Source organism: Calypte anna, chromosome 10, assembly GCF_003957555.1.
Source record: "Calypte anna isolate BGI_N300 chromosome 10, bCalAnn1_v1.p, whole genome shotgun sequence".
In the NCBI taxonomy this organism is placed as follows: domain Eukaryota; kingdom Metazoa; phylum Chordata; class Aves; order Apodiformes; family Trochilidae; genus Calypte; species Calypte anna.
Window position 1 is genome coordinate 8,490,543 of NC_044256.1, and position 144,179 is coordinate 8,634,721.

At 45.2% G+C, this 144,179-nt stretch overlaps 3 protein-coding genes and 1 long non-coding RNA gene across 8 annotated transcripts; 2 read left to right on the plus strand and 2 right to left on the minus strand.

Moving 5' to 3' along the window:
- Positions 1-32,678: 32,678 nt before the first annotated feature.
- ADPGK (ADP dependent glucokinase) lies at positions 32,679-42,634 on the plus strand. Of its 3 annotated transcripts, none has more exons than XM_030456821.1 (7): positions 32,679-32,963; positions 35,521-35,746; positions 36,788-36,850; positions 37,108-37,228; positions 38,904-39,100; positions 39,951-40,049; positions 40,931-42,634. In XM_030456821.1, exons 1-7 carry the CDS (start codon positions 32,749-32,751, stop codon positions 41,480-41,482), a joined length of 1,473 nt encoding a protein of 490 aa, XP_030312681.1. In that variant the 5' UTR covers positions 32,679-32,748; the 3' UTR covers positions 41,483-42,634. The 3 variants fall into 3 exon arrangements, with proteins under 3 accessions (XP_030312681.1, XP_030312682.1, XP_030312683.1); XM_030456822.1 differs by having other exon boundaries at positions 32,685-32,963; positions 40,934-42,634; XM_030456823.1 differs by lacking the exons at positions 32,679-32,963; positions 35,521-35,746; positions 36,788-36,850; positions 37,108-37,228 and adding an exon at positions 37,247-37,306 and having other exon boundaries at positions 40,931-42,369.
- A 3,361-nt stretch (positions 42,635-45,995) lies between these two features.
- BBS4 (Bardet-Biedl syndrome 4) lies at positions 45,996-93,266 on the minus strand. 3 transcript variants are annotated; one of them, XM_030456819.1, is made up of 16 exons: positions 93,222-93,266; positions 91,974-92,025; positions 68,241-68,320; positions 64,383-64,446; positions 63,474-63,585; positions 62,773-62,845; positions 61,198-61,251; positions 59,317-59,444; positions 57,492-57,546; positions 56,210-56,278; positions 54,874-55,026; positions 54,570-54,741; positions 53,819-53,888; positions 50,431-50,572; positions 49,845-50,055; positions 45,996-48,484 (listed from the first exon to the last, which is right to left on the minus strand). In XM_030456819.1, exons 1-16 carry the CDS (start codon positions 93,243-93,245, stop codon positions 48,342-48,344), a joined length of 1,602 nt encoding a protein of 533 aa, XP_030312679.1. In that variant the 5' UTR covers positions 93,246-93,266; the 3' UTR covers positions 45,996-48,341. The 3 variants fall into 3 exon arrangements, with proteins under 3 accessions (XP_030312679.1, XP_030312680.1, XP_030312678.1); XM_030456818.1 differs by having other exon boundaries at positions 48,250-48,484; positions 54,841-55,026; XM_030456820.1 differs by lacking the exon at positions 49,845-50,055 and having other exon boundaries at positions 46,100-48,484; positions 54,841-55,026.
- Positions 93,267-99,210: 5,944 nt separating this feature from the next.
- LOC103526944 (E3 ubiquitin-protein ligase ARIH1) lies at positions 99,211-105,621 on the minus strand. Its single transcript, XM_030457384.1, is given in 6 exon segments — positions 99,211-99,843; positions 102,850-102,923; positions 102,925-102,963; positions 103,816-104,076; positions 105,331-105,379; positions 105,477-105,621. Coding segments are annotated over 6 exon segments (588 nt in total). The 5' UTR covers positions 105,557-105,621; the 3' UTR covers positions 99,211-99,758.
- A 16,491-nt stretch (positions 105,622-122,112) lies between these two features.
- Positions 122,113-125,817, plus strand: LOC115598878. Its single transcript, XR_003987988.1, has 3 exons — positions 122,113-122,155; positions 124,193-124,197; positions 125,711-125,817. It is a non-coding gene; the product is annotated as an uncharacterized LOC115598878 (long non-coding RNA).
- Positions 125,818-144,179: the final 18,362 nt, after the last annotated feature.

Genomic DNA, 144,179 nt, shown 5'->3' on the forward strand with positions numbered 1-144,179 from the left:
CCACTGAGGAATCACCTGAAACGACCACTCACATTTTCATTTGAGACTTAAGCCAGACTTTGTTATGTACAGAAGGATTAAATTTTCTAAGGCTAAGATGAGATAATTTTTTGTTCAAATATTTACACCTGAAGCTCACCAGGAAGTCAACAGGATTCTGCTGGACTGCGCTGAACATCCAGATCCCCCGATGGAAACCGGTTTTTATGTGGTGTTTAAAAAACTCAGAGGCATCAAAAATTCAGCCCTCCTGATTGCTCCTGGGCCAGTCTGGGTCTGTGCCATATGTCCATGCCTCTGAGGAAAGCAGGAAGAACTTCCTGGCCTTTTCTTCCTAATAATGGTGAACATTTGGACATGGCCACAGTGGGTCACGAACCTCTCGCACAGTCACGCTAATGCAGGAGGTCGAAACTGTCTCTGAATCTGTCTGGATCCCTGTGTGAGGAGCCCTGAAGGGAGAACAGGCATCTTCAAAAGATACTCCCATGAGATGAGGGCCAAGCTGACTTACTGGACTCCTTTCCCTTGGTAGACAATCAACTTTCCCAAGAAGTCAACAACTTTCTGAGACTTCCCAAACAGGGAGTGCTGTTCTGAAAGGAAGCTCCTACCTTTGAAGATTTCTCATCTGCTTCCCAGTGCTCTAGTCACTGCTATGAGAGCTTTCTTTTCTTCTCTGCTGTCTGCAGAAACATTTCCAGGCAACCATCTGCATGTGACCCTGATGAGATCCCCCAGATCCACCGGGCTCACAGGGAACGCAGGAGTGTATACAACTGCTTCCTCTTGGTGGTCACCATTTTCCCCTCACAACATATACCACAGACCAACAGCCAGCAGGTCAGCATTCCCCTCCTGTGCTGGATGAGGAAATGCTGAGAGGGAAAGGAGACACTAACCTAAACAAATATGCTGTTTACACAGTCTCCTGTAAACTGTTTACATTGCTGGGGAGAAACCATGGAGGAACAGCAGCTGGAGCATATTCTTCCCAGTGCTCCAGTGGCAGCAGAGCTGATGCATGTCTGGAAAGGGTGTAAACATACAAGGCAAAAGAAGAGGCAGCAAACTCCCAGCACCACCTGCACCTCCTGCCAGGACCTCAACACTGCTTCTCTTGGGCACACGCCAAGGGAGTTGGCATGTTCTTAGGACACAAGGCAATGTAGCCATGTCAGCTGCACCAGGCACAAGCAACCTCTGGCTCCAGGGCAATGCCTGGGTTGGTGAGGCTGGCCAGGGGCTGCTTGTGAGCTGACCCCCTAGTGCCAGAGGAACCAGACGTGAAGGAGCTAGTCTGGAACCTCCTCTGGAGCCCCTGGGCTCTCAAATGCATGTGAAGTGTCTTGTGACTCTCATCCAGTGGAGACAGTGTGTGGTTCTCAGGCTGGCCTCCTTCTATCCTACAGCCATGTCCTGAGAGCAGTTAAAAATGAGGCCTCATAAATGCCAGTGAGAACATTTTTAAGTTCTGGCCCAAAATAAAAGCTTCAGTGTGCCTTGAATGTGCCCTGCTTCCTGCTGGTGGAAGCCTCTTTGCAGTTGCTGTGCAGAAAGCAATGTGCCAGCACAGCACAGCTGGCTCAGCTCAAACACCCATGAGCCCACAAACTCCGCCAGGGCACTCAGGGACTGCAGACACAGTAGGACTGCCCAAGCCTCTCTGGGGGCTGAATCCAGGCCATGAAAGGCTTTGGCTGAAAGAAATGGTAGGGTTAAAAGTAAAACATACCCTTTATCAGTCCCCTTCACACTCCCAGAGCAGAGTGTGGTTCATTACATTACTTGAATGGCTGATCTAGACGTGAGAAAATATGGCTTTCAGTCAAGTAAGGTGCTAAATGCTCTGAGCCCAGAAATAGTGTCTGAAAGGGGTATGTGAGGCTGGGCAGACAGTTGAAACAGCAAGGGCAGTGCAAACACATTCCCCACACATGATACAGCACCCCTGACCCAACAGCTAGAACAAAACACAGGTACAATGATTAAAAATAAAAGAAAGCAGGGACACTCACCCATTTCGTGTTGAAGGGTGGGCAGAGGGGCAAGGAGACCACATGGCTCCACCAGCAGGGGCAAAATGATGTTCATCTACACATGCTCTCAACCATAGCACCAGGAGGAGTCCATCCCCAGAGCCAGTCCTGCCTTCACCCTCCTGTTGGTCTCCCAGGGCCCAGTTGTCTCCTTTTCCTTACCAGGAAGAGGATGGAGCGGTTTAGCAACAGAGCTGAACATCTCAGCTGGCAGGAATGTTAGAGGAATCTGGAGGATCTCTCCAAGACTGAGCTAAAATAAAAAACAACAAAAAATCAATTAACATTCTCAGGTCAACCCATAACAAAAAAAATTGTCAGGTTCCTTTGCTGAAGCAAAAAAACTCCACATCTAAAAATATTTTTCAGAGCAAACCACACAGGCTGTCCAACCCAAAAGAATTTTAGGGTTTCTTGCTTGTTTGTTTTGGCTTGGTTTCAGAAGATTTTGAGGAGTAAAAAAAATCAGCTAGCTAAATTTCAGAACAAAATGGCTCTTCCTTAAGAAGGAAAAAGTCCAAAATGACTGCTGAATTTGGTCAGAGTTACGCAAAATCTCTTCTGTTGGCCCTATAGAAGTCTCAGTTCCAGTGACAAAACACCTTCAGATTCCCCACATACCCCCATGCCTAAGCCTGGAGAAACCCACTGAGGAGGTAGGCAGATGTAGCTGGAAATTCATGCTGCCATCTTCTGGCTTCCTTCTGGTGACCCACTGCATTCCAGAGCCCAGCAGTGCCTCTTCTAGCAGTGGCTTCTCACCTCTCCACCCATCAGTTCACTGAGAGATGGGCAGTAAAGCCACTGAGGCTTCTGGCTCTGAGTCCTCAGGCTGTGATTTATCAGAAGCCTTTAGAAAGCGGAAAGTGAATAAATTCTGCTTTCCAGAAAGCATTTATGCTCCCACCTTGCACCCAATATAGACTTGTTCTGTTTGGGCTGCTCATAAAACCTGCTTGGACCAGTCCAACACTTAACCTTTGTTTCTGAAATGATGCTGAACGTGGTTTGCCCTTGCTTGTGCCTGGAGCAAGGCTGTGTTAGGTCCAGTTCTACAGCTCTTAGTGCTGAAAACCATTGTCCAAAAGGGTCTTTTCTTCAGCAGCCAGCAGGGCTCTGATGGATGTAAAAAACCAGCCCTGCCCTCTCATGTTTGTTTGCAAAGGCTTTCTAAAAGGAGCTCCAGGTACCAGCCTCAATGGCTCACACTCTTCCCGCTTCAGTTTTCATCGTTGTTACTGGAGATCACTTCTCACAATGAGCTGCTGGGTCTGCCCTAGAACCAGCTACCTTTTAGAGCACAGGAAGAGGCTCCTTTATGTAACATCTCTGGTGTGACCACCTTGCCCAGAGATCCCACAGGCAAAGGAGGAGAGAGAGTACAGCAAATTCATCTGACACAAATTTACTTAGGCCTGATGTGACAAGCCGATCAGAAGGGTTGTGTGTCCTGTTAATGGCAAAGGTGCCTCTCAAATCAGTTAGGCATCTCTTTTCTTCCTGTTCCCAGGGTTTTTATTACTACGGACCATTAAAGCACTGCCAAGATGGCCATGAATTAAAACACGAATTTTCTCAGCATGAAGGTCTGTAGCCAGATGTTTGGCAATGCCCCAAAATGATCCGCTCTGAGGCTTTGGCAGACATCTACCCAGACTAGCCCTACGCTCTCAGCCTCCCCCCACACCTTTGGGCTGCATTCCTGTTCCCCCTGCGTATCAAGAGGGGACAGACACAGCAACGCCTTGGCAAGACGAGCAGATGAGTCGAGACCACGATGGATGGGATACGGTCTCAGTTCTGGGGACACTGCCCAGCGGGCAAGGGCTTGTAAGCACAGGAGAGGGGCAGCAGTGGTGTGGAGCTGATTGTCTGGGTGGGGGGTCAGTGCCCTCTGCAGTGTGCCTGAGGTCAGAGAGGGAAGGGAGCCTGCCCTCTATCCCCCATCTCGAGCAGGCTGTCTAGACAATCATCCCCACCAGGCAGCTGGGGACTCTGATGCATGGAATTCCTCTTGCAATTAATTCTCTGTCATGCCCAAGAAGAGCATTCCTGTGCAGAGGAGTCTGGAAAGCACCATGGATCAGTAATGAAGAGGCAGAGATGGACGGCACCAGGAGGCCCCACAGGTCACACCTGCACTGCTCCAGAGCTGCTCTGGGACAAAGTTCTTACAGAGCTCCAGAGGGAACGGCAGCTCCTAAGTCAAACCCAACTAATAAGATGATCTTGTAGGGAGGAAAGATTAATCATTATTGGCAGCCAAGAATGTGCAAGCCTAACAAAAGCCAAAGGTTTTCTTATTACAGTCCAACTGCAGCTAGGAAGGCAGTGTTAGCTAAATGCCATTAAGCCTATTGCAAGAATACATTTTCTTTGAACCAAGCCTTAAGATGGGAGGAAAATCCTCTTAAGCCAACAACAGCTCCCAATAGTGCAGACGCTATTATATTTTTTGCAAGCCAAAAAGAAAGAAAAAAAATGCTTTAGTGTATTAAGTGAGTAAATTAGGCTCCAAATTGGAAAATATTTACTCAGGCAAAACCTGCTTTATTTAAATACCTGCCTCAATTAAATTTAAGTTTGGGATTATAAGAGAACAGAATAATGACATTTTCTGCTTGTACCAATAGGGATTTGGGAACCCTGTTTGCCCAGAATTCAGGCAGGAGAAGTACCTAGAAAAACTCCACCCTGCTAACCCCCAGGTGACATCCATGCTGCTGCACGAGCCAGTAATGAGTCTGACAGCTTATGCAAGCCTGAAAGATAGAAGGTGAAGCCAAGGTCCCTCCTCACAGCTTGCCATTAAATTTCCTGAAGTGTCTGACCAGGAAGTCACTACTGATATTATAAAATATGAATAATACTACAGCAAAATGGAAGTAATTTCCTTCGTGAATGTGGAGGAAGAGCATCAAGTTAAGAGCAAGATGAACTTGTGCTCCATTTCTTTGGCTTTGATTCACCTGCCAGACCTGGGAAGGATGAAGAAGAGTTCAACAGCTCCCTGCAAAGGTCTCTGAATTTGCTCCTAAGTAAGGACCTCAGCTGGACACTCTGGTTCTAAAGTCAAAGCATGGGCAGTCGCTCCCCACACAGACCAGCACGCCTGGCTGGAGCTCTCAGTTTGAGAGCCACTGACAGCAGTCTTATTTACTTACTGCTTTTAGGACAAGCTTGGTGTACTCCTCCCTTAGTGCTTCTCCCTCTCTGTCAGACAGCAGGAGATGCAGGGAGTGAAACACCCAGTTCCAGCATTCACACTGGCTCTGTATACCCAGGTGGACAAATCAACTGGAACCATCACTTCTCTTCGTCAGGCATGGGGGGGGGACAGAGCTGCATCCTGTGGCCAGGAAGCTTTTTGCCCAGCTGGACACCTCTGCTAAGCCCTCCACTCCTGAGCAGTGCATCATCTTTACTTTTAATCTACAAGCCATTACTTCTGTTAGACCCAGCTCCCAACACCTCACAGCCATTCTGCCTGCCAGGAGCTTGGCAGAGTATGCAGTGCTACCACAGCATTTGTAAAGCAAAGTTTATACATTCTGAGAGAAAGAGCTTCAAAGAAAAAGCAAATAAACACACCTGTCCTTCACAAAGCTTACCATACTCTGAAGGTCCAGGTACACTGAATTTCTTGGAACAATACTTTGGAAAACCTGTCCTCAGCTTTCCCTTGCCTGCTCTCCCTTTCCTAATGCTTATGCTTAGACGCTCAGACCTTTCTAGGCCTCTAAAAAGTTACCTGATTTAGAAGTGGAATCTGCACAGGGGATTTGAGCTCACTGAAAAAAAAATTCTGTCTCTAGAGAAGTCATCCCCTGCTAAAGGGCTGGAAATCTCTGCTGTGGCATTGCCTTCCTCCTTGCTTGCCTTTTTTCTAAAAACCTAGACAAATGTATCTACCAAATGCACCAAAATGCTCAGTAACCAGTGTCCACAGCTGCTCACTAGCCACATCACTCACACAATACACGGTTTTCCTAGAGATGCTGATTCCTGGAGCAGTTCCACACCCCAGTGACACTGCTCAGGACCACAAAGTACCCCACCATTAGGGGCTGCCCTGGGAAAAAGAGCATGGCTGTTGGCTTGGAGCTGGCAGCCAAGTGATACCCTACTCCTGGTTCCTCCAGTGTCAGAAGTCCACATTGCACAGTGAGCGGGAAGAAGAGAAACAAATTTGATTTAAAAGCTTCCTGCCTTGAAGGAGTTCTGATCCTGGCTTGACCAGCTCCAACTCAGCCCTGAGACTGTACATTTCAGTCTATGTACAAAGTCTTTTGGGAAGGAAGATGAGAAAGCATAAGGGTTTTGTTTAACATAGACCTCACCGGCATGTCAGAGCTCTGCTGCTTGCGTTTTCTAGACAGGAATCTTGTTAACAAAGTGCTGTTGGGTGCAGCAGGCTCTGCCAGGCTCTTCACTGGCGTTGGTGGCACAGGTCTGGTTTTATGTTGTGCAGAAAGGTCAGTGGGAACAAAAATGGGAGAGAGAAGTGGATTCATTATTGAAATCTTCCTCATTTTAAAGCAAAAATACAGAGGATCAGATGACAGCAAAAGATAGGGTGAGGAGTATTTTAGACTCAAATGACACTTAAATCCAGGTAAAAATTAGGAGGTTTGCAACAGCAGCAGAATCAGAGTCCATCAGGAATAGCAGTTAAGCATGATTTGGGAGAAAGTAAAGTGTGGAGCTTGTCAGGAAAACAACACATCACTGAGATTGTGGGCAAACCTTACAAGGTAGCTGTAATTCTGAAGGCCTGACGAGTCAAATTGTAATCAAAGAGCCACACAGGCACAAGAGTGAAGAGCATGGAAAGCAGAAGCCTTCTCGTTAAAGGCAGAAAGAGGTGAGTGACAGCACAACAGATCCTTCCCAAATCACCTCCTAGGTCCCAGAAGCAATTGATGGAAGACTGTGCATGTGACGCTGACTGACAAGCCTGCAAGATTGTCTGTGGGAAAGGAACATGAGGGGTAATTTTATTGTCATGTACCACAGGGGGTAGTAAGAAAAATCACAGCATGAGAAAATGACAGTGTACCTGTCTTGGGTCATTTACATGCCCAGATAATCCCTGGGAGGAGAGCCAAAGTTGCTTCGCTTGACAGAGGCAACACAACAGCAATGTGCCTGGGAAATGGAAGCTTTGCAAGCCCTAAAAACAATCTCAGGTTCACTGCTCCCAGAAACCCACGTGACCAGACTTAATTATTTAGGCTTCCAAATGATGACACCTTCCTCCCTCACTCCAAGCTGTACAATGGTCTCATCCTTCTGAGCATGCTTCAAGAATGCTGCACAGGGACAGTCCCATGCTCCAAGCAGTCCCAAGGACACACCCAGAGGCCACCCAGACACTGCAGGCAAGAGAAGAAGGACCAAGAGGCAGACAGGCAGATGCTGGGGAGCAGCTGCAGGCACCAAGGACATTGCTCTTGGCTCATAGTGTAGCACAGTGGTTTTTAGGAGGGCCCTGGAGGAGAAAATGCTTTGTTAGTATTTACAGCTTGCTCCTGGGAGTAACCCAGGAGAAAGATGCAGCTGCATGCTGGAACTGGCATGGCTGGTGGACAGGTAGGACTCTGTCTCTGATGTGGAAAATTTTTACAAGATGGTTGATTGAAGCAGGGCCAGAGTAGGCCTTCTGCAGAACACAAATGCATTTAACAGTTCCTGTGAGGGAGATGGTTACAGAACCAGCAAGACATACTCTGCAGGACTCTTTAATACTGCACTGTCAGAGGTTGCCAGTGAAAATCCTGATGATAAGGGTGTGTGGTACTCTGCACAGAAGGGATAAGCGTGGCAGAAATGTGATGCTCAGAAAATGCTCAGATGCTCAGATGGCTCAGAAAAACTGGACACCCCAAAGGGATTTCAGCAGGGGTGGCAGGAGCAGGAGCTTGATCTTAGATCTATTCTTCAGGAAGAACAAGCTAGCTTACATCAGGGCCCAGATTTGGGTATTTAGAGAGAGGTCAAGCCAAAGAGGACCAAGGGGTTGGGCAGATGGTAAGAAAGAGACATCAAGAAAGTTAGCAGGAAAGAGCAAGCACGAGAAGATTTACAACTCCATTTTGAGCTGAAGCCAGTAAGTGGATGTCCATGAAAAGCTGTCAGAAAGACAGACTGCAAATTAATTTGGACAGGCAAGGAGGAGAGTGATCACTCTGTGACTCATCACCAGGAGATTAAAGAGGCAAAAGCCAAGTTGATGGAGCAGAGACAACCCCTAAGTAAGGGGTCCAGACATGATTCTTGCTTCTGTCTGCATGTGCAAAACAAAGGCAAACTCCTTTTAGGCTGAAGGTACACAAACCCTGATGGAAGTAAGATACCCTGTGTCCCTGATTCATAAATGAACCATGCCAAAAAGTGCTTGTCTCCCTCTCAGCTTTGCCAGCCAGTAAATGCCAACTTCTCAGGAAATGTCCCTTGCTGACTGCCAGGTGATGTGACAGCAGGAACATCTCCTTCTAGCACAACCTCCGACAGCAAAGTAAAGTGAGCTGGTTCCAGGGAGTGAGTCACAAAAGTTATTTGAAAGCCAGGCTCCACAAAACACAGAGTTAAGTCAGGACAAGGTGGTTTGGTCTCTCCAGACTGCCTGCTTGCCTGCCCTGGCAATTTATAATTTCTTTTTTTTAGCAGCTTCATTTACAAAGAGTCTCGAGTCTGCAAAGCACAGCTTCTTCAATATTTCTGCTATAAGACTTCATCAGATCACTCCAGACTCTGAGAGCGATCTCTTTGCACAGTAATAGCCATTATTCCCAAGCTTTGTGTGTATTCATGTTACCCCTTCATTTTCCCTTCAGATATGACAAGCAATTCTTAAGAAAACATGCTATAAACTCCTCCGCTCTGGAGTTCTGTCACCTCTGATTGCACTCATTTGAGGCCAAGAATGTAGTTGCAAAGTAAGTCAATGAACACTTCAAAGGGTCCTACAGACACAGGCTGGGTACAATACCCCAACCTCCTACTCTCCACAGTTTCCTCTGCTTTGCTTCTCCAGCTTAAGAACTGTTTTAGACAGAATGAGTGCAACTCGGCCAAATTAATGAGTGATAATCAAAGAATCATTAAGGTTGGAAAAAGATCTCTAAGATCATCAGTTCCAACCACCAACCCAACACCACCATGCCAACTAAACCATGTCCTGAAGTGACACATCCATACGTCCATATCAATCCATTTTGATAATCCATATCACCTCCAAGGATGGTGACTCCACCACTTTCCTGGGCAGCCTGTTCCAATGCCTGACCACTTTTTCAGGGAAGAAATTTTCCCTAATATTCAATGGTAACCTCCCCTGATGCAACTTGAGGCCATTTCCTCTTGTCCTATCAAAAGTTCTGTGGAAGAAGAGATTGATCCCCACCTCACTACAACTTCCTTTCAGGTAGCTTTAGAGAGCAAAAAGGTCTCCCCTCAGCCTCCTCTTCTTCAGACTAAACAATCCAAATTCCCTCCGCTGCTCCTCATTAAGACTTGTGCTCCAGACTCTTCAACAACTTTGTTGCCTTTCTCTGGACAAGCTCCATATGTCCTCCTATTGTAATGAGGGGCCGAATATTGAACACAGCACTCAAGGTGCAGCCTCACCAATACCAAGTACAGGGGGACAATCACTTTCCTAGTCCTCCTAGCCACCGTATTGCTGATGCAGGCCAGGATCCTTTATGAAGCCCCAGTGCCTTGCCACTAGAAGGGCAGCTCTAGTGTTCAGATGTCCCTATGGTCACCATGTCAGTGAGACTGCTCATTACAGCACCGATCTGGGCCAGTGTGAGGGCCTCTCACACTGTGTCAGGAGGTACACGCATCATTAGCAGTCTGCTGTACCCACAGCTGGGGCACAGCCAGGGTCTCCTGGTTGCATCAGATAGTCCTGGAAACACCTCAGCCCCAGAGAGGGACTTCAATGGCAAATTTGGAAAGCCCGGAATTCAGAAAGGGGCCATACCCATCCCACTCTTACCCAAGACCCTTAGGGCCCCCCAGGCTTGCTATCACACAGAGGGTAATGCATTCTAGTAGAGCATATCTAGAGCAGATTTACTTGGGATCCCCAGGGGAATACATATTCATCTCTACCCCTCATCCACAGTACTTGTGGTTCCTCATACTCCCCACCACTCCAAGAGCCACAAAGGCACAGGGTCTGGTCCTTGGTAGCCTTCCAAGAAGCTAGCAAGGTTGCACCCCTCAAGAAGCTCCTCCAAGCTGAACCCTAGTAGACATCATCAGTGCAGTATGGACTGCTGGCTCAGCACTTCATCAAGGGACAGCCAAAGGGTGGGTTATTCATTATGCCAAACAGTCCTCCTGTCCGGGATCAGTGAGGCATACAGGATATGGGGAAACTACTGGAGCAATCCCTGATAGAGATACTACCTGAATGCACTTGCAGGATTTACAGAGCACATTAAGTCCTCTCATGGAATTATTTGGATTTGGGTTTTTTAATTTCAAAATCTCCAATGGCTGTGGGGACACTGGGGTGACCCTGAGGCAGCAATCCTGACAGCATGGCCAGAGAGGAGGGTTGCTGTCTGCATGTTGTGAGAATAACCCCTTCACTCTGCCACCCAGCAGCTGTTTGGTTTTCAACCCGACTGCATTTTCAACCGAGATCTCCATTACCTGTTTCAGAGTCCTGATGGTGATATTGATGTGTCTGTCTGGAGGTCCTTGGGCTGACTACCAACATCTGCTTGCCAGAGGCCATACCCCTCCCTGACATTCCTGGCTGTTGAGATCTTCCCCAGGCAACTGATTGGCACACAACACTTTGGGACCTTGCTCTCTCTGTGCCTCTGGAGCAGTGTTCCAAGCCCCTCAGTTCAGGCAAACCCCAAACTGAAAAAGGGCAAATTCTTCCTAATTTCCATTCAAGGCAGCACCTTGTCCCTTTCAGAGCAAGGAGACCCTGCCACACCCCACCCAGGTTTGCTGTGCTCACTTATGTGGCCCTAGTGCTCCAATCCCTATCAGAGCCTGTTTTCCTGCTGTTCTGTGTGCCTGCAGAGCTGAGCACCTTTTGGAGTGTTCAGTCATGGTGTAATTAATTAACACAAATGATCACTTATCTGCAACTTGAACGTAACTCTTACCAAGTCAGTGCTGGAGATGCACTTGTTCAGAGCACAGCTACAGTGTCTGGGGCTTGAGACCTTTGCGTGCTCACTCTCTCCAGCTGTTATGAGTCAGGTGGTGTCATTCCTAGAAGGTGAATAAATTATGATTGCAAATTACTCTGATGAAGTGGCTTTTATTAGAAAGCCAGACACAAAGGGAGCTTGCTGATTGGCTAACAGTGATGTCATCCCCAGCACGGCACTCAAATGCAGAGATACGAATTTTCACATCTATACTTCGTGTGTAATTTTCTGCTGGCTGTAAAGCCTCCCCAGCAGAGCCTCGCCCCGGGCATGTGGGGGGGGGTCTGTACTTGTCAAGTGGCTGATGAAAGCAAAGCAGCCTTTGTTCCTCTGTCTTGCAATGAACCCAAGGCTAAGAGTTCTCACCCACAAGGGCACTGGGCTTTACTGCTCTACTACAAAACCCCACTGCTCAATTTTCTTACGTGGGTAGCAGAGAAATTGGCATTTTTGGCTTGCACATATCTAAAATGATTCTGATCTCAGAGAGTTGGCTATTTACAAGCTGAAGCCTAAAGTGCAAGTGAAATAACAGCCTCGGTATCATTCTGATCTTCAGCAAAAGGCAAGAATGGTGTTTTGGAAGCAGCAGGAAGAAGAACCCCAACTAGTTATTTATTTTGCAAGTTTCAAATCTTGGCTTTCCCTCCCTGCAAAGCCACTGTGAAATTCTCAGAGAGCGCTCTCAGCAAGGCAGACCCACTGACCAGCACACTGAACATCCTATCAAATCTAGGCAATTTGCCTAGCAAATATTCCAGCTTTAATAATTTCTGGTTGCAAACAGGCACACTGGTACAGCTCAAATACGAGAACTCTGTCTGTGTGGACAGCAAGCATGAGAGCACCACTTGTCTCACTGAACTGGAATGAACTTTGAAGTTCCAGCAGCTCTGGGACGGGTGCCTCTCCAGGCTGAACTCAGCTCTGCAGCTCCCTCCAGCAACACCACTGCAGTTCTGGGCTCCAGCCCCTGCTCAGCATAGCCGGGCAGAGTGGGAGGTTTTACCTATCTACTGCATCCCCTCTCTGTTAGTACCACTGAGGTGTCAGTTTTGCTGGGAAGGCCAAGCCTCACAGCTCCAGCACAGAGAACAAGCTCCTGCTTGAACTGTACAAACACCGTGCTCTCCTCTAACACGCAGCACAAATCCTGAGCTGACCTACACAGTTTCCCTATTTCCCTTTGATTAGAGCCGTCTCTAAAGTCATTTGTCCTACAAGGGCAGAAAACACAACACATCTATCATTTGGAAGACGTCCTGGAAACCCCCAGGTAGTTGAACTGATAAAACTGGACACTGAGTACTGCCAGGGAGCTCAAGCATCATTAGATTTCCTGTTCCCAGTCCTGGGGTCATGACTTTCAGCAACATCATCAGCTCCACTTTCTTCCAGGTGGCTTTAAGTTGGAAATCATTGTCTCTTATCACCTGAAGATTTGCTGAGCTGCCTGCCCTCTGCAGATAGCAGCAAGCTGCCCTCAGACTCCTAGATGTTGGATCTGAGGCTTTTGAAGTCCTGAGGGTGAAGGTGCAAAGGACAGACATCCAGGAAAGAGAGAACCTGACTATGAATCAGAGTTTAATAAGAATATGAAGGCAGAAATCCTCAGAAAGGATGCTGTCTGGCTGAGACATGTGGTCGGCATCAGCAAAAAGGGTATGGGCTCTCAGGTTTAAGGCCTGGCAGAGATTCAAATCACCCCTTTCAGATCTGATCTCCCTTCCTATCAGAGGAAGACAGCAAAGAGGAGAGGAAGCCATGAATCTTGGATCCAGCCCCTGCTTTGCATGGTTTGGCCTAACATCCCTCTTTGCTTTTACCACTGAGTGTGTAGAATAGAGGGTTATTAAAAGCGTCAGAGGAATCTCAAGTAAAACAATTTTGTTGTTTTTAAGAGCTTTGCTACAGCTGGAGCTCCAGAACTCTGGAGTTCTGGCTTGGACCACCACAGACCAGAGCCAGGAAGATCAGAACAGCTTTTGGGTATTGAATTACCATTCAGAACGGTATCAAATTCCAAAACTGCAACCACTGGAAAAAAAAAAAAAAAAAAAAAAAAGCCTCAGTACAACAGAAAACACACACCCAGACAGCACAGACAACAAAATGATCATGCTGGGCCTAACTCATCCTCCCTTCCTCAGACAGAGGAACACCCTTGCTCCCATCTTTGATTCCAGCAGCATTACTTCCCCATATGAAGCAGTCAGGCTCTAGAGGAGAATCCAGCCCCACCTACTTAGCTACTGCCTCTACGATGAGAGTCCCTCTATCTCTTGGATTTTAAATGAAGCTGGGGTTTGCTGTATCAGTCAGCTCCTCCCTTTTACTCGAGGACAGTATTAGCATCACATTATAACACCCAGTAAGCTGTTCTGGGGTGATATGAATCAAAGCTCTGAAAGCAGGATCCCATTTAATTAACCATGGCTGAGAGATGAAGGTATTGATTGTAGATTGAGAGGTTCAGGACTGGCCCAAGGGATAATTATTGCAGGGCACACTACGTTAGGGTGATATTTTTAAATTTCTAGCAATGTGGGAGGGTAGCAGGGAGGAAGTAAGTGAATAATCACAGCTAGTTAGAACTTGTGCACACATCCCAAAATAATTTGCTTGAATAATCAGCCACCAACATCAATCTGATCCAAAAGGAAAAGGCAACAACGCCCAGAGAGATCTAGCTTTTTCCCATTAATTCTTCAGTCCCACATCTGGGTCAAATGCTTTACGGAGGCCCTAGATACAGAAGAGGAGCCAAACCAGATTACTAAGTGGGAACACTTGCTTGTGCCAAAGATGTAACATAAATAAAAGGGGAAGGCCTAAGCTGAAAGATGGTAGAGAGTGGGACAGTGGATGATGCTCTGCCCTTCACCACATTCCCCACCAGTGCCCCACATGCTGCCTCCCACCAAACCCCTGCAGCTCACCCGCTTCCACCTTCCCAGGTGGGACAGCAAACCCACCAATGGGGAGATCCGGGGTGGCTGCAGGGGGATCAGACACACAACTGCTGTTGCTGCAGGGATAATAAATGGTCTGGAGGCGAGTGAGGGCAGATGGAGGCAAAGCTGCAGCGAGCAATCTGTGTGCACACACCACCCAACCCGCTGCTCCCGGCCAGTGAGATCCCCATAATCTCCCCCGGCAGCCCTGCTGCTACCAACGCTCTCATCATTAACGCAGCAGGGGCAGCTAAGCAGAGAGAGGGAATGATCTAGCAGGGGGTTAATAAAAGGACTGACACAGAATTAAAAAAACCTGTCAGTCCCCATAAGATGTGCTCTCCCCCCCTTCTACTCCTCAGGAAATTCAAAACTGTAGCCTGTGGTGTATGCTGTTTTTGCAGAGGGACTGGACGTGGCAATGGGATGTGGAAGGGTAGGAGGGAAGGGGAAAGTTGGGACTCAAATGTTTGTCCTGGCTGTTGTTTCTGTTGCATTGTATCAGGCGCTGTTATTCTAGAAGGCCAGGTTATCTGGTCTCTCCAAACATGATAAGACCAAACCACATTTTGTGAGCGGTCACCAGCAGCTCCTCCTGGAGAAAATCCACTAGATCCTTCCAGGTTGGAGGGCCAGGCTGCTCTGCCTGACTCCATCAAAGTCCAAGCTAGAATGTTTCCATGGAAATGGGAAGAGAACAAATGCCTGTGACATGATGCACCTTTTCCAATGTGGATTTGGAGCACTTCTAACATCCCTTCCTACCGGGAGCCTTTAGGACTGGGTATTTTGTGAGCACAGCCAAAACAGCAGACGGGGAAAAAAATACCTGATTGCAAGAAACAAAACCCACCAATACTTTCTGGTGAGCAGCAGCTGAACTCAATGTTGTCTCCTCAATAGCCAGCCCAGCCTTAAACCATGACAGATTTGTCCAGAGAAAATTGCTTCTGTCTTTGCTCTAACCAGGACAACTTGAAAGCACACTAATCCACCAAAACCCCCCTCCAAGGCAAACAGAGAACTTGGCACTAAATACAATCTGGTACTTCCCAGTCTCTCTGCTTCTCACAAATAGTTAGAGATGAACTGTTCCTTGCCCTCTTCGGGTGGTTTCACGTGAATTTTCTGTCACGGTCCCCCCCTTTAAAGCATGAAATCTCTCAGCTGGGAGGTGAATCCCTGCTGTTTGTTTCCTGCCGGTTATTCCCTGCGCTGCGCGGTTCATTGTCTGCAGCGCAGCCCGGGCCACCAGCGCCCTCTCCTGCGCGCCCGTGGGCTCATCCATCCGGCACCGCTCAGCCCAATGGTGCCGGCTGTGCCACCGTCAGCACCGGGGCACGCACAGTCCCCGCTGGTTTTTGGGTCAGTGGCCCCAGCCTCACACCAGGCACCGCGGAGCTGGCGTCTGACAGGGGTTTGTCCCGGCAGCGCCCACAGCAGCAATCACTGATACAGACCCTTAGCCAGGGCCAGTGGCATTTTGGCAAGCAGAGGTAGAAATCTGCACCTTCCTACTGCTCCTTAGCTGGGGGCTTGAGCTTGACATCTCTCAGAGGAGAGGGGAGCATAATAAATTATTGGATCCCACTTTCTGCTTTTCACCCATGGCCTGACAGCATCTCACAGGGCTCGGAACACCAGAAGGACTCCCCAGTCTGTCCTTGTAGCACCACCATGGGGGATTTCTTAAGCCCCTCTCAGCAGCTGGGTCCTGTCTTGTGCTGTCCCAGTCACTATGCTCCAGCTACCTCCATGTCCACAACCACAGACCAACTGGCCCTGGAACATTACCCTTCCACTCACTGGTGCAGGAGCATCAAGCACTTCAGGAGAAATATGAGAGATCATTTCTGAAGTCAAAAGCAAAGCAAAGACAAGATTTGTTTCTGTAGGGAGTTTGCTTGGGATTATTATAATTTTAAAGGACAAGTTACTGCTCCTAGTGCTGGGAGCCAAGGATATCAATGAAGGAGCTTCATGAATACAGACAAGCTTCATGGATAGAATAAATAAAGTTCATCTACAGTTGTCACTTCACCTTCCAAATGGCCAAAACAAAGTGTCCCACCTCCAGGAGAAGCAGACAGGGATCAGGCACCTTCAGTAGATGCAAAGAGGAGGCTGGGCATTAAACACTGCCTGAGATGCCAGGCTCAGCTGTCAGGAGAGAGATGTGCTGGAGAAGTTAGCCTCCCTCCAAGAAAAAGGAAGTGGAACACCACTCCCAGGAAGGAAGTTCCCTGCCATAAAAACACTTGAAAAGTGGAAAGACTTCTGCCCTTCCTCAGTGCAAGGGGTTGCAGGAAGCCTCCAGTATTAGAGTCAGACCCAGCTATACCCACAAGACATTCAAGAACATGCTATGGTTGCTGGAATAAAGTCAGCAAAAGAAATTGCAAATTAAATAAAAGGGGATTATGACTGAACAGAACACATCATTTGGACAATAAAAAATGAGAAGCCCGGGGCTACTGATGAGCAAGAAGTGCTGTGCCATGTCCCAGCCCTGCTCTCCTCAGAGTGGGCAATTGCAGTATCTGGCCAGATGTGCCCCCAGGCCACACCCTTTCTCACATGACAGCACATTTCTGCAAAAAAGTTTTTTTCAGAATATTCCTTCCTGCAACTGTCACCTCAGACAACAAAAATGGGCACCACATCCTTTACATCATGCTTTATATTCTTACAGACCTGTTCAGTCACTCTGCCAGCACAGCCAAGCTGTGCCCTGCCTGGCACCGCAGGCATTTTCTCCAGGCTTGGGGAGATTATTCCTTGTTTCCCTGCCACTGTGAGAAGTCTTGTGTGTGCCACGGTGGGAGGCTGGATGTGGTGAGTGCAAGCCAGTCTTGTGATGACAGGAGGTTGGTTTATGTGGGGTTGCAACGGGGCAGAGAGCCCCTGTGCTCTAGGGGAGGTTGGCGGGACTACGTTCCTCCTGCACGCTGCTGCTGAGTGTGCCCTGGGAGGCTGCACATTTCACTATCTCCCAAGACTCATCTATCTTGCACTTGTGCTCAGTGTATGTATTTGTGGTTTCAGTTAAATATATGACTCTGCTGCTAGGCTGTGTGAGCAAGAATTTATCTGCTCAACAGGTTGCCAGCTTCCAAATGCATGTTTTATCCACCAAAAATTGGTCTAACACTGACAGGATCCCCTGGTGGTAGTTCCAGGTGATCTTTTATGTGCTTGGGATACCTTCGGGGTTTTAGCAGCACTCTTCCCCTTTCTCCCACCACTGCTGGCTGTAGTAACCCTGACAGCATCAGCTTCACAGCATGCAGCTACCACAAACTGAGGATATTCCCCTCTTTGTGCTCAAAGCTTAGGAATGGGACAAAGGCAAGACAATGGGACAAGTCATGGACAAAGGCAAGACCCATGTGCCACTGACTCTGTCACTGAATGTATATACACATCTCACACCAAACACTGTGCCAGGCTGCCCATGTCCTTCTGGGACAGTCCCAAAGTCTTCCCTATAATCCTATTGTTTCTTGCAGCTGTGTTTGAGAGCACTGTGGTCACCTCAGGAGCTGGCCTGGTAACAACCATGGCATTTTCTTCAGGAAAGCAATGGTGACCCTGTCCTGACAGAGCTCTCCTAGCTGAGCCACTACCAGTGCGCCCCTCTACTCAGTCACTTTGATCTGGATAGGCTCCAAAACCATTTTTTCGATTGCTGCCCAGAGACCTGCTCCCACGCACAGGCTGTCTGTTACTCCATATAAGAAAAGTGAATCCCAGGAACGTGATCACACATGTGCAGTCCCAGCTTTGCAGGTACTGAATTTACAGATCATGTCTCCAAGGTGACAGTGCAAATTAAAAAGAAAATGCACAAAAAGAACTGACAAAAAATAATCTTAAAGAAGTAGCTGAAGAGATGAACAGAACTAGAGCCATTTGGCTTAGGTCACTCTTGCCTGAGATACACACGTCCTTTTTTCTTTGCTGTGTCTTTCCAGCTCTTTTACTTTCTCAAAAAATACCTCACAGTCTTCTGTCTTATAGGGTCCAGGTCAGTTTTGAAGAGGGGAGATTCAGGCTAGACATTTGGAAAAAATTCTTTCCTGTGAAGCTGGTGAGACACTGGCACAAGCTGCCTAGGGAAGCTGTGGCTGCTCCCTCCCTGGAAGTGTTCAAGGCCAGGCTGGATGGGGCTTGGAGCAACCTGGGCTAGTGGAAGGTGTCCCTCCCCATGCAGGGGGTTTGGAACTAGGTGATCTTCAATGTCCCTTCCAACCTAAACCATTCTATGATTCTATCTTTCCACAGGGCTGCACTATCTTATTTATTTAAGTATGTGTAGATAGTAAGTGGGACTTTTCCTGGAACCCTTTAATCTTGACAGAGTAGTAAGTATTCACAACTGCAATTCTGTCTCGCAGAGTTTGTTGTCAGATTCCTCCTAACTGCAGCCAAAGTGGGCACAGAGCTGGGCTGATGCTTTCTTGATCTAATCTTTCTTTCACTTAGAATAAAGATCTCATTTTACTGTTGCCTTGCTGTCTTTATGATTTTGAAGGCCACCCTGGGTCCCAGCTTGTGTTCTTTTCTTGTCACACAGATACAAACTGCAGCATGGTGCCAAAGGCATTGGGGTGGGGGGTACAGTAACAGTGGCATTCCAAAATTGCTCCTCACAGATCTGATCCCCTTCCTAGGACACCCTATGTCCTTGAAATGCTGTTTAAGTTTTCCTGTGAGATCACAATTACTGAACACTGCTGTGCTATTTAGAGAGGTCTCTGCTCTGTTGATAGTGACATGAACAGGAAAGCCATTGCTCTCCTGCCACTCAATATATTGGCATCAGATGATGCACCTCTGGGTTTGTATCACTGCGCTGTGCACTGAGGGATGACACCTGCTGTGGGCCAGGTGCATCACATTGATGTATATGACTCTGCAACAGCTGTCTCTTTGGTAGGCATAACTAAAGGTTTGCAAATATTTGAAAAATATGGAGAAATCTGGAGTTTATACATCCTAATGGTCTCTGAATTGGTTCATTACCAGCAGATGGGCAGCACATACCTTTCCAGACCTCCGGAAGCAAGCAGGTGTCTGTAGCACACTATTAGAGCAACCTGGAATTTCATTTTAGGTTTATTCCCCCAGCTCTTGTTAGCAGACTAATGAGTTTGTGATTATGATCTGCCAGAGAAGATCTCTCTTGAAGATGTCTCTGCACCTGCCTGCAGAAAGTCATTGGGCACTACACAGCCTCCTGCATGTCCTATGAGTGTGGCCTCAGTGGCAGTGATACACCAAATAACCTGCATGGGAAATCCTCTTGGGGTGAAGGAACACCACTCTCCTCGTTTTATAAAGGGGTCAAAGGAAAAATTCCTGAAGCCTGGCCTGGGAAGTGAACATAAGCTCCTGCTCAGATGGATTCAAGTTTAGGTCCTGTTCACAGCATTTTCTGTCAGGCACCAGCCAGTCCTGCCTGAAGTCTGGGCAGAACCTGGTCTTGCCTCTCTCTCTCCCTGGTACTCTCCTGTTGCCCGTGAGCAGCACAGTCCTCTTAACTGTTACTCACTGCCCTGCAAAGCAAACTTTCTATTTCAGTTAGAACATTGAAAGCTGATGGGAAGCTAACAGTCCATGGTTAAACCACACTCAAACACCAACTGGGAAGTGGGTGGAAATTAATCTTTTGTCAAATAGTTAAACTCCACTGTCTCCAAATTATTAATTCACAAAGAACTTATCCCTTCATGGATTTCACAGCCTGAAAACAAAGCCAGTCTTGCCTCCTTTATTTGTTAGTAGTACCACAATGAACAGAAGAGCTCACTCAGTTGTTCCTCATGTGATGAAACCATGGTGGCAAAAGGAAAAGCCTGTCTTGAGGTTCGATTTACTTGAGGTTCTGAGCTGCCCCACATCTATTTTTCTATAGTTACACCCAAATATCTGGTTCTGCCTTTTGTTTGGAGATGATTTACAGAGCTGAGGCCCTAGCCATCAAGGAGCAGCCAGCAGCCCCACTAAAGGGTGCTGTTCACTTGCCAAGCAGTCAAGGCATAACCCAGTTCTATTTTCAGACTGAATTTACCTCAGTTTGTATTAAATGCCAGGTGTCTGTTTAATATCTCCACTGCAGTGGCAATTCTCACATCACATTTGGTTTCCCATGTCCAAGATCCAAGGGGTGACGGATGGCTGGATAGGTGCCCAGCTGATAGCTCAAGAGCTTGACAGCAGAAGCACCTCAGCATCTGTGTCTCCAGCTGAACTCAGAGACAGTAAAGTGACCTGCCACTGAAAACCATGCTGTCCTCAGGCTCCTGCCTCTCATCTGGTAGCATGGCCTTAGGCTCATCTATATTGATAATCTCTAAGTCTGGTAATCAGGTGCTTAGTGTGTGTCTGTGTTCTTCCCCAGCTGACTATCTCGAGCAGCTGCCCAGACTCTTCTTTCTCACCTTCACCTGCCAGCTAAGTGCTAAACTGGAGCAGTCTCCAAAGAGTTATCAGCTCCTTTCCTGCAAGGGAACTCTGTCTGGGAAAGGTTTCCTCACACACCTCCTTATTTGGCACCTCAGGACCTCATTTAAAGTAAAAACCATGCTCAGTAACACCTCTTCTCCAGTGCAGAACACAAGACAGTCACAGCATGTCAGATTACAGGCTCATTCAGCCCATTACCTCATCTCTGACAGCAGCGAGCACTGTGATGTCTGGGAAAGAGACCAAACCATTCTTTCACTGGTCACCCTCTATACCATGAAATAATAAAGTTTTCAATATTCAGGGATACAAGGAGGGTCGTCAATAAGACCTCTACGCTGGACTTCCGGAGGGCAGATTTTGGCCTATTCAGAAGACTTGTTCAGAGTATACCCTGGGAAACAGACCTTGAAAACAGAGGGGTAGAGGAGGGATGGTCGTACTTCAAGGAACAAGTTTTGAAAGCACAGGAGCAGGCTGTCCCAGTGTGCCGAAAGGCGAGCCGGTGGGGAAGACGACCGGCCTGGCTGAATTGGGAGACTCTGAAAGAAATTAGGGTTAAGAGGAGGGCCTACCAATTATGGAAAAAAGGGCTAACTACTGAGGAGGAATTAAGGAATATTGTTAAGTCATGTCGAAAGAAAATCAGAGAGACAAAGGCACAATGTGAACGGAATCTCACCACCTCTGTGAAGGATAACAAAAAGTCCTTCTACAGATACATCAGCAGCAAAAGAAGGGGCAAGGAAAATATCCATCCTTTACTGGACACAGGTGGGAATATAGTTGTCAAAGATGAAGAAAAGGCTGAGGTATTTAACACCTTCTTTACCTCAGTTTTCAACAGAAAGACAGGTTACCCTGAAGACAGATGGCTTCTGGAGCTCATAGAAAGTGACATGAATCTAAACAGCCCCCTGTAATCCTGAAGGACACAGTCAGTGTCCTGCTTAGATGCTTGGATCCCCACAAGTCTATGGGACCAGATGGGATCCACCCAAGGGTAATGAAGGAGCTGGCAGAAGAGCTTGCCAAGCCTCTCTCTATCATCTACCAACAGTCCTGGCTCACTGGGGACATCCCAGATGATTGGAAGTTGGCGAATGTCACGCCAATCCACAAAAAGGGCCGGAAAGAGGACCCAGGAAACTACAGCCCCGTCAGCCTGACCTCAGTGACTGGCAGGGTCATGGAACAGATCATCCTCAGTGCAATCACACAGCACCTGCAGGATAGGCAAGAGATCAGACACAGCCAGCACGGGTTTAGGAAGGGCAGGTCATGCCTGACCAACCTGATCTGCTTTTATGATCTGGTAGCCCAACTGGTGGATAAGGGGAAGGCTATGGATGTGGTCTACCTGGACTTCAGCAAGGCCTTTGACACCGTCTCCCACAGCATCCTCCTGAAAAAACTATCAGCCCGCGGCCTGGACAAGAGCACCCTGTGCTGGGTTAAGAACTGGCTGGAGGGCTGGGCCCAGAGAGTGATGCTGAACGGGGCTGCATCCAGTTGGCAGCCAGTCACTAGTGGTGTCCCCCAGGGATCAGTGTTGGGCCCAGTTCTGTTCAATATCTTCATTGATGATTTAGATGAGGGGATTGAGTCCATCATCAGCAAATTCGCAGACGACACTAAGCTGGGGGGGAGTGTCGATCATCTGGAAGGCAGGAGGGCTCTGCAGAGGGACCTGGACAGACTGGAGAGTTGGGCTGATTCCAATGGGATGAGGTTTAACACGGCCAAGTGCCGGGTCCTGCACTTTGGCCACAACAACCCCAAGCAGCGCTACAGGCTGGGGACAGAGTGGCTGGAGAGCAGCCAGGCAGAAAGGGACCTGGGAGTCTGAATCGACAGGAAGCTGAACATGAGCCAGCAGTGTGCCCAGGTGGCCAAGAAAGCCAATGGCATCCTGGCCTGTATCCGGAACAGCATCGCCAGCAGGTCCAAGGAAGTGATTCTGCCCCTGTACTCAGCCCTGGTGAGGCCACACCTCGAGTACTGTGTCCAGTTCTGGGCCCCCCAGTTCAGGAAGGATACCAAGGTCCTGGAGCAGGTCCAAAGGAGGGCAACCAGGCTGGTGAAGGGACTCGAGCACAGACCCTATGAGGGGAGGCTGAGAGAGCTGGGGTTGTTCAGCCTAAAGAAGAGGCGGCTCAGGGGAGACCTCATCACTCTGTACAACTACCTGAAAGGAGGGTGTAGCCAGGTGGGGGTTGGTCTCTTTTGCCAGTCGACTTTCAACAAGACAAGAGGGCATGGTCTTAAGTTGTGCCAGGGGAAGTTTAGGTTAGATATTAGAAAGAATTTCTTTAGGGAGAGAGTGATCCGGCATTGGAATGGGCTGCCCAGGGAAGTAGTGGATTCTCCGTCCCTGGAGATATTTAAAAAGAGACTGAATGTGGCACTCAGTGCCATAGTCTAGCAACCGCAACGGTGGTTCAAGGGTTGGACTCGATGATCTCTGAGGTCCCTTCCAACCCAGCCGATTCTATGATACACAGAGTGCTTCAAAGCCCTCTACTGCACTGCCCTAGAGCACCTCCGCTCAAGGTTGAAGTGTTTCAGTTTATTCAACTTCTTGTACAGAAGCTGGTCTAGATCGACAGGCATCCCTGTTGCTCTTCTCTAGACATTTTTTTTATACCATACAGTTTCTGAAGCCTATGAGCAACCAAAACTGTTCTTGTAAACCTGTGCTTGGCTAAAGAGAGTGTTCCGTCAAAGAGATCTTAGCAAGGATCTCAGGAGCAAGACACTGAAAAGTCTAAACGTTTCCTTCGGGGACAAATGACCTCCTCTAGACAGCAGATGGAGTAGTCACTCACTGTTCAAGTTTTCTGAATGCCTGATGATTCAGCTGGAGGCAAAGTGGGGAAGAATAAAGTGATGTGACACTGCCTTGGCCACTACTGAGTGAAAAATTTCACAGTAATTATTTCTACCTCTGCTGCTTTCTGGATTTCAGAAAAGGGCTGGTTTGCCCTCCTCTGTACTTCTGTAAAGATGAAGGAGGTCCATCATGGAGAAGCTTTTAGTGACTTCTCTCATCTCTTTACCCCATTTAGCTATGGGACCTCATCTTCCAGAGCACCACACTGTGGGCCACCAGTGCTATGGGCAAAGCAGCCGTTCCTACAAGAGAGATGTGCTTTGTCCTCAGACAGCAAAAACAACAACTCAATCACCCAAATTAGCCTGAAGATACTGCAGAGAAGCATTAATTCCTGCAGCATTAATGAAGCATAATCTCTGAGCTCATAAAAGAAAGGTAGCATGAATCATAGCATTCCAAAAGGAAGTCTGTGGGGCCTGGTCTGGTTTGGGCCACAAAGCAATTTCCCTTGGAATCTACCTGGTTTTCAGTTCAGTCTCTTTTGGTAAACTACCACACCCTGTCACACACATGGCCTAGCCTAGAGGAAATACATCCTCACAAGCCTTACAGGTGCCACATAACTAAAAAGGACTAAGGAATTTCAGCCTCGCAGAGCCTCAGCAACAGCTATTCACCCAAGCAGGTTAAAACAGTCCTCAAATAACATTTGTAACTTGAGATATTATGCTCTGGACTTCTACAATTTCCAGTGGTTTATATTTCTATTCCAGAGCATAAGATACTCACTTTGAAATCTTGTTCAAGCCCTTCCCCATACAGTCAGTTTCATTAGCCCCCTGCTTCTGCCTCTCCTCTTTGTTTTACAAAACATTTTCTAAGTATTCTGCCTGCATATTACTTTACAGCCACATTTCTTCTAGAGAAGTTTCTACTTCTCTGCTCATTGCCTACTTGTAGAAGGGGTTACAGACCTCTTCTGCCAATTGAGACAAATCTGGTTCCATGTGCAGTGAGAATTACTACCATAGGCTTCATTTTAAACCTTCATATTATATTCCCTGCCTTACGCCTCCTGTCATTCACACAGTAGGGAAATACCAATGACAACTTTGTCAAAGCAAGTTCTGTGGCTAAAACACCTGAAGATAGATCTATGGAAGACACCTCTGCTAGGCACCACTTATATGGGTTAATATACAACACGGGGATGCCTGTGAATAGTTTACAATATGAACTATGAAATACACAAATAGTTTGGGCAGTCTCACCAGTAAAATCCTGGAACAATTGCCTCTTAGTAGACCAAACCACAGATTTATTGCAAAATTTGATTCCAGGCTTCAGTTAGCATGTTAAAATCTGCCTACCTGAAAATATTGCATAAGGTGCATCCCATCTGTCAGCAGATTGGCCATCCATAAGAAAGCAGAACCCCATACATGATTGCTACAGCCCTGAGCTCCAGTATGTTGAGTAGCAGCACAGCCTGCACTTGCCTGACTGGAAGATGCTAAGAAAGTAAGAGACGAGGCTCAGGAGGGTGGAGCAAAGGTGGCCCTGGGGCTTTCCTGATCTAGCAGGAACTGTGTGGCAATGCCTCACCCAGGGACATGCTGTGAGGCAGGATCTACCAGGGTGAGCAGCACAGAGCTGATGTAACTGTGGCCTGGTGTTGTCTATGCCCAATGCAATTCCTGCAGAGTTTTGTGTGTGGGATTGGCATGACAAAATGGCAGCTGAGCCAGCAGGAAAGATCCTGTGCCCAAGATCCAACCTATGGCTTTCCAGACATGCATAAGATACACAATGATTAAGAGTGAATTTTTGCTAGTAAAACCATGTGGCTCTCAGCCAGAGATTCTTCTGCCTTTTCTCTCCCTCATGCTCACTGGAGTCTGTCCTAAGGCTGTCCTGCCCATTGGCAAGGTACCTTCAACACATCCCATGTACAGAGCTGCACAGACACAGACCTAAAGGACAGCAAAATATTTTGTTTCCTCTAGCCTAGTCAATTCAGGCCCATCTAAATCCCTCTTCCTCAGATATCTGCCACAGAAAGGGTTTAAATTACAGCCCAAAGGGCTGCAAACCAATCAGAGATCCTGGCTTTATTGTTTTCTTGAACAGCCACAGAAGTGTTGCACTTCTGACATACAACTTTGATGATGGGGTCTTACTACACCAATCTGTTAATTTGAGATATATGCTGATAAGGTAGTGATGAAATTTTAGCAACGCCCATTGTATCACAGTAGAGAGGTCACACTTAATGGACACAAAACATTTAAAAGCACACTGAGTGCCAGTGACACTGCACTGCTCTTCATGTGAATGAAAATTATGACCTATATCATTCAGAAGCCAAACCATGTATTACGAGATGCAATCTACAGAATGTTCATCAATAAGTATGTAAACTGGATGAATCTAGGGGACCAAAGACTATTTTGAGAATTTTGTTTTCAGAGTTCCTTTCTAAAGATAAGACTGGAATTGGGCAGTTGTCATTCATCTTCTATCTTGTCAAAGAAGGTAAGAACACAGACAAAACTTAAGGTGCTGTTCTGTCCATATACACCACACATGCAACATAGAGAATCATCCTTTCTTCTGGACAATAAACAACATCCTCTGTAATACAACCAACAACTCACACATGCCTGTTTTCACATCCAAACCTGACAGATAAATAGGGTTGGCCTGTTGCTCTGCAGCTCCCAGCACCTGACTGAGTTGCAGTTGATGCAGCTGCACTTTAGACTCACAGTGGAAAAATGACATCTTCATGCCAACATTTTCTCGCTTCTTTATTGACAGTAATTTCCCCAACCCATCTTCTTCCCACAAAGTTTTTTGTTTATCAATCCCTGTTGATCTGAGCCATTTGCTCCAGAAAGAAGGCAACTGTTCTCGAGCTCAGACAGCCACTGCCACAAACTTTTAATTGCTGAAGGTGTTCACTAGCACATATGGTGGCTCATGCTTGCTCCAGTTCCTGTGTATTCTGCTGGAAGCCAGGCTGATCACCACAGGGCGCAGGCCATCAGCGGCTGAAAATCCATCAATTTGGCTCAAATCAAAAGAAACACATGGCTTGGGATCTGGATGTTCCCAGCTCCAGCCCTGGTGTCTCAGACAGGATGGAAACCATTCCACCCCCTAGTGCTGACTGCTGAGTTCTCAAATAAATGGATAGTGTCAAGGCCCCCAAGGAAGGCAGATTTATACCCGTGAGGCAGGGCAGGAGGGAGGAGAGGTGCTCTGCACAGAAACGCTCATCCCTGCAACAGCAGAGCTCTCCATTGTGGTGGTTCAGTTTCTGCAGAATATCCAAACTGGCACCTGACAGCTTTATAAGAGGTGGTTTCATCCAAACTCTAATTCTGGGTACAGACTACGCTGCTACTAATTAAGTAATTTAATCTGGGACTTACATCTTTCCTGTGTGATCCTGCTTCTGAAGCACTGCAGTACTGGGGAGTGGTTTGCAACTGCCAAGACATGAAAGTGTGTTTGGTATTAACACATCACTAGATAAATAGGGGACTTAGCAGGGGTCTGAGTATTCACGTTCTTTTTTCTTGGCTGCTGACAGTGCTAGATGAAACCCCCTAGAAGCCCGTTAGGTGACAAGTGAAAATGAGTTCTGTGGCCAAAACTAAGCAATTTGGAATGACACAGAAGAGAAATGGCATTTTCGCGCTCAAAAAGGGCCCAGAATTGGAACAGCAGGAGGTGTTACAGATCAGGATTGAGACACGCTGGCCAAGCTGAGTGGGTGTCTTACAGAGCAGAGCAACAGTGTATGCTGAAGTCCAGGACTGAGATATGTTGGCAGAGCTTGGATGGGGAATGTTGCCCAGTTTCTGAGAACAACACATAGCCTGTATTTTAATTAGAGTTCCTCTGCTCATCTGCATGGCTCAGCACAAAGTTTCATCTGCTGAATTTTCCAGGCCTTTATTAGGATCTATCCAAAAAGCCTACCTTCCACTTTTCCCTACTCCTCCCCCATTGAAAACATGCCACTAGCACCCACTCACACCCATGTATTCTGCTGCTGGCTCTCACTAAATGCCACAGGTCAAGCAGCAGAAATGTACATGCTCATTTCATGTAAACACAGGGTTCCCACTGTAAACACTTCCCAATTCAGATTAAACCAGGCCTGTAATCAAAGCCAGGAGGGTGGGGGACTTCAGGTTTGATAGCAGAGAAGTCATGATGACTGGCACAATGACCAGTGAGTTGGACACACAAAACCTGGCTAACTGACTTGATGAAGCCTGGGGAATGCAGAGAGGAGCAGCAGCACAATGATGGGAGTGTGGGATAGGACAGGAGGTAATAGGATGCCAATGCAAATGCTGCCCCCAGTACTGCCTCGTGTTTATTAGGTACAGCCACAGATTCCAGCCCAGGCATTAAAGATACGCATGACTGATCCCAGCATCAACAAAGGAATTCATGGTTTAGAAAAAACTCCTCCCCTTTGCCCACTGTGCACAGGCCTACAGTTTAAGATGGCCAAAGTAGGTCAAAGGGAATGAATTCACTTGAGTACGTAAATTCAAGTTAACAAAGACTAAAGCCAATTGCTTTAAGGTTGTAAGCTCAAACTATGAAAAAGAAACCAAAAATCTGAAGCTTTGGCTTTTACCCCTCTGTTGCAGTCCAAAACAAAATTGTACTGCCTCACCCCTCCCAGCTATTTCCTCCCCTTGCCCATCTCCATCCCCTTGCCTCTCACCTCCCTTCCTGCCTGAGAAGGTATCAAACCATGATATTTCTCACAACTCAGCCTGAGGTCAAAATAGCAAACTTAGAAAGGTCATTAAAAAGCTCATGCACAAAGGTTTGAGAGTTTTGAGTGTCTGATGAGAGCATGTGCTACATGTGCAACTCTCCAGAGCTAATTTTTAAACAAGAAAACACGTTTTGTCTGCCTCCTGAGGACAAACTCCCTTTTTTTTTTCACCTTTTCTTCTGTTTGCTAGAATGAACAAGTTCTCTTTCCAGTAACCTTACACTTGTCAAATCTGCTTGCTCCCTACCACCCTCCAAGTCACAAACAGCTCATACCATGAAGCAGTGTCAAGAAAAGGATTTCCCATCCAAAGAGCCGCAGAGGAGCAAGGAGAAGAACCAAAAGAAACTTGTTGACATTGTTTTAATTCTTTCTGCTGTAAAATCCATTAACTCTTCTCTTCTAATAAAATTATTTCAACAAAAACTCTTTAAATCAGTGACATATCTTTGCAATGACACACAGCACTGAAACAGAAGTAATCAGCTCAATTGTTCCATAATTAACCAGATTAATTGTTTAACAGCCTTTTACTCAGCCAGAGTCAAATCCCATGAATTCAACAGCCCTGTGTCCCTTTCTGTCACCTCTGACCAAAATTTGTGGGGCACCAGGTGGCTCAAGGGAAGGAAACAAGGAGCCAAATTTCAGTTATCTCCTGACAGCTTCACCTTTTGCTTGAGCGAAATCTACATCTGCAGTGGCTTAAAACAAATGTTGACCAAGAAATCACTGTTTAGCTCTGCAAATGAACAGGATCTCTGAGAGAACCTCTTCTCTTTTTCCAAACCTATTACTGTTGTTGGCAGGAATAAAGATGATAAAACAAATCTTCCAATTGCCTTTGCAGTCCCATTCAAGTCACTAACAAAACTGCTTGTGGAGACTGAACACCAGCAATTTACAGAGACCAAACAATGGCCATTCCTCCTAAGCAGCATCACTTCTGTTGATGTGGAAACTGTACCTGTTCTTGGAGTAAAAAAATACAACTTTGCTTTCAGGGCAACACCACCAAACATTGCATTAGCATCATATAAAAAAACTCACCACCCAAAATGGAATCCCAGATAAATTCCCTGAAGTACTGCTATTTTAGATGGGTTATCTGCTTGCAGACTAATCCTCTGATGAAACAGAACTAATAATGGGGTCCCAGAGCTATGAAAATGCTATGGGTTGTGGCTGCCTTATGGGCACATCTAATTATGATGTTCTGTGACAAGGCTATAAATACAGAGGCCCCCACAGGTGCAGACCTGATTGCAGTGAGCAGCGAGGGGCTCAGGAAGGTATTTGCTCTGTTCTCACACAGCCCAGCATTGCCTGCTTGATCCTGGGGACTGTTTGTATCTGCCCATATCCCAAGAAAGCAAGATTTCATCACATAGAGAATGACAAAAAACCCAGGATGACAAAACCCAAAAACCAAGGACAAAGGGGATTACAAATTAACAGGCCAACTCTGGTGGGCTGAACATAGGTCTGAGAGGAGATGAAGATAATCACTCTTTCACATGGCATTTAATAGGGTGAGTACTTAAGCAGAATGGTGTGAAGGCTTTCTTGAAGTACAGAGAAGGCAGCTAGCCCTACAACTTGTTTTTAGGACTCTGTTCTAAAAGATCATTATCATAGCACTTTAGCCTCTCAAAAACAATCGGAGCCCCTGCAGACCACCTGATGCCAGGCAGACTCATTCTCACCCTGTCCTTCCCTCATAATTCCAGCCCTGGTCCTCTGTCTGTCCTGCCCACCTTTGCACACTCGGTCTTCATTTGTTCCTACAAACATTTCACAGAAACAAGCCAAATAACTGCAATTAAAAAATAAAGTACGAGGCAGTCCTTTATCAGAAAGACTCTTAAGGAAGGCAGCCTGATGGACAGCCAAATGACCACTCAGGGCCAGTCAATAAATACATGGTAATGTCTATTGTAGATGAGCTGTTGCCTGAATACCAACCCTTGCAGCCTAAAAGGAAAAATCAACAAAGACTTCTGCTACCCCACCTCCTTTACTGCTTTGTCAGTCAAAAGGGGTGACAATTGCTCACAGTACAGAACTGAATACAAAAATTATCAGCTGCCTCAGCCAACGCACTGTGGTGCACAGTTGTCAAACTCATGCAAATTTCATCATAAGTCTCAGAGCTAACATTGCTGTGGTTTCTAAAGAAGCCCAGAAAAATTGCCTTTCATTAAAATGGTAAACCTCCCTTATGACTTGCCACAACACTGTGATGGTACGAACCAGATAACAAAGAACGCCCTCTCCCACGGCTCCCAGCAGAGGCTGCCTCAGGAGGAGAGATCTGATGGAGTAACTCACCCTGGAGATGGAAAGAAAGAGGCCAAGACCACCCACTGTGCTACAAAGAACATACACTAGGGCCAGTCATTAGCTTCAGGTCAGTGACTGGCTTGCTGGACACAAGCTTTTAGGAGAAAAGCACAGGTGACAGGGGACACCAGTGACACACCAGAATGGAAATACAACACTCAGGAACACAAAGGCACTGGACAACAAAGGATATGGGAACAGGGGCACCATGATGAAAAACCCAAGGGGAAGGAAGGTGATGCAGTACCACATACGTTCCCATAGCATTCTCTTGAAAAAGCTGTCAGCCCGTGGATCAGACAGGAACACTCTGTGCTGGGTTAGGAACTGCTGGAGGGCCATCAGAGAGTGGTGCTGAACGGGGCTGCATCCACTTGGTGGCTGTGGTGTCTGCCAGGGACCAATGCTGGGCCCAGTTCTGTTTAGTATTTTCATTGATGATTTAGATGAGGGGATTGAGTCCACAATTAGCAAATTCTCAGATCACAATAAGTTGGGAGGGAGCGTGGATCAGCTGGTAGGCACGAGGGCTCTGCAGAGGGACCTGGACAGACTGGAGAGTTGGGCTGATTCCAATGGGATGAGGTTCAACAATCCAAGTGCTGGGTCCTGCACTTGGGCCACAACAACCCCATGGGGAGCTCCAGGCTGGGCACAGAGTGGCAGAAAGGGACCTGGGAGTCTGGATTGCCAGGAAGCTCAACATGAGCCAGCAGTGTGCCCAGGTGGCCTAGAAGGCCAATGGCATCCTGGCCTGGATCAGGAACAGCATGGCAAATAGGTCCAGGGAAGTGATTCTGCCCCTGTACTCAGCCCTGGTGAGGCCACAGCTTGAGTCCTGTGTCCAGTTCTGGGCCCCTCAGTTCAGGAAGGAGACTGAGGTGCTGGAGCAGGTCCAGAGAAGAGCAAGAAGGCTGTGAAGGGATCCAGCACAAGTCCTGTGAGGAAGGGCTGAGGGAGCTGGGGCTGTTCAGGCTGGAGAAGAGGCGGCTCAGGGGAGACCTCATCACTCTCTACATCTCCCTGAAAGGAGGTTGGAGCCAGGGGGTGGTCAGTCTCTTCTCCCAGGCAGCTCTCAGTAAGACAAGAGGGTGAGGACTCAAGCTCTGCCAGGGGAGGTTTAGCAATATTCTTTACAGAGCAGATGATTAGGCATTGTAATGGGCTGCCCAGGGAGGTGGTGGATTCTCTGTCCCTGGAAGTTTTTAAGAAGAGACTGAATGTGGCACTCAGTGCCATGGTCTGGGAACCACTGTGGTAATGGATCAAGGGTTGGAGTGCTTTCCAACCCACCTGATTCCATGATTCTTGAAGTGGTGCTGAAATGTTCCTTCTTAGCCCTTAAGACTGCTTTGCCCCTTGTTGGATGTTGCTTTAGAACCAGCTCCACTCTCAGCCACTGGAAACCAAAAGCTGGATAGTAACAAAGCACTAGATCCACTTCCAAAACCCAACAGAAACCTGTCAGCAGTGTGTAGAAGTTTGGACTTTATCTCAGAGGTCCTTTCCAACCTGGCCGAGTCTATGATTCTATGTACAGAGAATCATGCAGGCAGGAAGTGCACAGATGGATTTCAACTCAGTGCTGGCTGGTAACACGGTGAGGGCCAGGCCCCAAGGCAGCCCCATCCTGCACAGCAGCAGTGCAGCACTCACTGCAGGTTCCTTCTCCCAGCACTAGCTCTACCCCCGCCCCGGAGACTCCGGAACCAGCTTCTTTCAGGAGGAAATAGCCCTTGGAGGTCCATTGGGCACGGTGCTACCCCTCAGGGAGTCGCCCCGTCCCGCCATTTCCCCTCACGAGACGCCGCGGGCCTCGTGCTCCCTTCGCCTACTAGCCCTATTCTGGTAGCACGGATACGCTGGCGGTGCTGCCGTACCTTCCACAGGTACGCAAGTTACGCCGGGGCCGTTCCCGTAGGACTCGCCACTCTTCCCGAAACGCCTTTACGACATCTGGAGGCCAGCGGAGGCGGGGCGCTACGGAGGCGGCGTAAGGAGGCCCCCGCCTCTCGCGTCCCGCCTTCGACGTGGCGGGGGAGGCGGAGTCGGAGCCGGAGCCGGGGTCGGGGTGGCGCGGCGGGGAGCGGAGGGGCCGCGCCGCGCCGCGATGTGGCAGAGGTCGGTGTGCGTGGGCCTCCTGGCCCTGGCGCTGGGCTACCTCTGTCTCCTGGGCCCGGAGCTGCCCCACTCGGCGCTGCAGCACCTCACCGCCTCGCTGCTGGGGGGGCTGCGCCGCGCCCGCTCCCTGGAGGGCCGCATGGTGGCTGCCTGGCAGGCGGCCATCGTCCGCCCGGCGCGCGGGTGGGCGCGCGTCGCCGTCGGGTAGGTGCCGGCAGCGCGCGGCGGGGGGGGGGGGGGTGGCGGGAGGCGACAGCGAGAGGGAACCGCATCGGTGTCTGTGCGGGGATGAGCTGCCCGGAGGAGCAGTCCCGCCTCTCCATCGGCATCGGAGCTAGCTCCCTGAATTACCTCGAGGCTCAGAGCATCTTCCTGAGCTGCTGCGGGTTGGGGTCGGAGCCGAGCGGAGGCCTCGGCTCCCCGTGTCCCTGTGGCAGGAGGTCGTGGAGGACGAAGTGGTGCCGAGCTGCCAGGGCTCAGGCCAGGGTGCTCGCTGGAGCTCCTGCCCGTCCCTCTGAGCTCTGGGAACTGTCATGGCCTGCCGGCTTCCAGGCAAGGGCATTTCCCTCCGGCAAGTCTGGGCAGCTGCCCTCTGCTTAACCAGAAGGAATTAATGGTCCAGAAAAGTCACGTATTGGCGATTCACCTGTACTGCACGTTTGAGACTCAGTTGGCAACCTGATTCTGGAGACCTTATCCCTGCCTGTAAAACATACAAAACATTTTAAAAAATATATATTAAAAATATTTTTAAAATTATATGCTGTCAGGGGGACCTGGAGCCGGTGGCCCATCCCCAGGAAGGTGCCAAGTGGGAGCAGTGTCTGGCAATAAATAGGTACAAGAGATAAATTAATGAAGGGGGGAAGTGAGTGAAGCCCTCACCACTCAGGAGGAGTAACCGAGTCAAGGCAGAGGTGCAAAGGAGAAAGACAGGGGAGAGGAATCAGCAGGAGATGTTGAGGACATCTGTGCACGCACAGGGAAATCCAACACCCTTTCTCTTTTTAAACATGAAAGAGGGCAAGGGGAAAGCTCAAGAAAATCACATTGATCTTAAATGCTGGTTTTAAGTCTGACCATTAACCTTGCCATTATATATAGCACTTGACTCACTTTATTTTAAATACAAGGACGTGCCAGGATAACTTGACTTTGACAAGAATATTCAGCCTTCGTGTATTTGAAGTTTTTCACCTCAATGGCTGAGTAGCCCATGTTAGATGGAGTCTGCCTTGCTCTCATCAGGGCTGATGCAGACATTCTCCCATGAATATATGACAAAAAGGGTTTTGCAGTGTCCTGAAACTGTTTTCTCATTTGGTCCTCTCTTTTGCTATTCCTTCACTGGAAAAGAGTGAGGTATCTTCAGTTTGTTCCTTGCTTTCTTCGCTTGAAAGCAACTAAAATATATATATATATATATATATAAATTATATACACACACCTATTTCAAAGTTCAGCAGCAAATGCAGTTCATTAGCAGCACATCCCTGCTGTTAAGGGAGTTTATTAAAAGCATGAAGTGTGTTAGCAGAAGAGTGGCAGGGAGGGAGAAGACAGGCAGTTGGCAGATGATTAGAGGTGTCTCACTTGAAAGAACTGTGACTTGGTTTCTGTCCTCTTGCACCTTTTCATGATTTGATTAAGATATGAAATTGCTGACCTTTGGCCACTGTGAGTTTGGGGTTTAAATGCTGCTTGAGCTTACTGTTTCTCTGGTTGTCTTTTCTCTGCTGTGGGAGATTTTTCTGTCCTTAGTGTATGAGATGGTGTGCAATGCAGAGCATTGCTGAGCTGTTTGCCTTGTGTACTGAAAACCTCAGGGTTTTTAATGACCTCTATTTTGTATGATGCTGCCTTCATGTGTGGCAGCCCAAATCATGCATGAAAGGTCACAGACAAGGAGGAGCACTAAATGGTCCATTTCACACCGACATGTAAGCAGGCATTGGCATTCTCTTTGTCCTGTGGTCAGGCACAGAGCAAGTTAGAGGTCCTGCTAAAATTCGGATTGACCGGAAGACTGAACTGTAGGTTAGACTTCACATGAAGCCTAGATCTGCTGGAATGATTCTTATCACTTCCTAACTACTGTAGGGCTTTTTTTTCCTGTTTCCACTGTTTGAGAGAAGGTGGCTTTCTGTTTTCAAATATTTCAGCTGACAGATTGCTCTTTTGAATTCTTCTAAGCAGAACCAGCGTAGGGGGGCTGTGTTTCTGAGTGTGGTTTTTGTTCTTGCTATGAGTAGTTGAAAATCCAGAAGCTGATTTAGTAGACTGGTATACTTTCAGTTTTGGCCTTAATAGTTATGGAATGTATGTACCTTTTAAACCTGAAAAAAACATTCTTCATTTTAAGACTGTAAAGTGTTATTCTTACTGTGCCTGTTCTTTTCAGAGCAAGCCTAGAACAGCACACAAAAGTGCAGCACTTTCTGCCGTGCAGGCAACCACATGTATGTTTCACTTTGGACCACATAGCTCACGTGCTCTTGTTTTCACTCAGCAGAAAGTTTGAAGTCCCTCTGTCCTCCACGACGCTGGAGCACACGAAAACCATGTCCAAAGAGGAAGGCTTTAGTAGAGAATTTCAGGAAATTCATATGCCTCTGTGGTTTTGGTTTTTTATTTGGTTTTGTGTTTTGCCCCTTAGCATGAGGGCTGAGAAAAGCCAATGTCACTGGCTGGGGAGTGATCTCATGGTGTTGGCTCACAGGTACCTGGTTTTCCCAGTATGCATTTTCCTTCTCTCTTCCAGTGTCAACGCCTGCGTAGACGTGGTTCTGTCCGGTGTGAAGTTGTTAGAAGCACTCGGTCTTGAACCTGGGGACAGAAAAAATCATGCAGTTTTGAACTCCAAGCAGGATCTGAAAGAAGCATTTGCTCACTTCATGGAAAAAGGAGCAGCTGCAGAGCGCTTCTTCAGCAACACGGAGTCTTTCCATCACATTGCACAGACAGCCTCCGAGTTCCCCGGTGCACAGGTATGGCTCCCACCCACACAGAATCCTTGGGAAGCACGTTTCTTGTCTTCCTTATGGCTGGTGACTTCCATTCTCTGCCTAGTGAGAGTACAAGTCTTCCAGGAATGAAAGCGAGGCAGTAGCTTGACTGCATTCATGTCTTTCTGCAAATCTCTGCACCTGCTGCGAATGGCAGGGTTGTGAAAGGTCTGGCCCTTGTTCTCTTTCCTAAAACTAAAATGTCAGTCCAGGATACCTCTGGAAGATGGTTATATGGGAGGCAGATGGGGCTGATGCTGTAAAAGAGGCTCTAACATCTAGTAATGAGGCGGGAAGTAAGGAAATAGGTCCAAGCATTAGGAGTTGTAAACACTTGGATCAGCTTCACCTACTTAACACAGGATTTAAATTCACTCTAGGAGTGATAAAAAGTTTTTTCTAAAGCCTCCCTTTCCTAAAGTAAAGGTTTTTGCTCTAATTGATACCGGGTCTTCTGAATCCATGACAATGCCTTGGCTGGCAGCTAGCTCATTTCTACAAACTGCTGAGTGCCACCTTCTATGTGGTTTGCCTTTTGAAAATGAGGAAGGGCTCTAAATGCCTTCTATTGGTCAAGACTCTGCTGTGCTGTGTTGTTTCTCATCACATTTGCAAGGTTTGCATTCTGGAATCTGCTGATCATTCGCTGTATCCTTCTGCAGCCTGTTTTCTGTCACCTCTGAGTGATCCTATGGCAACCTATATTCTTTGGTTTCAAAGCTCAGAGGAAGTATTACTGCAATTTTTGATTGCCTGTCAGTCTTGCTAAAAAAAGCCACCTGTTACAAACTGCCACAGGAAAGTTGCACATAAGTAGGTGATGTTTTATGTTATGAATTCTTTTGTTTCTGCAGGGTTGTGAGGTACCAAAAGGTGAGTATTTAGATTTAAAACTCGGAGAACTTGGCTGTAATGCTCAACCTGTTCTAAAAAGCTAAAATCTCTAGCCTGTACTGAGGACTAAGCGTCTAGAAAGCTATGAAAGCAAGGGGGTGCCCATACTTGCCTCTGTTTGTTTTACAGCTTTACGTGGGAGGAAACGCAGCTCTCATTGGTCAGAAGCTTGCAATGAATCCAGAACTGAAGGTACACCTGCTAAAAATGTCATGCTGCTTGCTTCTCACTGAGACTAAAATTACTTCCCTGTAGATTTTGGGGATCTTGTGGCTACCATTAGGTTATGGTGGAACATACGACTGGCCTTCCAAGCTGAAAAGCATAGCAGAATTTTTAAAATGTAATTTTTGTTTTTTTAATCAATTGTCTAGCTGATGCTTAAATGCTCTGAAACACTAGCAAGGGACAGGGCAGAGGATCCTTGATTATGTTTTCTTGTTTTCTAGGTCCTTCTTTGTGGCCCAGTTGGCCCTAAACTCCATGAACTACTTGATGACAATGTGGTTGTGCCACCTGAATCCATGCAGGAAAGGGATGAATTCCATCTTATCTTGGAGTATCAAGCAGGTACCTTGCCAGAGGCCGGATCTGAGATGGGAACCCTGAACATCACTAAGACACTAGTGCTGTTTTTAAAATTGCTGGGTTTGTTTTGGTTTTTATCCGTTAATTCCAGAAGGACTGTCTAAGTTATCAAACTTAGTGTAAGCAAACTTGATAGGTCTAATTCTACAGCTATATGAACACTTAAATAGTCATGTAATTTTCCTGGAAAACAGAAAGATACCATTCAATACCTGCAGATGAAACTCAGGGTAACCCTAAAGTAAGGGCTAAAACAAATCTGTATTTTCTTGCTGTTTTCAACCTGAATTGTTTTCACAGGTCCTGTCAATACATAGTCAATACTTGACCGTAAGATGTAAAAGGAGGCAGCACTGATGGCTGCTAATGCTGTTTCAGTGGCTTTTCCATAAATGCTGATCATATTCTCCAGAGTGTAACCAGTGAACAGCCTGGGAGAGCTGACTGTTCTAGCTAACACCAAGGCTGGTTCAAAAGTGGAGACTCTGCTTATAATAGCCTCAAAAACTCTCATGTCTCGAGAGCTTTATGTTCAATATGCCCCTTGTGGCCCACATTTATTTATTCCCTTACATTACTTTATGTCCAATTACTGTAGCTGGCAGGAGCTGCCTGCTGCCTGGACAGAGACGTGGGCAGACAAGGAGAGCTGGCAGAGGACTGGCCAGTTGGGCTGCAGCTTGTATCATTTGTATCTTCTCTAAGCTCACTGTCATTGCCCTGTTCTCTTATGGCTCAGTATCCCAGAGATGGAGGACATTTAATTTGTGATATTATCCAGGAATAAACCCAATTACACATCCAGCCCTGAAGCAACTTCTGTTCCTGCAAATCATTTCTAAGAGATGCATGGTCAGGACCAGTAAGAGCCATGAAACTTTTCACGGTGTACCCCCATGATACAGCTTGAGTCACACTAATGTGGGGTTCTTGCCAGAATGGGAGAAGGTCTCCCCTCTCTTTACATATCCTGCACAGTCCAAATGTTTTGCTTGAGCTGGCTGACATCACCTAATTGCATGATAAAGTAATACAACTGATTAAAACATCACAAAACTTGCAAAAAGCAATCAAGTGAGTATTGAATTTTCTCCTGATCAGACAAGCATCTAAATGAGGCAGAAGGAGTGAGTGAAGGGAATGAGTAAGAAAAAGAATAAGGCTTGTCTTGTGGCTGTCAGTTGCTGCTAATTGGACACAGGCACATTGTGAAACCATGCCTTCAAATTCCAGCAGGATATTCCAAAATGACCATAGAATCATGGAGTGATTTGGGTTGAAAAAGATCTTTAAGATCATTCAGTCCGAATGTTAACCCAGCACTGCCAAGGCCACCACTAAACAATGTTCCTCAGCACCACATCTAGACAGCTTTTAAATCCCTCCAGGGTTGGTGGCCCCACCCCTTGCCCTGGGCAGCTTGTCCCAGGGTCTGACCACACTTTTGGGGAAGAAATTGTTTCTAACATCCAATCTCAACCTCTCTTGTCACAACTGGAGTCCATTTCCTCTTGTTCTATCACTTGTCACCTGGGAGAAGAGACAGACACCCACCTTGTGACAACCTCCTTCCAGATAGTTGTAGAGTGATGACCTCCAGAGGGGGCTTGATTTGATTCTCTTTGGAGTTCACTTGCTTCTCTTTGCTTCACCCTAGGTGAAGAGTGGGGACAAGTGAGAGCACCCACTGCCAACCGCTTTATCTTCTCCCATGACCTATCAAATGGAGCCTTAAATATGCTGGAAGTGTTTGTGTCCAGCTTGGATGAATTTCAGCCAGATCTGGTGGTACTTTCGGGACTTCACATGATGGAAGGCCAGAGCAAGGAGATGCGGCAGAGACGACTTATGGAGGTGAGATACTTGAATACCAGCAGCTCCTTCATTTCCATTCCAACAAATACTTCATGGCAAAGTCTTGGTTTCCCAGGTCTGACCTTGCAATTAGGCTGGGTCTCCAGATTTCCCACTCTCTTGTCACTGTTGAATGCTAAAGGAAGAATGTGAGCTGTAGGAATGACATAAGTCTAATCCTCTAACACAGATGTTTCTTAGAATCAGTGGGTTGTCTGGGGAGAGATGGCAGGGTCTGCTTGTCTGGTTGGAGCACGTTGATATAGTTACTGGAGCTTATCTGGGAGATAAATTGCCATTTTTCTATTCCAGATACTAAGGTGCTCAAGGTTATAATAAAGACTTGCAATCTTTAAGCAGCATCTGTTAGATAGTCCCAAGAGGCAGCTTTCTCATGTGACCTCAAAGCAGCTACACCACATTATCTTTTTACTTGCAGATCATTGCCTGCCTTGCAGCTGAGCGCCCTTCCTGATGCAGTGCACCAGCCTTTTGGTTTGGTTTGGTTTTTTCCTATGTTCCACAATCAGCTGTTCTACAGTCGCTTCAGATTTGTGAGGTTTCTGAATTAGTCCATTAGAAAAGTGCTGAGATGGGTACCAATGAGGGTTAGATACAGTTTTCCTGCTCTGGGATTCTGGAAAAAAAAGGTTTTTTATTTCTTTCCCTTAGCAGTATATTCTGCCACTTGTCAGACATCTCGTTTGCAATTGTGTGTAAATCCAGACACAAGAAGATGAAAGGATGTCTGTCTCTGAGTAAAAACCCCTTTGTTCTTTCTGTTTCTTAACAAATCTGTGGTTTAAGGTGTTGGGTTTTTGTTTTTTTTTCTTTTCCTGTACTCCTGTAGGCTGTGGCTTCCATCTCGGATATCCCTACTGACATTCCCATACACCTGGAGCTGGCCAGTATGACCGATCAAGATTTTATGAGCAACATTATGCATCAGGTAACGAAAATGAAAGGATATGCTCTTTTAATCAGTTTCCTTTCCTTCAGTATCACAATGACTAGGAGATGAATATAGAAATGAAAATTTAAATGAGGGCTAAATAAATAAACATAATGAATTGAGAATATGGGTTTAGTGTACTGCATTCTGAATGCTTTGATTTTCTGTACCAAGCTTACTGGAGTCTGTTCTTTCTGGCAAAAAGAACTGCAGTGACTTAGGGCTTAGCAGAGAACAGACTTGTTTTCTTTAGCTCAGAGAGAATAAACCTTTCAGAAAGGTTTTTCTGGGATGTTTCACTTAAAAGGTATCTTAAAATGCTCATCAGATCATTTTCGGCAAGGAGTAAGGATTTTTGCCGATCTGAGTTTATTCAGCACCTCTATTCAGTAAAAATACCATGCAGCACAGCTGGATATAAAGATTCTCCAATATAAAGATTTTTTTGCAGTCACAGGGATAAGGTGACCCAGGAGAATGCTAGCAGCTCCACAGATACAAGTAACTTTGGCTGGTTTAGATTTAGCAGGCTTACACATTTCTAGTAAAAGCAGGATTTGAATTTGAGGTGAGTTTATAATTTTGATGTTTCATTACTCTTTACTATCAAAGTGTATGTCTAGAAAATAAATTGCACAAAACAATCACACACCCTTGGAATGAAATATTTTCTTGGCTGAGTAATTCCTGCAAAGTTGTAGAATGGGGAAGGCTGTGCAGAGACCTCAGGCTGCATCTCTCCTGGAAACTGGGTGCTCCCTTCTGCTGGGCACTGTGTCAGCAGAGCCAGTAACGCAGTACTGTGAAAACAGTCCCCTGAACAAGGAAGACTGATTGTCCCTCTGAAGGAAAACCAGTTGTTCCTGTGTTCCTGTTAGCAGGTCTTTCCCCTGGTAAACTCCATTGGGCTGAATGAACAGGAGCTGCTGTTCCTCACACACTCTGCCTCTGGTCCCCATGCCTCCCTTACCTCCTGGAGCGGTGTTCCCGACGTGGGTGTCGTCAGCGACATCCTCTTCTGGATCCTGAAGGAGCACGGGAAGACAGCAGAGAAGGCCTCTGATCTCACACGGATCCACTTCCACACCCTGGCCTATCACATCCTGGTCACAGTGGATGGCTACTGGGGCAACCAGGTTGCTGCTGTGGCAGCTGGAGCCAGAGTAGCAGGGACTCAGGCCTGTGCCACCGAAACCATCGATGCCAACAGAGTCTTTCTTAAAGCTCCTTTGGAGTTTGTGACCTCCCAGATTGAGACGCCTTCCAAAATCTCTTTAAATCCAGATGAGCCAGTGGTGCACTGGCACAGAGAAGGCATCTCGTTCCATTTCACTCCTGTTTTGGTGTGTAAAAATCCTGTCCGGACCGTGGGCCTTGGGGATGCTATTTCAGCTGAAGGACTGCTATACTCAGAAGTATATCCGCAGTAGAAGGCCAAGACCTTCCTTCTTCTCTGAAGAACCGTGGTGTCCTCATAAGGATTTGAGGCATGGGTGAAAAGGAATAGGAACAGAATTGGGGTGTGATGTGTTTTCTGGACAGAACTGAGAAAGAGCCAAAGAATAATTCCAGGTATAAACTGTCCAATACATTCCAGTCACTTGACAGTGACTCGAAGGCTTCAAAATGTAGGTGCAGACATTTTACTATTTAATGTGAAAACTGGCATTGTCTTAACCATGTGGGGAGGGAAATGAATCTCAAAAATCCTGGTTTGGCTTCGGTTTGCTGTTTGTAGCTCCAAATGGGTCTGGTCTGTTACTGTTGGGAAGGATGGTAACCGGAAGATTGCTGCAAGCGGGCCCTAGGGAGAGCACAGCAGTGCTCAGGCTGCCCTTGCCTTGGAGAAATGAGTAATAAAAGGCTCTTGTGTTATCTCCTCACAGCACATTGCTATATGGCAAGAGCAAACCCTCTGCCTGTGTGATATGAAATCTTTTGCTGATGAAATTACCTCTCACCCTCGATGTCCTCAGCCCTGGGAGGAGCCAAGGTCCTGAAATGTGACACACACCATACCTGCTCCTTCAATGCACAAAAAAAAACTTGACTCCAGGCTGCCTACATTCTTGTAGGTATCTTGTCTCTGTGACTGAGGGTATTCAGCTGAGCCCTCGTGCTTAGTTTTTGGGCAAGTAGAGGTGAAGATGATCAGGCTTTGTATTTGGGGAGATGGCTTTATTTTCTTGCCAGGGAAACAGCACCACATTACCTGTGTTTGCTGTACACCAAATCGCCAGAGTTCAGGGCTCACAGCTGGTGTTCTTGGTTAATATGGAGCTTCTTGTATTTGACATAAAAGCTACTGAGTGCTGGAGTCTGATTATTTTTTTTTTAATTTTTTTTTTTCCTGTTTGAGAAGGGCTGTGCAGTTTTCTTCTGTGCCCTTCACTTAGGAGGGTTAATATACCAGGGACGGCCCTTCTGGCTATAAAAAAAAAAAGCTATGACTTTTCCAGGTAAGACTAAGTGAGGAGGGATTTTTAAGCTTTGATGTTGGTTTTCTTCCTTTGACTACGTCCTGTAGTTTCTTTGCTCTGGGCAGCCTTTGAAATTAAAGAAGTACAACTGTGTGTCCTTAATAAACACTGTGCTTATTTTATTTTCTTCTTCATAGTTGAGCACTATGAATTATGTAGCACCAGCATTTATATTTTCTTTGTCTCTTTTCAGCATGGTTTTGTCCCATCTGCTTTCAGAAACTTCAGGCATATTTGCATAACTACCATACAAAATTTTTCAGTATGACTGGATTAAATGCAATCATCACCTCTGTGTAAGCCTATGCTGGACCAGAGATGGTAGGAAGTGGCTTTAGGTCAGTCTGCGTCTGAACAGAGGGGAGGAGAGGAGAGTCCTTATTACTTGAGCTGGAGTGATCTGTTTCAGTAATACTGTCAGACTGCTGTCAGTGATGGTCTCCCGTTAGAAAATGCCATCTTGAATGCTCTGTGAAGTTCAAAATTGACTGCTGCTGTAACTTGTACCAGCTGAGCACACAATGCTGTCTGTCAATGTATATTTAACTTCTGCTTTCCCTCTGAGCAAAGTCTTCCATGCTGTACCAGAGAAACACAGTCAGAGCCATGCTTTCCTGCAGCTTAGCCCATTCTGATCTGTGGAGTTCTCAGCATTTTACCTCAGTGTGAGGTCTTCTTGGGACTGAAAGTATTTCTATGATGTTGAGTTGGTTTTTTAATTATTATTATTACTGCCGGTGTATTGTAGCATGGAACTTGGAGTTCTGGTTTAGTCTTCCTATAGAAAAAAAAAAAAAATTCTCCTTTCTTCCCTCTAAAAGGTCTGAAGGCATTAGGAAGGTTATTTTGCAGCCTTTGATTGCAGCCTTCTGGCACACCACCCTGAGGCCCACCAAAGGCCACACGCATCCTGCCAACTGGAGAACTAATCCTCTGCTTACCCTGGGTCCCACTTTCCTGACACTAGGCCAAGCTCTGTGGATTCTTGAGTTGGAAACAAAACTAAATACACACAAGCTGTCAGCAGCCATGGGTCCTGCTGCTGTATTTCACTTCACTCTTCCAAAAATCTTTGCAGGGATGTGAGGCTGATTGGACTGGCATCAGCATTCCCTTATGGCCATTTAAAATCCCATAACTGCACAACAGAGCTTGTCCTAGGGTAGTTTATGCTGGGACTTTACAGGAGTATTACAGGTCTGAATTTAATGTTTTTTTAATTATTTTGACTAAATAAATGCTGGAAACACGCATTAAAAAGCCCTTTATAGCTTAGAATTCACCTGGGCCTAAAAGCTAAACTCTTATTAACTTCTTCCTGCTGCTCCTGTTCTGTCTCAGCAGGTGATCTCTCTCCTTTGGCCTGGCACCTTAAATCACTTCTCAAGGGACAGTAGCTTGTGATGGGTGGACTGCTGCTCCATACATGTGCCTGCTTTGATTGGGGGTACAGAGCTCACCTGGTCACCACATTCACTTACAGAGGGGACACCTTCACAAGTATGACCTGTTAATCAGAGATGCAGTTGGGATCCCAGATGAATTTGGAACCAGTCTATATAATAAAACTGAAAGGGATGGTGGGATGCAGCAGCCTGGCTTCACTTGGTGTTTTACACACTGTGAATACAAAATGCATAACTTCCCTCTGCCTCCCCAGTTTAAGTAGTAAGGGTTGCAGAGTTTCTTGAAATCCTTCTGCAGATTTAGGCTGTGTCACACCTCTGCACAACTACAACAGCAACAACAAAACAAAGCTGTTTTTTTTGTTGTTTTAAACTTTGCAGAACAACAGACATGGAAATAAATAGCATGGTTTTTTTGGTCTGCACAGGGAAAAAAAAACAACTTGATTTTCTTCTGCCTTTCCTCGTTATCTCTTGCTGTGGTATGTGAGCTTGGGTTAAGTTTGCTCTTTTCTCACAAGTTCCTTTTTACAGAAATTCACCTGGGTGAATTCTGCCGGGCCCTGCACTTTGGCCACAACAACCCCATGGGGAGCTCCAGGCTGGGCACAGAGTGGCAGAAAGGGACCTGGGAGTCTGGATTGCCAGGAAGCTCAACATGAGCCAGCAGTGTGCCCAGGTGGCCTAGAAGGCCAATGGCATCCTGGCCTAGATCAGGAACAGCATGGCAAACAGGTCCAGGGAAGTGATTCTGCCCCTGTACTCAGCCCGGGTGAGGCCACAGCTTGAGTCCTGTGTCCAGTTCTGGGCCCCTCAGTTCAGGAAGGAGACTGAGGTGCTGGAGCAGGTCCAGAGAAGAGCAAGAAGGCTGTGAAGGGATCCAGCACAAGTCCTGTGAGGAAGGGCTGAGGGAGCTGGGGCTGTTCAGGCTGGAGAAGAGGCGGCTCAGGGGAGACCTCATCACTCTCTACATCTCCCTGAAAGGAGGTTGGAGCCAGGGGGTAGTCAGTCTCTTCTCCCAGGCAGCTCTCAGTAAGACAAGAGGGTGAGGACTCAAGCTCTGCCAGGGGAGGTTTAGCAATATTCTTTACAGAGCAGATGATTAGGCATTGTAATGGGCTGCCCAGGGAGGTGGTGGATTCTCTGTCCCTGGAGGTTTTTAAGAAGAGACTGAATGTGGCACTCAGTGCCATGGTCTGGGAACCACTGTGGTAATGGATCAAGGGTTGGGTTTGAGTTACAAGGGGCAGAGGAAACCTAGCTGCAACTTCTCTTTTGTGTAGCTTGGCCTCATCACTCATGCCTGCTTTCTGCATCACCAATACTGAGTCAACTCTTCAGCCAGTCTTGACCTTAGAGTCAGCATCCATGGTTCCCCTGCCCATTCAAAGGTGTCAGATGAAGCTCTCTTCTGTAACAGATGGAGCAGTTTCTTGCATATCTCAGGTAGATCCTAAGCACTGAATTCTCAGGGAGTTACTGAACCAAACTCTTGTGGAAGGATGTTCTCTCAGCAAAGGAAACAGCTGGCCATAGCACACGTGGCTGTTCTCTTCTGTGCCAGAAGCTGGGAATGGCATCTGTGCCCAACAGCTCACTGGTGTTTGGAAAGCCAAGCCTGGTCCCAGCCTCTGCTGGGGAGATCACACAGCAGCAGAAGAATGCAAATGTCTTTGAGTAGAAATCTCATTAAAGTGCAAGTGGGAGGAACAAAAAAAATACCCTGAAAACCTCCCCTATGGATTTCTCAGGAAAACTAAACTCATTATTCTTCTCCACCTTAAAGTTTCAATTATGGGAGAAAACAGAAGACTAGAATTATGGCTGATGCCTGAAACAGGTTTTGGAACATAAGGTGTGATTTCCAAACTCCCTCAATTGACTTAAGTGGGGTTCTGATGAAAAATCCTTTGGTTCAGTTCAGCTGAAAAAGCAGTCCAGCCTCCCACTTACTGGATAGCATAAGAAAAGCTCTCCATAAAAACACACTGAATTTCCTATATGCAAATGCCATCTTCACAATACCCAGGGGGGAAGAGAGAAGACAGGACAAGGAATTGCAGTTCTATTTATTATCCTAATGTAATTTCATATTGAAAAACACTTCCTTAGAGATGAAACTCCCTTTTGCTCTGTTCCAATCCAAAAAGTCTCAAGGTGCTACCACATCTCTTCATAGAACCCCTTAAGTGGCTGCATAAGCTTTTCACCAATATATATGTATTTTAAATACCTTTCCTCCAAATGTACCCTAATGTGTACCATTTACCCTCTAAAAGCATCCCCACACCAGGAAGGTAATAAGGACTGCATGAGAGGAGGAGACACATCTTTGTCCCTGGTGGGCTCTGAGCTGAGAACAGCAACAGGACCAGGGCTGCTCCCAGCTATTAAATATAGCAAAAGAGTTTCAAAATGCTACAGTCTTAAGCTCACTTTCTTTTTTACAACAAGCAGAAGGCAGGGGAAAGCAAGGAGTAATATCAAAACAAAGGGTCATGAGCATATAGACGGAAAAACCTTCCTCGATCAGCAAAGATGGTGTAACCACACTGTCCTGGTCATTGTTCCTTGGACTGAAAGGAACATATCATGAAAGGCATGAAAGCCTTTGTGGTATGACTAAAATATCACAGCAATCAATTGTTATTGTCTTGAACTGCAGTTTGGGGAGGAGTGTAAAGCATTCCCACACCTGGCCTACCCTTGCTCAGCAATCTCAAACCTCCACAGCCACTCTGTTAACACTGCAATAACTTTCAGTGTCAAAAGTTTAATGTGAATAAAAATGGCTGCACTGTACCTGATTTACACTGCTTCTTGTCTGGTTTGTTGACATGTACCAGTGCTCAAAAAAAGATTCTGTTTTCTTCAACTCCTGGCATGAGGGAAACCTCACAGGAGCGCTACCCTGGAGCTGCACCTACACAAAACGTGTCAGCAGAGGACAACTGGAAAAAAAAAAGAGCCACATTTGAGAAAAGCAGGCAGTTTTGGCAAGCAAAGCAGAGGGAAAATGAAGGGTTCCTACTTGCTCAGTGTTCTCCAGGGAGCAGGACAGCACTTTCATTACAGGTTGTGCTCTAAGGATGCATTAATGTCATTCTGGATAACAGCAGCTAACCACAAAGCACAGCTGAAGGATGTTTATGTATCCAGAGCCCTGGTCATGCTGCTTTTACCTCCTTGCTACAGACAAGTTTCCACTACTGACCCTGCTCTGTTGGACTTGTTAATTATGGAGTGATATAACACAACAGTGCAGAACTAAAAGCAGGAACCAGAGGAACAAACTGACAGTAGCAAAGAAAAGGAAGGCTCAGAATTTACTGTTCAAGGACAGAAACATTTTCAAAGCTTTGAGTATCACATGACCATTAAAATTCCTTGCTCTGCTCACCAATGGGCTGCTTTGCCACCTTGCAGCTAACATGAATGATTTCTCCTAAAATGCAATTACAAGCAGGGCACAACTAAATTATTCAGAGCATGGCTTCTGTCATTGTAAAACAATTTCAGTTTCACACTGAAGCTGACCATATTCTCTGTTCCGAGAAGCTCTGCTCTTTGGTTTGGTTTGTTTTTTTCCCCTGCAATCAAATCTCCCCCCATGCTGGGCAATATAAATTATCCATGAAGAAGTCAGATCACATGGACACAGAGCTTCACCAGCTTCACTTTCTCTGTTTCTCAGCAAACAATTAGGCATTTGGCAGACTTTTTTGCTGCTGTAGCTACCCCACTTCCAGAACAGCCAGTCTCCTTGTGACATGACAGTGCCCTGCTTGGGGACAGTAGCTCCTTGCTGCTCCAGCTTCCTCCTTCCAGCCTTGAGAAAGCTTTTACCAAGGAGTGCCCTTGTGAAATCGGGAGCAACAAGCCCTTCACTCCAGGCCCCAAGCCTGGCTTTCTGCTCCTCTACTTCTCCCCTTCTCTGTGCATATTACAGCTGACCTCACTCCAGCTTTACTCTGACCTTACTCCCCAGTCACATACAAGTACAGCCACTGAAGAGTGTGACCCTCTTTGGGGTCCAGGATGCTAAGTCACTGCTGGCTTTTCTAAACATATTGGATATACCTCAGCATCCTTCTTGAACACTTAGACCCAAAAGCTGAAGACAACCAACACTGTGGAGAGATGGATCTCCATCCTCCAGTCTCCTGTAGCAGTAAGCTGTGACCACACTAACAGAAGCTATGCAGGAAAGTCTTCTGCTTGCTGCAATGACTCCTTGGGACAAGGAAGAGACCACATGCTAAACTCATGAACAGAAAACAGCTGCACCGAGACTAACTGACAGTGGGCTGAAGTCAACCCATGGGTCAGGGGAGAGGACAGGTCCCTTACTCCAGAGGTCAGCAGGCAGCCCCTGTACCTGCCTGTCACCACCAGAGTCCATCCTAGTCATCTGCCTGCTGGCTCTTGCACTTTTCTTCGCTCTGTTCTTCAGCATCTGCAGCAGCCAAGGTCTCCTCAGGGCTGGTGTCCTGGCCTTGTTCTGGCTCCACAGGGAGTGAGGGAGACTTTGCTGATGCTCCAGCACCTGGGGAGAGAACACAGCCACAGTCAGTGTAAAAACACACTTCTTTTGTCTATTCTTTTTGCCCTTCCAGGCAGCAGGGAGATGCAGAACTATCACAGTTATTAATTACTCTCAGATATCTTCTGTCTAGCATTAGCTTACTGATAGCACTCAACTCTGGAGTTACACAGCCAGAGACCTTATAGTGCCCAAAGTTCTGCTGAAAGGAAGCTAAGGGGGCAGGATTCAGCTGGGTTGTTGACACTACAAAACTGGAGATGCACTCATGCTTTGGAAGGTAAAACAGTTCCGGTTTGTACTCAAGCTGGAGCCAAAACCACAACATTATTTGCAGTTCACAGCTTAAGGAAACTCAGGGAGAGTTTCCAGATAGTTGAAGTAGCTACTTACAGAGTAAAATCAAAACAGGACACTTGCATGCTGAAGTTGATTGGGTTTAGGATGATAACTGACATTATGAGCCATCTCCCTTCTCTGATATGGATGATAAAGTCCTTCAAGTAAAACCCAACCTCCTTTATCTCTTATTTTTCAGTTTTCCCAACTAAGCTTTCCCTGCATGGAAAGTTCATTCCAAGCATGAGAAATGGAACTGGTCCCTAGGGGTGCCAAAGAAAGAGGTCTGGATTACACAGCTTCTCTCTTGGATGAGTCCACAGGCAACAAGCCTAAGAGAGACAGAAAATCACCACGATGAACAATCTCTCTAGCACACTGCTGCTCAGAAGCGATGAGGTGAGAGGAGGTCAGGCTATGACTGGTGGCTCAGGAGATGTTCCTACCCAGCCCCAGCAAGTAGCAGCACATACAGAGACTGGTCTAAGCCTCCTAAGGCTGATGCCATCTCCAGATATTCAGTTCATTGGCCTGTACTAAAAGGTAATTCATCAGCATCTGCAAAGGAGGAGCATGGCTGGACAGCTTTAAAGCAGTCCAGCTGCAGTTATTTTTGTAACAGAAAAATTTCCATCATTTCCCTTCTCTGGAGCAGTCTGTCTCTCTCTGTATGTCCCTTCCAACTCAAACCATTCTGTGATTCCACAATTCCACGCGCATGTCAGCTCCTGGGCTCTTCCAAAGGAAAACCAGAGGTCTGGTTTCTGACCCCACTTCTCTCCCAGAGCAGATTCGCAGCCCCAGGCTAACAGTATTCTTACCCATGGTGGCTCAGATAGGAAAGGAATCAATACTGACTTTATCCTGGGAAGGCATAACAGCATAATGCACCACAGAGAGCATCTCCCTTCCAAGGAAGTTGACACCTTCCTAAACATGTGCTGTAACTGTACTCAGAGAGATTTCTCTTCTCCCCTTCTCCCCTCTCACAGTTCTATTTCAAAAAGAAGGCAAAGGGAAGTACCTGGGGGAAGCTGCATGGCTTTCCCATACCCTGCAGCCGAGGACATGGCTTGACCCAGGGCCTGGTTGGAGCCCAAAGGCTGCTGAGTGCTGGAGGATTTCCCTGAGGGAGCTGCTCGCTGCTTGGCTTTAGACTCTTTAGAAGGCTTAGTCCAGACCAGGCTCTCCCCAACCTGCAGGGCAGCTCCCATCTTCTGGGCAACCTCCACCATCTTCTCAAGGAGCAAAAGGAGAAGAGCATTTTAAACAGGAACACTTCAGACAACCATAAAGTCAACACACAAAAAACCCCAAAAAACAACATCTGTGCAGAGCTGGCTACTGCCTTGGTGCTCGAGGGAAACATCCCTGCTAATTCATTCCCTTAATTAAAAGGAAATCTTGTCTTGCTGGGTATCGATTGAAGAACTGGCCTTCAAAGAGCAGAAAAGAAGCAAGCAGCTCTCAGCAGGCAACTGCTCTACTCAGAAAACCTCGTAAACAGAGTTTTTTCCAAATAATTGGACTCCAAAGTCAAATTTCCTCCTCCTTTGTTGCCAATCTTAGCATGGCTGCTTAGTTCCTGCTGACAACTGTTGGGCACATACCTCAGGGTCAAAGTCAAGGGTACTGCTCTCCTTTACCACATTAACCTTCTTCTCCATCTCCTGGTACTGGCAGAGGGCTCCCTTCTTGTCCCCCTGATTATACAGCAGGATGGCATAGTTCAGGTTGACCAGGGGGTTGCACCTGCAATACACACACAGGATGTATGACATTCCCTGAGGGAACAGTTATGCTGGCTAAGTTGTGCCCAAGCAGCAAAGCTGGAGACACCCTAGTGTCTGTCATGGACAAGCCATGGACTACCCTGACCCCAAAGCAGGTGAGGGGCTGCACAGTGCCTTTGGGATCACAACGGAGTCCCATGTGCTTGGTGAGAGACGTGGTGCTGGGCTCAAAAAGCAGCCGAGTGCCAAGGACAACACACACCACTCTGCCCACTACCCACTCCCCATCTCCTAGGGCAGGAGGAGCAGAGAGAGGGGTCTCATCATACTGTGAAAGCTGATCTGTGACCTAGCCCAGGCTCTCACAGATGGCTCCATGTATTCTCATTTCCCACAGTATCCATTTGCTTCACTAGGATACATTAACCCTGCACAGCAGCTTTTCTGCTGGCATAGCCAGGAGTGCAAGCAAACAAAACTTGAGGGAAAGAGTGAGCTGACATCCTTGGTTCTGGGATTAATAAGTGAAGCTCCCAGTGACCTGATCCTTCCTTGACTGCCTGATGAGCCACACTCAGCAAAATGCTCTAACACATCTTTTGCAGTCTGAATTCCACCCTTGTTTTGGAGAGGCAAAATACAGGTCCATTATTTGACAAAGACATGAAAAGGAAGCAAGGCACCAGCCTCAGCACAGCTCAGGACCTGGGGTGGGACCTGGCAGAGGCTGCTTTTGGGCAGGAGAGGGGGTGAGCTGCTGATGGCTTCATGAGGAACATTGCCCAAGCCACACACTCCTCTCACTGCACTCAGGGCAGCCAGGGATGCTCTGTACAGTTTGCTGAGTAACTGTGAGCAAAGGGACTGGTGCCCCCTCCTGGAGTCTGGAAGGGAGCATTGGAGACATCCAAGGACTCCAGCACTCAGGCCTGGGGGCCAGGACAGAGAGCATCTTCTGAGAGAAGTGAAGGAGGCTTCTGCTAACACTGTGCAATAAACAGAAAGTGCCATCTGCAGGCCATTAATATCCATCACTTAATAAGTTATATTGCAGTGCTGCAAGAAAAAAAACTGTTATAAGAAATCTGATAGCATTTACAACCACTGGTTTTCTTTAACTGAGACACTGCAACACTGATCCTGTCATAAAAATAAACCAACAAACTCTCTTCACTGTCTTTGCCAAAGCAAAGGAAGAAATGCAGGAAAAAATAACTATCAAAACCTTGTCTCTTCAGTGGGGGGAAAAAAGCCAAAAAGAAAATACAAAACAGCAAACCTATACAATAAAGCACTGAAAACAAGAGATCTGGGAAGATCAAGCTTTAAAATTAATTGAACCTTATCAAGCCAATTCACCTTCTAGAGCAGTATGACAGGAAAAAATAGCTGAATAACCATAGAAAGGGCAGACAGCTATGAGCTAGAATGAGCACTAAGAGGAAACAGCTTCTTTTAAAGATTTTTCCAAGATGCTTTCCATTCCAGACCCCAGCAGGGCACCCAGGCCAAATGTCACCACATTGCTATAAAAATATTTATGGCAATGGAAACAAACCTGACTACGTTCACCCCAGCCAAAGAGCTCATAATATGCCAGTAAAGAGAACCTGTGGGAACACAGATTCCACCACACACTAACAGCCTAAAATATATACCCTATCAGCTGAACAAACCTAACCAAGTCTAGATATTCCTCCCAGCACTCCCTGGCAGCTGGCACTTTTTTTGGCTTTGATGAGGTTTTATTTTCCCAGGAAGACTATAGAGCTGTAGCATCAGAATATTGCCAAATATTGAGGTGAAGTTGTAGAGTTATGTTTCCATTCCTCTCTTTGATTAAAGCACAAAAATTTATGGCTAAGCAGTCTGAGCAATCTTCAGGGTCCCACAGTGCCCAGCTGGACATGGAAGGCTGATCAGTAAAGTCAAGCAAAGGAGCAGATGGGACTTTGTCTGTGAGGGACAGGAACAAGCAACGTGTAACTGGAAAATGTTCTCGCACAGCAAGGCATTTTAACCACAGTTTGCAAAGGTTTGGTTCCTCTGGGGAGGATGCACAGACCTACTGATGTTTGAAATAGATGCAGAAGTAATATTGAAGACTGCTTTGTAATTCTTTTAATGCAGAAGTCTGAAGAACTTCAGTGCAAGATGCATGCTGGCCATGCAGAGTTAAGCTGATTCAAGAGCTGGGGTGGGTGTGCAAGCCACATAATTCCCTGTAAACACTGGAGAGCATTTACAGCACCTCTTCACCAAGAGAATGGCATCACGGCATCAAACACTTTTTGGAAACCTGATGCCCTTTGGCTTCAGGAACTTCCAGGATTCCCAGAATGAAGTCTGGCCACTACACCCAGGTTAGAGAAGACAAAGGAAAAGGGGCCAGCATCTTCTCATGCCACCTTGTGGTGGATCCTGCAGATGGGAGGAGTGGCTTTCCCACAGTTCCGCTGCACAGACTCCTTGGGCTCCCTGAACACTCTGCTGCCCTAAAGGTGCCAATATTCACAGTGAACTGGGGAGAAAAATCAGAATCTAATCACCTCACAGTTAAAACCTGAAAAGAGAAAAAGAAAAGCAGGCCCAGAGAGCAAAAACCGTTCATAAATTTGAGACAAATTTGTTTTTCTGATCAAAATGATGAAATACTGCAAGGTTTGAGTTAACTTTTCAAAACCAAGTGCTCTAAGAGCCTGATTGCAAACACAGACAGTGTTAACAAAATAGAGGAGGAAGGGATACACTGCTGCCCTTTTAGATGCTTTATACTGGCTTTTTGCTCACACTGTACCAGCTAAATTCTTGCTTCTGCCCTATTCATAACAGGCTTTATTTCAAACCTCCCATTGCCCTGCATAGTGCTCCAACTTTGGGTTACAAAATATTTTGCTGATTGGTCTCCTTCAATTGAATCTGCTCTGCTATGCATAAATATTCACTGGAAGGTGGCCTGGAATCCAGAGTTATCACCACTAACTCACTAACCAAACAGCAAAATAAAAGCCAGCTTTTGGTTGAACTGAGACAAAGTTTCTCTTTAATTTTTCAAAGCTAATCTGTATAACAATTACAGTAATAACAATAATAACAACAATAATAATAGGTTTTAAAACAGTGACATGTGCAGCTGGAGGAATAAAAATGTTTCCCTGTCACAAAACATTCAGAGTCAGAGTAAAAGGACAAAGCCTGCAAAGGAAACGAGGGGAGGGAGGCAAAGCAACACAATCAAACACAATTAGCTACAGGGAAGATTTACCTGTCCAGTGCCACAGCTTGCTTGTAGGAACGTTTTGCATTCTCAATGTCTTCAAGGTTTGTCAGAGCAACTGTACCAAAGCAAAGTATACACACACATGGATGACTCACAAAGACCATTCTGAATGCACACTGTAAAATAAATAGGTGCCAGCAGGGTTGTCTGGACTGCTGCCAGGATTAACCCTACTAACAGCATTTCTGACAAATATTTGTCTTGCTTGATCCCAAAACTGTTCAGTGCTGGAAATCCACGCTCTCTCCTTAGGGAACCCAAAACCTGATGTGCAGAATGTCTGGCACGGTCTTAAGTTGTGCCGGGGGAGGTTTAGGTTGGATATTAGAAAGAATTTCTTTACCGAGAGGGTAATCAGGCATTGGAATGGGCTGCCCAGGGAAGTAGTGGATTCTCCATCCCTGGAGATATTTAAAAAGAGACTGGATGTGGCACTCAGTGCCATGGTCTGGTAACTGCAGCAGTAGTGGTTCACTGGTTGGACTGGATGATCTCTGAGGTCCCTTCCAACCCAGCCGATTCTATGATTCTATGATCTGTTTAAACTGTTTAAACTGGATCTGGCTGCAATTTAACTTTCTTGTTCACTACAGAGAGACAACAGTCTATTAAGACTTTGTATTTGTCAGTGACCTACTGTGGAACAGAGTCTTAGTATAGCCCTGACCCAAAATGCCCAAGCATTCTGTCTCTACAAGGCTGCACCCCCAGAGCAGGAGAAGGGAGAGTTCTGTACCTGCGAGGAGCATGAACAGCTCCCCCATCTTGGGCTGGAAGTTGATGGCAGCGCTGAGGAAGTGGAAAGCAGAGGCATACTGCTGCATGGTGAGGTGGACTAACCCCAGATTGTACAAGATCTTCCAGTCAAAGGGAGCCAAGTAGTTTGCCCTCTTCAGGCAACTGATAGCCTTCAAAAAAGGAATAAATGCGCTGTAACACAGCCCACCCAGAGCAGACCTCCTGTCTCTGCAATGAGAGGAATCTTGTCTTTGTCTCAAGTTACCTACAGTTGAAATAAAGAAAGGAAACCAGGTACTTACTGCCACATATTTCTTCTTCCCGAAGAAGCACATCCCGATGTTGTTCCAAAGTGGAGGGCTTTCTGGCACAGTACTGGCTACCACCTTGTATTTTGAGAGGGCAACATCAAAATCTCCATGGACCTGCATCATGCTGCCAGCTGCCAAGGTAGCCTTTGAGAGAAGATGAGAGTGACCAGCTGAGGAACTGCAGTTTTCCCAAATATAGCAATAAGACAATCGGAAAAAAATTAATAAAATAAAGCCATTTCAAGAGCAACCATTTAATTTTTTTCAGATGTTTTCTTCTAAGGGCTGCCAAGACCAACAATAGGGAGCAGATGGGGACTCTAGAATTTCCTGGCATACAGCAGAAGACAGGGTGAAGACATCACTTGGGTCCCTGTTCTTTCTTAACTGTCTTGATCATAACTATCTTGGAAATACTGCAATATGAGAAGTATTTAGGGTATATTTCGGGGTGGCATCAGTATCTCCTTGAGTCTGAGTCTCTGAGAAGATCCATGTACTAATGGAGTAAACAAGTACAGATAGAAATAGCTCTGGTGAAAGAGTAAAACATACTCAAGCAAGACATATGCAGCAAAGCTAGCCTAGTTCACACCGACTGCTTGATACTGCAAATAAATGGAAATATGCATGGGGAAAAAAACCCAAGTGACTGCAACACACCATATTTAAACCACACTAGTTAAGTCCTTTATAATATTTCACAGTCACAAATAAAATCTGTAAGTATAAAGGTGTTTTCACAACAACATTCACATCGTGCTCATTTATCACTTGCTAGCCCCACATTTCAGTGCTCCACACAGTTAACATTGCATGGAAGGAAAAAGAAGCAGAAAGAAATTAAGCTAAAAAGGGAAGCAGTTTCACAGTCAGGAATGAAATCTACATGTCAAGGTAGACCCTCCAGACCAGAGCCAAGAAAAAGTCACATTTGTATACATCAGTTGGAAGCACAGAGTTTTTACCTGGTGGGAGAGTAATACAACAGTCTCATCTCCATACCTAGGAGTCACAGGAACCCAAGAGCACCTCTTGGGATTTCTGAAACATTGTCTAGAACATGTTCCTTACAAAGTAAATTCCATTTGTTTTAATTTGTTTGCAACTTCAGACTAAAACCCAAAGGGCTTTATTCTGCCTCCTCCCTTTTCCCTGCCTCCACACATATCCAGGTCCCAGAATATATTTGGGGAAAGCCTTCTGGGCATGATCATTCTCAGCCTCTCCAGGCTAAGGCCCTGGACATAGATGGCAAAGCTCTGATACTGGAATTAGCTTTAAGAGGTGTCTCATTCATCTGGTTCATTTCCACTCCTTGTGATACCTTGTAGTTGGTTGGGTCATAACTAAGCGCGTTTCCAAGGTGTTCAAAAGCCTTCTTGTAATCCCCAAGCTAGGAAAAGGAAGGGAATATGCATCAGAAATTCAGGCACAAGGAGAAGACATGCTTTCTGAGCACTAGAATTTCTGGGTCACTTAAAACAAATATTCAGGAAAGTGAATTTTACAGTGCTCCCATTACATACACATGTTCTTGTTTGGTAATTTACAGATTCTGAACATTTATTTTGCTGGGCTGTCCTGACCAAAACAAAGTTTTCCACAGAGTTTGCACTGTGACATTTCTGTGCAGGAACTCTGGATTGATAGTCCTCTCTTACAGAAAAGAGGTTACAAATGACTACTCTGTACATCCTTGATTCCCCCACTACACCTTCCTCACTCTTTTCATGGGAAAATATCTTCCTTCTCTTCTGCTGGACTGCACCTGTTTGTGGGCATGACTGTGTCAGTGAATAAGCACATGACTGCTTAGAAACCCTTAAATGCCATTGTTTTCAATTGAGTTATGTGAGAATTGTACCAGTCCAAACAGGATTCATCACAGTCTGGTAACTTCTGTGAGTAATAGTGGGAAGGCTGCAGAAGCATCTTTGAACAACTGAAGGTGAGTACGTAATTCAGACACATGATAAACCAGCCAAATGAATCACAGCACAGAGACCTGGGAGCTAAATTCACAGGGCCAATATTATACTCAAGCTTCTCCTATCTTACAGATCCCCCTTCCCATGACATACTCCCTTCTAAACCCACATGTATCCACTTAAGAAATCCAAGGCTCCTATTGAATTCCCCTCTCTCTAGAGCAAGGAAATGTTTTTAGAGACCTACCTTATATTCTTGAGCACCTAAACAGATAGGGAACTGTTTAAGAATGCCTTTGTTATTTAACTCGATTCTGATTTTCCTCTATGGTACATTAACACAAACAATCTCATGGCTGATTTTGTAGGAGAGTAACTTGCTAGACTTCTGCTCCAGAAGCAAGGCAATGACTTGTCATACTTTGTTGTACTTGGAGAGCTTCTAACAGAATTAGTGCAGTTGCCAAACTAAATTCCTGGGCTGGCTCAGATCCAGAAAATCAACTTGCTTTTAGCAGCAAGAGGGAAAAAGGAAGATACACAAAAGCGAGCTCTGTCATGTTAAATGCAGTCTTTAGAGAAACATATGCAAGTGGATGGAAGTTAACTCTATAAAAAAACCACCCTGGCCGTTTTGAAAATAATTAAGTTCATATAACAGGTAATAGTATTCAGTACCTGCAAGTACAGCAACCCCAGTGTCGTAAGGAGGTCTGTGTTTTCTGGAGAAAACCTGTAACACAAAAGCCAGAGGGATGAGCTGTTTATTAGCTCTTCCAGAACATGGTAGAAACAGCACATGGAATCATGATACATTATGCTGGTATCACCCAGGAAATTAAGTGTTATTATTCAGTGCAAATATCAGAACAACTACCAGTGGTGGGGGGACTTCTTTGAACAACATGGCACCTAAGCTTTCAAAACGACTTCTAGGTACAAATGAGAAGTCACCACAGCTCTCAGAAACACATCTGGATGCATAATGACATAATTTCTTTTTTTTAAAGCTTCAAGGCAAGTCTGCATCAGCAACCTTGAAATACAAAATGGGATTTTCCCCCCTGTAAATCCATTCGAAGGCTCTTGGGGCATGTTGGACAGGCAGTTCTCAGCCTCTCTGATGGATCCTACACACACTCATGGTCAGACTTTTAGTTTACTTTATACAACACTACAAATCATGTTTCCCAAAGCAGCTGTGGACCGCTCACTACAGCTTTGTGTTGCACTGTAGAACAGTGTTCAGACAGGCACTGCCTGTTAGTGCATCCCTGGCCACACACCCCGCTATTCAGCACAGAGAAACTTGAAAAAATATATCCCCAAGGCTTTCAGTTACTGCCTGCAACTCCCAATCCCTCACTGCTAGCATGAGGTTCACAAGGCAACATGAGAAGCCTTTGAAAAAGCCAGCAGCTTTTGAAGACATAAATAGGATGAAAACAACATCAAAAAAAGAAAAAGTAGAAAAAGACACTGTATTTGTGGTCTCACTCACCTTAACACAAGTAAAGTTTTCAATTCCCTGCTATCAAGGCTTAAGAATCTCATCTGCACACTCATATTGGCACCTTTAAACCTCAGCCAGAACAAAACTGTCTGTGCCTGGCAGTACAGAAGCACAAAGCAAGGACCCTGGGGCTGGTAACAGACAGCAAAATGTAACAGGCAGATGAAGAAAAAAAAAGAAAATAAAAGTGAGGAAGAAAGGAGGGCAGGGGAGCACTAGGATTAGATACATAAACCTGGTAAGGTGCTTAGCAAGGATTACTTACATAATAAAAATTTTATATTAGTCCAAATATCTACCCAGCCCAGTATACTGCCAGATAGCATCCAGAAAAAAGTTGTCTGAGGAAACAGTATGTGAAAACAGACAGTAAAAAAATGTAGATCTGCCAGTGGCTTCCAGAATACTCTTTTCTTTACTGTTCTTCTCCATTACAAAACTACATTTTAAAAGCATCAGTAAATCAGATGCTCAGCAATGCCCTAAAATGAGAGAGCAGTACTGAGAAACACTGATGGGGTGGGGGAAACTTCCTGTGCACCAACCCATCTCCAGGCTGCCAACTCGCAGGCTTTCAAACACAAAAGGCTCCAAGTGAACACTGTGAAACCCAGCAACCATTTTTTTACTGAAGATCAGGGCTAGAGAGACACCCAAGGTTAAATCTTTTTGTAGATAAACCTTTGGGAATTATGAAGCCAGCTCAGGATAGGTTTGTTCCTAGGCATTTCTGTCCATTTTGGGTTTTTCCACTTTTTTTTGGCAGCCCTTCAAACAGCCACCTTTATGTGTCTTCCCTGACACACTGTCAGCAGGAGGAAGACTACAGCAGCGACAGATGAAGACCTTGAAAGTGCCAGCTTTGCAGGGACACATTATAATTACCATGAGCTTTTTAATCATGTCCTCAATTCAGATCTGGGACAGCAATCAAATTTCTCCTGGCACAGGATGGAACATGGACAGATAGAAAGATGGATACATTCTTACTCTACAGCTTTCTTATAGACTTCAATGGCTTTGTCCATCTCTCCCTCCAGTAGGTGAATTTTCCCCAGCATCATGTAAGTCAGATCATGTCTGTTGAGCTCCAGGGCATTGTTTAGCTGGTCTTGTGCCTAAACACACAACCACAGAAAATTAAAAAAAAAAAAAAAAAGTGATTACACAGACCCCAGTGAAGCAACAGCCCAAAGCAATCCCCAGCAGCTAGAGAAAGGGAACAGCCAACACCCCCTGAGCTCAGAGAACCTTCTAGCAAAACCCAGCCCAGACAATTGTTGAAACAACTTCTGCATTGGGAACCACATGCTTCTAGGGGCAGAAAAAGGCAATCTGACATGCTTCAAATGAAGCCAAGGAGCAATGACCTCCCAAGAGAAGAGCACAAGCCTGTTCCTGTATTTGAATTTCCTTGTTTTGAGTGAATCTCCAGGGTTTTTTAGGTTAAGAGGTACAACACAGCTTATACTTTCCTAAAATGCTTATTCCAACAATGAGCATGGATTGCCAAGTAAACCAGAGGAGTGAATCAGCTCTTGTCAAACATACACCCATTGCCTCCACAACAGAAGACATCATGAAGCATGTCTTCCTCTTAATTCCTCAGGCCTAGCCAGCAGAACAGCAAAGAATGTTTGCTGTCTCTGAAGAGGTCATATATTAGAAAGAGAAATGCTGACATGGGGCATCTGTTACCAGCAGCTACTAGACAGTTATCCCTGAGGGCTTCATTATATTTAAAACATCCCCATGGAAGTACTGCTGCCTAGGGTGGCCAGTACATCTCAGACTTACGGAAAAGCTGAGAAGTCAGCAAGTTCCAGTTGGGAAGACATTACAGCAGACAACAAATCCTATGTATGAACCTATACTCCAGAGGTTCTCACTTCTTCAAACAGGGGTTTGCTCCAAGGGCCACTGCATTCCACCAGAAGGATTAGCAGGGAGCAACTGGTCCAAACTGGAATCTTAAGTTTTCTAAATGCCCTTTATACCCTTACAAAGTAAGCCCATGGGATCAGAGACAGCCCAGTGCTCACCACTAGCATGTAGGAGAGGCTCCAGTGAAGAGCTGGATGCATTGTGCTCACACCTGGGTGCAAAACTCTGTTTCAAGCTTCCAAAAAGTTCTTCATTACCCACAAATCAAATAAAGTCAGCGCTGCCCACACTGCAGCTATGCTCCTTTGATACTTTTGCTCCAGGATTGAAGCAGCTTCAGACATAGGAGCAAATCCCCCCTCTGGGGGAAAAAAGATGCCTGCTGTACCTCCAGCAAACTGTGACTGTTCTCCCTGAACCCTGCCAAACCCAAGGATGATTTTTCCTTCAGAAACTCTGTGCACATGGTGCAGCACTCTGAGCTGTATGTTGGGGAGATGGTCTGGGTCTTCACCATCACACACCTCTTTCTTGAATAAGATGGAACTGGCACGCTCTGTGGATTGGTGCTCCTCAAAAAACCAGCCACATTTATGACTCTGGTTTTAAAAGGCTGGGAAACAAGCAGCTCTTGTTGGAGCACAGCTGTTTTTCTGTCTAGTCCAGGGCAGCTCTTTCAGATTTCTCAAACAGTCCCTTTAAAACCAGAAACACTCTGAAAAATCCTAGCTCAAATCCTGGCCAGCAACAAGGCTAACCTCAGTTTCACTCTTAGCCAACTTGATTAACTTGTAGCTGACTCCAAGCAATTCAATATGCAAATTAAAACAGAGACAGCTCACAAAATTTTGCACCCAGAAACAAATGCTGAAGCAAATATTTCATCAGTACTTACAGCTGAAAATGACCCATGGCAAACTACTACAGAGAGCAAACTTTCTGAGAAACCTGATAGTCATTTGTCTGGTAGATGTGTATGTGCAGTACCTTGTTGAAGTGTTTCAAGTACATGTAGCACACACCCAGGTTGTGGCTGATCTCCTGTAAAGAAAAACAAAAACTCCCAAAACAACAAACCCCCAAACAAATCAGCATGAGGTTTGAGATACATGCTGCACCATCTGTCAGTGACAAGAGTCATCCCTGACCCAGGTGAGGAGATCCCTCTGCCTGCCCACATACATCCCTCTCTGTAAATCAAGTAAACATATAAATTCAAGTTGTTTCAGGAACCTTCAGAGCTCAGGTGTTCTTGTACACAAAAGGCCACCAAGACAAAAACCACACAATTATGGTCTCCTTGGAGAACAAGGAGCAAAGACTGGTTCCTTCATGGATATGTGACTCCCATCTTGGGGAGCTGAAAAGCAAAGTCCTCGTTTCTATTCCAGTGAGCATTTCACTGCTTTATCAGTTTAGATGGCCTTGACCTTTAAGAGGAAACTCTCTTATTTCTCCATTAACCCTCTTTGAATGATCTTTTCCTCCACATGGTCTCTCCAGCTGTGCAGAACAATAACCAATCAGTAGCTCCTAGTTACTGCAGCTTGCAGAATGAGGGTGAGGGAAGAGCTCAGGTCTCTGCTGCCAGTGCTGAACCAAGGATGGGAAAGCAGTCATCAAAATACCCACTGACATCTGCCTGCTGTGCCTGAGGACAAGGCCATAGGCATGCCAAGCACATACTGCAGATAGCTGGGTTAGTTCAGGGAATGCAGGCTTGAAAGAAGACCTACCATAGAAAAGCTGTCTGGCACAGGCTAAGTTCAGTAATACCACATGTACCCTTGCATCAAGCCTGAATTGTAGAAGATCTAAGCATCAAAGTATGACTAAAATCAGCAAGTGCCCTATGTCTTAGGGAATCAGATCACATGTAGCAAGTAAAAAAAAACCCTTCCACAAGCAAAACTATAACCTGCAGAAGGCTGCCCACTTTTAATTCAAGTCACATCCTCTCTCCTCTTACCCACTGTCACACGTTCTGCTTTGCAATGCTCTGCCTTCACTTTTTGTTTTCTCATGTAGAAGAGGTGATTTAATTATTGCTCCTGTAGCTATTGGCCTACACTTTGCCAAAACAGGAAATGCTGGGTAAGTAACAGGGAACCCTGTTTCAGGATCAACTTTTACAAAGGTGTTTTGCATTACAAAAGGATTCCCAATTAACTCAAGTAAGTTTTAATGACAACTGAGGGTTTCCCAACAGTGAGGTACTTCCCATACTTTCTTTAATGTATATGTATGTATATGTCTGCGTTAATACTGATATTTTACAAAGCTAAAACGTGCTGCTCTATTCTCTGTTTGTACCCCAAGACAAGGTGAGGGATTTTGCAGGTAGAAATGATGCCTTGCTCCTGTGATCCAAACCAGATGCTGTGGAGGCTCATTGGTGCTCAAGAGCCCTTGTTAAAAGGCAATGCCTCTTCACCCTGCAGCTCTTCCTCTGCTCAGGCTGCTGGCAGCATCACTTCTGCTTGCAGCAAGTTTGCAGATGTCTTTGTAAAGTTGTGGAAGCATCTGAAACTACAATAACCTGCAGGTCACTGAACCACTCACCCAGTCCTTTTCATCGAGCTTAGCTGCCTCGTTGTATACTTCAATGGCTGCCTTGTGCTTCCCTAAAAGAAACCTGCAAAAGAATTTCAATATTTATCCTTTCTTGCTCTGAAACCCTGCTGTGTAACCACTATCACCTTTGCCAGTGAGAAATGATGCTATTTGCCAGTTCTCTAGAGGCAGAGGCCTCTGTGAGAAGCCCTGAGAAGTTTACAGTCTCAGCAATATTACAAGTGGAGCACTGTTCTCTTTCAGGGCCAAGGTCATCAATCCTGCGAGATACTGAGGTGTTACTGGTGTTACTGGAGAGCCAAGGAGTGAATTCAGAGATTCTGCAGTCTGCCTTTGTCTCAAAGGAAAACGGCAGGTGATCTAACTGGACACCCAGAGACAGAAAGAGGCCTGTGGGGCAAGTTTACATAGCTCTAGTCAGCACCCTTAGCTCTGAAGCTAGAAATCAGAGCTTTACATTTCTTGCTTAAAGCAAAAACAAGAAGAAAAGACAAAGGCAGTGAGACAGATAACAGAAATTTTGTTTCTAAGGGGAGCCCACACTTCTGGAAGCCAATTCAGGTGTTGATAAGGAGGAAGCATGTTTGGAATTAAGCAGCCTGGGACTTAATTTGATGCCTCGGAGAAAAACAAAACACCCGGAAGGTCCCGGGTGGCACATCAAAGGAAAAAAATATAACACCACTCACAGAGATCGTGCCACCTGCTTGAGGTTGTCAGCACTTCGAGGGTTCAGAATGGAACATGTCTGAAAAAGTTCAAGAGATTCCTGAATTTTTCCTTCCAAACGAAATATCAAAGCTGTAAGACAACATATAACAGTCAAATTAGTCCACTATCTGCAGGAAAAATGTGCATGTCTGACAGCAGGGGAAGGAGGGGGAGAGTACAGATATATTATAACAATGTTTATTTGGTATTTCGCCCTGAAAAGCAGAAGCTATGTCTTGAGAGAAGGATGACAACACACGCAAAGGACTCGTGATTGTTTGGAGAAATTTCTGTTTTTCAGAATACAGGCAGCTTTAAACCCCAGCAAATTGCTTCTTAAAATGCAGTCTGTATTTCTAACCCACATACACACACCCCACCCCAGCTTCTACGGGATGCAGTATCTCCTGGGCCAACAAATTTTAGCCATCTCTCACCCTGGTCATCTGCCAACATACAGCACTTCTTAACTGCAACGCCATGTCTTGGGGGACATTTTTTAGGGGACTGAGGGTAGGAGAGGAAGAGCGTATTTAAAGCAAAGAGTAGGACAACAATCACCTAGGGCAGGTAGCTATCAGAAAGCATGCATCTGTAATACACACACCTAACCCAAGAGCACACACTGAAGGCCAAGAGCACATAGTCTGAGAAGGTAATGGTGACTAACTCATCAATACTGAAAAAACAGAAAATCTCATCTGGCCATCCATGTGAAACCCCCAAACTTCAAAATTAGACCTCGCAAGAAGGAAGAAAAATACAAATATTTTTTACATACATATTTTATGCTTCTCTAATCTGTTCCTCTTCTAACTGCTCGCTGTATCTCAAATCAGAAGTAACTTGGTTTAGCAAATTAAGACTTCTGGAGGTCTCCTGCCTACCTTGAACGTAGACTGCATATTCACACAGCCCGTAGGACTCCTGGAGCTGCTCCTTGATGACAGCCTGAAAGGACAAAGTGCAGAGAGTACACTGGTACAGCTGCCCTCACCATAATGCCCACTGGCTGGGTCACTATTACCCCAGCTTTCAAAAGAACAGAAACCCTTCACACAGTTTGTAAGGGCAATCCCTGTGAAAGCAGACTGGTTTCTGATTGACCAAATACCTCCTGCAGCCTTCATCTGGAGAACTGTTTGTATGTGATACATACAGGTGTGCTTTAGCTGTGCTTCCTGCAGAACGCCCTGAAATAATTTGAATTTAAACATGTTGATGGACACACTTTTTCCTTATGTGATGGTAATGGTGGTATCATGCCGGATGTAAGAACTACAAAAATCACTTAATCAGAATTGGTGCTTGGAAAAGTCAATATTTATACAGAATTTGTAGCTCCTTGCTGCAATGCACCATATTAAAATGCTATAAAAGTGGTGAACTGTCAATATTTTTACAAAGCTAAGGACAGAGATTTCAGTCACAGAAACCACAACCCAATGTATACCAAAGGCACAGGACTGCAGCTGGGACAACTACAAGAGTGTGCAGAAGAGTGCAAGCTCCTCAACATGTGTGAAGAGCACTGTGCCAGGAATGCTGTAGCCCTCATAGCATTCCTCTGTTCAGTCCTATTACCAAAGATAATTAGATATTACCTGGGGAAAATGCCACAAGGAATCTCTGAAAGCATCCTCTGCTGATGAGAGTATCTACTCTAGGCCCTTTGAGAGGACATAAATTGAATTGAAGCAAATGCAGCTGAGTTAATGGAAATCAAATGAACAAATGACAACTATATGGGAAAAGAAATGGGGGGAAAAGACTGATGAAAATGCAAATTTTTACTGGCTGCATTCATGCAGCCAACAGTCTGGGGTGCAGCTGCCGTTTGGCTCTACAGCATAGTCACACGTGACCCAAAATTACACGATAAAACTGGTCAAAAAGTTTGGCTACAAACCAAACACGTAATTTCTGCTCTGAGATTACTCTTCTGCTTCTAAGTGGAAAAGACAAAGTGTGACAAGAAAGATTTCTGGACTAGCGATAACCTGGTGCTCATCTGGCACCTCTGTCGAGTGCAGGAACAGCATCAGCATCCCCCATCTCTGAGATGGATATAAATGAAGGACCTAAAGGCAAGCAGGAAAACTGAAACAGAAATACAGCACATCGAAGAGAAGTGCAGTGAGGGCCCTGAGGGTAATTACTGAGAATCTGCACTCATTAAAAGGAAACTAAACAGGGGAAGAAAAAGGAAAATCAAGTCTAGGCTGCTCTTCCTCTGCCTCTGTATCTGCCAATATCTCAACAAGAGACCCTCCACAAGCTACATTTCAGTCTTTACAAAGCATGTTATTACAGGACAACTTGGACATAAACATGCATTTTCTGAATACAGATACTCTGCGTTGCTCTGTGTACATAAAAGCAATTTCTCAGAGCAAGAGAGGGCAACAGAGAGCTATCTTGTAGAGAGATCTGATTAATTCTATAAGCCCTAAAAAATCCCACAGCAAAAGGCCTTGAGCTGAGAAATATGATCTGTATTCCCAGCTTTTCCTCCCAAGTTTATTTAACTCACCGACATACTGGCAGGAGAGCAGCCAGCATGAGCAACTTTAATTAATTAAAAGCACCTGCTAATTTTAATAATTCCTTCCACACACAGAACAGCAGCAGAGCATTTCTGTTGTGGAAAATGGTGAGGGGGGAAGGGCTAGAACCGAGGCTGCAAGCAGAAAGCACAGTTTCTTGGCTTTGTATGCAAAGAAGGGAGAGCTGAGTGATGATCACAGCCCTTATCTCCCCCCGTCCCTCCCGGCTGCTGCAGTCACAGGGGACGCTGCAGCCCTGGGCTCGGGGAGGTTTCTGCCTTGCACCTTCCAGGGAGAGGCCCAGCAAACAGCCCAGGGTATTAATCTCTGGCTGTTACGAGCAGCAAAAGCTTGGCAACACCAAAACAGACTCAGGAGTAGCACTCCAACAATTAAGATCAATTTAATGCCTTAACTTTTGGAGAGCTGACATGGGTAAGCAAACCCTTTTTTCTTGGCCTTTTACATCAGTCACAAACGTGGAAGCTTATAAAATCATGTTAGACACCATTTCAAAGCACCAAGAGGGAAAGGAGGTCTATTGAGACTGACCAAAATCAACAGCATCACAGGTCACTTATTTCTTGGCTGTCTTAAAAGAAAACTGATGGACTCTAACAAATGCCCAAACTATATTGAAATCAGGGAGTTTACTGCAATTTAAAACACTGGGGAAACTGTCAATATGTCAATTGGTTTGGAAGGTATTAGCCCCAAATAGCACATTTGGGATGGTGTGTACTTATCACATCTAAGGACAGGGCATCCAGGTAAGAACCATAACCCCATGTAACCCCAGTGGAGAGAGGCAGAGACTACCAGAGGGCAGCTTGGCCCACCTGAGATCTGAGTCACCCCGTGAATTGTTTTTTTTTTTTATTGCTTCTGAATCACTTATCACTCCTCTATGGCTGAGGAAGCATCCTGGTATGCTATGCTTCCTACCTGCTTTGGGACAAATCCAGGACTCTAAGCACACATCCATCACGCCTGGGGAAAAGGATGGAAGGTCATTTAACAAGCTACAGTCTGGTGCCAAACTCTTCCAGCCTCACTTTGTGAGCCCTGAGGAAAGGCTTTGCCTGCCTTTTGCTTTGACAACTACTGCAAGGCTGGCTTGTCAGGCAAAAGAGTATTAGCTGTCTTCTCAATTTTTTCCCCCATATTTTGCTTGTGTCTATGACTGATGAAGATGTAGAGCAGTCACTGTTGGCATTGTATTATCCACTTGGTTATTTTCTCTGTTTCCCTAAGCCATATATCTTTTCTGTGCTCTGATGCTACATCCCATCATAAAAATCAGTAAACAGACACAACTGGAGACCAAAAAAATGCAGTCAGATCAACAGAAAAGGAAAACATTTCTCTCTTTAGATTGCTTAGACTTTTGTTTATATCTGCTTAAACCAAGATCTGAGAGATCTCTGCTGATGATACAATCCTCCGGCTCCATTAATTAACAGCTAAATGAATTTCCTCCAGCCTGCCACCTTCCTAAGCATTCCCAGGAGCTCTCCAGCAGAGAGGCAAGTCCTGACCAACTCTGGGTGTTTCAGAAGGAAAAAAGCCTTCTCATAGCTCCTTTGCACATGACGGAAACAGAAAGGCAACTCTTACTCCACTTCTCCTGACCACTGGCAAATCATCTTCAATAGCTTATGTTCTTTTTATCAGGAAAACACACGCTCTAATAATAGATTTGCCTTTTCTTTTGTCCACTTACTGTTATAATCCTGAACAAACAACCATCAAACTCAGGAGAAATTAAAGGCTGAAATGTATCATCTGTAAAATGAAATAACTTTGTCCAAGGGTAACCGACGTCTTTTCTTTTTTTAAAACTTGGTAGTAATGTTTTAGCCAACTGCAGTGTTTCTCATAGCAGCTCTGTAGTTCCATCAAGAGCCCTGCACTATGGAACTGCATTCCTATAACATTGTAAGGCCCTACCCATCACTTGGAACAAGAAAGGTTTGCAATTTTTTCCATTTTTCCACTCCCAAAGGCATCCTGAGCTCACAGATTACTCCAGAGAACTGCAGGCAGGAATCCTGAAGGATTTGAGGACATTGAAATTATTTCACATTTATTTTCTCCTGGTTGACTTATTCTAAAAGAAGTAAGGAATGGTATGAAAACTATAATTTTGTAATGCTAATAAAATACTTCCCAAAGCAAAGTCCTAAAAGTAGCTCTTACCTTACACTCCGTGTAGTCTTTGAGAACATACAGCAGATAGATCAACCAGTTTCTCCTCTCTAGGACTGGTAACTCCGGTGCTGCAGATGTAAAATATGAACAGAATACAGGAAACCAGGCTGAAATCAGCAGAGAAACTGGGCACAGCATAGGGATATCTGAACCACCCCATCTGTGAGCACAACTAATTCAAGAACTACAGTTGCACCAGATAACGCAGTTAATGGATCGATATTAAGCCTGGAGTGTGGATATACAACCATTGTCCAGTTTTATTTTACTTCTCAAACTGATGGATGAAACCCATTGTTCAAGATAGACACTAAATGAACCTCTATGCAGAAAACTACCATCTTGAAAGAGCTGAGCAATCAGCTCCTTCTTGGTGCAGTAGCCTGGGCAAACAGCTCCAAGCACCAGCTACACACAAATTTTCATCCAGCATTAGTGCTGGTCTGATGAAAATGGTTCTTACAACCAGGCAAGAATCTGCCTGGGGGAAACAAACCGGTTTTGCATCTTGGAATGAAGGCAGAAAAATCAGGTCTTGAAAATAAATTTCTTGGAGTAAACAAGAAGGAAATGGGCAATAAACACAGAAGGAGATTTTTGGAGATGTTGCTGGTCTGAAGGTGTGCATAATTTAAAGAGGTGAGCCTTAGTTCTTTGAAACACTGAAGAGACTATGAAACATCACAGGTCTGAGACACTGTGAAGCTCCTGGCAGAAAAATCTACTTGATGCAGTGGAGGAGAAAGACTTGTGCTCCAGCATTTCAATCCGAAGGAGCTTGCACCAGTAATTATGGCAAATCATGAATGGATGTTGCTTAGTGATATTCACATTGGGTTTAAAAGTTTTAACACGCTGCTGCGCATTTCATTAAGGCTTGAAATGTATTGCTTGTTACTAGTTTCTGCAGTTCAGATGCCAGTAGCTGAGAGGTAACCATAGCAACTGATAAAGAAAGCTATATGTTTGCAAGTCAATATTAGGACAGAAGTGCAGAAGCAGAGGGAGACAAGGAGCATCACAGGAGCCAGGGCAGGAGCAAGGGCAATCCAGTCCCAAGACACCTTCTCCCAGCCCCACAGAGCCCAGCACCCTGGGACCTTCAGGCTCAGCTTCCAGCAACCCAGAGCAGAAGGTATCACTTGAAGTGGTCTGCAGTCCACTCAGCCCCTAGAAACATGGGCACACCATCAGAGGTAAGAAGGAAGAAACTCTGCAGCTGTAAAGCCTGAACCATGTCAGGAAATGTTACTGGTGCAAAGTGGTGTTATTATCTTCCAGAAAAGGAGGGATGGTCATACTTCAAGGAGCAAGTTTTGAAAGCACAGGAGCAGGCTGTCCCAGTGTGCGGAAAGGCGAGCCGGCAGGGAAGACGACCGGTCTGGCTGAATTGGGAGACTCTGAAAGAAATTAGGGTTAAGAAAAGGGCCTACCAATTATGGAAAAAAGGGCTAACGTCTCAAGAGGAATTTAGGAATATAGTTAAGTCATGTAGAAAGAAAATCAGAGAGACAAAGGCACAATGTGAACGGAATCTCGCCACCTCTGTGAAGGATAACAAAAAGTCCTTCTATGTAGAGAAATAAGATAAATCAGGTGCCTCGAATTGCCAGTGAGTGGGTGTGAGTCCACCTGTGCCTGATTAGGACAGGCCCCTATTGGGCAGGAGCAAGGCCAGGGGGCCAATAAAGGTGGAACACACACCCACAGAGGAAAGCTCAGCTCACTCTGGTGCGAGGCACGGAGAGGCCAGCAGCTCCTTGAGCCTCTGGAGCAAGAAAGGCTCTTCCCGCTGCACTTCTACCCTGGAAGCGCTGTGTGGTGGCTGGAGTCCTGGAAGAGACCAGCAGCTCGTCGAGCTTCAGGAGCAAGAATGGCTCCTCCCGCTACATTTGGTGGAGAATGCGGGCAACATAAAGAAGCAGCAGTGTGAGAAGCTGGCAACAGGAACATTATCCCCGATTTGAAAAAATGCCTGGGCTAACACTCTCCCTGAAAGGTATGACCAGCAAGCTCTTTGGTTTGGAAACCCCTGAACAGAGGGAAGCCAAGATAAGGATTCTCTCTTTGGAAACCCCTGAGCGGAGGGAAGCTAGGAGGATGGAATCTCATGGTATGGAATCCCACGGAGGAAAAAGAAAAAAAAAAAATATAAAAAAGTAAAAGTAAATAAAAGTAAAAGTATGGAATCCCACGAAGGAACCAGAAACCCATGAGGAACCAGAAATCTCTTTGGAAACCCCTGAGCAAAGGAAAGCCAAGAGAAGGATTCTCTCTTTGGAAGCCCCTGAGCAGAGGGAAACCAAGAGAAGAGCAGAAACAGGAGGGAGAAGAACAAAAGGTAGAGACTTTGTGAAAAAGTGCCTGGGCTGACATTTGGTTGCCTAAGCTAGGGTTAAAATCCTGTAAGTTATAAGTGTATTTTTGTAAAAAATCCTGTATGTATGTGTAAAAGTCCTGTACTCGGGGGCCCCCTCGATGCTCTTAGCTGAGTGTCCTGTGGGGCCCGAAGAAAAATCCTGTATGTCTGTATTCTGTGCGCCCCCTCGATGCTCTTAGCTGAGTGTCCCGTGAGGCCCGAAGAAAAAATGTGTATTTTTGTGTAAAAAATCCTGTGTGTCAGTAGGTATTTTTGTGTAAAAAATCCTGTGTGTCAGTGTATTTTTGTAAATGTGTATTTTTGTGTAAAAAAATCCTGTGTGTCAGTAGGTATTTTTGTGTAAAAAATCCTGTGTCAGTAGAAAAAAAAAATGTGTATGTTTAAAAATCCTGTATGTTTGTTAAAATGTCTGTAAGGTAGGGCAAACCGGGAAAGCTTTAAGAAGGAAAAAAAAAAAAAAGGGGGGAAATGTAGTGAAATAAGATAAATCGGGTGCCTTGAATTGCCAGTGAGTGGGTGTGAGTCCACATGTGCCTGATTAGGACAGGCCCCTATTGGGCAGGAGCAAGGCCAGGGGGCCAATAAAGGTGGAACACACACCCACAGAGGAAAGCTCAGCTCACTCTGGTGCGAGGCATGGAGAGGCCAGCAGCTCCTTGAGCCTCTGGAGCAAGAAAGGCTCTTCCCGCTGCACTTCTACCCTGGAAGCGCTGTGTGGTGGCTGGAGTCCTGGAAGAGACCAGCAGCTCGTCGAGCTTCAGGAGCAAGAATGGCTCCTCCCGCTACACTTCTACAAATACATCAGCAGCAAAAAAAGAAGGGGCAAGGAAAACATCCATTCCTTATTGGACACGGGTGGGAATATAGTTGTCAAAGATGAAGAAGAGGCTGAGGTATTTAACACCTTCTTTACTTCAGTTTTCAACAGAAAGACAGGTTACCCTGAAGACAGATGGCTTCTGGAGCTTATAGAAGGTGACAGGAATCTAAACAGCCCCCCTGTAGTCCTGAAGGACACAGTCAGTGACCTACTGAGATGCTTGGATCCCCACAAGTCTATGGGACCGGATGGGATCCATCCAAGGGTGATGAGGGAGCTGGCAGAAGAGCTTGCCAAGCCTCTCTCTATCATCTACCAACAGTCCTGGCTCACTGGGGATATCCCAGATGACTGGAAGTTGGCGAATGTCACGCCAATCCACAAAAAGGGCCGGAAAGAGGACCCAGGAAACTACAGGCCCATCAGCCTGACCTCAGTGCCCGGCAGGGTCATGGAACAGATCATCCTCAGTGCAATCACATTGCACCTGCAATCACCCACACAGGATGGGCAAGGGATTAGACCCAGCCAGCACGGGTTTAGAAAGGGCAGGTCATGCCTGACCAACCTGATCTCCTTTTATGATCAGGTAGCCCGACTGGTGGATGAGGGGAAGGCTGTGGATGTGGTCTACCTGGACTTCAGCAAAGCATTTGACACCGTCTCCCACAGCATCCTCCTGAAAAAACTATCAGCCCGCGGCCTGGACAAGAGCACCCTGTGCTGGGTTAAGAACTGGCTGGAGGGCCGGGCCCAGAGAGTGATGCTGAACGGGGCTGCATCCAGTTGGCAGCTGGTCACTAGTGGTGTCCCCCAGTGATCAGTGTTGGGCCCAGTTCTGTTCAATATCTTCATTGATGATTTAGATGAGGGGATTGAGTCCATCATCAGCAAATTCGCAGACGACACTAAGCTGGGGGGGAGCGTCGATCATCTGGAAGGCAGGAGGGCTCTGCAGAGGGACCTGGACAGACTGGAGAGTTGGGCTGATTCCAATGGGATGAGGTTTAACACGGCCAAGTGCCGGGTCCTGCACTTTGGCCACAACAACCCCAAGCAGTGCTACAGGCTGGGGACAGAGTGGCTAGAGAGCAGCCAGGCAGAAAGGGACCTGGGAGTCTGGATTGACAGGAAGCTGAACATGAGCCAGCAGTGTGCCCAGGTGGCCAAGAAGGCCAATGGCATCCTGGCCTGTATCCAGAACAGCGTCGCCAGCAGGTCCAAGGAAGTGATTCTGCCCCTGTACTCAGCGCTGGTGAGGCCACACCTCGAGTACTGTGTCCACTTCTGGGCCCCTCAGTTCAGGAAGGATATTGAGGTCCTGGAGCAGGTCCAAAGGAGGGCAACCAGGCTGGTGAAGGGACTCAAGCACAGACCCTATGAGGAGAGGCTGAGGAAGCTGGGGTTGTTCAGCCTAAAGAAGAGGCGGCTCAGGGGAGACCTCATCGCTCTCTACAACTACCTGAAAGGAGGTTGTAGCCAGGCGGGGGTCTGGTCTCTTTTGCCAGACGACTTTCAACAAGACAAGAGGGCATGGTCTTAAGTTGTGCCAGGGGAAGTTTAGGTTAGATATTAGAAAGAATTTCTTTACGGAGAGAGTGATCCGGCATTGGAATGGACTGCCCGCTGAAGTAGTGGATTCTCCTTCCCTGGAAATATTAAAAAAGAGACTGGATGTGGCACTCAGTGCCATGGTCTAGCAACCACAACGGTGGTTCAAGGGTTGGACTCGATGATCTCTGAGGTCCCTTCCAACCCAGCCAATTCTATGGTTCTACGATTCTATGAAATGCTGAGCTCAAGTCATGTGAGGACTGCACCTGCAGCAAGTAGCAAACGCATCTCTCAAGCATACCAAGCTCTCCCGCACAATTCATACCAAGTCTAGTATCACTTGGGAGCACTAAAAACCAGCTAGAACTTCTTCTGCTAATGAATTTGGAAAAAATTTGTAGAGCCATTCTGGTTATGTTGGATTTCTTCCCTAAATTCCAGAATGTTCAGCCAGATCTATACTAGAACTGAGATTTCAGTGTGCACATCAAAAATTTAAGGTCAAATACTTCATCTTCATGAAGGTTCAAATTATCCCAAAAACAAATGGAAAAATCACAGTCCAAACAAAAAAAAAAAAACAAACAACCAAGCTAAGGTTACAGAAATGCACAGGGATACAAATGTTCTCAAATCCTACTCTGCTGTGCAGTATCTGGATCATAATAAAAGCCATTTTTATATGCATGTTCCCAGATCAGATTGAGTTCTGATAACTTCATGTTTTCTATTAGTCCTTCTTACAGTGAAACCATGAAGAGCAGAGTTAAGAGGCTGCTTAAACAGCTACAAATTGATTGGAAAAATACCTCTCATTTTAATAAAGAGTCTGGAGGGCTGCTGTTCTGAAGTCCATTGACAGAATTATTAACAGATTTGCCATTACTTCCCTGTGTAAGTTATTACAGGTGCCAGGGATAGGCAGGCTGACTTTTCTGAGGAACACAGGACTTGGGGATGCTAGAAATGCAGCAACAGAAAGCAGACAGATTTGGGTGCTCTTCATCTGTAGTGTCTCCTGGTGACACTAACAGATACAAAACACTGAGCCAGACACTCTTGAGTGCTCCATGTTTTCTTTTCTGAGCATGGTTTTAAGAGCAAATGTTGCAAAGTCTTTTTAACAATAATGACTTCTCTAAACTCAAAATTAGAGTATACTTTGCTATTTTGTGCTTACTAATGCAGCTTAAAATTGCAAAGTCCTGAATCATTATAAGCAATGAAAATTATTTAAATAGGGATTAATCTCTATTAAGACCCTCTGCACATACCCCACCTGGTCTGCAGCCATCTGTACCTCCTTACTGGAAATTTAAAAAGAAATAGCATCATTAATCATTAAAGTATACAGCAAAGCTACCTGGCTGTGGTGTATTGCCAGCTGAGATGGTAAAGACTACAATATTTTAGTGCCTACATCAATGTTTTGGGCTAACCTAATAGGACAGAACATGAGCAAGAGGATGGAACGTGTTAACTCTTAAAGGAAAGGGCTTTCTCACACTTTTAAGATCAGAGGGACATTCCACTCCACTCCCACGCTATGGAAACACCTGCTGAGAACAGGGCTGGGCAATAAGAACTGCTGAATGTCAGAGTGAGTGCCAAGCAGAGTATCAAGCTGCAAAAGAAAAGCGTAAAACAAACACTGCCTACCTTCTGGATTCAAGACTGCAAAACCCCTGAGGAGTTACCTATAAAAGCTGGGCTAGAGAGAAAACAGAGAAATCAAAAGACACCACAAGACACAGAAGTGAACAGCATTCACATCTGCAGAGATAAACCAGATTTGCTTCCCCCAGTGACACGCTGAGCTAAGGATAACTGCGTGGAATTGGGAAAACACACTGAGCTTCTACACTCCTAAAACTCATTTGGAATTAGCCACAAATCTGGTTCAGAAGACATTACCCTACTTTTTTCTTTTCTTTGTCCTTCAGGCAAGCAAGCTGAAAAAAGGCAAACTATTCTGATGTCTTTCTTAAAAGATGTCTAGATTAATTCACAGATGTAAGTGAATCTTGTATCTGAATACAAAGCAAACACAAAGACTGATAGAAGAAAGCTGATAGACTCCCTGAGTCTAGTCCAGGAAGAAAATGGGTACAGTTGACCCCTTCTCTGAAGATACCCAGCATAAATGCCATGAACCAAACCTGGTGTGGACCTACAGAGCACAGAGAAGGAGAATGTAGAAACTATAATCAATGGATTTGACACAGTAACATGTCTAATACTCAAAAAGGGGGTTGTGAGTAGTACAGGATTATTACCAAACTCTATATTCAGATGCAGAAATCAGTAGTATGATTACTTATATGCCTCTCAACCATATCAATCTGTGTTTCTGTTCTTCCATGAAAGCAGAGAGATACCTACTCCTGCATTCATCTCCCCTAGGTTTGCTTCCTCAGCCTGATGATAAAAGCTGATTCAGTGCAAAAGGTTATGAAAAGGAGGGAAATACAAATGCCTGGCTACCCAGGACTACATGGACATGTAACAAAATAGCTCCAGTGAAAGGAAATATAACAAACATTTTGTGCCTTCTGAAAGGATTGGTTTCAATCATCACTGGTCCTAACATCCATTCTCTTTTTCCAAGTTTATTATTACCCACAAAATGCCTAAAAAAACACCCCATGCAGATGATGTGTGTCACTCAGCTCTTGCTGCATTGGCCTGAACAGTGAGGAACAGCTGGATCTGGCCACAGGGGCTGCAAGGAGGCACAGAAGAACCAAAAGATGCATTGGCAGAACACTTCAGTCTTCTCAAGCACAAGGATGTTCAGGAACAGTGGAGACTCCATATGGCATCTAATGGTTTCCAATCTCACACTAATCAGAGCCAGGAACATACACTGCCCCAAACTAGTCACTCAGAAGGTTTCTGCATGGAGAAAAGCCACTGAATTTGGCCTCGCCAGGAAGAGCTGAGCACATTGATCAAGTTCTCAGGCTGCCTACATGGCAGTTCTCCACTTTCGTCAATACTCAGCCCTTGAGAAGTTTCTCATAAGTAACTGCTGTGGCATGTACAATGACACACTTTTCTTTGTCACCTTTCACAGAGCCCTCACAAATAACCCAGGCACTGCAGGGATGCAGGGACTGCAGGTTAGCCAGTAGTAGTTTACACTGTACACCAATCGAACAATGAGGGGGAAAAAAAAAAAAAAAAAAAAAAGTGCCATTATTTTCAGTAAATAAATCTGCTCAAGGGCCAGTCCATGAAAAAGCAGCTATCAAAAAACCTGGTATCTCCAGTGAAAAGGATTTATAACTTGCATAATTATCTTTTAGCCTCTCTTTTCTGGGATTACAAAAGTCCACCAATGGCAACAAGGAGTCAGGCACCAAATATGCGATTAAATACCTCAGTCAAAAGACGTGCCAGTTTCTTTGAAGTGTTTTGATTGAATTCAAAAGGGAATCCACCTGATCCCCCCTCTTTCTCAGTGGCCAGTGATTGATTGTACAACCCACTTTCAGTAATCTTATTTTTCTTTCTGACAATGCTCCTTTAAGGAAATCACTGGAGCAGAAACCCTGACAGAATCGGAGTGAGATCATCAGGTTTGTCTCCGTTCTGCGCTATCATCACTCTTTGCTTTGTTCATCCTCTTTAAAGATTTTCCTCAAAGGACTGCAAGAAAAATAATTAAAGTAATTCTCTTTTGTATAAACCTCCCTGGGAAATTATTTTGTGCTTGCATCTTCATATTGGGTAATTATAGCTTAGATACGAACTATCAAACAGTGGGGTTTAGGTTTAATAAAAGAATTTTGAGACTGCTGTAAAAAGAGAGGATGTAAAAAAAGCCCTGGAAGGCTCCTACCAAATTTTATAGGGGAAACAAATTACTAAAGCACCAGCTGTCCTCCACCTAAACTTAGTTGAAAGAGTCAGTGCCCCAGTTCACTCTCAGTCCCTGCAGGTTTGCAATCCAACATGCGGTGAACCAACCAAGAGCAGCCAGAAGAGCCTGGAGGAGAACCAGAGAAGCAAAACATTTGAGAAGACACAAAGGAGACCAGACCAAAATCCATAAAAATCTAAAACATATCTAACATAGAGCACAAGGAGATTACAGAAAATCTTCAGAAAAGTAATTAAATAAAATAATTTTGTTCTTTTTTTTTTTAATTCTGCAAAAGCCTCACAAGCCATGGTCTGGATCCACGGAGGAAGGTATGTGGGTAAAATTATCCCAAAGGCCTAACCTGGATCCCAGCTCAACTGTCCCTTTCTGATTCAAATTAAGAACTGCATCTTGTAAATAAAACAGCATTCAAGCACACAGGTAGGTTCAAAACTAATAAACACGAGGCAATTATCCAAGTCTCTATTGTGACCTTTTGCTACTAAGAAAGCAGCACCCAAATGAGGAATTTAGTGAAGTGCATCTTGCTGTGAAGCAACCAAAGTGGGAAGGCTTGCTGCGGCAAGGCCATGAGGGAGCAAGGTTATTATCTCCCACTGCCAGGCAAACCCTAACACTCAGAAGCAGGCTTGATTTTCTTAATTCAGTGTTCATTTCCCACCTTAAAGTAATTCCAGTCATCAGCTTAACAACAAACTCTCAGCAGTATACAGATGATTCACCTTCTGCTGGAGGAGACCATCCAAATCTGACAGGCAACACAAGAAAGTCTTCCAGGATGGACATCCACCCCATCCCTCCATTCCCAATTCATTCTCCTGGAGACATCTGCTGACATTATTGCCAGGGTGACATTTATTCCCACTTGAAGAGCCTGGTTTCACTGCCAGACACAGCTGTGGCTGCAGTCCAGCCTGAAGCCTGGTGCTCTCACAGCCGTGTTAAACAGTGGCAGGGAGGGAACCACAGAATCATAGCATACTCTGGGTTGGGCAGGGCCTTAAAGGCCCCTTCTAGTCCAATCCCCTTGCAGTGAGCAGGGACATCTTCAACTAGACCAGGTTGCTCAGAGCCCCATCCAACTTGAAGGCTGTATGTTGAATGTTTCCAGAGATGGGACACCTAACAGCCCTCTGGGCAATCCAGGCCAGTGTCTCACCACACTCACAGCAAAGAATGTCTTCCTTAGATCTAGTCTGAATCCCTCCTCTTCCACTTTAAAACCATCACCTCTTGTCCCAGCAATACAGGCCCTGCTAAAAAGCCTGTCCCTATATTTTCTTATAGGCCCCTCTGCAATACTGGAGGGTGCTCCAAGGTCTCCAGGCTGAACAACCTCAATCTTCTCCTCTCCAAGCTGAACAACCTCAACTCCCCTAGCCTGCCACCATAGAGGTTTTCCTCAGAGACGTGAGGATGAAGCCAGCTGTGCAGATCTTCTTTTTACCCTGAGCTTCACAAGCTGCTAGTGCCAGGAATTACACTGCTGTTTGTAAAACCAGTGACAGAGAGGTAGTGAGTACCTCCTAAACAAAAATAATTTTAAAATAATAAGGCACAAAGTCCAATAGCTACTATAAAACAAATACACCACAGCCAAGAAATTGTATTTTCCAGAAGAGCAGGTGAATGACCTCCTATACATGGTGGCAGAGCTCAAGGAGGAGGTAGAGAGACTAAGAAGTATTAGAGACAGTGAAAGGGAAATTGACTGGTGGAGTCGCACCCTTTCGACTGCAAAAGAAATCCAAAAGGAGTCAGTGAAACCCTGCCCCTCCTCCGATCAAATAGTAGTTGCAGACCAGGTGGATGGGGGGGAATGGAAACAGGTACGCCATCGGAAAGGCAAAAGAATCTCCCCGCAACCTCCACCACCCCCCCAGGTGTCCTTAAAGAACACATATGAGGCCCTGGACTCAGAAAATGAGGCGGAGGCCAGACAAGAGGAAGATCTCTCTGGAAGGTCTCCTGCTTGCCCTCTCTCCACCAGACGGGTTACAACCACAGCCACGAAGAAAAGAAGAAGGGTAGTTGTAGTTGGTGACTCCCTTCTGAGAGGAACTGAGGGCCCTATATGTCGACCTGACCCATCCCACAGAGAGGTCTGCTGCCTTCCCGGTGCCCGAGTGAGGGATATTAGTAGGAGACTCCCTCAACTAATTCAGCCATCAGACTATTATCCACTGTTGGTAGTCCAGGCTGGCAGTGATGACATTGCTGGACGAAGTACAAAGGTGATTAAAAAAGACTTCAAGGCACTGGGCCGTTTAGTTGATGGGTCAGGAGCACAGGTGGTGTTCGCCTCGGTTCCAGCAATAGAAGATTTAAATGAGGAGAGAACTAGGAAAACTAATCTGATCAATAGGTGGCTGAGGGATTGGTGCCACCGGCGGAACTTTGGGTTTTTTGACCACGGGACAACTTCCGTACTACCTAGTGTACTCAAAACAGATGGACTTCACCTAACTAACAAGGGGAAAAGGACTCTAGCGTATAAGTTGGAGAGGCTCATAAGGAGGGCTTTAAACTAGGTTTGAAGGGGGATGGGGTTGAAACTGGGCTCTCCAGAAAGGAGCCTAAGGGTGGTCTGCCCAAGGTACGAGACAAACCAGCAGCCCAGATAAAGTGCATGTACACCAATGCACGCAGCATGGGCAACAAACAAGAGGAGCTGGAAGCCATCATGCATCAGGAAAGCTATGATGTAATCGCTATAACGGAAACGTGGTGGGATGACTCCCATGACTGGAGTGCTACTATAGGTGGCTACAGGCTTTTCAGAAGGGACAGGCAGGGTAGGAGAGGCGGAGGGGTAGCCCTATATGTTAGGGAGTCCCTTGACACTGTAGAAATTGAAGTCTGTAATAATAAGGTGGAGTGCCTGTGGATCAGAATCAAGGGGAAGGTCAACAAGGCTGATATTGTGATGGGAGTCTGTTACAGACCACCCAATCAAGATGATGAGGATGATGAAGTATTCTACAGGCAACTGGCGGATGTCTCCAAATCGTCATCCCTTGTTCTCGTGGGCGACTTTAACCTACCAGACATCTGCTGGGAACTCCACAGCACAGAGACGAAGCAGTCTAGAAGATTCCTGGAGTGTATAGAGGATAATTTCCTGCTCCAGCTAGTAAATGAGCCCACCAGGAATGGAGCCTCGCTTGACCTTCTTTTCACAAACAGAGAGGAGCTGGTGGGAGATGTGGTGGTCGGTGGTCGCCTGGGACTTAGTGACCATGAAATAATAAAGTTTTCAATATTCAGGGATACAAGGAGGGTCGTCAATAAGACCTCTACGCTGGACTTCCGAAGGGCAGATTTTGACCTCTTCAGAAGACTTGTTCGGAGTATACCCTGGGAAACAGACCTTGAAAACAGAGGGGTACAGGAGGGTTGGTCGTACTTCAAGGAACAAGTTCTGAAAGCACAGGAGCAGGCTGTCCCAGTATGCCGAAAAGCGAGCCGGCGGGGAAGACGACCGGCCTGGCTGAATTGGGAGACTCTGAAAGAAATTAGGGTTAAGAGGAGGGCCTACCAATTATGGAAAAAAGGGATAACTACTGAGGAAGAATTTAGGAATATTGTTAAGTCATGTCGAAAGAAAATCAGAGACACAAAAGCACAATGTGAACGGAATCTCGCCACCTCTGTGAAGGATAACAAAAAGTCCTTCTACAGATACATTAGCAGCAAAAGAAGGGGCAGGGAAAATATCCATTCTTTACTGGACACGAGTGGGAATATAGTTGTTAAAGATGAAGAAAAGGCTGAGGTATTTAACACCTTCTTTACCTCAGTTTTCAGCGGAAAGACAGGTTACCCTGAAGACGGATGGCTTCTGGAGCTCATAGAAAGTGACATGGATCTAAACAGCCCCCCTGTAATCCTGAAGGACACAGTCTGTGACCTACTGCGATGCTTGGATCCCCACAAGTCTATGGGACCAGATGGGATCCACCCAAGGGTAATGAAGGAGCTGGCAGAAGAGCTCGCCAAGCCTCTCGCTATCATCTACCAACAGTCCTGGCTCACTGGGGACATCCCAGATGATTGGAAATTGGCGAATGTCACGCCAATCCACAAAAAGGGCCGGAAAGAGGACCCAGGAAACTACAGGCCCGTCAGCCTGACCTCAGTGCCTGGCAGGGTCATGGAACAGATCATCCTCAGTGCAATCACACAGCACCTGCAGGATGGGCAAGGGATCAGACCCAGCCAGCACGGTTTTAGGAAGGGCAGGTCATGCCTGACCAACCTGATCTCCTTTTATGATCAGGTGACCCGACTGGTGGATGAGGGGAGGGCTGTGGATGTGGTCTACCTAGACTTCAGCAAAGCCTTTGACACCGTCTCCCACAGCATCCTCCTGAAAAAACTGTCAGCCCGCAGCTTGGACAGGAGCACCCTGTGCTGGGTTAGGAACTGGCTGGAGGGCCGGGCCCAGAGAGTGGTGCTGAACGGGGCTGCATCCAGTTGGCGGCCGGTCACTAGTGGTGTCCCCCAGGGATCAGTGTTGGGCCCAGTTCTGTTCAACATCTTCATTGATGATTTAGATGAGGGGATTGAGTCCATCATCAGCAAATTCGCAGACGACACTAAGCTGGGGGGGAGTGTTGATCAACTAGAAGGCAGGAGGGCTCTGCAGAGGGACCTGGACAGACTGGAGAGTTGGGCTGATTCCAACGGGATGAGGTTTAACACGGCCAAGTGCCGGGTCCTGCACTTTGGCCACAACGCCATGCAGCGCTACAGGCTGGGGACAGAGTGGCTGGAGAGCAGCCAGGCAGAAAAGGACCTGGGAGTCTGGATCGACAAGAAGCTGAACATGAGCCAGCAGTGTGCCCAGGTGGCCAAGAAGGCCAATGGCATCCTGGCCTGTATCCGGAACAGCATTGCCAGCAGGTCCAAGGAAGTGATTCTGCCCCTGTACTCAGCCCTCGTGAGGCCACACCTTGAGTACTGTGTCCAGTTCTGGGCCCCCCAGTTCAGGAAGGATATCGAGGTTCTGGAGCAGGTCCAAAGAAGGGCAACCAGGCTGGTGAAGGGACTCGAGCATAGACCCTATGAGGAGAGGCTGAGAGAACTGGGGTTGTTCAGCCTAAAGAAGAGGCGGCTCAGGGGAGACCTCATCGCTCTCTACAACTACCTGAAAGGAGGGTGTAGCCAGGTGGGGGTTCGGCTCTTTTACCAAACAACTTTCAACAAGACAAGAGGGCATGGACTTAAGTTGTGCCAGGGGAAGTTTAGGTTAGATATTAGAAAGAATTTCTTTACGGAAAGAGTGATCCGTCATTGGAATGGGCTGCCCAGGGGAGTGGTGGATTCTCCGTCCCTGGAGATATTTAAAAAAAGACTGGATGTGGTACTCAGTGCCATGGTCTAGCAACCGCAACGGTGGTTCAAGGGTTGGACTCGATGATCTCTGAGGTCCCTTCCAACCCAGCCAATTCTATGATTCTATGATTCTATGATTCTATGAATAATGGATGAAAAGCATTTTTAAGCCCTAATCTCAATGTCTTCAGATTTAAGAATAATAAGACTGCCTTGACAGTAGTGGAGCATCCTAAAAATTCCCAGCTAGTCTGGTGCAGAGACAGACTGAACAAGAAATCCTCCTCCTTACCCAGATATTCGCAGGCTTTTGTTAAGAATGTAGCTTTGAAAGCTACATTACAGCTTTGAAAGGAAACTAACACAGGAACATTGATCTTCCTACACCTGGATACATCCTTCCAGTTTGACAATTGAATACCTGATGTATTCAAAACTCAGTGATGATGAAAAATAACTCCAAAAGTCACCACCCAGAGGAGGCTGTACCTGCTGTATTTCACCCATTGGGTGTGAGTACACACAAATATATGTGAGAATAGAAGTGTCTGTGTACACAACTAATCAATCGTGTAAAACTGATATAAACATCAGAAAACAGAAGATAACCCTTTGCTGTCACCATTCTCTCTGTTCAATCCCCTTCCCTCTGTCTTTCCTTTTGCAAATTGCTGCTGAAACACCCTTAAACCAAACACTAAACCTGTATGGTTCCTCGCTATTTACAGTCAGCTGGGGTTAATAAAACTCATCATAGACAGCTCTGGTGCTGGCAAGAAAACCATAATTCATAGCTGTGATCTTCCTATTGTGTATTAATAGCTTCACAATACACAGAGAAAACGGAGAGGAGGCTGAAAAACAGCAGCAGGTTTCAACAAAAAAAGCAACATTTCTGACTCTACATCTCCCCCTACAGGAGAATTAGCCAAAGCTACATAAAGAGCCAAAAATTCTATCTTAAAGCTGTAGACACCAGGGAGAAGACAAAAGAAATTTCTGGTGTTAGTTTACACTGCATAAATCTTAAAGATTTGCCAGTTCAGTCTTCAGTGGTTTTCCATATTTAAATCATTTATAATTATGAGTTACTCCAAATAAAAATGTATTTATTTACAAGACAAACAACTACACTGATAATTCAATATAAAGGTCTCCTAGTAGGCGCTGCTCATGTTTAACCTTAAGGTAAAGTGGGAAGATCTGTAAATAAATACACACTTGTGGCTACTTCAGACTTCCCAGTGCCACAGCAACGCTCCCAGTGGCAGAACCAGCCTGTTACTGGGAAATCTCTGTTAGCAGCACCAGGCTGGTGAGGTAGCACTCTGTTGTAGTCCTGATAAGAGAAGAGAAAATTACATATATTAGCACAGATTATCCTAACCATTACTACACACAAAATTAGATTCAAGCCTAATATTGCCTGATTTGAGTCTAAAATGTGATAAAACAAATAATACTGGGGTGAAATTATAAACAAATTAATACTGCACAAAGGAAACTGAAAAAGTATAATCTGTATTTGCTTAAAAAAAAATCAAAACTGAAAGTCTTTCCTCTACACAAGCCAATTTTGACTGCTGAGCTCTGAAGAGAAGAAAAACAAGGATCTGAAACAGCTTTTGCTATTTTTGCTTTTAAATGTGAGCTTGTCTAGAAAAAAAAATGGGCAGATTTGCATAACAGCTCTCAAATCCTTAAGAAGGTAGAGTCTATGCCTGGAGATATTAAAGGATCCAACCCTTGGCATCGCTTCTCAACTGTTATCTGCTGCTTTTAAACCACCTTTTTCCTTCTTGATGCCCTGTGCTCCTGTAGGCAAGAAGGAGACGGAGCTCTGGGTGTCTGTCTGTTTGCCAATGCTGTTCCCACCTCACAGGGCTTCTGAAGGAAGCAGTTTATAAATAGCACAGGAGGTCTGAGAGATTAACTGAGACTACCCACTGTCTCCTCCCACAGCAAAGCCAGGGATGGAAGACATTTCCCCCCGCAAACGAAGCAACGCTGGCTGCAGGCATATCCCAAAATAACCTGTGTAGCCAGCTTCTCAATAATTCCAGTATCAAGAGCACAGTAGTTTTGGGATTTCCACTCTAATCCTTCCTTTGTCTTAAATTCTTATGTTTTGTCTTTTTCTGTCCATGGCATCAAGTATTTTACATGGAAATTGAAACTAAAATCATTACATGGCATTTGTAGGGAAAAGCTTTCTTTCTAAAAAGCCGAATAAAATTACAGCAGGGAGAGCACCCTGATCCAGCCCTGACAGGCTTTGATATTTCCCACTCAACAGGGAGGAGTACCAAGAATCTGTCCTCATTTCATCCACTGCCAAAGCAGAAGATATCATAGCTGGTCTTGCAAGCAGTTCAACACTTCCTACTGCGAGACCCTATTTTTTGAGTGTGCAAAATTATGCAGACTTGTTGCCTCAGGATGAAGTTTTCCAGGTCGGATCCTCACGACGATAATTATAAAAACGAATCAAGGTCAGACAGTGAATTAAATTGTGGAGAAATATGAGTAAAACAGTGACTAAATCACAAGACTTCTGCAGTGTCTGTTCTGCAGATTAAAACCCCTGCTGCAAGTGGGACAGCTCCTGGAAGGAGTGAGAGAACAGTCTCTTTGATAGGACAACTATAAAACTGCTATCAAGGCAAGAAATCTCACTCTGATCTTGGTCACAAAGCTAGAAAATCCTAAAATCCTCCACAAATCTAGCCACACTTCCCAAAGGCAGCTACTCCATGGCCATCCATATTTTTGTCTGTTCAAACTGGAAGACATGAGACCATGAGAGCTGGAGTGTCCCAGTCACTCCAGCAAGCAGCAGGCTCTGGCCACGGAAGTGTTGCGGCACATGTGTTCAGTAACGCTGAAAAAGCAAGACCTCGAGTACTGGGGAGCCCAAAATGTCTTCTTGACAAGCAAGTATTGTCTCTTAAGAGACCTAACACATAATGCATGGTTTTGGTAGGACATAGAAGAACCTTGGAGCGCCAGGGAATTTGTCTATGGGAACTGATAGCTGAAGATAAACAAGACAACTGGCTGTACACTGAGTAACAGAGATATCTTTATTTTAAAAGCCCTCAGTGAGCTGTTCCATTCTCAGCAAGTCCCATAATTTCTGTGCAACAGATGCCTTTGGAGAGCTGGACTACAGCCAACATGAAGTTTACCACTGAAGATTCGAAGGCACAAATTCAAGTTCCACAGACAACGTAAACTCTGACATTCTTGATGTATCTCCCTTCACTTAAGTCTCTGAAAATTAAGACATCTGAGTAACCTGCCCTGGGCTGTCTTGATGGCAGAGGAATATGCATCCTCGGGTAGCAAGGATCACATCCCAAGACAGGTGGCTGAGAGAGGTCAGAGGAATGGCATCAGATGGGCTTTCCACTGGCTACATACAGAGTACAGGTGATCTGCTCACAGAGACATATCAATTCAAAAAGATGAATCCCAAGCTTCTGGAATTTGTTACTTGCTATTTTTATAAAATTATTTTTGAATTCACAGTCGGAGAGGCCACTTCATTTGTAAGCAGCAAGACAACAGACAAACCTGAAGGCAAATGCTTTAAAATACAAAAGAAACTTGCCCGGCAGCAAGTTTCCAATGAACTTCAAAAATCAAATGCACCCATTTAAATGTGTTCCTAAAGTATATGCTGCAGTTGCACAGTTACATCCTCTAAAACTGGGCTACCAAATTTCACCCTCCTCATCATGCTAATCCACTGCAATATATTTCTTTATTATCAAATTATCAACAGACACTCAGATTACTCTTGTTCAGGCTGAAGGAGAAAATACAGATTTTCCTCTTTACAGACCTGTTTGACAGATGCCAAAAGGTGTAAAGTTAGAACTGAAGCCATGAACCTTCCGATTTTAAAATGAGTGCTAAAATTTTGCTGGGATATCAGTCTTGGCAGAAAAGCACCCCTGTGCTGTGATGCCAGTCAAGGATTCCCTGCTCCTCTCATCACAGATACTAAAGTGCACACACAAGAGGGCAGAGCTGTGCTGGCACATTCAGATTTAAATAGTCCCAGTTCTGGGTGGTGCAGGGATTACAGGGCTGTTATTTTGGGGAGAAGAGGGTGAAATGAAGTATATTATACAATTTAATGACCCAAAACAGAGACTTTCCTTTTTTAAAATCTCAAACTAATTGCTGTATTAGATCCTGAACAAAATACCTACAGTGCTGCTGCCTGCTTATTGCAGAGACATAACAGAGTCTCTTACATAAGACAATAATGTAATTACAACTAATCTATGTTATTTAGCAACCATTTTCTTCCCACAAGGTCTCAGGTTCACATGGACTGAAAAATCTGGGTTGCGCATGTCCAAATGGCCACAAATTGGTAGGTACAGATACAGAGAACTGCATTTGCTCCCCCACACCCCCAACATTTCCACTAACATCTTTTCTTTCTGACACTCTTAAAAGTATTAATTAATTTAACTCAAGGGGGCATCTTTTTATCTCAATTTGTCAGGCTGCTTCACTCTTACAAGTTCAAAGGCAGCTTTGAAGCTGGTTCAAAGAATGGATTTATACTGATTTAAGAAAATATATCAGGAATTCAGAAATTATCAGCTCTGCAAGCACAGAATCTACTCCTCAGGGTACTAAAAAGTGCTTTTCAGAGTGCTCAAGCCATTAAAATACTTGGAGGATCCCTTGAAATACCTGCAGGAGCAGCAGGGATCCCTTCAGTTCATCTGTGAGAGTGGGAGCCACCTGGAGAGAGATGCAGTTTTGCAGGACAGATCATCAGAAGCCACTTACCCACTTCTACATAATCTCAAAGTTATTTATTATCTTACTGTCTCATTTCAAGACTGTTTTTCACCATAAGTACTTCCTAACCAAAGCCAATAGCAGACCAAGTGAGCTTTAATGCACAGGCAATTATTTTTTATTAGAAGTCAGGGACTACATCCATGGCTTCAAGGATAAGCAGTCACATGAAAACACAAAATACTGACCTGGGATTTAGCTGGACAAGAATAACACAAACTTGTTACACAAAACTGAGAATATTTCAAGGTTCAAATAAACAAAAGAAACTACTCTAAGATGCAAAATACCATGTCATCATCTATCCAAAACACAGGTTTCTGTGTGGTACAAGTGTGGTGACTTTGAGCCACAATGAAGAACACCCTCATTACCAAAGAGTTTAAGAAAAGGATAGAAGCACAGCTTGAAAACACACATACCCATTACATACTTCCCTATTCCTATTAAGGAATTTATCTGCAACAGCCAAATCTAATCCAACTTTGCTGTTATTTACCAAGGGACATAGAGCACTTGTGTGTTCATTGCTGAGAAACTCAATTCATCAGCTGTTTTCATCTCAGGTAAGTAACTTAAGTTGCTGAAAGGGAGATGGTAATAAAAGCAGAGGGAACTTCATTGCTTCCCTTTCAAAGATTCAGCACAGCCTCACAAGACATTTTTGCTACTTATGCTCATAATCACACCAGACAGAAGTGGAACCTGCCTTAAAAAGAAAATATTAAGATGAAGACTCACGAGCTTTCAAAGATCCAGACACCTGGTTTATTTTACAGAACTGCTCTGTTGTGAAGCCTTGAGGATGTGTAATGCCCAGTGGGCAGGATGCAGACATAACCACAGACTAGGCCAAAATTTTTCCCATATATCTTGCCCACACCCTTTAGTACTAGCTTTAGGAACACCCTAAGAGGCCCAGTAATATATATGCATTTATACAGTATTTTTCATCTGATGTCTCCTGATCTTTTGTTAACTGAAAATCTGCAGCATCCAAATACCACCATCAAATATTAGAATGATCTTATGGTTGACTAATATAAAGAAACAGAAGTCAAAGTGTTTTTCCAAAGCTCACTGTTAATCCAAGGCAGAATTCCTTGCTTCAAGCCCTAGAAAAAAAAATCTACAAAGCACCCAAAAAATAACCCAGCACCCAGGCCTGAGGAGAACACTTAATCCCTGCTAATCCTTTTACAATTCACAAGGGGGAGATTTTCAGTTTGAAAATTATCTACCTGACCCTTCCTTGGGTAAGCAGAGGAGGCTGGTAACAACTCCCAGTTCTCCTTGGTCACAGTCTAAAGGATTTCTAGCCCAAGTTCTTCCCAGTGACTCACGTGAAATCTCTTTCATTTTGCTTGAGCATGTTCATTATAGTATACATAGGATTCTATCCTGTTATTAAAAAGCCATCACTGCATTTCAGAAAATCTGAGGTTAAATATTTGAGAAGAAATCCAAATGCATTTAAAATTGTTCCCTTAGCCTCTGAACTGTTATTAGACTAACATGATCCCAGAACCTCCTTTCTAAGTATTTTTTCCCCTAATAAAAGGAAATAAATTCAAGATATGTTCCATAAAAAATCAACAGTATAAACTGCTAAAAGTACTTCTCTGGTACAGTAATATAAGTTACTACAAAATTACTTGATTGGCAAAAGGAAAGTGGAAAAATGGGAGGCAGTCTATTTCAATTCAAAACCAGTAAAGCATTTTGGTAAATTTCTGATTAATTTAAAATGCAGAAAGGAGATTAAAACCCCATCTCAGCAGGCTGATATTAACTCTACATCACTTCAAGGAAGAGAGTTACCTTTATTCTACCATAAATTGCTCGGGGACAAAACACCAATACAAGGAGAGATATGGATCGTGATGTAGCAACAAATGGAATTCATTTGCAGAGCAGCTCTCTCCAGAGGGGGTAAAGGACAAAATAATGAATGGTTTTAGCTACTAATGTGTCAGCTGCTGAATAATGGTTGTGCAGCTACAAGGGCTTTGCCTTCTGCTGATTAATTTAGATTGTTAGATGTAGAGATTTCCAACCTGAGAGCTGCATACAGCACCTTTCCCTTACTAGCACCACCATCAGCTCCAGGCCCTTGATATGCTGTGTTGAATGTTCCTCATCTTCCTACTGAGCTGACCTGCCTGGGAGACAGACTCTTCCAAATCCAAACCTTTGGGATGCCAACTGGTCCCCAGATCTGTTTCAGGGATGTTAACATGAAATGCTGCTGAGTAGGAAAGGGAATTCCTCCTTGGCAGCCAGGAACAAGCAGCCCTTGATCAAACAGCAGGTGGGATCTGGAGATGCAGTCCCACCAGGAAAGCTGCAACTCCCACAGCTCGTTTCCTGAACAACCAAGAGGACATCAGGCACACTCAGAAGCAGGAAGGCACCTGACAGACAACTTAACAAGCAAGCTGGCAGAGGCATGACAGCTTCTACCCAATGCACCTCCACGGCTTGTCTGTAAGCCTGATGGCCCCATCCTTCTTCCTCAGCTATTCTATTTGCTCATAAATTATGCAGAGTTGATTTAACAGCCCTCAGGCCACCAGGAAGAAGTGCTGGAGTGACAGGCCATCTCTTGGCAGACACAATCTGTTTGATCCCTCTACAGATCTCTTAATCTAGAGAACCACAAGCATAGACTGTCCTATAAAAACAGTGCAAATATCATAGATGGGACTTGCATGATGGGGCAGAGTAAGGAGGGGGTTACTGAGGATGAGATCAGAGTCATGATCTTAAAAGAAAATGATGGAGAGGAATTTCCTCATCAAGGAGTGAATTCCATGGAAGCCATGCTAATTGGTTCAAAGTACAGTCATCCTTGCTCTAAAAGAGCTGGCAGTCAAGATGGAAGTACATTTTGGTTTATTTTTACATGCATACAGACCTGAAACAGCAGCAATCATTTCCTCCCAGCAATGTACAAGAGGCTGAAGCTGAAAAAAAAGGCCAGCAAAACTGTTTAGAGACAAAGTTTTGAGCCTTTAAACAGCAAAGGTATTTATTTTTGGATCCGGGGAACCCCCAGCTCGTGCTGGACAAAGAGTTCCAAGGGTTAAGGGAAAGGGCTAGGATATTTATAAATTAAAAGGGGAGGTTACATCATCCTTACATACATATTCATAACAGGCGGAGTCTGGGCGGAGTTTGTGCAGAGTCATCTTTTTGGGGTTATGTCTCGGGGTCTTTGGGGGTCTTCAGATGAAGAAATGAAGTCTTCCTCAGGGTTGAACTTTTTACCTCTCTTGCTTTCGATGACTTCATCCTCTTGTTATAGAGGATAATTGAACCCTTGCAATTGTCTTCCCCTTATCTACTGGTTATGGCAGCCTCATCCTGTCTTCCATGCAGGTGTTTGCACTCCCCCAGTGTCTCCTACTTATCTCGAGACAGAAGTTAATCATTGTCTCATATTCTTTGTTCATTTCTTTACACAAACCACTTGGCCTGACCCACTCTCCTTACAGGGGTTAATCCTGTCAGGATCTTTTCTCTTTTTCAAAGCCTGACTTGTGCAAGCCACCAACTGCAGGACTACATCAAGAACCACCTCCAGGACACTGACACTGCTCAAGTGCTGGAATTCTCCTACCAAAAACTGGGACCACACAATGTTAGCCTGACCTCCCAAAAAGAAAAGCAAAGTGGCTTTACCAGCTTCCCGGGCCTACATCCAAGACACAGAGCCTCATCTTTAGGCAGAAACTGTAAAGTAGCACCCAGATGCCAAAGAAGCTCCTTTGTTAATGCCAGCATTACCACCAAGGCAGTCACCATCACAAGGAATTTAGTAACACAGATGATATCCTCTACGAGCACACTCTGACAGCCACATCACACATTCAGGGCAGAAAAAGGTGGAAAATCAGCTTCCCTGAATTGAAAGGGAAAAACAGGACTGTTTCTGATCTGTGACTATAGTGGGGTTACAGCTACACTTCAGAGTTCACTCTTTGTCATAATCTTAATTGATGGGGCTCTCTGGACACCTGAGAAAGAAAAATCCACACAAAAAACCTCTCCAAGTCTCATGCTAGGCAGGTGCAACAGTCCCTACAGAGAAGAGATACACACTAGAAACACAAGCACAGCTCCGTGCCACAGAAAAGGAAACATTTGCTGAGTGGAATTGGGACCAGTCAAGTCACAAGAGTGAGAGAGGGAGGAAAAGGAGAGGCTGCAGCATCAATAGTGCTGCAGAATCCATCAGACCCCTTGCAAAACATCAAGCTTTAGTCAAACATTCTGAATCAATAACTGAAATTGCTCCTGTTCCAGTGCAGACTCACCCAACATCTTAGAATGACACAATTGAGTTAATTAACACTCACTTTATGAAAACAAAACAAAAAAGTTAACTACATCTAAAACCAGTCACAACCTGTCTAGTTCCAATTCACTTGCAAATCCCTGTAACTTCAAAACTTAGGAAATCTGACATGAAGACTCAAAGACACAACATTACTTTCCCAAGATCATTTCTCCAGCAAAGCGTTACTCCGAAGAACCTAAAGCAATCAAACCTTTCTTATTATTTAGAAAGATAAGTGAGTACCAAACTCATTAGCAGCCCAATGAGTATGTGCACAACAAAATCAACACTACCTTAGGTTATAAGCAAACGTGATGCTGGCTGTAGGTGTAATACCAGCCAGCAACAGCCCTGAGCCAGTGATTACACAGACTACAGAAAACAGCACTTGCCAAAGTACTTCAGAAGCTTATTTCACTACTGTCACCTAAGAACCAAACTATGAAGCTTCACTCCAATAAGTCTCATCCTTTTCCAGTGCACATTTATTTCTGACTGGACAGCTGCACACACTGTAAAGAGATGTAAAAAACAACCAGCCAAAAAACCCACAACTGTATCTTCAAACAAACCTTTCTTGCGATGGAGTCGGGCAGGTTCTGTAGCTGCTGGCAGTGAAGAAACCTGAAAAGACAGAAAAAAGGGAGATTAAGTATATCAAGCAAGGTTTCTGGAAGATCTGTTGTACAAAATAATTAGAAAAAGCAAGTGGCAAATCACAAAAGAGGGCACAGAACCAGTGTCATTGCTGCCAGAGAGACTTCCTCACCATAAGTGGAGAGAAATTTCTCTTTGCCAAGGTAGATAAAATAAACCCACTTCTTTTACAGTCCACTGCTGCTCCCTAGGCTCACTGCCACTTATTAGAATTCTATACAGTGATTGTTACCTTAAAAAAAAAAACAAAACAATACAGAATTTGAGCATTTCAGATGCTAGTTAGAAATCACCCAGGAAAATGCTCAAAGCTTTTCTTATAAAACATTTATAAAGTTAACTAGAGCAAAGTGATTTCAGGGGAACCATTAGATTCAGTCTACCCTGATTCTTTATGATGTTTGGTAATACCCTCTTACTCTGCTCTTTGCTGACTGGAGGTGGGGAGGACCAGAAGAGTGCAAGTACCTGAGATGTAGGAACACCCCAGATGTATGCAGGAAAGCCTTTTATCAGCTTTGTTTCTTATTAATTTCTAATGGTTTGTACATAAAGCATAAAATTGCCAACCCCAAGCACTTGCTCCTCTGCAGCAAGAACCAGCAGAAAGCCTCTCATTCTTTTTAATCCGTAAACCCTGTTTCACCTCTAAGTCCTGTTACTCATCACTGTTAATACTTTCCTGTAGCTTCTCATACTCGCCTCTAACCTGAATAACTTTCTGGCCATCCTTTCATCCAGATCACCTCCAGGTATGCTGCACAACACCCCAGGCCCGATACAGATACCCACAAAGCTCCATTAACGACCACCCTCCCCCAGACACAACAAAAGGACATTTATTAGTTTTTTAAAACCCTCAACTTTTAATCCAATTTTTTTGTTTGTTTATTTATTTATACATGCGAGGACTCTTTCTGCCTTCTTCCAAGACCTTTATTTTCCTAAGGAGCCACTAATGATAACAAATTAGTCGGCGGGACACAGCAACTCCAACTGAAGTTCGAATAAGGCTCAACTTCCGTTTGCAACACCAAGTGGGCAAGGATTACAATTTCACTCTTCAAAGCACGCCACGCCACGCCACGCCGCACTCCCTCCCCCCCCACCCCTCCGCCTCCCTTCAGCCCCACCGCGGCCCCGCGGCCCCCCGGCCCCCTCACCGCTGCGTCCCGCGGCTCCGCCATGTCCGCGGCGGCTGGAAGCAGGGCCCGTTACTATGGTTACCCACCACATCCGGGTTGGTTCCGGCCCTGGCCTGACGGGAAGGTGGCGGTGGCGGCGGGAGGACGTGGGGGGTTACACCTCACCGCCCCGGTCAGCCCTGCCCCCGGCATCCCTTTGTTACCAAAAACACCAAAGTAACTAAGGAAATAATAAAATACACGTTTATTAGGAAGGGTTTATCCCGTTCCTCTACCCTGGAAGAGGAACAAGGCCAGTGGTGAGGAGAAAATCCTCGTGCCCCCTCAGTCAGGCCGTGCCGCCGAGACCCCTATGAGAGCACTCAGGAGGCTGCAGGGATTCACGGGGGTTCCCTTTTCTGCTTTTTTATTTTCTACAGAGGAGGGTGCAGAGCTCCCTGCTGTGGCAGGTGGTGGTGGGGACCATCTTACAAACGGGCACTTGATGTGGGAGTGCTGGAAAGCTGGAGGCGAGGAACATCCATGGATTGCTGCTACAAAATGGGCCTTTAACCATCATTATCCCAAAGCTTGCAAACAAGCACCAAGACTGCAGACACCACGGGCCAGATTGCCATAGGGCTGGAGCCTGCCCAAATCCTTCCAATACTGAGTCTGGGGGGGATGGAGGGCAAACCCAAGGCTCACCATGCTCTGGAAGAGGACATGGCTTTCAAAAGCTGTTAACAGATGAGTGGGGAACAGTGCTGAGTGAAGGGGAAGCCTGGGTAGAGACAAACAACTCCATACACCTCCACAGTCCTGCTCTGTCCCACCCTGGGGGAAGTGGCAGGAAAAGTCATGGGAAAGCACTGGGAAAGCAGCTGCATGCAAATCCATGGGGCAAATAAGGCATTGTGGGGGTAGCTACAGAAGAGAACAGGTACAGGGAGAGAGCACGGCATGGCTGCAAGCATTGGTATTCCTCTTGGTGGCAGCTGGAGTGACTCAGGAAACAGCACTTCGCTGACTTGCCTGCAATCTGTGGTTTTCCATGTGCACACATTCCCCCTGGCAGTGTGGCAGAAAGCTTTGAGGACACTCGCCTGGCACAAAATACCACAGAAGGAGTTCCTATACAGTAGTAAATTTAATAAAACCACCACCAGTTGTTTACTTTAACATAGCTCTTGTTACAGAAATCATAAAAATGGACTCATGAGTTCCTGTGCCTGGCACTGGTATCAAAGAGAACCAGTGACAGCGCATGTGTGCGGTGTGAGCAAGTAAATGATCTCCTCAGGCAGGTGGTTAAACTGACAGAGGAGGTGGAGAGACTGAGAACCATTAGAGAATGTGAGAGGGAAATAGACTGGTGGAATCACACCCTGAGGCAGGGGCAGATGGGAGAGGTTGAGGAAGTGATGGATCCCCCCCCCCCTCCTGTCACCAGACAGAAGGAGAGGACTTAAGAGATATGAATGAATGGAAGGAGGTCCGGCCTCGGAAGGGCACGAAAAAATCCTCCCAACTCCCTCCTCCCTCCCAATTGCCCTTGAAGAATAGGTATGAGGCCTTGGAAATTCAGGGACAGGAAAACGTAGTTACAGAGGTAGACTTACCTAGTGAACCACCTAGGACTCGTCAGTCACCCCGTGTCCTTAGGACTTCTTCAATCAAGAAGGAAAGGAGAGTAGTGGTGGTGGGTGACTCCCTTCTGAGGGGGACAGAAGGGCCCATCTGTCGAGCAGACCCATCCCACAGGGAGGTCTGTTGCCTCCCTGGGGCTCGGATTAGAGATGTTAAAAGGAAACTCCCTAATCTTGTGGGTTCCTCTGATTACTATCCACTGCTGATTTTTCAGGTTGGCAGTGATGAAATTATCACAAGAAATGTAAGGGCAATGAAGAGTGACTTCAGGGCCCTGGGACGGCTAGTTAGGGGGTCTGGAGCGCAAGTAGTGTTTGCCTCCATCCCTCCTGTAAGAATGGGTGGGGAGGTATATAGGAAGAGTTTACAGGTCAATGAGTGGCTAAGAGACTGGTGCCAAAGACAGGGTTTTGGTTTTTTTGATCACGGAATGCTATATGAGACACCTGGCCTGGTGATGGCAGGTGGGATGCATCTGTCGCAGAGGGGGAAGGGGCTTTTGGGGCAGGACTTAGCAGGGCTCATTGAGAGAGCTTTAAACTAGATGTGAAGGGGGAAGGGGAGAAAACTGGGTCTGTTAGGGACAAACACAAGAAGAACAAACCAGGGCCCGAAGGCAGGTGGTCTAGGGAGGATTTAGTCCCACCAGTGTGCTCTGTTTGTTTCCTGAAATGTCTGTATGCTAATGCACGCAGCATGGGGAATAAGCAAGAAGAGTTAGAGGTCCGTGTACGGGCTAAGGGTTATGATCTGGTAGCGATAACAGAGACATGGTGTGATAGGTCACATGACTGGAATGTGGCCATGGATGGTTATGTGCTTTTTCGCAAAGATAGGGCGGGGAAGCGAGGTGGTGGAGTTGCTCTTTATGTGAGAGAGCAACTAGAATGTGTTGAGTTTTGTGCAGGGGCTGATGAGGGGCAAGTTGAAAGTTTGTGGGTAAGAATTAAGGGGAAGGCTGGTGTGGGTGATACAGTTGTGGGGGTCTACTACAGACCTCCTGATCAAGGCGAGGAGGTTGATGAGGCCTTCTACAGGCAGCTGAAAGCAGCCTCACAACTTCAGTCCCTAGTCCTCATGGGAGATTTTAACTACCCCGATATCTGCTGGTTGACTCACACAGCCAGCCTTTCACAGTCTAGGAGGTTCCTCCAGTGCATTGATGATAACTTCTTAATGCAAATGGTGGACAAGCCGACTAGAAGAGGAGCACTGCTGGATCTTGTACTAACCAACAAGGAGGGCCTTGTTGAAGCAGTGGTGGTCAATGGCAGCCTTGGCTGCAGTGATCATGAGATGGTAGAGTTCAGGATCCTGTGTGGAAGGAACAGAATACCCAGTAGGACCAGAACCCTGGACTTCCACAGGGCAAACTTTGGCCTCCTCAATCAACTGTTAAGAGAAATCCCATGGGACAGGGCGTTAAGAGATAAAGGGGCTCAAGATAGCTGGTCAATATTCAAGGACCACTATTTGCAAGCACAGGATCAGAGTGTCCCTATGGTTAGGAAATCTAGTAAGGGAGCTAGGAGACCAGCATGGTTAAAAAAGGAACTGCTGGGAAAACTTAAGTGGAAAAGGAAAATCTACAGATCATGGAAGGGGGGGCTGGTCACTTGGGAGGAATATAGGACTGTTGTCAGAGGATGTAGGGAGGCAATTAGGAAAGCTAAGGCCTCCTTGGAACTTAACCTTGCAAGTCAGGTTAAGGATAATAGAAAGGGCTTTTTCAAATACATAGCTAACAAAACTAGCACTAGAGGCAATATTGGCCCACTAAGGAATGAGCTGGGAGCCCTGGTGACAGAGGATATAAAGAAGGCAGAGGTGCTGAACGCCTTCTTTGCCTCTGTCTTTACTCCTGCAGGGTTTCCGCATGAGCCCCAGATTCATTTAGCCCCAGAAGTAATCAAGATAGATGAGGAGTTTGACATAGTAGATGAGGATTGGGTTAGGGATCAGCTGAGTAATCTGGACATCCATAAGTCGATGGGTCCAGATGGAATGCATCCAAGGGTGCTGAGGGAGCTGGCGGAGGTCATTGCTGGGCCACTCTCCATCATCTTCAGTAAGTCATGGGTAACAGGAGAGGTGCCTGAGGACTGGAGGATAGCAAATGTCACTCCAGTCTACAAGAAGGGCAAGAAGGAAGACCCGGGTAACTATAGACCGGTCAGCCTCACCTCCATCCCTGGAAAGGTGATGGAACAACTTGTTCTTGTCACTATCTCCAGGCATATCAAGGACATGGGGGTCATCAAGAGCAGTCAGCATGGTTTTATCAAGGGTAAATCATGTTTGACTAACCTCATAGCCTTCTATGAGGAAATTACTAGATGGATAGATGATGGAAGAGCGGTAGATGTGGTTTATCTTGATTTCAGTAAAGCATTTGACACCGTCTCTCACAGCATCCTTGTAGATAAGTTGATCAAGTATGGGTTTGGTGATCAGGTAGTGAGGTGGATCAGGAACTGGTTGAAAGGAAGGAGTCAGAGAGTTGTAGTCAATGGGGCAGAATCTGGTTGGAATTGTGTGACTAGTGGAGTCTCTCAGGGGTCGGTACTGGGACCGGTGTTGTTCAATATCTTCATCAACGACTTGGATGAGGGTATAGAATGTACCCTCAGCAAGTTTGCTGATGACACTAAGCTAGGAGGAGTGGCTGACACACCAGAAGGCTGCGCTGCCATTCAGAGAGACTTAGACAGGCTGGAGAGTTGGGCAGAGAGAAACATGATGAAATTCAACAAGGGGAAGTGTAGAGTTTTGCATTTGGGGAAGAACAACACGATGTCCCAGTATAGGTTGGGGGCTGACCTGCTGGAGAGCAGTGTAGGTGAAAGAGACCTGGGGGTCCTGGTTGACAAGAGGATGACCATGAGCCAGCAATGTGCCCTTGTGGCCAAGAAGGCCAATGGCATCCTGAAAGAAAAAGGGTGTGGTTAGTAGGTCAAGAGAGGTTCTCCTCCCCCTCTATTCTGCATTGGTGAGGCCGCACCTGGAGTATTGTGTCCAGTTCTGGGCCCCTCAGTTCAAGAAGGACAGGGAAGTGCTTGAAAGAGTCCAGCGCAGAGCTACTAAGATGATTAAGGGAGTGGAACATCTCCCTTATGAGGAAAGGCTGAGGGAGCTGGGTCTCTTTAGTTTGGAGAAAAGGAGATTGAGGGGTGACCTCATCAATGTTTTCAAATATGTAAGGGGTGAGTGTCAGGGAGATGGAGTTAGGCTCTTCTCAGTGGTGACCAGTGATAGGACAAGGGGTAATGGGTGTAAATTGGAGCATAGGAGGTTCAAGTTGAATATTCGAAAAAATTTTTTTACTGTAAGGGTGACAGAGCCCTGGAACAGGCTGCTCAGGGGGGTCGTGGAGTCTCCTTCACTGGAGACATTCAAAACCCGCCTGGACACGTTCCTATGCGAAGTGCTCTAGGTGGCCCAGCTCTGGCAGGGGGGGTTGGACTAGATGATCTTTCGAGGTCCCTTCCAACCCCTAGGATTCTATGATTCTGTGATTCTATGATTCTACTGCACTAGATGGAGTGTTAAATATTTGCCAGGACAGTACGCCCAGTAACTGAGCCCAAAACAAACAAAAACAATTCCATCATCTTTCCTTTTCAATGTTACGACTCCGTTATAATGTAAGTGAAACTTAAACAGCAAGGAAGGGTTCGTTTGACAGATGAAAGGGGGAGAGGGAGGAGATCCACAGCCAAAATCTTTCTGCAAGTCTTTGGAGAAGTGATGAAAAATACTCCTCTTTTTCCTGCCTTGGAATTTAAAATAAAACTCTATACATACACACACACGCACCCGCACAGGCATCCTCCTCTGGGATTAGAGAGGAGCATGGATGGGAACAGGCAAGTTGGATTTGGGCAGGTAGCAATCCAGAGCCAAAAAAAGGGCAAAGCATCCTGAATCGCAGTGTACATCAGGCACTAAGGCAATGCACAGGGGGTTACCAAGCCTCGGGGGACAGGGAAACACACACAAAGCCCTGGGTGTAAAGAAACTGCAGGAAGAAGAAAAACCCAACTTCTGTGGTAAAGCCTTAAAAAAAAAAAAAAAAAAAAATTAAAGTAAAATTATATAGTCACTACACCAGCATACACTTCCCCCACCCCATCCCAGGGAAAAAAAAAACAAAAAACAACAAAACAAAACAAAAAAATCAAACTGAAAGAAAATGCACAGCAAATAGACATAATCTTGAAGATTTTTAAAGAATAAATATTTTTTGTAATTAAACATTATGCAAACACGTGCCACACTTGCTCTTTGTCCATGCCTATGCACTATATACAATTTTGAAAGATACTGTGTTGTTCTCTTTTTGTTTTAAAAGTCATATACAAAGGTTGACTTTTTTTTCCCTTGCTGTGTACCCCCCCACCTCCCCTCCCCAGGAACCATCTTCACAGCAAGCCAAGCAACATTCACCATGTACTTGAGTGGCAGAGAGGAGGGAGGGGCGGGGGACAGGAGAACCTCCCCTTTACCAAAGTACAACAAAATGGCTGTTTTAGGCATGAAAAGCAGTATAAAGAAACTGGTTTAAATTTTCATCTGTACTACACACAGGAAAAAGAAAGACAGAAAAGAAAAAGGAGTCGGCTTGGAGAATGAAGCTACGTTACAAGTTAAAGTTGGAGGGTTTTGTTTGGTTTTTTTAGTGCATCTGTCCCACTCTTATTGACTGCCTAGAATACTGTTGTACAATAGTTTATCTACCTTTTTTTTTTTAATTATTACAATATAATTTATTTAAATTTTCTGTTAAGAAAACAGAAGCCCGGTACTACAGACCAGTGGTGTAACAGGTGCAGTGCCTCGTGTGTGTGTGTGTGTGTTTTACAGGGGTCACATGAGCACTCTAGAGATGGGAAAGGTTTCAAGAGTTCATTTTATGCGGGGCCACCCTCAGTCCTCAATGTACTCCCACAGGTCCTTCTTGTAGCCTTCATGCACGTGCTGCAACAAAACCCTTCGTCGGCTCTCGCAGTATCTGTGGCAAAGAGGGAAGGCAGAGGAAAGGCAGGTTAGGAACCACAGCTCATCCCCAGTACACTGGAACACCAACTGACCTTAAACCTAGCTCCTACGAGAGACCTCCCTCATTAACAGTGCTAATTAAGACTTCAGTAACTCCAGTCACTCAGCTCCAGGTCTCTGGCTGAAAAAACAGCACACAAATATATTTCCCATTTGAAAATAACCCACAAAACCCCCACAGCAGAAAAACCTCAATCAAGAGCTGGAAAAGGAAGCAGCAGCAGCTGCAGTTTGCAAAGAGCCAGAGCAGGGGGTAGCAGTGACAGTCAGAAGGGGATAAAGTTCTCCTCAAACATGGGCTGGCACCTACTCCCCGAGCCCTACCAAGGCAACAAAATCCAAGAGCTAGCTGGGCAAAACCTTGGGAACACTGAGCCAGCTTTATTCTCCTTCACAGTCCCAGGGAGAGGTCAGGCTGCCTGCAAGGGTGATGGGCCTGGCTGGAGCCCAAGTTGTATCTCGCACAGCATCTCCTGGGTCTCAGAGGAGCACTTCAGTCTGCAAGGTTTTCCCACCTACACTCACTTAAACACAGCCAGCTGCAAATAAAACTGATCCCAGAGTTAGGTACAGTCTGACCAGTATCAATGACACTAAGGAAAAGTGTTATCATAGGAACATATCAGATAGGAACATTTCAGAAGATGCCATGTTCGTTTTGATAAAAATCTTGATATAAAAGATAAAGCGGAGAAATGTTTAAAGTATTCAGGTTCCATGGGCAAGTTACAGATAAGCAGTAGGTGTTTCTGGATCTATCCCCTTCCAGCAGTAATGCTGAAGTCTACATCATCTTTAGGCACAGAGGGGACAAGCCTCAGTAACAGCTCCCAAGGCCCCAAGTATAGCTGCATAGCCAGGTCACTGTTTGGCAGCACCCACCCTAGAGAGGTGGAAGACTGGAACCCAGGAGCTAACAGCCAAGTTACTGATTCCTGCTGGGAATTGTGCAGTTCTGCTTCTGGGAACATGCATGGGCCCAGGCAGCACACAAAGGGGCTCTCACAGGTGGGACCCTGGATTTCAGGGCAATAGCCAAACATCCCTCTGCTTGCCAAAGGGGGCATGCCCCAGCAGGAGATCCTAGCAGAAAGCTATCCAGGATCCCAGTGTATGCTAACATGTAGGCAGAAATTCCTTGCCTTAACCCACAGCCCTCATGATGCCACTGTTCAGAATCTGATCAGAGCATCACGTTTATCCAAATAAAACTACTCTGGTTCTTCTCATTCCTATCGGCTATTGCAACAGAAATCACCCTAGACAAGGTCCCATTGATTTGCTGCAGCATGTGACAGCAAACATGCACAGTTTCCACTTTCCCAACTTCAGTTATTTTGCTGCTGGTCACAGGGCTTTAAACCTGTTTTCTAGAAATGTATTTGCAAGCTAAGAGATCGAAACAGCTGAAACCAAATTAGTCAGGAGGTCAGTTCCTGCAGCTCCCCAGGGCTCTCCCTCTTCAAATCCAGCTCAAAAACATCCTTGGTCCCAGTCTTGCATCAATTCACTGTAACCAGCACACAAGGAACACCGTGCAGGACATGATTTAGACATGACTGAACCAGATAATGAGGGACCTGTGCAGGCTTGACAGATGCATACTTTCTTCCCAGAAACACAAAGTCAAGGTTGGCATACTGTGTTTTCAGGCAGTTCAGACTATATTAGGTTTTAATTTCTTCTGGATAGCCAATATCACCCCTAGAAGATGATTCTCTTTCAGAGGCCTTAAGTGACCAAGCAGTTTGAGCTGAGGTGCCTACTTAATCGTCATCTTAAAGGGTAAACTAGAAGATGTCACGGAAGAGGTCTGGCAATCTTGTCCAGTCCTAGCCACGTTGCCAAACTATAGCATCACACTTAAACAGCTACTTCCACAGTCCCTCTGTCACTCTGGCTCACCCTACCTGGGCTCTTACCCCACCCCCAAGCCAGGCGTAGCAAATATAATGATTCTGGCAAAATGCCTGAAAAAGGCAAGGCATAATCCTGTGACTCATCTGTAGTGTAACGAGGCAACCAGGTGCCACTAATTGCCAGGGAGTGAGCATGAGCTTGTGTCAAGCCCACCTGTGCCCAATTAGGGTTGGCCCCCTGGTCCTGCTCATGCGCAGTGGGGGCCCACCCTAATTGGGCACAGGTGGGCTTGACACAAGCTCATGCTCACTCCCTGGCAATTAGTGGCACCTGATTGCCTCGTTACACTACACTCATCCACATTTACAGCTTTGCATTTTTCCGCTGTGCAAAAGTCCTCTGGGACTGTAAAAAGCATTTGGCATTTGTGTCACCTGAACCCCAGCTCTTATGTTCTCTTCCACCATTGGGCAGGCTGCTCTCTTCCTCCTCTTCTGGGTGGCTTTTCTACGCCCACTTTTTTTCACAAATGGACCCAGCAGATAATAAAGGAGCCGATTAATAAATAAAGGAGCTGATTGCTCTTACGGCAATTCAGCCTAGGCCAAAGCTGTCAGCTGGGAACAACAAAGTCACTCCTTGTTCTCCACACTCTTGTAGGTCCTATCTTGGTCCTTGCCATCCCCAGGTGCTCCTGCTGTGCAGGAACAGCAGCATATGAAAAGCCATTGCTTTTGGTTACGATATTTTTTCCCCTATGGGGTTCAGTCTTGTAGCTATAGCTCAGCAGAAATGATGCAAGGCGGAAGTGGGAACTTGTCCCTGCAGGCTGTCACCTCCCCTTTGGGACGATTCCTGCAGGAACCCAAAACCATGCTGCCAGCAGCTGCATGAGGGCTTCACAACTGATGATTTCAGGGGCTGGCACAGGACACAGCTGCTGCTGTCCTCAGATGCCCAAGGAGCAGCTCGTGATCACAGTGCATGGCAGAAAGCCAAGAGCAAACAGCTTCCCAGGGACAGGACTCTGGAGAAGACTGTAGCTTGGCCACTACACGGGCACTCAGGCAGTTTTGAGACAGAGAAAGCAAAGACAAACCTGTACTTATCCTGTACTTTCTGCTTTATGTCTTGCAGTGAATCTTGGGATATATCTCGCTCTAGGTACCCAGAATGCCACCTCTGTGGCATTCTCTAAGTCTGCTTGGTTATTCTGCAAAGACAAAAAGGAAAAAAAAAGGCATATTTTTGGGGTGGAAAGGAAGAAAATTTTTTCTTCAATCCAACTGCAGTAAGTACTGCAAAAACCCCACAGAATTAGATATGCACTGTGTAATGCTCCAGGAAACTGCTCTGAGCAGAAAGATTGATAAAGTTGCAATTTCTTCATTTGATCAGAAGAGAATCTGCATATCCACCTGCAAGACATATCTTCATCAATTTGCAATGCCCTGTCAAGCCAAAAAAATATCCTTTCCTAATTACTGGTCAGTGAAGCACAAGACAATTGATCTCCCATTCTCTCCCCTCTCTGTCTGTTCTTCCTACCAGCACTGGCAAGGCCTCTACTGACTCTTGGTCCATGCCCACCAGCACCAGAGCAGAGTTTTCCCCAGCACTCAGTAGTTCTGTGTTCCCTTTGCTGAGTGTGGAACCACAGAAACATCCTGCTTATGTTCTGCACCAAGAGCTGCAAAGGACTGTCCTAAATCATAAAGCAGCCAATATAGCTTCACCTGCAGAGCAGACTGGACCTCCCCATTTTGACTTAGAAGTGCAATTTTTCCAATAGGGTCCTTGGAAAAAAACCAGCACTGAATGCCAGATTTAAGATCTGATCTGGCAAAGGTTGCATTAAGACAGAACCTCAATCCCTTTCCTATTCCAGAGTGTAGTAGTTTGTGACTCGGCTTCCTCCTCCAGCAGTGAATGCTACATGATACCCAGCAGGGCCTCTAATGTTTGCACAACAGAATATTACAACAGATTCACTTTTGTACAATTGAGAACAAATTGTAAATCCCTATTTCACCCAGCTTTGTAATCTGAACTCCTGACAACCTACCTCAAAGATAATGGACTGATTATTCTTTTTGAGGTAAAAGGCAAAGACGTAAGTGTACATGAGTGTGGCACGACACTGGCAGAGGACGTCGACTGCTTTCTTCAGGAACTGCACCTTGATCCACGACATGTTGTGCTGCTGCATCTCCTCCATTTTCTGCTTCACCTGAGAGTAGAGCTTGTGCTCAAAGCGCAGGCTCTGCATGTGGTTCATGTAACGGTTGCAGTAGAACAGGTACCTCTGCAGGGCTGCTCTGGATCGCTGTGTTAATTTCCATTAAGGAAAAAGAAAACAAATAGTTAAAACACAGTAATGGATGCAAGAGACAAACCTGCCAGGAGGCTGCTCCTGACCCTGAGGATGAGCTTCCTTTCCAAAGGACACTGGCCAAACTTCGATGGTGCCATTAACCCTGCACTGGGGGCAGATGAGAGGCCAAACCCACCTCAGCTCTGTCACACAGGGCACTTCCCCAGCTCAGCTGTGACCTCCCTGCTCACAACCTTGCAAGTCATTAGAATCACATTGCTAAAGCCTGATCAGTCACAGCAATCTGAAAGTCTCAAGTCACAGCAATATGAATTTCTGCAATTCAAGTCACAGGATATAAATGCTCCACGTGCCACAATGATGAGAGGTTTTTGTTTTTCTTTTTCTGTGGCTAATAAGGAATTCTAATATAACAATTACTGTGCTTGTGTTAAGAGGGCAACCTTAGGTTGTCCAGGCGACACTGATTATAGCACAGGGGAAAGACACCATGTGCTACCTTGTATAAGAGAGCCAGGATGACTCAATACACAGCCATTAATCTTATTTTCTTCCCACAGACAGATCAACTGGGGAAAAAAAAAAGAAAGACAAAGGCAGCACACACCAGCCCAAGTCATCACTATCATCTGCAGGAGGAGGGTCTGCATTTCTTATTTTGGTCCTTGGCTATAAAGATACTTCTACAGAGATGAAGAAAATTGATTTCTGCAAGCTGCAGCCCATAGCATGCAATCTCTCCCATCAAAGTGGGTTTGGCTCTTTCCATATTCACAAAACTGTTTCATGAAGCTGCATCTTCACCCATGATTTCTGTTTTGTCAAGCCTTCAGGTATAGTTATTGAAGCAACAGCAGCCCAGTGTTCTGCTGTGTACACCTCAGGATTTGCATGAAGAACTTGGCAGTAAAGAGCATTTTATGAAGGATGCAAGGACCTCTCAGATCCACAGCATCACAGCTTCATGCGAAGAGATGCTATAGAACAGGCCATGGCAGTATGACAGATGACTGAGTTAACATGTTTTTAAAATTGGGTTAAAATGACTTTGAGTGCTTGTTTTTTGTTTTTTTTTTTTTTTTTTCTGACATGCAGCAAGAGTCTAAAGCTGCTGGGGAATTTAACTGTCATTTAGATTTGTGCCCAAATCCAGGAATTCTTCATAGATGATTTATAGGTTTACAGAAAACTCAAAAGCATGACACAGGGGATGATCCCCCTTGTCACCAAAGATTATGGACTCACCTCCTGTACATCCCTTGCATCATCCTCATTGTAGCAATTACAGTTGTACCTGTAACAGGGACACCAATTCCACAGATTTCAGACCAAATCAATGCTGCTTGCATCATGGCTCCTCAGCTCCCAGCAAGGCAGGCTCCTGAACTCACCAGGCAGATCCATGCGGCTCCCAGGGGCCCAGACACACCCAGCAGAACTCTGCTTTGCAGTTCTGGTTCTGACAGACCATGTGGTTGCAGCCTCCATCCTTCTCGATAGTGATATGGCATTTTGGACATTCCTATTGAAAGGACAGAGAGCATTGTTACCAGGGAAAGCACAGAACCCACAACCACCTTGTGAAGTTAGAATGGTTCCTGTGGCAGGAAGAGATCCCACATCAAGTGAAATGCATAATTTACTTCTTCCCTTTGAACATTTGAAACTGTCTTGTAAGTCAAACCTTAAGGTATTTCCAAACCAGAGCAGGCAGCAAAAAAAAAAAAACAAAAAAAAAAAACTCAGAAGAATAACACATCTTATCTTTGCTGCTCTCACAGTGGTAGGTACATGGCATGGGTAAATCCATGACCTTCAAAATTAAGTAGTAGAGGCTGTCTGTAACAGCCCAGGGAAAGGCATCTCACCTCCCTCACCACTCAATGTTTCGCTCACTTTAGTACCTGAACTGAAAACAGCTTATCAGTGAGTTCATGTCAGGCTGCTAGCAATCCCAGACACCTGCAGCTGTACAGTTTTGTCCAAACGTCACTGAAAACATGCAGTGAGAACCCAGCATGCTTCAAAGAAACTTCAGTCATCTAAAAAGCCACATCTCCTCCTGAGGCATTTTCACATTGCTTTTCAGGCCCTTTTTCTTTTTTCCCCCGTTCATGTGACACCTCACTGAAGACTCTGTGACAAAAGCCCAACACAGGGTTCCCCTTTCAGATGTGAAGCCTTTGATGAATGAGGGTATCAAAGAAGCCCTACACGGGGAAATCTTTGGGGAACTGGGTGGCACTTTTATAACACAAGTATAATCTTCATACATCAGCAGCATATAGCCACTTCCTTAAATGCTATTTATCTCACATAGAACATATTATTTCCATAGTATCCCAATGAGCACACACAACAAGAACATACTAAGCTGCCCATGCAAGTGCAGGAAGGCAGCCCAACTCTCTCCTGCTGCCTCTTCCTGTCCCTGTTGCACCTTCCTTGTGCTGGGACATAAAAGACCTGGGCCAAGGAACACATCAGGCTAACATCAAGCAGCAAGTACTGAGGCAAAAAAACCCACACTAAAACCAAAAACATTTGAGCCTATATCAGTTCCTCAGCCCAGCTCCCACAGCCACACCAGCATTTCTGAAGTTTTTGCAAAAGCCAGTTTTATCTACAAGGCAAGAACAAACATTTCACCAAGTCATCCACACTCACATCATGAGCTAAAGCACTTGTGTTGGAGCTGTGTAAAATCCCCTCCCCAGTTAGGAGTATGTCTTCTGTTTGCTAACCAGAGGAGACATAAGAGCACCATTAATGTGTATCAGTATAGGAGGTCTGGGCATCAAGAAGGAAGGGACAACCTCTTCTCATTTGTGCCCTGGCATATGATGGCAGACAATGGATTCAAGATAACAGCACAGGAAGTTCCACCTCAACATGAGGAAGACTGTATTTACTGTAATGGTTACAGAGCCCTGAAACAGGCTCTTCAGAGAGGCTGTGCACTCTCCTTCTCTTGAGACTTTCAAGACCTACCTGGATGCATTTCTGAGTGACCTGTCCTAGTTTGGGTCCTGCTCTGGCAGGGGGGCTAGACTCAATGATCTTCAGAGGTCTGTTCCAATCCCTGACATTCTGTGATTCTCTAGACTGGCATTCAGATAAACTCTCAATAAAAGAAGAAACCACCATGTTCCACACATATACTATTCCTATTTCTTGTATATCCACTCCAAGTGTCCCAACTATTACTACATTTCATACAAGTGTGCTTATTTGTATTTTAAGAGACAGGACTATTGCACTCTAAATTTAGATTACTCAGAAGAAGCTTCAGAGGTGAAATGACCTCTGTGGTCTCCAGATGTCTGCCATGGTCCTTCCCACAGCATGGAGGGAGATTTGCAGGAAGGCAAAGCCAGTTACAATGGAAAAAAGGCTTGGGAGAAGACATGAAGGACTACAGCTTCTTTTTTGGCTAACATAATTACAGTGCTTTGAGCTCATTTTGCATACTGATGATTGCCAATTTGCAGATCTGAGTATTAATGAAAACGTAGGCTCATTGCAGCAGCTTGATCTAACTTCAAGGCTATCCCCTGCTTCAGTCTGGGGGCTGAACAAGATGACATTCCCTCCCCACTGACATTTTCATCATTTTAGTTTCCCCGCCAACAACAGAGCATGGCACTGGAGTACCACCATCATTTCTGCCTCCTCAAAGACCTTCTTTGGCTGTGCTACCTGACCCTCAAGGTAAAGAGTTAAGGACTGAGCAGAAACTGGTGACCTCCCACACAACCACCAAGGTTTTCCTGAGCAAGGGTGTAGCCATTCCTTGGAAAGCAGCCAGTGCACTATTACAGAATAATTTGTAGCACTGCCCTCTTGTTCAGCTGGGAAGGGCACCATTCCCATCCCATCAATAGGTCACAACCTTGGGGTTTGGTTCAGGTGGTTTTTTTGGCTGGCTGGTTCTCTGGTAGGTTCAAGCAGCGTACAAGCACGTACAGCGATTTTTTTCCAGCCCTGCTTTCTTTCTGTCCCATCACCTGTGTTTATCCTATAAGCAGAGAAGCTGTACTACAGAGAAGCTGCACTAAAAACAAAAGAAGCAGAATAACTCCCTTGGCAGGCCCTCCAAGGGTAAACAAAGGCAAGACGTCCTCTCTTGGGCTGTTCAAAGGATGTATACTCAACCAGGTAAGTTCGGTCCCAATTAGTCAATCCATACAGTTCTGTGAATTTCACAGTAAAAAAAAAAAAAAAATCCCTCTTTTCTTTGAGCATGGTACCCTGTGCAGTACCTATTTCCCTTTTCCAGGCAGCCCTCTTCCTTCTTACAACTCTGCACCAACACCTCAGAACCCAAATTCAGGTTTATCCCATCAATATTCTTCACACCTGTGAAGATCTTGGCTCCATTAGCTCATTACCCAGGGTGCATGCTGACAAAATGTAGGAGCAGTGGCAATATACCCCAGTCAGGCCAGGACACAGCTCAAGCACTGACCCCGGGGCACGCAACGATGAATGGCTTTCAAGAGAAGATGGAGGTTGCAGAGCTGTGTGGTTTCTTCCAAACACTTCTCATCTGGTGAGCTGTCAACAGCCACATACCTCACTGGAAGACTCAGCTAACCCAAATAAACAGCTGAAGCCATGGCTCCTGCTTAGGGAAATCCAACAGGTGGAAGTAGAAACAGTTCCCAGATGACCTGAGCTGGAGAGATGCAACCGGGCACATCCACAGCACAAGGTTGGGGGGGACATCCTCAGTCACAGACAGGATCTGAAATTCTGAAATTTCAGGATCACTGAAATTCTGCTCTCCTGTCTTTGAAGACGAGACCAAGCTCTTCAGTATCTCAAGCATACAGCTTCTAGCCCTGAGAGGCAAACTAGAACAAAGAGACACTAATTACAGCCCTTTTATGACAGGGAATGCCATCCTTTTCCAGCCTTTATATGCCTGTCAAGCAAAGCACAAGGAAGACAGATGACACAGTTAAGCTACACAGATGCATGAAGTTGTGTAAAAACTTAGCATTGTAAAAAATCAGAGGACAAGCCATGAGACGAACATGCCAAAGAAATGCTGAACATGAGCAGAATGGAAAAAAAAAAAAAAGCAACTACCACTCAAGCCACTAACGCAATGAGTGGGTGAGATTTGTAGATTAAGGAGGATAGGGAAGAAAGATCTTATTGAGAATTATGGCTACACAAACACAATTGTCAGCAAACCAAATTACTGAAATGGTATGTTATTCTGCACATTATCTGTCATGCCATGATGCAAAAGTGACCTCATTAGCATTGCTCCACTCCAAATAATTTGGTGTTGTGCTTACACACTGCACTTTGAAACAAAAGCTTGGACAAACCTGGCAAAGAACAACTCCTATTTTGTCACAGAAGGCTGCATGTACATAAAACACCATAAACTTCAGCTGCTGTTTTATGAACAGGAGGCTCAATAGAAATATATTTTTATTTCAAGGTAGGTGAAACAGTTTAGTCCTCTCCTGAAGTCCTGGAAGCAACTGCGGTACATCAGTCTCCCGGCCATGTTCACAGAAATCTGTAACCTGTCTTACATGAAAAAAAACTCCTCAAACACCACGGGGATTTCTTAATGAATTGCAACAAAATCCAAAAACCCTGAACTTAATCATGGTTAGTGTGAAATAGTACATTGTGACAACATGGGAGAGTCAAAGCAGGGTATTTTAAACACTCGTTCATCCAAGAGGAAAAGATGGCACTTTGACATCTTCAGAAAGATGTTGTTCACACTTCTGGCACAAAACTGAGCTGGTGAGAAATGAAAGAAGAAAGTTCAATGCTGATACTTGCGGAGGATCTAGCGGGCTGCCAGAATTTCCACGCATTAGAACAAGTGTAGGACTTCCAGAAAGTACGGAGGGAGTACATGTTCAGACATTAAAATGTGACCTGAAAGGGAACAGAACTGGATTTGTGCCATTTTATCTTGCTTGGAAGAGAAAAATGGCCGATAGCTTTTTTGAAGGAAGAAAATCCTCCTGGTTTGGACATCTGACATTCAAGCCCAGCCTAGCCCTCAAGATGAGGTGGTGACACGCCAGGAGCCAAAAACTGCAAGGCAAGCTTTTTTAATATCAGATGAACAACTTTAACAAACACCAATTTAACAAGAAAGAAAAAAAAAACAAACAGTGCCTCGGGTGAAGACCAGCACCGTTCCCATCTCTGTTCCTCCCTCAGTATTCTAAGACACAAAAAGGTTAACATGACCAAAACTCAGGTTTGAAACAGATTTCCTGTCTCCTTTTAGGCTCCTTCCAGGCAGTCTCAATTCACCTTAAAAGCCAAAAATAAATGCACACAGCCAAGTTTTCTGTATTTCTTATTCCTTTGAATAAGATCTTGTGGTTTCTCAAGAAAGAAACTAAGAACCAAAGGTGTACAACAAACAGAGAAAGAGACATTCAACAGTTTGGACAATTCAATCCTTCTCTACAAGATGACTGAAAAGCAAAGGCTTGGTCAAGAACTTATACTTGCTTATCTCAAGTTTAAATTAATTTAGTTAAGCTGAACCCTCTAAGCCAACTAAGGCCATCAACTCCAACACACTCCCCACTGCAAGAGCTGTATCTTTTATATAGGTAGAAAGAATTTAGTGCAGGTATCCTAAGTGCAAATAAATAGAAAATAATAACAAAAAAAGAGGAAACCACAGAACTCACAACTCAAATCTCTTCATTTCTCATTCAGACCACTCTACATAATTCATCAAAAAATGCATAGAAGCGATTCCACTGGGTTGCATTTTCCTATTCTCTCACACAATTGCCTAATTTTCCTTTCCTATTATGTCTCCCAGGGCAGGCTGGAACAAATGTATCTCACATACTGCTGTTGCAAAGGATTATCCAGATTTCAAGGCCAGGTTCCAGGACTGGTATTCTCTCTTACACCTTAATTTTGTTAAGGGAGAAAATTTCCTTTTCTGTATGGAGACCACATGGGACATAACCATAGCACAACATTATGTGTGTAGGACCTGAGAAAGCACTTTTTTAAAAAATTAGAAATAGCACCACCACACAGACATAAATTGAGAGGTTTTCCCACTGAAATCAGGGAGTTTTGCATTGGGTGGTTCGTGAGCTAATTCCCCTCTAGGTTCTTCAGAATTAAGAAACTCAACACAGAATTTTGGCTCTAACTTGCAGTCATTGAAGCAAGCAGCTCCTTCCACAAACACAACTGCTAGAAATACTATAGAGAGAGTAAGGACAGATGCACACACAATCCAGCTCCTCAGTGCTTGTCTCATTGTATCACCACAATCTCCAGTGACAGCAGGAAAGGATTTTTCTTGGTTCCTCTCTGAGCAGCAGCAGGCCTGTGGCTGTCACATAGGCATTTGGGTTTCTCTGTGCCTTTGGCTGAGGGCTAGCAGGCAGCTCAGGCAAGAGGAGGTGGTGGCTGGCAGCTTCATGGCTCCAGGCCGATCTGGTTCTCCAGAGGCTGGGAAGCTCCAGTTGCACATATTCCACCATCCAGCACTGCTTGTGCTTCCCCTATTACAGCCGTGTGATATCACCACCTTCCACGTCCCTGCTGCCCACAAGAAGCCAGGGACTGTGACAAGGGGTGGGCTGGGTTTCCTGACAGCTTTCCCCTGAATCTAGCGTCAGCTCAGAGAGAAAATAATTCTGATATTGTCCTTCAGTTAATTCATTGATACAGATACCATTGGACTCCAGGAAAGCTGGCTTGCTCAAATGCCTGGTTTATATACCTCTAAGTTTCCCCCTGTTGCTGCTATACAGCCTAGACTCCAAAGTACTTTCCTGCTGTAGGAGCATCTGCTATAGTATTAGAGGGAAGTAGCTTACATAGGGATGTTCAAGGACAACACCTCTTCTACTGCTGACACCAGACTACAGGAACTAACAGATAAGCTGGGTTGATGCCAGCATGGCTTGGCAATACTCATTTCCCATCCTCATTGCCCTCTGGATGGGTGTTTCCCACAAAAAACTTTGTAGTCCAGCCATTCAGTACTATTCATGACAGTCTGAACTATGATTTAAATACCAACCCAGCCACCAGAACGGATCCTACCTGATGAAGTCTAGATTCTGACAGAAAAATAAAACCAATTACCATCTTTATCTTAGTATTTCTGTCTGTGTTTACAAGCAAGCGTAGAAACCCTCATTGCCTTGCCTGAAGGAGAGATAAGTAGCTTCCTTTTTTCAGTAGCCAGCATTAGTGGCACATTATTCATGTTTGGTTTACATTACCACCTGTGTGTATGATTTCAGCCTTTTTAACTGGCACAGAATCCAGTATCAGAAAGCTTAACAGTGGTTCATAATACAATGCAGCAAGCAGAGCTCAGATCCTGGTCTTCAGCAGCACATGCCAAAGCTGGGGAAGGTAGAAGACCAACAGACCTACAGCCATGAACAGTATCACACCTCTGGGGGCAGCAGCACCACCAGATCTGGCTCCCAAGGGCTTTGGCATTGGCAGAACAGCACTGCAACACAAGCAAAGTAGCACTGTGGCCATTCTGATGGCACAAATATGTGATACCCAAGGCTAAAATTAGCTTTACATGTGCTTGCACTCAGCCCTTTCCAGCTATTTGGCTACCTACTTCAGGCTTAATACAGGCAATACCTGAAGACCAACTCTGAGCAAGTTTGGTTCAGTTCTTAGGCCAAAATAGATCTCTAGACACACCCACCTCAGACAAAGCCAAGTTCTCTTTACTGCAATGTTCAGCCTCCAAGCAGGGACCACACAAACCTCAGCTCACAGAACAGGAAGAAGCAGCCAAGGCTGCCTAACTTCAGCCTGATTTCAACTGTGTTTCAGCCTGATGGGTGTTTCTGCTTTCACCATAATGCAACATTCCAGTTCAATGAAAAACAGAGAGCCAGCCCCAGAAAGCAGCAGCCACTGCTGCAAACAATACCACTAACCAGTTACACAACCAAGCTAAAAAAACCAAAGCAGACATTTCCTCACACCTCCCCACCTTCTTCCACCCTCCTGGTTCTGCATTGGTGAGACCCAGGTCTGCTCCCAATGCCCCAATGGCAACTGCTGCTTTTATTTTCTTGCCACCATGCCAACCTTTGTTTTAATTCATCCCAAATGGAACAAATGATGAAGTTTCAGGCGAAGCTGGGCTAGCTGGAACGAAGACATTTACATAATAAAATCTTAACAGCTGTGCTGCCAGTCTCTATCTGGAATCCTGCCCAGTGGAAATGAACACCTCCTCAGGAGGCCATCCCAGGGGATTTAAAGGCAGATGTAAATTATCACGGCCTAATTGAGACACGGGTGGTGGTAACATGTTTCACACCCTTGGAAGGAGGCACAGATTTGCTTCGGGAAGCCATCAGAGCCAGACAGGAGCCCAAAGACTTAGCAATTTGAGCTTCCTTTGGGTCTCCAATTAACTGTTTCTTACAAGAACAAACTCCACTTAGCCTGAAGAACCTCACCTGATTCAAGGCTGCAACACCTACTTGCTCTTCAAACAAGAGCACTTCAGCGTACTGTGGATTTTAAAAGCTGCTCTTAACTAACAACACAACAGGAAGAATAATCCTAATACAGAGGAATTCAGCTGTCATTCTTCTTTTCATCTGATAAATCCATATACAATATGAGAAACCCCCTCACCTTTGTGTTTGCTATATTCCAATTAGAAGTTTCACTGTCATCATCACACTTCTTAATCCACTTCTTTAACCACTGTTAGAAAAATGAAGACAGAAGAGAGTTAGATTGAAATAGGGACACTAAATGCTCCCAGTATAGCTGCTTATATCAAGGCAACAGTAGGGAACACACAACCACAGGGGAAGATGGGGTGTTAGTGCTGGAAAGCAATACAAGCAGCAATTAATTTAGTGCAATCATTTCCTGCAGCACTGTGTCTTGATCCCCATCTGGCTGAGCCACTGTTCCTTCACAAAGTCCAATTCTGAGGCATCCTCAAGGCATCCAGTAGGATTTTGCTGATTCCTGCATGCTACCACCTGCTACGCTTTTAACGTGAACAGCCACAAAGCTCCTGCCTCACTTCTACATCTTGCACAGAGGTTGACTTCAAATCATTAATTTAGAAAAGAACTTTGATATGCTTACCTTGCATTTAACAGGATCATGCCAGTTTTCACCACTATGCAAAGAGCCCACCTGCCCTTTACCCCTTTTTTTCAATTTTTCAGCCATGACCTCTAGTCACAGTCCTTCCTGTCTTATTAGTCCTCTGTATTAAGACTGATGCCTCCTCACTCTGCACACTTTCTACTGGAAGAAAGCAGGAGTACAGCTGTCAACTCTTCACTGTCAAATGGTCTCTTAGGAAAGATAAGGAGCATGACTACTGCTGCTACTCTTGTAGCTCACCGAGAGAAAATACTTGAGGAATATGAAACTACAAAGCTTTCCACTGAAAACAGGATCTCTTAAGCTGTTTGCAACTACCCAACTGCATCTCACCACTTCAAAAGCTGTTCTAAAGCACTGTTCACACCTGCACATGAGCTTTTTACAAGCACCACTTTCCAACACCCTCCAAACACCACCTCATTGCCCGTTCCTGCAGTACTGCAGACAGAAGTGGGTCTTGTATGGCTAGACTCTTGTCAAACTTTCAGTCTGCAAGACATGCTTAGCTTAGTTGCATTAAAGAAAAGCAAACAACAAAACCCACTGCATACATCACTTCAAACAAAGAGTGAAACCTTGATCCCAGGAATAATTTAGACAGTGGGCTCTAGAGTCAATCTGAACATACAACTGGGAAACTGGGACAATGGAAACTCTTCCAAAGTATCTAAGTTCATTTATTTTGATGTTGCAAAGCTATGAGTATTTTGCTAAAAGCAATATTGCAGCTTTAATTCCAAAGGCAACTCTTTGCTGTATCTCTAGGCTTTCCATCCTGCAGTTTTTTTTTTATTTTTCTACAACTATTTCTGTAACTAAACAGGCTATAAAATAACCCCTGCAAAGCCTCTAAGTTGCAGTCACACTTGATTGGAGACTATGCAAAAAACCCACTCTACAGTTATAAACAAGCCTCACTTCTCTGGTTTGGTACATATGCAAGAAAAACACAGAAGCTGTTAAAAAAAATTCAAATAAAAACTCACCTCTACAAAACTATTGGTTATTAAATGCTGGTACTTTAATTTAACCTTGGAATCTGTGATCAAACGCCTGTGGAGAGGCAAGAAACAGAATAATTCTTGTAGTAGAAAACTCATTTTTTCCATACACAACCTGTAAGTTCAGACAGACAAATTATTTTGATTCTTATTTCTATGTATGTACTTTTTTCATACTTAACTGTTCTCTAGTTATTTACAATACTACATTAGTATTAAATCTACAACTATTGTATTTAACTTTTAATATTAGCTTTAGAATCCTAAGAAAGCTCACATAGTTTAATAGAACTGAATCTCCTGACTTAGGGCTTTTATTTAAGAAAGGACCAAATAAATAGAGCACGCAACAGAACAAATTATTTCATTTACATTACACACACACATTTTGTGGCAAACCCCTTTAAAAAGCCTCAGAACAACTGTTGTGTGGTTACTGACTTCAGCAAATCTAACATTATCTGGGTTTCTATGGAATGCTACAGCTTCAGATGAAAAGTTAATCTTGTTTTAATCTATTTACCTTAAAAACAAAGCTTATTTAAATTCAGCATCCTAGAGGCTGTACACAGCCATGGCCATGGCAAGCCTGCAACTTTAGAGTAAAACTTACTGAAGGATGCAAAACCAACTGAAAATTATTATAAGAATTATAAATCTCACTTTCTTACTCCATACCCAAGCTTCTAGGTGTAATAAATGTCACTTTAAAAGTGTACTGTATTAGATGGATGTATCAGGAACTGGAACTGAAATGAAGAGGAAAGCCATCACTAACCAGAGCTCACAGAATACACAATCCACTGGTTTTTGCTTATCAAGCTGCTTCCTATCACTCCCTGTTAGGAACAGTACGTTCACAGCATCACTCAAGACCGTCTAGAACTTTGTTCTGAACATTGTATTTTTTGACAAAAATAAATGAAACTAGACAACTTATGAGATAAGCACCTCCAGTACTCAGGAACCATTCTTTGAGGTACATTCCTCTGTAAGTCAAGCTGCACAGGAAGCCAACAGCACTGAAGAATCCAGCTTGGAAAGGCAAACTGCTCCCAAGAATAGCTTTAACCCTTGAACTCTTCTGGCAGCTCAGTTAAGAATAACACATATCAAGAACTAGTTGAAAGATGGCAGCACTCTTTTATCAGACCATTAAGTTGTCATAGAATCATTAAGGTTGGAAAAGACCTGCAATATCATCAAGTCCAACCATAATCTAACACCATAACCACTAAACCATGTCCTGAAGGGCTACACTTTCATTCCATTTTGATTATGCAAACTCATCAAAAAACCCATCAGTGGCACTAGTAAAAAGCACATCATGTGAGATGTCAAACACCCACCCAAAGGAATTACTTTGAGATCTTCCTACACAGTGAGGTGGTACACAAGGATTAGTATTTGCAGTTCTTGAAAGGAAGATGAAAAAATGAGGCAGCACTCCACACAACTTCCATAGGGGAACCCAAAATCAGTCCATTCCCACTGAGTGGGTTCTCAGCAGTTACTACCAGCCTGCTGCCACCAACAAGCAGTGGCCATGAAACTGCTTAGTACACCAATAGTAAATGCAGCCTGAATGGCTTACTAGTGAAATCAACATCTTTACATGTAGGTTAAAGCAATTACCAGCAGCACCAGTGAGAGTGAACAAGGACTAGAGACAGATTAAGCTCAGGCAGTTTAAAGGTCTTCAGAGAAGAAAGGGACCCTCTCTTCTACCTTCCTACTGAAGAGCTCTACAGTAACAAGGAAAACAGACAATGAACCAGTTAAATATTCCAGTCCTGGAAGTCATCTAAATTGCTAAATTGGGACTCAGATGGAGAAAATTCAACTTGCAGATGTACTGCCTTGGTGATGGCAAGGGACCAAATGAGTTAACTTGGTGTATCTACTTTGATTTTCTGATCTACCAAGAAACCCATGTTTTTCTACATTGCACATTAATCTTAGGTTCCTGCAGCTTTAAAACCTAGAGCTGGAAGCTTTGTAAAAAGGAAAAAATCTAAGAGAAAAATTAAAGACACAGGAGTGGGTGCAGATTCCAGGTGGAATTACTTACACTGTACTCATGCCATTTCATAAAGATTACAGCAGTGTCCATCTATGCTTTTGAATAAAAGCATGAGGCTTTTGCGAAAAAATGTGCCTCCCTTCTACCTGTAAGATCAGGAAAAGTTGGGGGTTTGCCTCAAGAAAACATTTGTAGTTTTACTTGGACAAAGAGAACTTGTTTGCTTTACCACACTGATGCCATTTTACTATCATAGCCCCAGATACCTCTGCCATCTTGGGGGGAGGGGGGTCGAGGAGAGGGGCAATCACACAGCAAATGGTGTGAGTTGAAGACTGCACAGCTCCACCCCAATGTCATGCTTCTCCATGTTACAAGAGCCATGACATGAAACAGAAGGATTACAGCCCTACTAACATCAAGCAACAGCAACAGAAACCAAACCAGGAAAAATCAGAGCTGATCTCCTCAGCCTCCATCCTTTCTTGGTGGAAGGCCACCAAGGCCTTCAAGATTCCAGCAACCTAACTCCACATACACTACTTCAGCAGCTTATTTGGAGTGCTGCAATTAAAAATAAACACTCAAGACATTTCCTTCCAAGAATGTATGACACCACAAGTTGATTTCAGACTCCAGTAAACAAAAATCTCAATCAAGTCACTCAAAATTTGATGGCAACTTCAGTTACATTTCCAACCACTGAGCTCTTCAAGCTCTAACTCAACAGGGCACAAAACCACTTAGGTTATTTCCATCCTGCCCACATTGATGACTAAGACAGAACCCCTAGTGCAAGCCAAGACTCTGAAAGCAACTAATATAAAACCCAGCAAATTAGTATCAGTGAGTGAATCAGACTTCAGGAAGGAAAGAATAAGGTAAAACACAATGAGCTTCTATTTAGATGCTTTTTAGCATGAAGAATTAAAATGAACTTAATCAAAGTTCAGAATTACAAAATATGTTATTCGTGCAATAAGATCACCCAAATTAAAAAAGAAAGAAGCTCATGAAATTCACTGCTCCACCATGTACCAGCAGTCATCCTACAGCTGGACAACTTAATAAGCAAAGTCACAGAGTAAAGTAGAGACTTTATTTTCAGAAAACTACGTTCTAACAAAAAAACCTCTTAACCACTGGAGATTCAATACCACTCCCCACCACACTGCCCATTCTGTCCACCCGTCTGTCACTGCTCGGGCACTGACTGCAGAGGGAAGGTGCTTGTTCACACATTCTTCCCATGGCCTCACCACTTGGTGATTCACACTTGTCTGGCACTGCTGCCATCAACATGGGCACAGGCTGGAACCTGAGCCTTGGAAACACGCTGCAGTGCTGGGCTCAGTTCTGTTCTTCCCACTGTCCTGCCAGGGAGCACCTCCCAGGAACAGCAAAGGGTTAAATACGACCCAACATTTAGGTCAGGGAGGAGACAGGAGAGCTGAGCAGCTGAGTCTGTTCCAAGGGAGAAGAGAGATACCCACCCAAACCTTTCTTTGGGGGGAAAAAAAAAAATAATGGTGTGTCCTGCTGCCACCAAGGCTCAAGGGGAGAAGAGGCAGACAGCCATGAGGCCAAGGTATAACAGCTCCAAGGCTAGGACAAAAAAACAAAAAACAACCAACTTTTGAAGCCCCAACAGCACACAACCGGCCTAACGATGGCTGGTTTTAATCCTTAATTGGAACCCTACCCACAGCCCCACCAAAAATCCACCTACTGGTTTCATTTTTACCATAACCCTTGAATCTACCAGCCCTTAGTGGCTATTTTCACGTAGTGCTGAATGGGGTCCCAAGAGGTCCGAAAAATTGGGACTGGCAAACAAATGCAAAGAGTGACCACTGAAAACTTGGGCTGGCCTTAATCCTCACATGGAACCCTACCCACAGCACCAACATTAATTGGCCCACGGGTTTCCGTTTTACCATCATTCTTGAATCTACCAACCCTAAGCAGCCATTTTCCTGTATTGCTGAGTGGGGTCCCAAAAGTCTGAACAATTGGGACTGGCAAACAAATACAAAGAGTGACCACTGAAAACTTGGGCTGGCCTTAACCCTCACATGGAACCGTACTCACAGCACAGCCAACATTTGGCGTATGGGTTTCCGTTTTACCACCAACCTTGGATCTACCAGATCTAAGCTGATTTTTTCCCATAGTGCTGAATGGGGTCCCAAAAGTCTGAACAATCGGGACTGGCAAACAAATGCAAAGGGTAACCACTGAAAATATGGGCTGGCCTTAACCCTCTCATGGAACCCTAACCACAGCAGCACCAACAATCGGCCCACGTGTTTTCGTTTTACCACCATTCTTGAATCTTCCAGCCCTAAGCAGCCATTTTCCCGGATTGCTGAGTGGGGTCCCAAAAGTCCAAACAATTGGGACTAGGAAACAAATGTTAAGAGGGACTACTGAATACTTTTGCTGGCCTTAACCCTTACATAGAACCCTACTCAAAGCACCGCCAACACTCTGCTTACAGGTTTTTGTTTTACCACCAACCTTGAGTCTACAAGTCCTAAGCAGCCATTTTCCCGTATTGCTGACTGGGGTCCCAAAAGTCCGAACAATTGGGATTGGCAAAGAAATTCAAAAAGTGACCACTGAAAACTTGGACTGGCCTTAATCCTCACATGGAACCCTACACACCGCACCAGCAACAATTAGCATGCGGGTTTCCGTTTTACCACCAACCTTGGATCTACCAGCCTTTAGTGGCTATTTTCAGGTAGTGCTGAATGGGGTCCCAAAGTCTGAACAATTGGAACTGGCAAACAAATGCAAGGAGTGACCACTGAAAACTTGGGCTGGCCTTAATCCTCACATGGAACGCAACCCACAGCAGCACCAAGAATCGGCCCACTGGTTCCCGTTTTATTACAACCTTGAATCTACCAGCCCTTAGCACGTTTTTTCAGGTAGTACTGAATGGAGTCTCAAAAGTCCAAACAATCGGGACTGGCAAACAAATGTAAAGAGTGACCACTGAAAACTTGGGCTGGCCTTAATCCTCACATGGAACCCTACCCACAACACCACCAACAATCGTCCCACGGGTTTCTGTTTTAACATCAACCTTGAATCTACCAGCCCTTAGCGCATATTTTCAGGTAATACTGAATGGGGTCCCAGAAGTCCAAACAATCCGGACTGGCAAACAAATGCAAAGAGTGACCACCGAAAAGTTCGGACGGCCTTAATCCGGACATGGAACCCTACCAATAGCACAACCAACAATCGGCCTATGGGTTTCCGTTTTACAACATACCTTTAATATACCAGCCCTTAGCAGCAATATTGAGATAGCTGAATGAGGTCCCAAAAGTCAAAATTATTGGGACTGGCAAAGAAATGCAAAGACTGACCACTAAAAACGTGGGCTGGCCTTAATCCTAACATGGAACCCTACCCACAGCACCACCAACAATCGACCCACGGGTTTCCGTTTTACTACCAACCTTTAATCTACCAGCCCTTTGCGGATATTTTCAGGTAGTAAAAAATGGGGTCCCAAAAGTCCGAAAAATCGGGACTGGCAATCAAATGCAAAGGGTGACCACTGAAAACTTGGGCTGGCCTTAATCCTCACATGGAACCCTACCCACAGCACCACCAACAATCGGCCTACTGGTTTCTGTTTTACCACCAACCTTAAACCTACCAGCCCTAAGAGTCCATTTTCCCAAAAAGCCAAATGGGTTCCCAAAAGTCCGAACAATCGGGAGTGGCAAACAAATTCAAAGAGCGACCTCTGAAAACTTGGGCTGGCCTTAATCCTCACATGGAACCCTACCCACAGCACCACCAACAATCAGCGTACGGGTTTCTGTTTTACTACCAACCTTGAATCTACCAGCCCTAAGCGGCCATTTTCCTTTAGTCCTGATTGGGGTCCCAAAAGTCCGAACAATCGTGACTGCGAAACAAATGCAAAGAGGGACCACTGAAAATTCGGGCTGGCCTAAACCTTCACATGGAATCCTACTAACAGCACCACCAAAAATACTTCTACGGGTTTCTGTTTTTCCACCAACCTTGAATCTACCAGCCCTAAGCTGCCATTTTCCCATATTGCCGAAAGGAGTCCCAAAAGTCTGAACAGTTGGGACTGGCAAACAAATGCAAAGGCTGACCACTGAAAACTTTGGCTTGCCTTAACCCTCACATGGAACCCTATCCACAGCACCACCAAGAATCGCCGTATAGGTTTATGTTTTAGCATAACCCTTGAATCAACCAACCCTAAACTGCTATTTTCCCATATTGCCGAATGGGGTCTCAAATGTCCGAACAATTGGGACTGGCAAACAAATGATTAGAGTGACCACTGAAATCTTGAGCGTGCCTTAATCCTCACATGGAACCCTACCCACAGCACCACTAACAATCGGCCTACGGGTTACCGTTTTACCACCAACCTTGAATCTACCAGCCCTTAGTGGCTATATTCCGGTATTGGTGAATGGGTACCGAAAAGTCCAAACAATCTAGACAGGCAAACAAATGCAAAGAGTGACCACTGAAAACTTGGGCTTGCCTTAACCCTCACATGGATCCCTACACACCGCACCACCAACAATCTGCCCACGGGTTTCTGTTTTTCTACCAACCTTGAATATACCAGCCTTAAGCAGCCATTTTCCCGTATTGCTGAATGAAGTCCTAAAAGTCCAAACAATGGGGACTGGCAAACAAATGCAAAGGATGACCACTAAAAACTTGGGCTGGCCTTAATCCTTACATGGAACAATACCCACCGCACCACCAATAATCCGCTTACTGGTTTTTGTTTTATCACCAACCTTGATTCTACCAGATCGAAGCGGATTTTTTCCCGTAGTGCTGAATGGGGTACCAAAAGTCCGAATAATCAGGAGTGGCAAACAAATGCAAAGAGTGACCACTGAAAACTTGGGCTGGCCTTAAAACTCACATGGAACCCTACCCACAACACCTCCACTAATCCGCCAACTGGTTTCATTTTTACCACAAATCTTAAATCTACCAGCCCTTGGCGGCCATTTTCCCATATTGCCGAACGGGGTCCCAAAAAGTCCGAACAATGGTGGACTGGCAAACAAATTCAAAGAGTGACCACTGAAATGTTGGGCCTGCCTTAAACCTCACGCGCAACCCTACACACAGTACCACCAACAATCGGCCTACGGGTTTTCCTTTTACCACCAACCTTGAATCTACCAGCCCTTTACGGCTATTTTCACGTAGTTGAGTGGGGTCCCAAAAGTCTTCACATGGAACCCTAACCACAGCACCACCAATAATCGGCCTACTGGTTTCTGTTTTACCACTAACCTTGAATCTACTAGCCATTAGCGGCTATTTTCAGGTAGTACTAAATGGGGTCCCAAAAGTCTGAACAATCGGGACTGGCAAACAAATGCAAAGAGTGACCACTGAAAACCTGGCTGGCCTTAATCCTCACGCGGAACCCTACCAACAGCACCACCAATAATCTGCCTACTGGTTTCTGTTTTACCACTAACCTTGAACCTACCAGATCAAAGCGGATTTTTCCCCGTAGTGCTGAATGGGGTCCCAAAATTCCGAACAATCGGGACTGGAAAACAAATGCAAAGAGTGACCACTGAAAACTTGGGCTGGCCTTAATCCTCATGCGGCACCCTATGCACAAAACCACCAACTATTGGCCTACGGGTTTCTTTTACTCCTAACCTTAAATCTACCAGCCCTTAGCGGCTATTTTCAGGAAGTAGTGAATGGGTTCCCTAAAGTCCGAACAATCAAGACTGGCAAAGAAATGCAAACAGTGACAACTGAAAACTTGGGCTGGCCTTAACCCTAACATGGAACCCTACCTACAGCACCACCAACAATCTGTCTCCTGGTTTCCATTTTACCACCAACCTTGAATCTACCAGCCCTAAGCTGCCATTTTCCCGTATTGCTCAATGGGGTCCCAAAAGTCTGAACAATTGGGACTGGCAAAAAAATGCAAAGAGTGACCACTGAAAACTGGGGCTGGCCTTAACCCTCACATGGAATCTTCCTCACAGCACCACCAACAATCCGCCAACGGGTTTCTGTTTTACTGCCAGCCTTGAATCTACCAACTCTTAGCAGCCCTTTTCTGGTATTGCTGAATGGGTTCCAAAAGTCCGAAAAATCGGGACTAGCAAACAAATGCAAAGAGTGACAAATAAATCCTTGGGCTGGCCTCAATCCTCACATGGAACCCTACCCAAAGCACCACCAGCAGTCGGCCCACAGGTTTCATTTTACTACTAACCTTGAATCTACCAGCCCTTATCGGTCTTTTTCATGTATTGCAGAAAGGGGTCCCAAAAGTCCGAACCATCGGGACTGGCAAACAATTGCAAAGAGTGACAAATGAAAACTTGGGCTGCCTTAATCCTCACATGGAACCCTACCCAGAGCACCACCAACAATCGGGCTACGGGTTTCCATTTTACCACTAACCTTGAATCTACCAGCCCTTAGCGGCTATTTTCAGATAGCTGAATGGGGTATCAAAACTCCAAACAATCGAGACTGGAAAACAAATGCAAAGAGTGACCACTGAAAACTTGCGCTGGCCTTAATCCTCACATGGAACCCTACCCACAGCACCACCAACAATCGGCCCACGGGTTTCCGTTTTACAGCCAACCTTGAATCTTCCAGCCCTTAGCGGCTATTTTCTGGAACTTATGAATGGGGTCCCAAAAGTCCGAACAGTTGTGACTGGCAAACAAATACAAAGAGTGACCACTGAAAACTTGGGCTGGCCTTAACCCTCACATGGAACCCTACCCACAGCAGCACCAACAATCTGCCTACTGGTTTCTGTTTTAGCACTAACCTAGAATCTACCAGATCTAAGCGGATTTTTTCCCATATTCCTGAATGGGGTCCCAAAAGTCTGAACAATCAGGACTGGTAAACAAATGCAAAGAGTGACCACTGAAAACCTGGCTGGCCTTAATCCTCACATGGAACCCTACCCACAGCACCACCAACAAACAGCCTACGAGTTTTCGTTTTACCACCAACCTTGAATCTACCAGCCCTTAGAGGCTATTTTCAGATACCTGAATGGGGTTCCAAAAGTCCGAACAATTGGGAATGGCAAACAAATGCAAAGAGTGACCTATGAAAACTTATGGCTGGCATTAATCCTCACATGGAACCCTAGCCACAGCACCACCAACAATCGGCCCACGGGTTTCCGTTTTACTACCAACCTTGAATCTACCAGCCCTTAGAGTCTATTTTCAGGAAGTACTGAATGGGGTCCCAAAAGTCCGAACAATCGGGACTGGCAAAGAAATGCAAAGAGTGACCGCTGAAAACTTGGTCTGGCCTTAATCCTCTCATGGAACCCTAACCACAGTACCACCAACAATCTGCCCTCTAGTTTCTGTTTTACCACTCACCTTGAATCTCCCAGATCTAAGCAGATTTTTTCCCATAGTGTTGAATGGGGTCCCAAAAGTTGGAAAAATTGTGACTGGTAAACAAATGCAAAGAGTGAACACTGAAAACTTTCCTGGCCTTCGTCCTCACATGAAACCCTACACACAGCACCACCAACAACCGGCCTATGGGTTTCCGTTTTATCACCATTCTTGAATGTACCAGCCCTAAGCTTCCATTTTCCCGTATTACTGAGTGGGGTCCCAAAAGTCCGAACAGTCGGGACTGGCAAAAAAATGCGAAGACTTGGGCTGGCCTTTACCCTCACATGTAATCCCACTCACAGCACCGCCAACAACCCGCGCACTGGTTTCATTTTTACCACTAACCTTGAATCTACCAGCCTTTAGCGGCCATTTTCCCGTGTTGCAGAATGTGGTCCCAAAACTCCGAAAAATCGGGACTGGCAAACAAATGAAAGGAGTGGCCACGGAAAACTTGGGCTGGCCTTAATCCTCATGCGGAAAACTACCCACAGCACCACCAACTATCGGCCTACGGGTTTCCGTTTTACCACCAACCTCGAATCTACCAAACCTTAGCGGCTATTTTCAGGTAGCTAAATGGGGTCCCAAAAGTCCGAACAATCAGGACTGCCAAACAAATGCAAAGAGTGACCACTTCACAACTTGGGCTGGCCTTAATCCACACATGGAACCCTGCCCACAGCACCACCAATATAGGCCTACTGGTTTCTGTTTTACCACTAACATTGAATCTAAAAGATCTAAGCATATTTTTTCCCGTTGTGCTGAATGGGGTCCCAAAAGTCCAAACAATCCGGACTGGCAAACAAATGCAAAGAGTGACCACTGAAAATCTGGCTGGCCTTAATCCTCACATGGAACCCTACCCACAGCACCACCAACAATCCGCTGCGGGTTTCTGTTTTAATACCAATCTTGAATCTACCAGCCCTTACCGGCTATTTTCAGGTAGCTGAATGAGGTCAAAAAAGTCTGAACAATCGGGACAGGCAAACAAATGCAAAGAGTGACCACTTAAAACTTGGGCTGGCCGTAATCCTCATATGGAACCCTACCCACAGCACCACCAATATAGGCCTACTGGTTTCTGTTTTACCACCAACCTTGGATCTACCAACCCCTAGCGGCTATTTTAAGGTAGTACTGAATGGGGTCCCAAAATTCCGAACAATCGGCACTGGAAAACAAATGCAAAGAGTGACCACTAAAAACTTGGGCTGGCCTTAATCCTCACATGGAACCCTACCCCGATTACCACCAACAATAGGCCTTCGGGTTTCCATTTTAAAATTAACCTTTTATCTACAAGCACTTAGTGGCTATTTTCAGGTAGTGCTGAATGGGGTCCAAAAAGTACGAAAAATCGGGACTGGAAAACAAATGCAAAGAGTGGCCACTGAAAACTTATGGCTGGCCTTAATCCTCACATGGAACCCTACCCACAGCACCACCAACAATCGGCCTACGGGTTTCCGTTTCTCTAACAACCTTGAATCTACCATCCCTTAGAGGCTATTTTCTGGAAGTACTGAATGGGGTCCCAAAAGTCCGAATAATCAGGAGTGGCAAACAAATGCAAAGAGTGACCACTGAAAACTTGGGCTTGCCTTAATCCTCACATAGAACCCTACCCACAGCACCACCAACAATCGGCCTACTGGTTTCTGTTTTACCACTAACCTTAAGTCTACCAGCCCTAAGAGTCCATTTTCCCATATAGCCAAATGGGGTCCTAAAAGTACGAAAAATCGGGACTAGCAAACAAATGCAAAGAGTGAGCAATGAAAACTTATGGCTGGCCTTAATCATCACATGGAAGCCTTCCCACAGAACCACTAACAATCGGCCCACGGGTTCCCGTTTTACTACCAACCTTGAATGTACCAGCCCTTAGAGGCTATTTTCAGATAGCTGAATGGGGTCCCAAAAGTCCGAACAATCAGGACTGGCAAACAAACGCAAAGACTGACCACTGAAACCCTTGGTTGGCCTTAATCCTCACATGGAACCCTAACCACAGCACCACCAACAATCGGCCCCCGGGTTTCCATTTTACTACTAACCTTGAATCTACTACCCTTAGCGGCTATTTTCAGGTAGTGCAGAATGGGGTCCCAAAAGTCTGAACAGTCGGGACTGGCAAACAAATGCAAAGAGTGACCAGTGAAAACTTATGTCTGGCCTTAATCGTCACGTGGAACCCTACCCACAGCACCACCAATATTGGCCTACTGGTTTCTCTTTTACCACCAACCTTGGATCGGCCAGCCCTTAGCGGCTATTTTCCCGTAGTGCTGAATGGGGTCCCAAAAGTCCGAACAATCGGCACTGGAAAACAAATGTAAAGAGTGACCACTGAAAACCTGGCTGGCCTTAATCATCACATGGAACCCTACCCACAGCACCACAAAAAATCGGCCCACGGGTTCCCGTTTTACTATCAACCTTGAATCTACCAGACCTTAGAGGCTATTTTCAGGAAGTACTGAATGGGGTCCCAAAAATCTGAACAATCGGGACTGGGAAACAAACGCAAAGAGTGACCACTGAAAACTTGGGTTAGCCTTTATCCTCACGTGGAACCCTAACCACAGCACCACCAACAATCGGCCCACGGGTTTCCATTTTACTACTAACCTTGAATCTACTAGCCCTTAGCGGCTATTTTCAGGTAGTACTGAATGGGGTCCCAAAAGTCTGAACACTCGGGACTGGCAAACAAATGCAAAGAGTAACCACTGAAAACTTGGGCTGGCCTTAATCCTCACATGGAATCCAACTCACAGCGCCACCAATAATCTGCCTACTGGTTTCTGTTTTACCACTAACCTTGAATCTACCAGATCTAAGCGGATTATTTTCCATAGTGCTGAATGGGGTACCAAAAGTCCGAACAATATGAACTGCCAAACAAATGCAAAGAGTGACCACTGAAAACTTTGGCTGGCCTTAACCCTCACACGGAACCATACTTACAGCACCAATAACAATCAGCGTATGTGTTTTCGTTTTACCACCAACCTTTACTCTACCAGCCCTTAATGGCTATTTTCCCATATTGCCGAACGGGGTCCCAAAAGTCCAAACAATCGGCACTGGCAAACAAATGCAAGGAGTGACCACTGAAAACTTGTGCTGGCCTTTATCCTCACATGGAAATCTACCCAAAGCACCACCATTAATTGGCCATTGGGTTTCCGTTTTACTACAATCATTGAATGTACCAGCCCTTAGCAGCTATTTTCAGGAAGTACTGAATGGGGTCCCAAAAGTCCGAAAAATTGGGACTGTCAAACAAATGCATAGAGTGAGCACTGAAAATTTGGGCTGGCCCTTACCCTCACATCAAACTCTACTCAGAACTCAGCCAAAAATCCGCCTACTGGTTTCTGTTTTACCACCAACCTTGAATCTACCAGATCTAAGCGGATTTTTTCCCGTATTGCCAAACGGGGTTCCAAAACTCAAAAAAATCGGGACTGGTAAACAAATGCAAAGATTGACCACTGAAACTTGGGCTGGCCTTAACCCTCACGTGGAACCCTACCCACAGCACCACCAAGAATCCGCCTACAGGTTTCCGTTTTACCACCAACCTTGTATCTACCAGATCTAAGCGGATTTTTTCCCGTATTGCTGAATGGGGTCACAAAAGTCGGAACAATCAGGACTGGCAAACAAATGCAAAGACTGACCACTGAAAACTTGGGCTGGCCTTAACCCTTACATGGAATCTTACTCACACCACCGCCAGTAATCCGCCTAATGGTTTCTGTTTTACTACCAACCTTGAATCTAGCAGCCCTTAGCGGCCATTTTCCCGTATTGCCGTACGGGGTCCCAAAAGTACGAAAAATCGGGACTGGCAAACAAATGCAAAGAGGGACCACTGAAAAATTGCGCGGGCCTTAATCCTCATATGGAACCCTACCAACAGCACCACCAACAATCGACGTACGGGTTTCCGTTTTACCAACAACCTTGAATCTACCAGCCCTTAGTGGCTATTTTCAGGTAGTGCTGAATGGGGTCCCAAAAGTCCGAACAATCGGGATTGGCAAACAAATGCAAATAAGGACCACTGAAAACTTGGGCTGGCATTAATCCTCACATGGAACCCTGCTCACAGCACCACCAATAATCTGCCTACTGGTTTCTATTTTACCACTAACCTTGAATATACCAGATCTAAGCGGATTATTTTCCATAGTGCTGAATGGGGTACCAAAAGTCCGAACAATCGGGACTGGCAAACACATGCAAAGAGTGAGCACTGAAAACTTAGGCTGGCCTTAACCCTCACATGGATCCCTACTCACAGCACCACTAACAATCAGCGTACGTTTTTTCGTTTTACCACCAACCTTGAATCTACCAGCCCTTAGCGGCTATTTTCCCAAATTGCCGAACGGGGTCCCAAAAGTCCAAACAATCGGCACTGGCAAACAAATGCAAAGAGTGACCACTGAAAATTTTATCCTTTATCCTCACATGGAACCCTACCCACAGCACGACCATTAATCGGCCATTGGGCTTCCCTTTTACTACCATCATTGAATCTACCAGCCCCTTGCTGGCATTTTCAGGAAGTACTAAATGGGGCCCCAAAAGTCCGAACAATCGGGACTGGCAAACAAATGCAAAGAGTGAACACTGAAAACTTGGGCTGGCCTTAGTCCTCACATAGAATACTACTCACAGCAAAACCAACAATCTGCATACTGGTTTCTGTTTTACCAGTAACCTTGAATCTACCAGATCTAAGCGGATTATTTCCCATAGTGCTGAATGGGGTCCCAAAGGTCCGAACAATCGGCACTGGTAAACAAATGCAAAGAGTGACCACTGAAAACTTGGGCTCGCTTTAATCCTCACATGGAACCCTACCAACAGCACCACCATAATTCGGCCCACAGGTTTCCGTTTTACCACCAACCTTGTATCTACAGCCCTAAGCGGCCATTTTCCCGTATTGCTGAGTAGGATCCCAAAAGTCAGAACAATTGGCACTAGTAACAAAATGTAAAGAGGGACAACTGAATACTCTAGCTGGCCTTAACCCTCACATGGAACCCTACTCACAGCACCGCAAACAATCCGCCTACAGGTTTCTGTTTTACCACCAACCTTGAATCTACCAGCCCAAAGCAGCCATTTTCCAGTACTGCTGAATGGGGTCCCAAAAGCCCAAAGAATAGGGACTGGAAACAAATGCAAAGAGTAACCATGGAAAACTTGTGCTGGCCTTAACCCTCACATGGAATCCTACTCACAGCACCACAAATAATCCGCCTACTGGTTTCATTTTTACCACCAACCTTAAATCTAACAGTCCTTAGCTGCCATTTTCCCATATTGCCAAACGGGGTCCCAAAAGTCCGAACGATCGGGACTGGCAAACAAATGCAAAGAGTGACCACTGAAAACTTGGGCTGGCCTTAATCCTCACATGGAACCCTACCCACGACACCTCCAACAATCCGCCTATGGATTTCCATTGTACCACCAACCTTGAATATACCAGCCCTAAGCCGCCATTTTCCCACATAGCTGAGTGGGGTCCCAAAAGTGCGAACAATTGGGACTGGCAAACAAATACAAGGAGGGACCTCTGAAAACTCAGGCTGGCCTTAACCCTCACATGGAACCCTACTCACAGCACCGCCAACAATCGGCCTACGGGTTTCCGTTTTACCATAACCCTTGAATCTACCAGCCCGAAGCGGCTATTTTCCCATATTGCCGAATGGGGTCCCAAAAGCCCGACCAATTGGGACTGGCAAACAAATGGAAAAAGGGACCACTGAATACTTTGGCTGGCCTTAACCCTCACATGGAACCCTACTCAAAGCAGCGCCAACAATCTGCCTATTGGTTTCTGGTTTACTACCAACCTTAAATCTACCAGCTTTAAGCAGCCATTTTTCTACATTGCTGAGTGGAGTCCCAAACGTCTGAACAATTGGAAATGGCAAACAAATTCAAAGAGTGACCACTGAAAACTTGGGCTGGCCTTAACCCTCATATGGAACCCTTCCCACAGCACCACCATTAATCAGCCCACGGGTTTCCCTTTTACCACCAACATTGAATCTACCAGCCCTTAGTGGCCATTTTCCCGTATTGCTGAATGGGGTCCCAAGAGTCTAAACAATTCGGACGAGCAAACAAATGTAAAGAGGGACCACTTAATACTTTGGGTGGCCTTAACACTCACATGGATCCCAACTCACACCACGGCCATCAATCCGCCTATGGGTTTCTGTTTTACCACCAACCTTGAATCTACCATTCCTAAGCTGCCATTTTCTGGCATTGCTGAATGGGGTCTCAAAAGTCTGAACAATTGGGACTGGCAAACAAATGCAAAGAGTGACCACTGAAAACTTGGCTGGCCTTAACCCTCACATGGAACCCTACCCACAGCAGCACCAACAATCTGCCTACTGGTTTCATTTTTACGATAACCCTTGAATCGACGAGCCCTTAAGAGGCCATTTTCCCGTATTGCCGAACGGGGTCCAAAAAGTCCGAACAATCGGGACTGGCAAAAAATGCAAAGAGTGACCACTGAAAACTTATGGCTGGCCTTAACCCTCACATGGAACCCTACTCATAGCACCGCCAACAATGGGCGTACCGGTTTCCGTTTTACCACGGAAACCTTGAATCCACCAGCCCCTAGTGGATATTTTCAGGTAGTGCTGAATGGGGTCCCAAAGTCTGAACAATTGGGACTGGCAAACAAATGCAAAGAGTGATCACTGAAAACTTGGGCTGGCCTTAACACTCACATGGAGCCCTACAAACAGCCCCAGCAACAATCGGCCTACTGGTTTCTTTTTTACCACCAACCTTGAATCTACCAGCTCTAGGCAGCCATTTTCCCGTCTTGCTTAGTGGGGTTCCAAAAGTCCGATCAATTAGGACTGAAAAACAAATGCAAAGAGTGACCACTGTAAACTTGGGCTGGCCTTAACACTCACATGGAATCCTACCCACAGCACCACCTACAATCGGCCTATTGGTTTCTGTTTTACCACCAACCTTGAATCTACCAGTCCTAAGCGGCCGTTTCCCGTATTGCTGAGTGGGGTCCCAAAAGTCCGAACAATTAGGACTGGCAAACATATACAAAGCGGGACCACTGTGTAGTGGAACAAAGTAATCAGACACCTCTGATTACCGAGAAGTGGGTGTGAGCCGGTATCAAATCCACCTGTGCCCAATCTGTATTACCTTCATTGCGCCACTAGGGCTCATCGCCTCTAGGATGAGACTCACTGTGGAGTCTCGAACCCCGGGGCCTTCGGCATTGCAGTACTGGGTCTTAACCAGCTGCGCCACGGGAGCCTCACCTTAGAGGCTATGAGCCCTAGTGGCGCAATGAAGGTAATACATTGCTCTGAGAGCTACCAGTCTCTCTCGTCTAACCCAAGAGTGAGCTAGTCTGTGGGCGTGAGTTTCACCTTTAATTGGCCCCCTGGTCTTCCACATCCTCAATAGGGGGCCTGCCTTGATTGGGCACAGGTGGATTTAATACCGGCCCACACCCACTTCTCGGTAACCAGAGGTGTCTGATTGCTCTGTTCCACTACACCACTGTATACTTTGGCTGGCCTTAACCCTCACATGGAACCCTACTCACCAAAACATGAAACAGAAACATGAAACAGAAAACATGCAGGATCATGAACAATTTGCAAAGCCTTATATGCCAATTCTTGTGAAAGTTGTAACACTTCACTTTGAAACTATGCCTGCAAATCTGCGCATACAAAAGGACAAGCACCAAGTAACATTTGTGCTTGCACTCCGTGTAATGCATCGGTGTTCTGTCTAGGAATCACAGCTGCATTTTCACACAGCATTTACCATTTATGATGAAATTACAATTGTTGAGAAGAAGTTAACAGAGTATTAATGAGCATTTTTGTGTCATACGGCATCAACAATTGAGCAGTAAAAAGATGTTGCAAAAGAGATTGAGTAAATGACTCAAACCGATTTCAAATTGTACTGTGCAATGGCAACTTCGACTTTTTTTATCATTTTCCAATCTAATGCAACCCATTGACCTCCTCCTCCTGGTCCCACAATCACTGGAAAACCATCGGACTCATATTGGGAACCATTTCTCTTTCAACTATAGCATTTGAATAATTCCCTTCCATCTAGTTACTGGATACACATTACCACCCCCCCCCACTACCCTCCCCTCCCCATGTTGGATCTGGAAGAGGTAGAGCAGTGGTTGTTAAAGGGTTAAGGGAAATAGGAGCAGGAATAGGGAACAGATCAGGGGGTAAAAATGGATTAGTGCCCCATTGTTCGGGATGTTCCCTGGAGCAAAAACTAGGGGTTTTTTTTTAGGGGTATACTCATCCTTGGTCTCCAGTTCTGTCAGCTTCTTCAGCAGTTTCCTTAGTTGCTTGTCTCCGAGTCCCAGTTCCTCCCTTGGTTGTTGCTCTATAGCAGGCACTGATGGTGTTGACAGGTGGAGCAGAGGATTAATTGATGGCAACTGTGGTCAAGAAGATAAATCAGGCTTCCAAGGTGGAAAGTTGGCAGAGCAGTCGGGAGCCGTGGCGGGCAGTTGCAAGGTCGGGAGTCTGCATTCCAAGATTCCTCGCCTGTGTTCTCCGGCTTCTGTCCCTCTGAGAACTCCGATGATTCTGATGGTGTTTTCGGTTGCTTTTGGTTTTGCTTCTCGGTCCCATTTTTACTTTTCATCCGACCCCCAGGGTCAAATGGCACAGTTGACTGAGTTTGAAGCAGTACAGTCCCTTCAGGTGCTGGTAAGGGTATTTTAGGTGTCTCAAACAACTGTTCAGAGGTCAAGTCCATACCTTGAGCATTCATCGGTACTGGCAGATCAGATGTTAAGACAACAAACGCTGAGGCTGCTGCTGACCTCTCACTTTTCATTTCTTTTAAGGTTTCTTTAATCAACTTCCAAAGTGTCGCTAAGCGTTGTGCCTCCTTATCCCTGTTGCTACTTTTATCCCATAGGGCAATATCTATGGCTCCCCAAGTAGGTAACTCAAAAATGGTACCCATCGAGGGGATCAAGTCTCTACCCTGTGCCCATTTCAGTAATTCACGTAAGGTCCTGCCTTCGTGTAATAAATCTCTCATAGAGAGAATATATTGGAGGAGCTTAACTACTGTCTCTTCTTGTTGTACATCAGAGTGTAGACCCCATCTCCTCCCCAGCTGCTCACCTGATCAGGGCAAGATTCTTCAATTCCGAGCTCATTTATTCCGTAGCCGGGCACCAGCTACATAGACTGCCGGGGAAGCAATCTCCTTTCGGCTGGCTTCTCCGCTCCTCTCTCATTTGAGCTGTCTTCATCACTCCTGGAAGCAATAGCATAAGAGTCCCAGGTCCGGGCCATCCTTAGTCCCTGGTCCGGGCCACCCTGGGTCCCTGTTCCGGGACACCCTGGGGCCCTGTTCGGGCGCCATTTGTGGGAAAACAGTCTGCGGAGGCTTAAGGATTCCATGTGCACATCAATATGATCGTATGAAATCGTTTATTAGCAACTTGCACTCACTTTATATAGAGAAGCCTTGTTTACACCATCTTATCATGCAGGTGGCTTTGTATTCCAATTACACATACCATTCTCACGGAAAGATTCTTCTCACATAATTATTTTCCTCTTCTGTTGCCAATTAAGTTATCTCTTTCCCAGTAGCTCATTCTCAGAAAGCCTCTAACTAGGCCTGTCACGGTTTAACACTGGCCCGGCAATTAAACCGAATAACAGACGCTCTCTATTAATCTCTCTCTCCTTGATAGAGAAAGGAGAGAGAATAAGGGAGAGAGACATGGGTTGGAAACTAAACTACACAACTTTAATGAAACAGTAATGATAAATAGGTAAAATTACTAAATATATACAAATATACAGGAAAATGGAAACCACATTCCTCCCCCTTTTCCCCAATAACTCTCACGTCACCACCGAGGCTGCAGGGCAGCCCTGGGAAAGTCCAGGCTGGACTCCTGGAGTCGGCAGCAGTCGGGAACCGGAGGCAGGAACACACAGATATGGGCTGGCACGGATCAGGACCACAGGCAGATGAACAGACAGGATCCTTCCAGGATGCCGAGAAGGAAGGGAAGCAGGAAATCAGGAAAAGACCTGGCTCAGCCCTTGTGATGCCTCAAATTTATACTGAGTGTGACGTATATGGGATGGAATACTCTGTTTGGTTAATTCTGGCATCTATCTTGTCTGTTCCTCCCCAAAGGAGGGCTCAGGTGGGACCTCTGTATCTTCCTGGGCGGTAAAATGTTTTCCTCAGAGCTGAGCAGTGTCCTTGGCTCTGCATACCAGTCTCTAGCAGTAACTATAAACATCAAGTGTTATCAGTCCTAGAAGCACACACACTGTCTGAGAAACTTGCTATTAATTTCAGAGAGACTTAGCTGAAAGTAAAAGTACAAAACAGAAAATCACCTTTATCCTGGCCCAAACCAGGACAAGGCCTCAATAACCATTAACCCAATGTGGCCTAAATTGAAGTAAGTCAGGATTGCTCACAACCTGTATATTTCTGAACTGTTTCCCCAGCAGAACCCTGCCCACAGCACCACCAACAATCTGCCTATGGGTCTCCAGTTTACCACTAACCTTGAACCTACCAGCCCTATGCCGCCATTTTCCAGTAATTCTGAATGGAGTCCCAAAAGTCCGAACAATCAGGACTAGAAAACAAATGCAAAGAGTGACCACTGAAAACTGGGGCTGGCCTTTACCCTCACGTGGAACCCTACCCACAGCACCACCAACAATCGGCCTACGAGTTTCCGTTTTACCACCAACCTTGAATCTCCACGCCCTAAGCGGCAATTTTCCTGTAGTGCTGAATGGAGTCCCAAAAGTCCAAACAATCGGGACTGGAAAACAAATGCAAAGGGAGACCCCTGAAAACTTGGGCTGGCCTTAACCCTCACAAGGAACCCTACCCACAGCACCACCAACAATCCGCCTACGGGTTTCTGTTTTACCATCAACCTTGAATCTGCCAGCTCTAAGCGGCCATTTTCCCATTTTGCCAAAAGGGTTCCCAAATGTCCGAACAATCGGGACTGGCAAACAAATGCAAAGAGTGACCATTTAAAACTTGGGCTGGCCTTAATCCTCACATGGAACCCTACCCACAGCACCATCAACAATTGGCCTACGGGTTTCTGTTTTACCACCAACCTTGAATATACCCTCCCTAAGCGGACTTTTTCCTGTAGTGCTGAGTGGGGTCCCAAAAGTTTGAACAATTGGGACTGGCAAAAAAATGCAAAGAGTGACCAATGAAAACTTTGGGTGGCCTTAACCCTCACATGGAACCCTACCCAAAGCACCAGCAGCAATCGGCCTACAGGTTTCCGTTTTACTACCAACCTTGAATATACCAGCCCTAAGCGGATTTTTTTCCGTAGTGCTGAAAGGGGTCCCAAAAGTCCGAACAATTTGGACTGGCAAACAAATACAAAGAGGGACCACTGAAAACTTGGGCTCGCCTTTACCCTCACATGGATCCCCACCCACAACACCGCTAACAATCCGCCTACGGTTTTCCGTTTTACCGCCAACCTTGAATTTACCAGCCTTAAGTGGCCATTTTCCCGTAGCACTGAATGGGGTCCCAAAAGTCCGAACAGTCGGGACTGGCAAACAAACGCAAAGAGGGACCACTGAAAACTTGGGCTGGCCTTAACCCTCACATGGAACCCTACCCGTGGGTAGGGTATGCTGGGGAGGATTCTGGGTAGTGTTTGCTGACTGAAATCTGTAAGAAAATTAACTTGGTTATTTTTATGTATTACTGTTAGTACCCCTGTATACGAAAGGCCAGCATATGGTGAATGTTTTTTTCCACAGGAATATCTGATTTAAAAATCAAAGAAAAATACTCAGTCCTCTCCCTAGATATATCTATTATTAGTGTTGCTAGCTCAGCATACTCATCCAAGTTATGAACATATTAATGATATGCTTTTTATATATGACTAAAACTTGCCTATGTAAGCTCCCTAATTCCTGTTATGTCATCTTGAGCTTTGCATCCAAAGCTTCAAGAACATCCACAGAATTGCAGCTTTCAGCTCATGTTGGCAGATGATAAATCTCAGCTGCTAGTGAGTTTCTGCAAAAGCAGGTCATCCATTTAAATAAAGTGGTTTTCTCTGGAAGTCCAGACGCCTCTGTTCATCAGGTACATGTCTGCATAGCTACAGGGCTGAGCTCCCAGAACCATCCCAGTGCAGGGACCAGCCCCAGCAGGGTCTCCTAGGGGGTTGCTTTTATCTCCTCTCCTGCCATTGTGCTTGGTAGGTTTGCTCGGTATCAGACTCTTCAGAGCCACCTTCAGATGTTAAAATGCTGAAGTGCAAAGGTTACCAAAGGGACAGGAAAACAAAGCAAGCGTGGCAGAAAGGGCCTTGATGGATGGTGCTGGTGCGTAGGGAGAAATGTTGCATTTCTTCTGGCTGACACAGCAGGGACAACTTGGATGGAAGTCATGGACACTGAAAGTAACGAGGTGATTTTTTTTTCTTTTGGGATCCTCTACATCTCCATTATAGTAACAGAAAGGAGATCAGGAAATCTTCATAATTAAGAGGAAAAGTAGTAGTAGGAAGAAGTAGGAGAAAAATACAGTTTTTATATAATTTTAATTATAATTTGTCAAGGGGAATAACAACCTTTAAGAGAAAAGCTTAAGATGTGAACACATCTGTCTAGAGCTAAGCCATATTAATTTTTTTCCCCCCCCCAGACATCTTTTTAATAGCCAAAAGCTGTTCTGGAGCAAATCCAAGGAAATAAACTTACTACAACAAATAAGGTAAAGGTTATAAAACATCAGCATTCTACTGTCTGCAAAAATATCATTAGTATTGAATCATTTGACAGTGTAATAAAGGAGGTGTTTTAAAAAAGACATTTCTGAATTTACACTCTCTCACTGCTTACAATCTTAATTTTAAAATTGAAATATTTAATACACAGTTGTAAAGATAATGACTATGCTTGTCCTCATTAAGGTCCTTATTTGGAAAAATAAGAGTGGATAGCAAGTATAAGTAGGTATCCAGACAGCAGGGTCAGTAATGAGAGTAACAATAGCCATCTGGTAATGACTGGGAGCTATACTTACAGAAGGATAAATTAAACAGAGAAACAATGACTTCTAATTACACTGCCAAAGAAAAGCTCTGGCTGGTTGTTTAGAATACACTGCAGAGAGTATATTGCAGCTAGAGCATGGGAAGAGATAACAAATCCTCTGATAAATGGGAGCTGGGTATATGCAACGAAGAAATACCATTCACGGATATTTTGTCTTTAGTGATGGCTGTCTTCATGCACTCTCTAAAATCTTCCACTGACTCTGGGAATTCTGCCCACATAAGAAGTGATCTCACCTGCCAAGGAGGCAAGTAGCTAGAGAAAAAGCAGTTTCTCCTGTGGCTGCAGAGAAAATACTAGTGTAAGTTAATAGTAAATATGGAAAAAGTGAGTAATCTTTGGGGAGCTTGATCCTGCTATCCAAAACTACCCAGTGTTACAACCTCATGACTATCCAAGTGGGTAATTTCCCTACCTAAACGAAAGGCTCAGCAAAAATTAATAATTAATATTGCTGCAGCTGCAAAATGGCCTAAAAGTTTTGATACCATGTCTCAGTTTTCAGAAGAGTAAAATGATATATTTTTTTTAGTTTTTAGAAGCACATTTCTAAGGACTAGGGAATACACCATATAATTAGTATTCAGAAGATGTACTGACTTGTGTCAAGTAGTCAGTTCCAAGCATATCAGCCAAAATCAGCTGCAGGGCAAACCTTGATAAAAATAATAGAAAAACGTTTATCAAAGAAAAGTGCAATTCCATTAGAAACACACATTGGTTGACTGAGGATTTTGATTAAAAAGATAGTATGATTGCTAGTGGATCTAGGACAGAGCAATCCTTCTCATTTATATCACCTTAGAAAAAGAATCTGATCATCTTGTTGAAGGAAGAGCAAACTGAAAAGCACAGCTAGAAGAATACAAAGGTAGAGAAATGAGCATTTTCATGGACAGGGGTTTGACAGTGATGGAAGCTGCATTTCTGTGGGCAGTTTGATGTATGAACTATGTTATTCTCATGTATAGCTGAAATACAGTTTTAAAATCAGTTTGCTTGCAAAGCAGAACTTAGTGTTGTGAGATCTTTAGGAAGAGGTTTTTGTGCAATGATGCAGCTCTGTTGAAGCAAATGTATTACTTCATCGTATGATTTTATTTTGATTTCCCCAGATTAAAGTTAAGATAATTTACAGTAGAATTCCTTTACTGATTTGCAAATCTCATTAGAGCAAGAGGACAAATGCCAGCAGCAGATTGGCCTTATGGCCAAGCTTCAGCCTCTTGTCTTGATTTGTTTGCAACAGAAAAAGTCAGGTGAAATCTCCAGTGAGGCACCTACGTCTCATTCCACAGATCAGATCCTGGATAACCTCCTGAGGATTTGCACTCCAGCCCTGCACAAGCACCCTAACAGAAGTGAAACAATTCACTAGACTTAATTCCACTGTCTCCAGACTATGCCTATAGACAGTTAGCATTCTGCATTTCTCATGGAGACTTCTATAAGATGAATGCTCCCCATATTTCTGTTTTTCAGGTTCTCAGCAGTTATTAGAACAAATAGTTCTCATTGATCAGTGTGCCTGTCATCAGTCCCTTGATGGATCACATCTCTGGTGTTATTGTTAGCACAGCATGTTTGGTGCTGTCATTCAGAGGTAACTGGGGTAAACTGGATAGAAAAGAGAGGGAACTATATTAATGGACACCAGAAAGCATATGGCCCATTATCCCCATGCTTGTAATGATTTTGTTTTAGTTTCCCATCTAATATAAACTGAATTTTAAGTAATGCTTTTTCTGTTAATTGGCTCATATTATACACTGCTAGTAGCTGGTGATTTGGAGAAAAATTGCTGTTTTTCTAGAGATTGATACTAGCAGCTTTTGTTTTGAAAGTGACTGTTTCCCTTGTTATCCACCACACTGGCAACCATTTTTTACTCCACCTTGTTATTGTATCGTAGTGCAACTTGCTGTCTCAACTGCATGTCTGTTGTCTTTGCTGACACTAGCAAATTCTCTTCAGCCAGCACTACAGTGACAAAAGTGGGAGTTCTGATCAGGAAAAACTTGCTCCTACACATGTTGTTCACTGTTTTGGCAAAGCATGTAATTACTCCTCTGTAGGGCGGTCCCTGCAATGGTTGAACACTCAGAATTTCTGATATGCTCAGTCTCCTTTCTTCTATTCCTTCCCTTTCTTTGTCATATTCTTGGTTTCCTGCTCCAACAGAATGAAAAACTTCTTTGATCTCTCTTGGCAGTTGAATTTTTTTAATTCCTAGAGTTTTTCCTTTTTCTGTTTGAAAGCTTGGTATGCTTGTCTCTGGCTGTCATTATTAGAGTCTGTCTCAAAAATATAGAATGGGTTCTCACAAAGCCTGTAGAGTGCAGAAGATGAACTGAGGCACAAAGGACAGTGACAAGGTCTCACAGGATTCCATGGCAGAAATGGGAATTGGGTTGTGTTTTAGCCATGAGACCCTTTTGCTCACAGCATCAAGAGATAAATTCTTAATTTTCATAGTAGCACCTTTTAAATTTTCTTGAACAATTCTGGTGTTTGAACTTCATTCAGAGGTATGTGTGCATTTCTTCTGACATAGATGATGGGGAGTGGGTTTGTTCTCTGGGCCTGTTTCACACCAAGGCTCCTACCCACTGACCACCGTCCTTGGAGAGGGATCCTGGCATAGGGATGGGCAACATCTAGAATGGAAATGATAGTCAGACCTGCATATGCTGGAGCTACTAGTGGAAGAAATATAATCAGCATCTACACAATAATAGGACCTTCCCTTTTGTTCCTTTTAAAATGATAATGAATCTCTTAAGATCTTTGCAAGAGAAAATTTCATTTTCTGAATTTTGAGACCTCTTCCTGCAAAAAAAAACCCCACTTGCCTCGTCCTCTGGCCATCACAGAGGATCTCTTCCCCACCACACTCAAGAATGATGGAAATGAGTGTGTGTGTGTGTCTATAGCTCTGTGGAATGGAGTCTCAGCTCTCCTTTTGCCATTCTCCATCAGCTTGTTTCAGCAGCATGTGAAGTTTCCTGTGCCACCTGTGAGCCCTGCAATCTCAAGCTACACAGCTGCTCAAACCAGTTCAGCTTTGTAAGCAATTACTCTGCAAATGAACTGACTGCAAATGAAATCACGAATCTTTTCTGACTCACCCTCTTTGTTTATAGAGTAATTTCTCCCCATCCTTGTCTCCCATGGTCTCTTCTTTCCTTTCCTCCCCCTCATTTTATTCCAATCGTTATTTGTACGAGTCCCAGTTCTCCTGTTTCTTTTCTGTACTCTCCTGTTAACTTTTTCTGTTATCCATCACTGGAGTGCTACCTCCTTCCTTTATCCATCATACCTTCCACTGATCTGTCCTTGCAGACTGGCAGACTCTATTTGATACTTTTGTTAAGGCCAGGGACTACATGCAGCAGGTAGCTTGCTAGCCTCAGCCTCTTCCTTTCTGTCTTTTCTTTTGCCTCTGATAGTTTAGTTCCTGCAGCCTGGCTTTCTGCTGTGCACAGTGTAACTGAGAGTATGGTGGGTTTTCTCCAAGAATGAAAGATGCAGCAGGCAAATGTCACACCAGATCGGTGTTGGCAGAGGGACATATAGGTAGTTTTAGTACCCTGATGCATGATGGCATTATCGAAACAGTTGCTAAAGGATTTCAGACTGGCATGCAGACTGCAGCTTGTGTAATGTATTGTCTGGATTTGCAAAAGGGCAAATGGCAGATGCTGCCAGATATGGCATAGGAATGTGACTGAGATGACTGCATTGGATTCTCAGGGTCTTGCAGAATTACATTGCAGTCAGAAGGTCTCCCTCAAGCTGAGCTGTGCTACTCTTGTATTCCCAGTGTTGGGGGAACAGGGAAGATGTTCCTGCTGGCACTCATCTCAAACCTTTCTGGCTGCTATCCTATGGTGCTGGCTACTGTCCAGTAACAAACATCTTGAAGTTGATTAGAAAGAAACTTGATACTGTAACCTCCACCATTTTTTTCTTCTGTTGGTAAACCAGCAAAAAAAAAAAAAAAAAAAAAAAAAAAAAAGAAGAACCCGTGGTCAAGTCCCACAGGAAATACAGACTATGACTGGTTTTGATTTCTGTACTGTAGCAGCCCAGGTTAAGCATTAAAAGTCAGTGTCATGGGGTCATCAATGTACACAGAGATGTTTCTGGAGTGGCATACAGGTGACCTTCTGTTATTCATGGGTGGACAACCTCAGATGCAGGTGGATGGGGTCACACTGTGAGAATACCTGGCTGAGCACTGTATGGATCCAGCTGGGCTCTGATGGAGCCTGTCAGCTGTGGCCCTGCATTGCTGAGCTGGGGCTGTACAGCTCCTGTGGCAGGTTTGACCCAAGGGAACCAGTCAGATATGAGCAATTCAGTTTTATGCCCAGAGTCAGCCCTGCTGGCTGCTGTCTGGCTTGGTGCCAGCTGGTGCTGGGTGGATGTGTTAGGATGGGTGGGATGCTCTCCCAGGATGCAGTTCCAGCAGGGTCATGCTGCTGTCAGTGCTGAGCTATGCTGCAGGAGGTCTGTGGAGGGAGTGAGGCCCCAGGTGCAGGACACTCTCCTGCTTCTCTTGTGCTGCCCAAGCATCCCACAGGCTGGTATTCTGCTGCTGCTGCTTCTCTCCTCCCCCTGGGTGAGGGCAAGTGACTCAAAGCCCTGGTAAGCCCTTAATTGTGCAAGTATGTACAGCCCTTTCAGTGCAGGCTGGAGCAGGTGCAAAAGGAATTGTTAGGCTCATAAGGGAACACAGAATTTATGTTGTGAAGAAGGTTTGGTTGGCTCAGGAAAACAAAATCAGAAAATGGATATGTTACTATATAAATATGTCTTAACAGAAAGCTCCAGGGAGTTTTGCAACGTGTTGGCACAAGTAATGGGCATAAACTGGCAGTGAATAAATTTGGATTGTTCCTGACTGTCAGAAGAATAAAACTCTCAGACGATGTATCTGTAGTAGAAGGATAAGGGGAGCTGAAGAGCACCAGTTTTGGTTAAATGATTCTCTGAAGTGACCATGATAGGAAGTTGTTGGAGTTGGTACCAAGAAGCACCTTAGTTGTGTGCACTTCATTTTGCAAAGTATTCAGGGTCATTTCGTGATCTTAGTCTGGATAAATGTAATACTAGAGAGAGAAGGAAGCAGCAAGTAGCCACGAAACAACCATTTGTACTGGTAATGTAATTATTTTTCATTGTGATGCAGTGAATGTAAAAAAAAATCCAGTGAGAATAGTTAAACTTCTAAAAGATGAACTTAAAAAAATAGATAAACACTTCAATTTTCAGAATCTGTGAGGCTGTGTGAAGGTCAATTAGTCAAAATATCTGAATTATCTGATGATCAGATAAATTATCTGATCTGAATTATCTGATGATTATCTGATGATCTGTACAGCATGAATTGGAAAATACAAATGATCTGGCTGAACAATAACAAAACAGCTGAAAAAAAAGTTCATCTTTGGATGATATTTGGTTATTACACTGGAAGCCACAACTGGCCCTTCTTCAACTAAGGGGAATTTGTACTCCCCTGATCAGTGGGGATGTGTCACTTTTATCACCATTCTTAATAAAAAGAAATGTTCATATGCCTTTGCCACAGCAGCTAAAATAGCTTGGGCAAGGAGAAAGGACATTTTGCTTTGATTGCTTGTGTAACAGCCTGCTGATGACATTCTTGGAATTAGTGGCAGAATAGACGCTCTGCAATTGTCTGTGGCAAAGTCTTTTGTTTTCTTTTGATCAAAAGGTAGAATCAAGCACCTGAGGCTACTGTAGACCATCACCATGCACTAGAACCTAACTCTCCTCACTTATGTCATTCCTGGTTTGTATCATTTGGTGAAGTGTCCAGCTATCTTGCAAATTTTCATTTCCTCACTAGTTCTCATATTTCTGGCTGATGGTTATTGGATGCTGAGAGGATACTAGAGATCAAGCTACCTCCTTTTAACCTGGTATTCAGAAATTCAAGCTGCCTTTAATTTTGGATTTTTAATGTCTTGGAAATAACTGGATATGGAATTGCTAAAGTGACAGGTGTAGAACAGGAACTAAAGTTTTCTAATGAAAGCTGTATAAAACATGTAAGAGTCTCATCTGATGCTGACTGTTGTCATCACAAGGGAAAACTTGCACGACTTTGGCTGCTCAAGATTTAAGCTCTCCTAGTTTGTGAAATATAGATTTTTAAGTCACTATTGTTACATGGAAGCTATTAGCAATTAATATATGTTTATTCCTCACTGCTAGCTAGTACACC

What these genes read in the sequence shown, in the direction of transcription:
- BBS4 (XM_030456818.1), bottom strand. Translation starts at nt 93,245, where the DNA reads ATGGCGGAGCCGCGGGACGCAGCG. An exon ending in ATATGCAGTCTACGTTCAAG is followed by an intron (nt 63,586 to 64,382) that starts GTAGGCAGGAGA and finishes GTTGTCTTACAG; the next exon opens with CTTTGATATTTCGTTTGGAA. An exon ending in GCTGTTCATGCTCCTCGCAG is followed by an intron (nt 53,889 to 54,569) that starts GTACAGAACTCT and finishes GCTTTGGTACAG; the next exon opens with TTGCTCTGACAAACCTTGAA.
- ADPGK (XM_030456821.1), top strand. Translation starts at nt 32,749, where the DNA reads ATGTGGCAGAGGTCGGTGTGCGTGGGCCTCCTGGCCCTGGCGCTGGGC. An exon ending in TGGGCGCGCGTCGCCGTCGG is followed by an intron (nt 32,964 to 35,520) that starts GTAGGTGCCGGC and finishes TCTCTCTTCCAG; the next exon opens with TGTCAACGCCTGCGTAGACG. An exon ending in CAATGAATCCAGAACTGAAG is followed by an intron (nt 36,851 to 37,107) that starts GTACACCTGCTA and finishes CTTGTTTTCTAG; the next exon opens with GTCCTTCTTTGTGGCCCAGT.